General features: G+C 50.3%; 2 protein-coding genes across 4 annotated transcripts; one reads left to right on the top strand and one right to left on the bottom strand.

The window, feature by feature from the left end:
- The first annotated feature begins 17,264 nt into the window (after nt 1-17,264).
- On the top strand, nt 17,265-92,526 carry Olfm2 (olfactomedin 2). 3 transcript variants are annotated; one of them, XM_021652489.2, is made up of 7 exons: nt 36,302-36,420; nt 36,796-37,234; nt 84,483-84,632; nt 87,267-87,413; nt 87,694-87,913; nt 88,236-88,342; nt 91,463-92,526. In XM_021652489.2, the coding sequence occupies exons 2-7, from the start codon at nt 37,100-37,102 to the stop codon at nt 92,138-92,140; spliced, it is 1,437 nt and encodes a 478-aa protein (XP_021508164.1). In that variant the 5' UTR covers nt 36,302-36,420; nt 36,796-37,099; the 3' UTR covers nt 92,141-92,526. The 3 variants fall into 3 exon arrangements, with proteins under 3 accessions (XP_021508165.1, XP_060225999.1, XP_021508164.1); XM_021652490.2 differs by lacking the exons at nt 36,302-36,420; nt 36,796-37,234 and adding an exon at nt 17,265-17,428; XM_060370016.1 differs by lacking the exon at nt 36,796-37,234 and having other exon boundaries at nt 36,167-36,420.
- A 3,743-nt stretch (nt 92,527-96,269) lies between these two features.
- Pin1 (peptidylprolyl cis/trans isomerase, NIMA-interacting 1) lies at nt 96,270-108,607 on the bottom strand. The gene is made up of 4 exons (XM_021652488.2): nt 108,465-108,607; nt 104,670-104,888; nt 97,626-97,736; nt 96,270-96,798 (listed from the first exon to the last, which is right to left on the bottom strand). Exons 1-4 carry the CDS (start codon nt 108,520-108,522, stop codon nt 96,689-96,691), a joined length of 498 nt encoding a protein of 165 aa, XP_021508163.1. The 5' UTR covers nt 108,523-108,607; the 3' UTR covers nt 96,270-96,688.
- Between the last annotated feature and the right edge of the window lie 5,968 nt (nt 108,608-114,575).

Genomic DNA, 114,575 nt, shown 5'->3' with positions numbered 1-114,575 from the left:
ATGGCAGGAGAGAACCAGCTCCTGCAAGTTGTTCTCTGACCTTTATACGCATTGTGCTTCCCCCCCCCAATACTCAAATGTAAAAATAACAATTTAAGATTGAAGCCAGGCAGGGATGGTGGCGTATGCATTTACTCCCTGTCTGCGGGAGGCAGAGGCTGGCGGATCTCTGTGCATTTTAGGTTTGCCTGGTCTGTACAGCAAGTTCCAGGACAGCCGGAGCTACATAGAGAGACCCCAACTCAAAGATCCAAAAACAAAGCAAAAACATTCAAACATCCAAGAACCAACTGTAGAAGCTGAAAATAGCCTTTTTTTTTTTTTTTTTAAGACAATCTTCCTTGAAATAATTACACAGCCAGGGATTGTCTCAAACTCCTGATCCTCCTGTCTCCACTTTCCCAGTGCTGGGATCCCCAGCTTGCACCTCCATGGCTGGGTACTGCCCTTCTGGAGATGGAATCCAGGGATTAATGCATGCTGGGCCAGCACTCTGCAGCTGAGCCGCAGTCCTCCCTGTTGACAGTTATTAGGCCCTCAAGTATCTGGCTTGCCTGGGAGGATGGATCCAAGGGTTCCCACTGGACGTGGTGACAGTTGGAGGTGAAATGAGCAGAGGGTGAGGTCTGCTGACAGTTCAGGGTGAGTCTGGAGTGGAAAGCATTGAACTAGGAGTTGGAATTGGAAACTAGGGGCTGCGTGAATTCACCTGAAACTGAAGGCCAGCCTGCAGCTAATGGAGAGCTTGCCTCGTATGTGCAAGATTCTCCGTTTCCATTCTTCCACCTCAAAAAAGATGCAAATGAGAGATGATTGGGGTTGGAGATAAGCTTCCTGTGGTTGTGGGCTAAGGCAGCGTCACTTGAGTTATAGGTGGAATGGTGAGTGGGAAAGGGTAGGATTGGGGTGTTGGGGAGATGGACAAGTGGCCAAAGGCACTCGGCATACCAAAAGCTTAGAACCCGAGTTTAATTCCTGGGACCCACATGAAGGTGGAAGGAGGTGACTCCACAGAGCTGTCCTCTGACTTCCACACGTGCTTCATGGTCCACACAGACACACACGCACACACACACACACACACACACAGAACCCACAGCCAAGTATGGTGGCATAGCATTGGAGGTGGCTGCAATCATGCAGCTCCGATCCTCACAGCTCTTTGATTTTTTTTTTTTTTTTTTGATGTACAAAAGTACATATCCTGCTTCGTACACTCAAGTTATCAAGAAGCAGACCTACAGAAGGCAAAAAGCAATATTAGTATATTTAGGGATGTTCCTGGTCCCCGGGACTGTGGACCAGGTCTTTGATGGAGTAGGTCTTTGTAGTCTTTTGATGGGTGTTGGGGCCTGCGTGCTGGGTCCTAAGGTCAGAACGGTGCCTCTGACATGGCGTCAGTTGTACTAAGATCCTCAGTCCTATAGCGAGACCAAGGCAAGAGGATTTTGATTGGCAGCAGCCTGGGCCACGAAGCGAGACCCATCTCAGTTACAATGAGGCTGATATCACTGGTGGGGTGAGCTGCCACCCACGGGGACTTGAGCCCAGTGTGTGCAACTCGAGGCTCAGTATAGTGTCAGCTAAGATGAAGGTGGCCTTTTTGAAACAGCTTTGTGGAATTATGATCTGCATAACATGCAATTCACTCATTTTAAATATACAATTAAGTGGTTTTTTAGCAAAATTCAAACTTGTCATACCATTACCACAATTTTAGGATGTTCACGTTAACCCAGGAAAAAAAATCTTGTATCCACGAGCAACTGCTTATTCTTCTCCAGCCCAGGGCAGCCTCGCTCGATAGTCTCTGTTTCCAAAGATCCACCTCTGCTGGGCATTTTATAGACACAGAAGTAAAGGGCTCAGGGGTGGCTCAATGGGTAAGTGCCTGCTGCTAACAAGCTTGACAACTGTTTAATCCCTGGAACACAACTGGTGGAAGGAGAGAACCAATTCCTGCAATAAATAAATACATAAAATTAAAATTTTTGTTGGCTAGGCATGGTGGCACATGCTTTTAATGCTAGCACTTGGGAGGCAGAGACAGGTGGATCTTTGTGAGTTCAAAGCTGGTCTGGCCAATATAGTTGAGTTCCAGGCTAGCAGGGATATACAGTGAGACCCTTCCTCTAAAAAACCGTGTGTGTGTGTGTGTTGGGGGTTGGGGTCACTTGAGGGTGCTGAAATCAAACACACCTTTGGAAATAAGTCAGTGCTCCTAACTGCTGAATCCAACCCTAAAAAAGAATAATTTCTTCTTTTTTTAATGGGTTAGGCATAGACTCATGGATAGAGGCTCTACCTTGACTCTCCCACCATGAAATAAGGGGCTGGGGTGTGGCTCTGCTGTAGATCACGTACCTGACATGTTCGAGATTCTGGGTTCCATTCCCAGTACCACAAGTAAATAAATGCAGGTGAATAAATTGTGTCTTGGTGACTTATATTACGGGACTCATGGTAAATGTTGTGTGAATAGCCACTGCTTAGGGAATTGGGAGAAGCAGTCTCTCTGGAGCTGGCGCGCAGCTGGCAAAGGGCTTGCCCAGCATGCGAAATGACCTGGCTTCGCCCCCAGCATGGGGTGGGCCAGATGTCAGTTGCTAGTTATCCCAGCACCTGTATGGCATGTAGCAATCCTCAGCTACATATTCATTTTGGGGCCAGCCTGGGCCCCATGGGATCCTATCTCAATGCAACAATAAACAGCCCAGCCTCCAGCTTAGTCAGTACAGTGCTTGGATTACAAGCCTGAGGAAGGCAGCTGAATTCTCAGAAGCCAGGTGAGAAACAGCCAGACCTGGTGGCTTGTGCTCATCACCTCAGAGCCGAGGAGGCCGAGGCAGATGGGTTTTGGGACTCGATGGCCAGCCTAACCTCCTTGGCAGTCTCCAGGCCAATGAGAGAGCCTGTCACAGAAGGCAAGATGGTTGACTGAAGAAGGACAGGGGAGGCTGTCCTCTGGCCTTTACACTGAGGTGCACATGAACACAGGTGCTCCGCACGCAATTAACCCTGCCAGCACGAAAAACCAGGAAGTAAAACTAAACGCCCCACCTGGGCTCAACACTCCACACAAATTCTATTAAGACAGAGCCACATGTACACCAGGCTAGCCTCACGCTTGCTGAGGATAATGACCTGGAACTCCTGATCCTCCTGCTTCTATGTGCTGCCATGACTGATTTTGTGATCTTTCTTGCTTTTGCAATTCTATCCCATCTCGTGGTTTTATTCAGGGCTTGGGGTGGACCCCTTGGCCTTGTGCATGCTGGCAAACTCTCTAACCAATGAGCTACATCCTCAGTACATATTCTTTTTCTTAATTATCACAGTTAACAGAAGATTAGGGAAGGAAACTGAGTCAAAGATGGGAAGTTCCCATGACCCACCTACACACTCTTTCTAGACAGAGTCCCATGTAGCCCAGGCTGGTCCCAAACTCACTATGTAGCTAAGGATGCCCTTGAACTCCTGGTCTTTCTGCTTCTGCTTCGCAGCCACCATGCCTAGTTTTAGACAGTGCTGGAGGCAGAATGGAATCTTGTCCACGCTAGGCAAATTCTCTACCCCTTGAGCCGGGTGTCCACTACCAGGGCCCAGGGTCCGAGGGCAGATCTTCCTTGGTTTTCCAGTTCCACCCCGCACACCCCCAGGCCTGCCTTTTGGAGAGAAGGGATGATTAGTACACAGCTGAACGCGGATGCTTTCATTAGCCAGGAGCCTGTTAATGAATGAGCAACTCAACTCTGTAAATTTCAGGTTAATTGACAAAGGTGTGAGGAGGGAATTCCAGTCAGATCTCAGCTCAGAGTTTACCCAGCGCCCCTGCCAGCGCTCAGAGGGCTGCTGGGAAAGCCCCATCTGATCTGCATATTCAGCAGCTCTAATGAATCACTTTGTCTCCTCAGCACGTTCCGCCCCTGCTCCCAGCTGAGGGGGCAGAGGCCAGCAGCGGGCTGCCGGGGCGGCACAGGGAGCAGTTGTGGGGGTGCCCAGCAGGGACCGTGCACCTGGCACACAGCTGCGGCAGGCCAGGCACATGCACTGACACACGCAGAACGAGGACACATTCAGCTCATGCTGTCATCGCTGCAGCCCAGACCTGCGTTTTTATTTTTCAGCCTTTTTGAAGTGCATCCATTTATTTATTTATTTCCTTCCCTCCTCTTCTTTTAACCCCTGCCTTTCCTGCTTGCTTTCTGCAATTTTATGCGGTGTGTGTGCCTGGGTATGTGTCTATCTGTCTGTGTGTCTGTGTGTGTGTGTGTGTGTGTGTGTGTGTGTCTGTTTGTCTCTGTGGGCGTTCGTGTCTCTGTGGGTGTGTGTCTGTCTGTGTGTGTCTCTGTGTGTGTCTGTCTCTGCGTGTGTGTCCGTGCCCTTGTTCACACAGGAAGAACAGAGGAGGATGCCGAGGTCCCTGCTCTCTCTCTTCACCCCTGCCTTGTCTTCTTTCCATCAAACAGGATCTCAGTGAACTTGGAGCTATGCTGGCAGCCAGCGATTGATTCTCTTGTCTTCCCCCCTCCACCCCCCTGTGCTGGGGTTACAAGTTCGAAGGATCCCACCTGTGTTTCCCGGAAGACGGAGCTCAGCTCTACTTGCGCTGGAGAGGCTCTTGTCCACAGAGCTGTGGTCCAGCTGCCTGTCTTCCTTCCTCCTCTCCCATTCTCCTTCTGTCTTGCTGTGTTCCTCCTGCCTTCCTTCCTTTCTTGAATTTCTGACAGAATCTCATGTAACCCACAAGTTCAATGACAGTGCTGATTACAGAATTTGGAGCGAACTTGGGCTGTCTGTGAAATTTGCTCAAAGCCTTGGCCCCCAAATGTAATGAAAGAATGCAGGGTAACTCCCCAACTCCCCGGCTACATCTCCCGGGTGTGAGGGTAGCAAGCCTCACCACACTGGCTTTCGTGGTGCTGGGGGTGGAAATCAGGGTTTTCTGTGGACTAGGGAAGTACTCTAGCCACTGAGCTATAGATGGAGACCCCCCATGCTGTTGTAGTTGAGGCAGGGTCTGGTTGTGTAGCCCAGGCTGCCCTGGGCCTCAAGATCCTCCTGCTTTTGCCTGTCCTGGGATGGCAGGCAAGCATCACCACAACCCAGCCGACAATGGCCTTTCTATGTACCCACAAGTCAGTGCAGGCAGAGCCAACAAAAAGCTCTGCCATTCCCTGGGGCTCACATGGCGTCTGCCTTGGGGATGGAGCCCAAGGCTGCATATTCACCTGAGCTGGAATCCTAACTCCGGCCCTTCAGAGCTGTGTGGCCTTGGGCATGCAGCTCAGCCTCTCTGAGTCTCACTTGAGTCTCTGGTGAAACCAGAGCTACTACAGGAGTGGAAATGGACACAGAACCCCTAGGGAGAGGAGGGGAAGGAAGTCAGACTGCAAAGTAGGAGCGGCTCAGCCTCTGAGCCGAGTTCCGCTTCTAAACCGAGTTCCGAGTTTCTCCATGACCGCAGATGAGAGCTCTGTTTCCTGTCTTGGCAGAGCCAGGAATCCTTACTGGGTCTCCTTGTCCCGCCAGCTCGAACCTCAATTCCCAGGCCTGTGATGAGAAGCACATGCCCTGGCCTCCTTCCCGCCCTCCTTCCCTCCTCTGCTCCCACTGAGGCCTCCTGAGTCAGCCTGGCCTCTTTGGCCCCTTCTCCCAGGCTTATTCCCACGCCTCAGGGGCGGCTGCTTGTGTGTCAGAGGGTATTAGTGTGGTTCCGTGGGGGGTGGGGGGACTCCCTGTTGGTGATGGGGCCTGAGGTGGTGACTGTGCACAACTGTGCCTCTTTGATATGCTCTATGTTAACAGCCTGTGCAAATATGTTCACATGTTATCCATGGATCCTTAGGGTTTAAATCTTCCCTCTTTCTTTCTTTCTTTCTTTCTTTCTTTCTTTCTTTCTTTCTTTCTTTCTTTCTTTCTTTCTTTCTTTCTTTCTTTCTTTCTTTCTTTCCTGTCCTAGAACTCTCTGTGTTGACCAGGCTGGCCTCGAACTTATAAAGATCCACCTGCCTTAGCCTCCCAGTGCTGGGATTAAGTCTCGGCACACTGTGCCAGATCCTGAATTGCTTTTCACTTGTTACTTTTTTATTTGTTTGATGGTGGTGGCTCATTCACGTCCACAGCACGGGTGTGCAGGTCAGAGAACAACTTGCAGGATTTGGGTCTCTCCTTCTACCATGAAGGTTCCAGGCATCAAATGCAGGTTTAGAGGCAAGCCCGTTTACTCCATGAGCCCTCTAGCCTGTCCTGGTTTGTGTGTGCATGAGATGTGTGTTCTGTGTGTATGTGCGGTGTGTGAGTGTGTGTGCATTCGAGTGTGCACATGGAGATTGCATGGAGACAACAGGTGGCCTCCTCTCTTGCTCCCCACTTTATTTCCTGGAGACAAAGTCTGTCACTGGGCTGACGCTCACTGTTTAGACGAGGCTGGCAGGCCGGTGAGTGCTCAGGATCTGCCTGTCCCAGCCCCCCAGTGCTAGCACTGCAGGCCCAGTGTTTCACTGGGATTCTGTGGCTTGGAACCCAGAGTCCTTGTGCACATACAGGAAGCCTTTTTATCCACCGGGCCAACTCCTAGTCCCTCTTAGCATTTGTTTGCTCTTGAACTGTTTATATGTGTGTAACGTGTGCACACATGTGGCACGGGGCCATGACTGTGTGTGAGAATGTATGTGGAGACAACTGCCTCACTGGCTCATTTATTCTGGAGTTTCTCTTTGACCGTTTCCTTTATGCATAAACATATCTTAATCATGTGTACCCCTTTTCCTTCCACTTCTTCTGCCGAACCCCTTGTTGTTCACAAGACCTCCTCCTCCTTTCATTACTATTGTTATGATTATTATTTTAGACAGGGTTCCTCGATGAACCTGGAGCTCACAGATTCAGCAAAGCTGTCTGCAGGCACAGGCCAGTGTCACCACGCCCAGTTTTTACATGAGTCTTGAGTATTGAACTCAAGTCTTCATGCTGACCATATAGACTAAGCAGTCTACTGGCTGAGCCATCTTTCCAGCCCCTGGTTTTTCTTTTCTTTGGTCTGTCTGTTTGTTTTCTTTTCTCTGTGTAGCCCTGGCTGTCCTGGATTTACTCCGTAGACCAGGCTGACCTCGAACTCACAAAGATCCACCTGCCTCTGCCTCCCAAGGGCTGGGAATAAAGGTGTGTGCGCCACCACTGCCAGACCAGCTGTTTTATTTTTAAGATGGGGTCTCACTTGGTTCAGGCTGGCCTTGACTCCACCATGCAGCTGAGGGTGACCTTGAACTCCTGACCCTCCTGCTTCTGCCTCCTGAGTGCTGGGATGACGGGCCTGCACCACCTCACTCCTGCACTGCCCACGCTTGTAAGTCAGTTTGCTTCTGATTCTTTCAGGACAACGGGAGGCCAAGTTCCCATCTCTGTAACTGGGTCAGCGAGCTCATGCATGTGCCTGATGCTGGCAGGTCCCCCAGTTCCCGGGCGGCAGTGGCTAGACACTGACAAATGACCAAAGGGAAGAAGGAGCCTGTGGTGAGTCCCAGGGTGTGGGCGAAACTCAAGCCTCCCTTGAGTGCCTGTGGGGACATAGATGCGGCCTGTCTTCCTGGCTATGGCCGCAGCTAGGCAGCAGGGACTGGGAGCCTCTGATGTGGAAGGTATCTGGCAGGATCCTGAAGACATGCCAGGTGGGAGCAGCGAGATTACCTCACCTGAGCATGGACAGGCCCCAAGGACATTCCTGCTACCTCCAAATCTGGAATTCACCCTAAGTCGAGGGCTGGAACTGGGGCTCAGTTGGTAGAGTGCTTGCCTAGCTCACAAGCTCTGGGCTCCATCACCAGAACCATATAGAGTCGATGTGGGACACACCTACCACCCGACATCTGGGCAGTGGAGGCAAGAGGACTAGGAGTACACGCCCAGCCTCACTCAGGACTGTCGAGAACACAAAGGAATAAGGCTGGGGTGTAGCTCAGAGGTACTGTTTGCCTCGCACACTTGAGGCGTGAATTCGAGTCCCAGAACAGCAGGAAGGGGGAGCAGAAGGGGGGAAAAAGAGAGGAAGAAGAGAGAAAAGAAAGACTAATGAGATGGCTCAGAGGTTAAAGCCATTTGTCGCTAAGCCTGATGACCTGAGCTCCATCCCTGGTACCCACATGGTGAAAAAAGAGAGCCAACTCCTGAAAGTTATACACAGTGATAAATAACACACAAAAAAGTAAATAAATGGGAGAGAGAGAATTCAAGGAAGAAGGAGTCAGAGAACTGAGCTCAGTGTTGCGTTTATCTGAAGCCCAAGCCAGAAGGTAGTTTAAATTTAAGGGTGTTTCTGGTGTGGGCGGGAGGGCGGATGGTTAGTCACAGGCCTGAGGTATCAGGGCTGCACAAACGAGGAGGTCTTGTCAGCTGGAAGTAATCGGAGTATTTTCCTGGAGGCAGAGGCAGGAAGATCAGGAGTTCAAGGTTGTATTTGGTTACATCGCAAGCCCCAGGCCAGCCTGGCTCAAAAACCAAACAACAACAAAAGCACAGCTTTAGGAAAGAATGTGTGTATGTGGTGTTTTCTGTGGGTGGTGGGGATTTTGTGTATGTCGGGCTGTGTCCCGTGTGTGGTTCGTGTTGGGTTATGTGTGTTGTACTGAGTATGGTACGCTGAGAGCTGGGTGTGTTCCTTTCTGTCGTGGCTATGGTATAGGTGATGTGTTTTGTGTAATGCTGTGCTGTCTGTGTCCTGTGATATGCGTGCTGTGCTGTGTGCAGTGTGTTGTTCGCTGTGCGTGTGGTATGCTCACTAGCATAGGTGTGTGTACATGTCCACACACACGTGTGTGCCTGTGGAGAAGAGCTGATATGGCACCCTTTGCTGTTGTCTTCTTTTTGAGTCGGGGGCTCTCACTGAACTTGATGCTCACTGGTCTAGATGTGCTGACTGAGCTCCAGGGAGCCATCTGCCTCTGCCCCAAATCCAACCAAGTGCAGAGAGCAGAGGAGCAATCTGACCACACCCAGGTTTTCGGGTGCGTGCTGGGTTCTGAATTCAAGCTCTTTATCTTAAGAGGCAGGCTCTTTATCAAGTGAACTATCTCACTAACCCCTCCCCCCCCACGCACCTCCAGGGTTTATTTCTGGGAAGCAAGAACCACACCACGAGCTAGGGTTTGATGTAGCTTTCCCCTCTCCCAATGCTAAAGTTTAAACAGTGGAAGCCTGCTGGCGAGGTCGTGGAACCTTTAAAAGGCGGGGCTTAGTGGCGGTTGCTGTGACCACTAGGGGGCGCTGAGAGATGGCTCAGGAAAGAGCACTGGCTACTCTTAAAGAGGATTAGGTGAGGGAATTTGTAGTTACAGGATCCTGGTTGGGCTTTCTCTCTCTCTCTGTTTTGTTTTCAAGACAGTCTCACCATGTACCTGCCTAGAGCTCACAATGTAGACCAGGCTGGTCCCGAACACACGAGAGTTCTGCCAGCCTCTGCCTGCAGAGTACTGGCATTAAGAGTCTGCAGCACCATGCCCTGAAAGTGGGTTATGCAAAGAGCAGGTTGGCTTCTGCACCCTCTGGCTGGCTGTCCTCCCCTGTGATCTCTTCCCTAGAAGCCCGATGCGAGCACCGCACCCCCACCCCAGCTGTCGTCACCATGAGGGTCTCACTAGAGTCTAACAGAGACAGGTGCTCTGCCCTCCTATCTCCAGATAGACCTCTGTCCTTTTTGTTTTAACTTTTTATCGAGTCTTTGTGAACTTCACATCATTCACCCCGGTCCCATTCATCTCCCCGTCCTTTCGTTCCTACCTTCTGCCCTTGCAACCTTCCCCACAAAAGGAAATTTAAAAATAAAACAAAAACATCTCGTCGTGGAAGCTGTAGAGTGTCACGGTGTATCCCACACGCCTTTGCCTGCAAATGTTCACTGCAATGGGTCAGTGGTCTGGTTCGAGGCCTCTGGCTTCTCACCAGCACTCCTCACCGATGTCCCGTGTTATCCCTGTGTCGGAGGGAGATCCTGCCGTTCAGCGCTCCGGACCCCCACCACCAGGGGGAGCTCTCCAGCACTGCCCGGGCTAGCCCGCCCAATGCCACAACCAGGATGGGTCAGGACCATCTTTCCCGCCCTCATGACCTGAGGGCCAGCATTCCTGCCTGCCACAGGTGGCAAGGGGTGCGGGAGGGGGAGCGCATCTCTCCTGCATCCACATCACTTCATGGCAGGCAGGTAGGGGGGCCAGCACCCCACACTTACACCCTTGGCGGCGGCTGGGCGAGGGGGCGCAGCCTGTGCTCCCACCACCAGGGTTATCGCTACTGTGCTGCCCGGGTGTGGTGCAGGGCCTGTCCTCCAAGAAACCTGCCAAGAAGTGGGGCCAGCTCTTCAAAGTGCCCCAGCCAGCTGCGGGGCAGGCAGTTCTGCACAGACCTTTCACATTAACGTGGTCCCGGGCGGTGGTCCAAACCAGGGACTGCATGGCCTTTGGTGGGAATACGAACCATTTATGGCCATGGCCCTCAGGGGCGGCGTGGGCTAGGAGTTCGCCGTGGCCTCGGATGGCAGGGCAAGCTACTCACGTCAGGCTATTCCTCTCGGCCTCCTAGTTTCCTGCTCTGCCTCTCAGTGCTTCAACAAGGCAGTTTCTCCCACTGTCCACCACATACTTGAACATCATAGCGGCTCCTGCTGCGGGTGGCCGTGTGGCGGGCCTCGGGGGGTCCTTTGCTGCCCCAGCTGCATGGCAGCTGGCAGGCCTCTAGACCTTTGTTCTTTTACTTTACATGTTAAAAAATTTAGTGTGTGTGTGTGTGTGTGCGCGCGCGTGCGCGCGCGAACACGCACATTTGTCCCAGCACAATGCAGAGGTCAAGGGACAACTTGTAGAGTGGGTTATGGGGGTCAAACTCAGGCCATCAGAATTGGCAGCAAGTGCCCAGTGACTCTTCTTTCTTTAACTGCTGCCATTCTGACTGCGTGAGCCCGAATGCCTGCACAGTTTTGATTTGCATCTCTCTGATGAAAGGACAGCCTTGGGTTTTTGCATTACAGCAACATAAAGTGAAGTGAGACCCCAGGGAACTGGGCGGAAGGATGGGAGGGCGGGACTAGAGGTGGAGGCCATCTTGCTGTCTCACCAATGAGCTGCTAGCTCTTCTCAGCAGGGAGGCAGGAAGCACTGTCCTGGGGCCTGTGATCTCCTACAGGACAGGGTAAGGAACTAACGCAAAGCCTGGCATCCCGTCTGCAGGGAGGGCAGAGACACAGGTGTGCACAGCCATCCTCAGCAGCCCTAGACGCTCAAGGACTCCAGCTCAGGCTACACTCAGATCTGTGGCTTTGACCCAGGAAAGAATTTCAGGACTAGCCAGAGTCAGAGATTTTCTTAAAGATAGTTCTTTTCTCCTTCCTTTGTTTGTTTGTTTTGAGGCAGTGTTTTTCTGTGCTGTACTTGCTCTGTAGATCAGGCTGACCTCACATTCAGAGATTTACCTGCCTCTGCCTCCTGACTGCTGGGATTAAAGTCATGCACCACCATTGCCTGGCTTTTCTTTTTTATGGTATATTTATGGGGGGGGGACAGGGGGGCTGGAGCGATGGCTCAGTGATTAAGGTCTTTGGCTGCTCTTGTGGCGTTTGAACCCCCCCATCCACACAGTGGCTTCAAGTCATCTGTAGCCCCTAGTCCCAGGGGACCCCACACCCTCTTCTGGCCTTCTGGGTGACTAGGCAAACACGTGGTGCACTGAGATCCATGCAGGCCAAGCATACAAACACATATTTTTTTTTAATGTTTATTTATGTGTGTATGCTGTTTGTGCAGGTACCTGGAGGCCAGAAGAGGGCGTCAGACCCCTGAAGCTGGAGTTGTAGAGAGTTATGTGCTGCCCGACATGGATGCTGGAAACTGAGCTCAGGTCCACTACAAGAGTAGCCAGTGCTCCAAACTGCTAAACCATTGTTCTAGGCCTCTATTAAATATATATATATATATATATATATATATATATATATATATATATATTTCTTTCAAGATAGATAGGGTTTCTCAGATGGGTGATGGCTTATGCCTTTAATCCCAGCACTCAGGAGGCAGAGGCAGGAGGATCTCTGTGAATTTGAGGCCAACCTGGCCTACAAGGGGAGATCCAGGACAGCCAAGGCTACACAGAGAAACCCTGATTTGGAAAATGAAACAAACAAGCAAACAAGACAAGGTTTCTCTGTGTAGCCCTAGCTGTCCTAGAACTCGCTCTGTAGACCAGGCTGGCCTCCAACTCAGAGATCTGCCTGCTTCTGCCTCTCAAGTGCTGGGATTAAAGGTGTAGAGACAGGTAAATAGAGGAGCTGGGGAGTTAAGGACCAAAGGCTAGCTATGTCACAGAAGCCATAGATTATCTGTGGTAGGGACCATCTCCCTGACATTGTTCAGGTAGGATATTTATTATGGTCTGGCCCTCCCAGGCTAGTAGGTTTGAGTACTTGATGCTTAGTTGGTGGTGCTTTTTAGGAAAGCTGAGAAGTGTTGCAGGATACTTGATCACACTGTGAACCCCAAGATTGTGTTATTTACTGGAAAAATCTGTTTCTAGTTGTGGTGTGGCTCAGCCCTAGCACACACCTTTAATCCCAGAGCTTTTTGCTGGAATATTGTAAATGGGATAACATGAAGTAAACCATAGGTCAAGAGGCTGAGCAAGCCACCCCTTGGCAGAGAGTGAACATAGGACTAGTAAGAAAAACAAAAAAAACAAAAACCAAAAAAACCCATTGAGAGTAAGAGGAAGCCAGGAGGATGGATAGAGGGACACACAGGAAGCAGAAGGAAGGGACATTCAGTTTGAGGGGGTTTGAGGAGGAGGGAGAACCAGGGTTCCTTTCGGGACACTGGCTGAGGAGGAAGTGCTTGCTCTGCCTCTCTGGGTAGCTTTCGCCCTCAGCATCTAGCTCCTGAGTCTTTCTTGGTAAAAATAAAACGATTGAGATTTTGTTTAAAGACAACAGAGAACAACCTAGCAGAATGCCTGGTGAGGACACACACACACACACATACTGCAAGGAAAAATATCAGCTCAGGTGGTTTATAAAGGTTAAAGAGGAAACCCTGTATTACGATGAGGTGTTTAATTTTAATTGTGTGTGTTAATTGGGTGAGCCAAAGTGGGTTTTTGATTGCTGGACTTCAATACTTTGATAGCTGGACCTGGGTAGTCAGCCTCAGAGGGAGGAAATGGCCAAATAAGGGAACAGACCTTGGTGGCTAGATTCAGGAAAGCAATCTAAGGGTTTTTAGCATGGCAGAAGGAATTGGGAAGAAGGGCAAAGCCTGCCAGAGCCATGTTTGCCAAGCTTGGCTGACCAGAGTCCCCCCCGCCTCCCCCCACACACCTGGTGGGCACAGGCAGTGGATCTCTGTGAGCTTGAAGCCAGCCTGGGTTCCAGGTCAGCCAGAGCAACCTAGTGAAGCCCTGTCTCACTAAACAAAAGCAGGTGCAGTGATGTGCTGGTTAGTTTTCGTCCACTTGACACGAACCTATCAACCTGGGAGGAGGGAACCTCACTGAAGGAATTATCTTCATCCAATAGTCCTGTAGGCGTTTCTCCAGGGTGTTTTCTTCATTGTTGACTGGTATGTGAGGACCAAACTTACCATGTGAGAAAGCAGGCTGAAGAAGCCACGGAAAGCAAGCCAGGAAGCAGCACCCTCCATGGTCTCTTCCTGCCTTCAGTTCCTGCCTTGGCTTCCTTCCGGGACAGGCTGGAGCCTGTAAGCCTAGTAAACCTTTCTTCACCCAAATTGGTGTTGGCCAGTGTTGCAGCGCAGCAACAAAGAAGCAAACTAGAACAAATGACCCGTTTACATGCCAAGAGAGGCAGAAGGGTCCTTTCCTGCGGCATCCTTCCCGCCCAGCCCAACTGACTCAATAAACTCCAGGCCTAGTGAGAGGTTCTGTCTTTCTCCAAAGCGAGGTGACAGAGGAGAGCGGACACAGACCTGTGGGCTCCGTGCACAGCGGCCTGTGAGAAGCAGCTGTGTCCTTTCGAAGGTGGCTAGCCTGCCAAGAGCCATTATCCAAAAACATGCTCTTCTTGGGAAACTCTTGTGTGGGGGTGCCTGTTTGGCCGACGCTGACACATTCACAACTGGGCTCCATCACTCCCTTACCCTTCCTGGACTAGCCAATTCCGAATTAGCCAATCACATCAGACTGTGAGGTTGAACTCCAACCAATGGGATGAGACACAGCTACCACCCGATTAGAATACAAACTAAGTGACCTTTCCTAGCGTGCTGGCTTGGGGCATAACCTGGTTTGGGGCATAACACTGCTTTTTTACAAAAAGGATTTGTATTGCCAGTTTACTTTCAATTTGTTTTCATATCTCATTGTGCAACTGAGGATCCCACACACAAACACTTATGCATGCGCAGTGGACTGAGCTAACAGTCCCCCTAAGTTTCCTATTCGTTAGGTTGCTTTTGGTACTTTCTCCTGCTGACAGAGAAGACCTGGCAGGGCTCATGGTCCCGAAATCCAGACTGAACAGAGGCGTCCCCCTCCCAGATCCCAGCTGTCTCCATTTTACAGTACCGCTAGTGCCCTCCCTGCCTAAAAAGCCCTCAAAGACTGTCCGCTTTGGGGAGGACAATCATCTACAGGACTGATGGAGACGGCTTCTGAGGCCAAGACGCTGCCTAAGGACCAGGTCCTGTCTCTAGAGTTCTCAAGGGCTCTGGAAACAGGCTCTGGGGACTGAGCAGCCAACCATCTCTCTGTGTGTCACTAATTCCTCCTGACAGACAGCTTGGGTGAAGAAACAGGCTCTGTGTGTGTGTGGGGGGGGGGAGGTTGGGGTGCACACGAGGGGACTGGAAAAGGATGGCAGTGTATGTCTTTATCGCTTGCCAGCTTACTGCCCTGAGAAAGTGTGGCTCACCGATTCCAAGGCTCACCATCGCCACTAGTGAGCAGGCCAGCAAGCTTCCAGCATCCGTCTGTCACACATGCCATGGCCAGTTTTCACATGGGTACTTCGAATTTGAACTCAAGTCTTCAAGCACTCAAGATGACCCACTGGGCCATCTCTCCTGCCCAGGAAAAAAGGCATCTTACAAAACAGGAAACCTGTTCTGTTCGGCTAAGGCCTCCTGGTGAGGTATTGGCACCAGGACTTGCTGGCCTCCTCCGTCTTCCTCTTTGCCTGGGCAGAACTATCAGCAGTGTGCTGATTAGGATCTGCCAGGCGAAGGCCTCCTTCGGCATCTTTCTGTGGATTCCTGTGTGGTGCATGTGTGATGTATGTGTGTGTATGTGTGTGTGGGGGGGATCAGAGACCAAACTCAGGTATGCGCTCCTCAGTCATCTTCCACCTCACAGTGTGTGGTTCATGGACAAACAAGTGTGTGGGTGTGGGCGCACAGACCTGCGTGCAGACAGCAGACACTGATGTCCTCCTTTATGTCTTTCTGTATGGTTGCCTCAGACAAGGACTCATGGAACCCAACACTCTGGCTTTCAGCCTGGCTGACCAGTGAGCTCTCAGGATCTGCTTGTCTCGGTTCCCCGGGGCCTCCACTTTCCTCCTTCTTTTATGGCCAATTCCCCTGTAATCTAACTATGCATCCCTCTTCCTACCTCAACACATCCCCACCACCCACACCATCATCACCACCACAAAGAGAAAGGAGCCAAGGAAGGAAGGAAGCAAGGAAGATGCTCTTGAGAGTCTTCAGGAAGGGAAGGCGACTGGCTAGTACGGAGAAGCAGACAAAGACGGCAGTCTCCCAGAAGAAGGCGGGACAGGGATGTATTCATATGCAAATGAGGCATGAGGCCCGAGCTAATATTTTGATTCTCTTGAGAAACCTGTCATCTTGCACCTCAAAACAAGAAAGAGGTGGGGCTGGAGAAGGGAACCCTTCCACCAGGAGGGCCTGCGGGAAATGGGTGCCCTGAGAGAGCCAACATGGAATGCCCCCTTGCTGAAGGATGACTCACCCACCTGTACAACCGAGGCTTGTCTCCCTGTCTCTTCTGCTCATTCCTCCACTCCCATCCTTTAATTTTTTTCTTACACATTAAAAAAAATTATTTGCTATGTATGTGTGTATGTGTGTGTAGGTCAGAGGACAACTTCCGTGTGGGTCTGTGGGATTGAACTCAGGTTATCAGGGTTGGTGGCAAGCAGCTTCACCCCCAGAGCTATCTCCATGGTCCCTTTTTATGTTTTGTTTGTTTGTTTGTTTTTGAGACAAGATCTCAAGAATTCCAAGTTGACCTCAAATATGCTGAGAATGTCTTCAAAGTTTTATTTTATTTATTTATTTTTTTTAAACAGGGTCTCCCTTTCAACTATAAACCTGTGTGGGTCTCCACAGTTTTGGGGTCCTAAGGGCATTGGAAAACACAGATATTTACATCACAGTTCACAACAGTTGCAAAATTACAGCTATGGCGTAGCAACGAAGCCATTTTATGACTGGGGGTCAGCATAACGGGAAGAGCTGTCTTAAAGGGTCGCAGCATCGGGAAGCTGGGGACTGCTGCTTTGTAGCTTTGCCTGGCCTGGAACTGGCTGTGTAGAACTTGCTGGCCACAGAGATCCCCTAGTGTTGAGAGTGAAGGCGTGTGCCAGAGCACCCGGATGTCAATAGATCCCTTGCCTTTACCTCCCAGCTCCCAAGTGTGCCTGTTTTGAAATAGGGTTGTATTCTGCAGTCTCTCGGCTGGATGGAGACCCGCTTTCCAGCGCAGGCTGGCCTCAACTGTCCAGCCCATTGCCTCTGCCTCCCTGTACGGGCTGGGTAACAGGTGTGCACCACCCCCAGCGGCTTTGCTCCCTGGCGTCGTGCCACCTCTACCTCACCTACCCTCCTGACATTCAGCCCTTCCCCAGCTTCCAATTTCCCAGTGCCTCAGTTTCCCTGTTGACTTCCCTGGTCCCTTTTTTTCTACCACTCCCCTCCCCCAGGCTAGTCCCCCCGCCCCCGCCCCATCTTCATCGTGGGAAAATCCTAGAAGGGTGAATTGACAAGCACGTGACAGTTGCCCCTCCCCCATCTTGTGACCTTTCACACCTAGGCTTATGGGGCTGGCGAGGTGGGGGGGGGGTGGCTGCCGGGTCCGGTCCCCGGCTCCCCTCGCTCACCAGTGTCAGCTCCCCACCTGCTGGCCGGGACCCCACTCCACCCGGCTGGCGGCCTGAGCCGGGCTGGGGGCGGGGCTGGGGGCGGAGCCCGCGACAAAGGCTGGGCGCGGGGCGGGGGTGGGGTGGAATCCCGGCCGCGGGCGAGGCGGGGAGGAGGCGCTCGGGTCGCCCGGGCGGGCGGGCGGGGTCGCGCCTGGCGGCGGGTCCCCATTACCCAGGCGCCTGTCGGGCGGGGGGCGCGTCATGTGGCCGCTCACGGTCCCGCGGCTGTCGCTGCTGCTGTGGCTGCTCTGCCCAGGCCTCGCCGGACAGGTAGGGGCCCCGAGGGCAGGTGCGGACGCTGGGGAGCCCTGGAGGGACGCGGGCTCAGTGGGGTCCCGCGAACAAGAGCTTTGGGGTCCCACCCGCCTCGCCTCCCCTGCCAACAGCTGCAGGATGGCGAGGGGCGTATGGGGAAGGTCGCACCAAAGGAGGGGCTGGAGCATCCTCCCTCGTTTGGGGAAGCCCTGGGGACACCTAATGCAACCTCAGCGTGGGGAGACTGAGGAGACCCCTGTTTTGGGGTTCCAACCCCCTGGATGACCCACAGCTCACACCCCACCATCTAGCCGTGAGCTTGGGGAGGGAAAGTTCAGGGGTGTCGCGTTCCCTTGCCCATCATGGCTAGGGTATTTATCTCCTAAAGCTCTCCCCATCCATTGCCTGCACCCCTATAGTGGAGAAGGGGGCGGGACTCACGTGTGAGTGACTGACAGGGCTGGGCACCAGGTGCCTGCCGCTCCTGGGTGCCGGGGAAACGTGTGTCTTTGTGTTGTGGCTGGGTGTGACCCAGGGGAGTTTTTGTGTGTGTTCAAACGTGAGTGGATTGGGGTGTGACTGGGAGAGGGTGCGTGTACGTGAGGGAGGGTGTGTGAGTGACAGTGGGGGCGGGGTGACCCGAGGGCTGGGGTGATGGTTGTGGGTCTGTCTGTGACTGGCTGTGTGACCCGGCATGAGGACTCGTGAATCTCTGTGGTGTGTTTGGCGGCTCCTGCTGTATGTCAATAACGGGGTGTGACAGTTGCCCTCATGGCTGTGCCCAGATGCCTCCTGGGTTGTCCAAAACTGGAGTGACAGTCAGGTGTGTGGCCATGTGAGGGCACTCTGTGCCTTCGGTTGAATACATCACTCCAAAACGGGGTGTGCAGGGTGACAGGCAGTGTGTGCAAACGTGACACCCAGGCCCCGTGTGGACTGGATCTGTGCACACCCTCCTGTGGTCTGGTGGAGGAAGGTGGCTCGCTGTGGTACCTCATCTTTCGGACAAGCTTGGAGAGCTTTGCAAGATGTGAAGGGTCCAGGCTATCGCCTACTATGGAGAAACCTCATTCCTCCTCCATTTTAGGGATGGGAACACCCCCCAGATCTCATGCGTGGGGGAGTCAGGAAGCTGGTCTCAGTAAAACAGCATCACAACAGCAAACGCTGTAGAAAGGCAGGTGCAGTTTGTGTAGGCAGGGTGAAGGGGTGGGGAAATTGAGGCACAGAAAAGTTAGGTCACTTGCTTACGCCCAGACAGCTCAGGAGCGGCACAGACAGGGTGGCGTGGGAGCGGGTCTCTCCTGAAAACCTGCACACTTACGGTCTGTTAGACGATCCACTCCTGGGGGCCACACTGCCCGGGTAGACATGACGAGGCGGGGCTGCCAGGTGGGGACTCACAGTAAATAACAAGGGTCTGGTCACACCCCACAGCCGGCAGAGACAGGTCTATGCAGGATTTTCACAAGGAGAGGTTGTGGGGTCACCTGCTCTCGGGGAATCAGCACAAACACACGGGGTTGGGGTGGGGGGCGAGGGAAGGTGCAGCTGATTGCGCACAGTTGGCACTCAATATGCGAGCCCGAAAGAAAATAGGCACACCACGTGTGAAAGAGACAAAAAGAAAACAACAACCAAAAACCCACAAACCCCTGAAAAATGGCCGGGGGTGGGGCGGGGAAGAACCAGGAGGGAAAGAGACTTTAGTTTCGGAGGGTAACTGAGTCACCCCTAGGTTTGCGACCCCACGGCCAGTTTGATGAGAGACCCCCGGGACTGCAGGGCGGGACTTAGGGATGGGGGCTACACAGAGAGCAAGGGGGGGGGAGGCACACAGGGGTGGAAGTGGGGAAATCGGAGTTGGCGGTCTTGGGGCATCAGTCACTGGCTGCACTGCTCCAGGTGGCCACTGGGGGGCACCACGTGATGGTTAAAAAAAAAAAATAGCCAGCGGTTAAAGTGGTTTGACTCCACCAGGGGAAGGAGAGGAAGGGGGAAGACGGCAGAGAAAGAGGAGAGAGAGGGTTGGGGTTCCAAGGGAGGCGGCTCTGCCCCTCTTCTCTCCATCTAATCCCAGACACCCCTCCGCAGTCCCAGCAGAGTCCTTTCTGAGAAATCATTTCCCCAGCCGTTCAGTCACCAGATTGGATGAAGCAGTGAGGCCCAGCCCTCCTGGGGCTGACCTTCAGGCGCCGCAGACAGATGAAACCACACAAATTTATAAGACAAGCTCTGAGAGCTACATCCGTATATAATCCTATGCAAATAAGGAAACTCGCAAATAGGAAGCTAGGCATGGTGGCCCACACCTGTAACCCAGGGTGTGTGTGTGTGTGTGTGTGTGTGAGAGAGAGAGAGAGAGAGAGAGAGAGAGAGAGAGAGAGATCGATCAGGGATTCAAGGTCATTATCCATCACAGCGTGAGTTCAAGGCCAGCCTGCCCCGCACGCCCATAAAGGAGATTAAAGAGTGGAGGTAGGGGTGAGGATCTGGAGCCATGGCCTGGAGGTCAGAGGTCAAGAGCGCCCCGTGGCGTTTGTTCTAGTTTGCTTTCTGGGTTGTGGTACAGCACTGACAACAGTAACCAGCAGGGGAACAGAGTCGCCTGGCTTAGGTCCAGGTGGCTGTCCATCACTGAGGGGTCCGGCAAGCATGCACGTGGGGACCAACGGCCATCCCTCCACCGAGGGGCCCTTTTCCACTTTCGGGGGACTGGAGTCTGATTCCCAGCACGCACTTGGAGCAGCTCACAACCACCGGTGAATCCAGCTCCGGGATTTAATCCACTAATCCTCATCTGACCCAATCCACTCTCTGGCCTCCAGAAACACGCACACATAGACACATGCAAACTGAAAAATAAAATAAAATTTTGTTGTTGTTTTATTCAAGACAGGTTTTCTCTGTGTGTTTCTGGCTGTCCTGGAAGTCACTTTTGTGGACCAGGCTGACCTTGAACTCACAGAGCTTGGAGATAGGGATTCCTAGGGACTATCTGGGCAGGTGTGTTCCGGGAGGTGTCTCTAAGGAGTGGAATTAGAGGCCACATATGAAGGAGGTGAGTGAGAAAGGCTTTCGTGTGATGGGCATTCAAGGTGGAAGGAACAGCCAGCCTGTGCAAAAGCCCTGTGGTCCGGGAGTAGCGACAGCTGTGGACCCAGCAGGGTGAGGAAAGATGAATTCGGTGCTGGACAGGGTGAGCGAAGCCGAGCAAGGCGGAGGCACCAGGATGCCCTGAGTGTGAGTGGCTGGGGATTTGCAGTTGAGAGGGAACTCAGATCTGTCAGAGACATTTCCCCACCTCTCTAGAATTTGCCTCTTGTTCTAGGTCTGTGAGTATGTGTGAACGTATGTACGTCTGTGTGTGTGGCTGCATGTGTGTGCATGTGTGGCTGCATGTGTGTGCATGTGTGCATATGGAGGCCAGAAGCCAACCGAGGTGTCCTCCTTTACCTCATTTAAAAAATATTTAAAAATTTTTAATTTTCTTCCTCCCCCCTTTTTTCTTTCTTTCTTTCTTTTTCTTTTTCTTTTTTTTTTTTTTTTTTTTTTTTTTTTTTTGAGACAGGCTTTCTCTCTGTAACAGAGCCCTGGCTGTCCTGGACACAATTATGTAGACCAGGCTGGCCACAAACTCACCTGTCTCTGTCTCCTGAGTGCTGGGATTAAAGGAGTATGTCTCCACGCCTGGCAAATTTTAATTTTTTTTAATTATGTTTTAGTTATTTTATGGTGGTGGCATGCAGCCAGTGCTCTTAACTGCTGAGCCATCTCTCCAGCTCCAAATTTCTCTTGGTGTTTTGTTTGTTTTTCAAGACACAGTTTCTCTGTGTAGTCCTGATTGTCCAGGAATTTGCTCTGTAGACTGGGCTGGCCTCAAACTCAGAGATCTGCCTGCCTCTGCCTCCTAGTGCTGGGATTGAGGGCGTGTGCCACCACTGCCCGGCTTGAGGTTCTGTGGAGCCGGCTCATACACCCTTCTACCTTAGTTTTTGAGACAGTCTCTGGCTTTGGCTGGCTACCGCTGAGCTCCGGGGGTCCTCCGGCCCGTGCTTTTCCAGCCTGGGCTTACAGGTACTCGAAGCTCTGCTTGGTGTTTCTGTGGTGCTTGTGCCACAAATGCTTCCCTCGCTAAGCCAGCTCTCCAACTGCATGATTCTTGAGGGGCCTAGAGCTGCAGGGACCCTGACGGCCCTAAGCCTGCCGTCTCATGGAGAGCCGTCCTCTGCCCAACACCTAATAGTCCTCCCCGAGGGCTAGCTTTGCTTTACTTTAAAATGTTTTTGGTTTTTGAGACCAGGATGGCACTCACCATGTAGCCAAGGATGCCCTTGCATCCCTAATCTTCCTTCTCTTCCTCTGCCTCTCAAGTGCTGGGGCCACAGGGGAGCACCAAACACCAACCTTAGCTTGTTTGTTTGTTTAGTTTTTTGAGGCAGGGTTTCTCTGGGGAGCCCTGGCTGTCCTGGACATGTTTTGTAGCCCAGGCTGGCCTGGAAATCACAGAGCTCTGCCTGTCTGCCCCCCAGAGTGCTGGGATCACAGGCGTGTAGCACCATGCTGGCCCACCACAGCTTTATCTTAGTGTTAAATGGGCTTGGGGCCACAGGAATGGGAGTGGCTAGTTCAAGTTAAACATATGCCTCAGGCCCTTTGCCCTCTCCATCCCCTTCCACCTTCCTGGATGCTGTTCCCCTAGGAGCAATTATTTCAGTGACTCCTCCTTTTCTGTTTAAATTACCTTCTCTAAGAATGCTGCTGTGACCAGCCATCTAAAATCATTTATTGGTGGCCATGATGAAGTGAAACAAGAGCTGCTTAAACACACAAAGGCAGTGCAGTGCCTCGGCAGCCAGTCTGTGAACCCAGGGGGCTACTGAGTAACTAGCGGAAGGGAGGCACACAGAGAGTGGAAACACGTGCTCTGGGAGGCATGTGGACAAGATGCCTGTTTTACACGAAGCTCTGAGCTCCAGTCCTCAGCATACATAAAACGGAGCAAGGCACCGTGTGCCTATAATTCTAGCACTTGGAAGAGGGACGCAAAGGGGTCAGGAGTTCAAGGTCATCCTCTGCTGCGCAAGGTCTCGACCTGTGGGTTGTGACCCCGTGGCAAAGCATCAGATATCCTGCATATCAGACTTTTACATTACGATTCAAAACAGTAGCAAATTACAGTTATGAAATAGCAACAAAATAATTTTACGGGTCACCACAAATGAGGAACAAAGGAAGGTTGAGAACCACTGCTTTGTTACATAACAGAGAGACCGGCTTCGGCTACATGAGACCCCGCCAGCTCTAAAAACAAATCAGGCCGGGGTAGAGCTCCAACTCCATCCCCTACAGAAACTAGGTGTGGTGAGCATTCCCATAACCCCACCTCTCGGGATACACGGGCAGGAGATTGCCACTAATCTGGGGCCAGTTTAGGTTACAAAACAGGACCCCGTCACCAAGAAACAAGTCTGGAATTTCCCAGAGAAGATTTTCTGAAACTTCAGAAAGCAAACCTCTGGAAAAGCGGGGACCCCTGTGCCGAGGAGGGTGACCGAGATCATAGGTGTCAAGCCGAGGCTGAAATTTCTCGGAAGGATGCTGCTACTTCAAGCCGAACGCTGAACTTGCTCATCTTTTCCGAGGTTTTCCCAGTTTGACTTGGGGCGGGGAAATCTGGCCAAATTCAGGGAGAGCCTCCTGGGGCTGGGCCCAAAACTGAGGAGCTGGGGCGCCACCTAGTGGTGGAACGAGGTTTGTGCAGGACATGAGGTCTGTGTGTGTGTCTCTGTGTGCGCAGGTGCGCTTGTGTTTACGCATGCATGTGTGCATAGAAAGAACATATAAAGTATATATAAACCTCAGTTGGGGCTCCTCAGAAGCACTCCATTTGTTTTGTTTGTTTGTTTGGTTGGTTGGTGTTGGTGTTCCAAGACAGGGTTTCTCTGGTCACCTTGGCTGTCCTGGAACTTGCTCTGTAGACCAGGCCGGCCTCAAACTCACAGAAATCCCCCTGCCTCTGCCTCCCGAGTGCTGGGATTAAAGGCATTCACCTCCACAACCGTGCTTTGTTTTTTGTTCGTAAATATGAATCACTTTGTATTTATTTGGGAAGGGGAGAGTTCTTGGCTCAGAGGACAGCTTCGAGGAGTCAGTTTTTTCTTTTGCTGTTTGGCTTTGCGGGGATGGAGCTCAGGACTTCAGGTCTGGAGTCAAGCCGTTTTAGTCTCTGAACCTTCTCGTCCACCTAACCTGGTCTTTCTGAGAGAGGATCTCTCGCTGACCTGCAGCTTACCAAGTGTGGGGCTGGGTACAGTCAGGCTGGATACGGCGACAGGTTGTGCTCCCACATTCAGAGAGCCGAGAATCCACACTAACCCCCAGGACGGCAGCAGTCCTGTTACACTCCCGTCTCAGGCCGGTCTGAGAGGAAGCAGGAAACGCCACAGTGAAGCTAAGGGAGGTGATGAGGTGTGTTTGCAAAACGTATTCACCTCAACACCAGCAAACCCGGGAGTCTCCTGGTGCCTGCTCCCTCGCAAACCCCCTCCCCTTATGTGTGTGTGGGTGTGTTAGCATGTGAGTGGGTGCGTGCACGTGTGAAGGCCAGAGGCTGGCATCCGTGGTCTTCCTAGGTTGCTTTCTGTTTCATGTTGTGGCTTGATCTCTGCGGATTCTGTTAGTCTAGCAAGTCAGCTACCTCTGAAGATATGGGGTCTCTGAAGATCCCATTTTCACCTTGGGAGTGCTGAGACTCCAAGCAGCCCATGGCCACCTGCCACGCCTTACATGGGCTCTGGGAATCTGAAGTCAGGTCTTCACCCTCTGAGCCATTTCCCTAGCCCCTGCTTTCTTTCCTTTTTAAAAAAATGTATTAATTTGTTTGGTTTTGTTTGTTTGGTTTTGTGTGGGCATGTGTCTGTCTGGAGGTCAGAGGACAGCTTGCAGGAATCAGTTCTCTCCTACCGTATGGGTCCCAGGGCTAGATCTCAGGTCATCAGTCTTGGCCGAAATCACCTTTACCTGCCAAGCCATCTTGCCAGCGCCTTTACACACAGTTCTAATGACATGTATAACTGGGTTGCTAAGTTCCACTTTGAAGACAGAACTATAAAATGTCACTGCACAAAAATAAAGAAATACAAATTTAAAGACAGTTGAGGCCATGGAGAAGATACGCAGCTCGTCATCCCCGAAGCTCAGGGCATTCCAGTTAACCTCAAGAAAAGCACAGTAGTGCTGGACCGATGGCCCTGCAGTTAGGAGCACCGGCTGCTCTTCCAGAGGACCTGGGTTCAGTCTCCAGCACCCACATAGCAGCTCACAACGGTGTGTAACTCCAAAGCATCTGACATCTTCACACAGACACACATGTAGGCAAAACACCAGTTCAGATGAAACAAAAATAAAAAAATCGGGTTCATTATTATTATTAACAAAAGAAAGAAAAACAGAGCAAACACAGCAAGAGATGGGAGCTTTCTTCCCCTTGTTTCTCTGGTAATTTCAGAGTGAGGCACTGGAGACTTGGAGGACACAGCTTACGGTGGAGCGTCTGACAGTTCGCAAGTCCAAGAGACAGATGCAAGCTGGGCGTGGTGGTGCAGGGCTGCCATCTTAGCCCTCTGAAGGCCGAGGACAGAAGCTGAAAGTTGAAGGCAGGCATGGGCAACTTAGCAAGTCTTTGTTTCAAAATAAACTGAAAAGAGGCTGGGGGCATGGCTCAGCGGTACAGCCCTGCCTACAATCCCAAGGGCGGGCCTGCAGGCATGGCCAGGGCAGCACAAGCATCGTAGAGAGGGTCATTCCCCACGCTGACGTGAGCCGTGAGCCGGGAGTGCATGGGTTTGGGGATGGGAACTCAGGTTGGGTATGAGTTCCTACGAGGTGTGAGGTTAGAGGTGAGTGCAGAAAGGACTGTTGTGCTCTGGCTAGAAAGCCCTTGAGTTCCAAGTTAAGGATTTCAGAATTGTTGAGTTGTCAGTGAGCAGCAGTCACAGGGCTGCAGAGATACCTCAGCGGTTGAGAGAAGGGCTGCTCTTCCACAGAGCCCAGTTTTGGTTCCCAGCATTCACATGGCAGCCAGGAGTCACCCGTAACTACAGTCCCAGAGAAACAGAAAACCTTTTCTCAGCCATCCCCACCCCAGCCCAGGCCCCAGGCAAGACACCCATACACACAAAACACACACACACACACACACACACACACACACACACACTCTGATAAATGATCATAATGACGAAGGATTGTCCTGACTGCAAGACCCTGCCTCTCAAAACAAACAAGGCTCAGCATTAGTTTTGCGATGGCTCAGTTGGCAGCCTGAGGTTCCAACCCCTGAGCGGGAGAAGCTGGCGTGATGGAGGGCTCCTGTGATGCCCGAGATCGGGAGGTGGAGTCTGGAGGATCGGGAGCTCAAAGTCATATTTGGCTCTATGGCAAGTTAGAGGCTACCACGGGCTACATGAGGTGATGTTTTAGAAAAGCAACAGTAAAAAAAAAAAAAAAAAAAAAGCATCAAAACTCTATCCTAAGTACACCAAAGTTCAACATTTCTAGTATGAAGTTAGAAAACCCAGCATGACCTGGGTTTACCCAATCTGGGAACTTGCACATTCTCTTGCTCACTATTGTGACTACAGAGACCTCTGTAAGTCACAGCATAAATAAAAGAGTCTGGCATGGTGGTACCTTTAATCCAGCATTTCAGAGGCCGAGGCAGGCAAATCTCTGTGAGTTCAGGGCCAGCCTGGTCTACAAAGCAAGTTCCAGGGCAGCCTGTGCTGTTACACAGAGAAAACCTGTCTCAAAACAAACAAAAAAACAAACAATAAATAAAAAGAATCTATGAATTGTGGTGATCTACTGTATGTGACCAGAAGCGGGGTTACTGGGTTATGTGGGAAATCCTGCTGAAGTATTTCAGTGTTGAATAAGTTTCTGGCAAGGCTGGGTGTAGTGGCTCATGATCCCAGCATCCGGGAGACAGACACAGGTAGATCTCTATGAGTCGAAGGCCAGCCTGGTCTACATAGCGAGTTTGAGAACAGCTAGGGCTACGTAGAGAGATCCTGTCTCCAAAAAACCAAAATTAAAAAACAAAACGAAAACAAATAGAAAGGAAGAGGAACCAGCTACTGCAATAGAGAGAAAGAGAGAGAGACACACACATAGGACATAGAGAGACAGACCTAGACCCTCTGACCCTCATACCTGTGCTGTGGCATACATCAAATAAAGAAATAGTTTCTGGCAGATATGCAAGTAAACTCTTCTGCCAGGCAGACTCCAGCTGTCTCTCATCCCTTGGATTCCTGGTGCCATCTTGTTTTTCCTTCTGAGATGTACTCTGATGGCCGTAAGAGAGGCTCTCCTTGAGAGGCCAGTAGGCGCTCTGTTATTGACATGCAGACGTCCCACACAGACTAAACATCTGGTCTTGTTGTTGGTGTGTGCGTACATGTGTAAAGGTGTAAGCCTGTGCGTGAGGGTGCGCCTTTGTGTGGCGGTTCACTTGTACATGTGTGCACGTGCATTCAGAGGCTGGACGTCCTCCTTGACTGTCCTCCACTCTATGCACTGAGGTAGCCCCTCTCACTGAACCCAGAGTTCGTTGATTTGAGCTAGCTGGCTCCAGGGGTCCCCAGTGCCCTCCTCCAGAGCTCTGAGGCAGGCTAGCCAATGAGACACTGGCATTGTGTGGGTTGTGGATCCAAACGCTTGTGTAGCAGGCATTTTACTCCCTGAGCATTTTCCCAGACACCCCTCTCCGCACCATGTGAGAGAGACAGAGACACAGAGAGAGACAGACCTAGAGAGACAGAGAGAGGTGGGGGTGGACACCAGCACCAGCGGCTCATATAGGTCACCATGACCTTGAACCTTCTGCCCCCGCTTCCAGAGCTCTGGGATGACAGGTGTGAACTGCCACGCCAAGCTTTTGTGGTCCCAGGATGAAACCCAGAGCTTCACACCAGGGAAGCTCTCTTCCCACTGAGACAAACCCCCATCCCTCTTTTTACTTTTTATTTTGGGGTGTGTTCTCATCCTTGATCTTCCTGCCTCAGCCTCCTGAGCGGCTGCCGTTATAGACCTGTGCCACTGGGCCCGGCAATGTCTGAGAGAGAACTGCCTTTTCTAGTGGCTGCCTTATGTGAAATAAGTGTTTGCTTTTACTCAGTTTCCAGGGTTGGCCCATCCCCGCAGCAGCAGGGAAGTCAAGCTGATGAGAGCCTGCAGGAGCTGGCTGCCTTGAACCCACAGTCAGGGACAGAGGGTGAAGACTGCAGTCTGGTGCTCAGCTGGCTTCCTTCACTTTCGGACAGTTCGGAGAATGTGCTGTCTAGGGAATGGTGTTCCCCGTAGTGTGCTGGGTCTTCCCATCCCATAATCAAGACGGTGTCCCACGGACATAGCAACAGGCCAGCCTAATCTAGACAATCCCTCCTGGAGATTTGCTTCCTGAGAGAACTAGACTGTCTGGCTCTCAGTCAAGTTCACAATCAAAACTGACATCACACCCACAGGAAGGAAGACAAACCTTCTGTGTTTTCTTGTGAAACTTCACTGTTGGATGGATGACCCACCCAGAATTGCTTGGTGGTGTGTGTGTGGTGTGGGTGTGCATGTGAGGAGTGTGTGTGCCTTTGTGTAGAGGCCAGAGGTCAACCTTGAGTGTCATTACTCAGGAACCAGCTGCTTTAGTTTTGGAGACAGTCCCACTGACCTGGAGCTCGCCGGGCAGGCTAGCCTGGCTGGCTAGTGAGCGGCAGGGATGCCCTGCCTCCCCAGCCCTGAGCTGCGGACATGTACCAGCATGCCGAGCTTGTTCTTCCTTTAAAGCTCTCTTCTGTTTAGTCTTTGATGGTTTCATACCTGTATACAACATATCTTGTCCACGCCCACTCCCAACTCCCCCGTTCCCCTCTTCCCTTAATGTCCCAACGCATGTTCCTTCCTACTTTTGAAAAGGCCCACAGATATCAATGAGGGCTTGCTGCTGGTCTTGTTTGGGTCTTGTGTAGGTAAGCCTAGCTACAGGAAGTTCGTGAACGCAATGGCCAGGCCGTGTCTGGAGGCCAGCATGTCCCAGCCTTTCTCCCCATCCTCTGGCTTTTGCAGTCTTTGTACAGATGTCCCACTTACCACCAAGCACTCAACAGTCCCTACGTCCCGCGTTTTGCAGTTCTGAGTTGCTGCATTAACCGCTGCACACTGCAGACAGATCCTCCCTGGGTAAGGTTAAGGCCAGCAGTGATCTCTGGGTGGAAAGGTAAATACCTAGAAGGCACTTTGACAACTTGTCCAATCAGCGAAACAACAGTGGCAGGTTAGCCCTATAGGCCGGACCTGCCAAGCCATGGGCTTCTGGCCAGGTTGACAGGACCAAGCAGGAGCCCCTTTTTGTGCAGTAGACCTCAAATTCAACAGAAAATGGTTGGTTACCTCAGTAACCATCATTCCAGTATTGCATCAATGAGCATGTCTTGCTTGGCAGGCTGGTAGGATTCAAGACTTTGTAAGACCGACAGTACTTTATGCTATTTTATTTATTGTATTATTATTATTTTGGTTTTTGAGACAGTGTTTCTCTGTGTGGCCTTGGCTGTCCTGGTCTCACTTTGTAGACCAGACTGCCCTTGAACTCACAGAGTTCCACCTACCTCTGCCTTCCCGAATGCAGAATTGAAGCCACCATGCCTGGCTTCGATTATTACGATTTTTTTTAATGTGGGTTCTGGGGGCCAAACTCAGGACCTACACTTGCACAGCAAACATTACCCACTAACGTATCTTCCCAGAACCCAGAGGACTGATGTTTGTGTATGGTGTGAGGTAGGAGTCCCTTCCGCTCTTCTCCACTATGAATCAGTCCAAATGAATCAGCTCCATATGGACTCTGAGACCGAATGCTGGGTGACTTCGGGAAGGTTTCTCAGCATCTCTGTGCTTCTCCGTCCACCCTCGTTTTTGTTTTTGCTTAATTTGCTGCTCTGGGGATTGAACACAGAGCTTCACGCATGCCGGGAAAGCACTGAGCTCCACCCCCAGCCTTGTTAACACATTTTCACTGTGGGGTTACTGCTGTGAGTAGTAGTTCCAGTGCTTGGGAGGCAGAGGCAGAGGCAGGCAAATGTCTGTGAGTTCAAGGGCAGCCTGCTCTACATGGGGAGTTCTCACATCAGCAGAGCCACATAGTGAGGCCCTGACTCAAAAAGGAGATGGGCTGAGGAGATGGCTCAGTCAGGAAAGTGCTTATCATGCAAGCCTGAGGACTGAGGTGCCGCTGTGTGCACTGTGTCCTAGGGGTGCAGGGACAGAAGGACTGTGGGGGCCTCGGGCAGCCAGCCTGGCCCAATCGATGAGCTCTGCATCCAAAGAGAAACCCTCTCCTAAAACATAAGTTGGAGCCAGGAGGTGGTGGCATGCGCCTTGAATCTCAGCACTCCAGGGCAGACGCAGGCGGATCTCTGAGTTCAAGGCCAGCCTCGTCTACAGAGGGAGTTGCAGGACAGCCAGGACGACACAGAGAGACCCAACAAAAGAAAAGAAAACAAAACAAACAGAACAAACAAACAAAAAGCCCAGAAGTTTGTCACCCATAGAGGAAGACATCTGCTCTACCTACTTGAGCAAGTGTGCGTGTGCCCCACACTCCCGAATGTACACAAACACCCACACACACAAGAGCTGGTTCTGTCCTGAAGAAAAGGACTGTGGAGGGTGGATGAAGGGTTCAAAGGCCATAAGCTTTCTGTTTCTGTGGGTCCATCAGGGCCAAGCCTACGGTGTGGGATAAAGCCAGAATTCTTTGGTGTGTGTACATTAGTCAGGAACAGAACTGATAGAATGAATATATCTGTATATATTCATTTATTTATTTAGGTTTGTCCGAGTGGCTCACAGGCTGTGGTCCAGCTGGTCCAGCAATGGCTGTCTGCCAATGGAAAGTTCAAGAATCCAATATTTGTTCATCCTATGAGGCGAGATGTCTCATCCGGTCTTCAGAATATATACCGGGATATCAAAGAAGTAGGCTCTAACGGCAGTGAAGGAATGAACACGCTAGCGGGAGCAAGGGCAAGCTGGCAAAGAGCAAAATTTTCCTTCTTCTATGTCCTCTATAGAGGCTGCCAGCAGAAGGTGTGGCCCAGATTAAAGGTGAATCCTCCCGTCTCAAAGGATCTGCAATAAAAGTGAATTATGAAAAAAAAAAAAAAAAACAAAACAAAAAACCTCACAGGTGTATCTCGCCTCTTGAATTTTCGTTAATTTCAGATGTAGTCAAATTGACAACCAAGACTAGGCATCCCAAAGTGTAAGGATGGAAATATTTGTCAATTCACGGCAGCCACGAGGCGTCCTTATAGCGCTTGGATGTAGAGGCAGAAGAATTGTTGCAAGTTCAAAGCCAGTGAGGGCTGTGTAGCTAGTTCCAGGAGGGGCAAGAAACTCTGTAAAAAGAGACTGGGGTGTAGCTCAGTGGGTAGAGCACTTGCCTAGCTTTGCAGAAAGCTGGGTTCCATCCCCAGCTTTGACTAAATCAGGGGTAGTGGTGCAGGCCTATTATTCCCAGCCCAGGAGGTGGAGGCAGGAGGAGTTCAGGGTCAACCTTCCTTGGCTGCATAGTGATTTCAAGGCCAGCTTGGGTTATGAGAGTCTGTCTCAAAAGAGCAAAGCAAAACAAAGCAAAATAAACGAGGCTGTGTCACGCAGTCATGGTGGTATACCCTACAGCGGACTGTCTGGATGTGGAGCCGACCCCTCCCCCAGTCGGGGCGGCTCTGTCGCCTGCTGCCGTCCTCACTTTGTTGCAGGGAATCTACGAATCTACCTTCCCTGCCTCTATTGATTTGCCTCTTCCTGGACGTTTTCTATAACTGGAATCCTAAACTCCGTGGTTCTTTCTCCCCTGCTTCTTTTCCTTAGAAGAATGCTTCCAGGCAGGCTGGAGTGGGCGTGGATGGTTTCTCCTCTGTGAGGCTGAAAGGTCTGTTAGATCAGTGTCCCGATCTGTTTGCGCACTCTCCAGGTGACGGGCAGTCGGCTTAGTCGTTATTGGAAAACCCACCGCTGTGAATGTCACTTGTGTGTCTTTCTGCAAACTCACCCTTTGATTGCTCTGGGGCAGACGGAGCCCTTCGGTTTCCCGACAAGTTCCTGCGTGATTTTCTCTGCAGTTACTAAGCTGTAGCTCAAAGCAGTGGCAACATTTTCTATTCCTAGTGGCAGAGTTAGGGGTACCAGAAATCAGACCCTCGCCGATGCTTGATACCCTCTGTTTAGCCAGGGTTTCCAATTCACTACAGAGCTACAGTATGAAGCTGAGGCTGGTCCTGAACGCTGGATCCTCCTGCCTCGATCTCCCATGTTCTGGGATTATAGGTGTGTCCCATACCTGGTTTATGCAGTGCTGGGGAGAGAACCCAGGGCTTCATGCATGTAGGGAAGCATTTTACCAACAGAGACAGCCGAGCCCTGATACTCGTGTGTGTGTGTGTGTGTGCGTGTGCACATATGTGGAGGCCCAGGTTGATCTTGGGTGTCTTCCTCAATCACTTCTCTATTTCATTATTATTTTTGAGACAAAGTCTCTCATTAAACCTGAAACTCACTTCTCTAGCTTTGCTGCCTGGAGGGTGGCCCCAGGGGTCTATGAGTTCTGGGAATCTGAACTCAGGACCTCATGTGGGATTGAGCCACCGCAGATACTCTTTTGTAAACTATTTGCTTTTAAGTGTGTGCCTGATTGTTCAGAGGAACAATCAGGGACCCCGGGAGTCCAGAAAAGGGCATTGGATCCCCTGCTACTGGAGTTACAGATGGTTGGGAGCTGACACATAGCACTGAAAGGTTCTCTGGAAGGGCAGCCAGTGTTCTCCCCAGCCCTCTCTGACACTTTTTTTTAAAGAGTGTTCTATCTGCATTTATACCTGCCAGAAGAGGGAATCAGTTCACATTATAGATGGTTGTGAGCCACCATGTGGTTGCTGGGAATTGAACTCATGACCTTTGGAAGAGCAGACAGTGCTCTTAACTACTGAGACATCTCCCCAGCCCCCTCTCTGACACTTCTTAATGGCGGTGATTGTAGTGGGTCTCGTGAGCTGTTTGTCCCATGAAATGCACAGGCGGGGTGTCTGGGAAACAGATGGATTCGGGGGTGTGAACTCTGGGTGGAGATTCAGACCACAAATAAGCAGAGGTGTGCTTAGTCAGCCATTGCTGAGCCTGTGGTTCCGGCTCTAGGAGGTAGAAGAAGGAGAATCAGGAGTGCAAGGTCACCCTTGGCTACACAGGCCAGCCACATAAGACCCAGTCTAAACAAAAGGAGGTGAGGGCTGGAGATGCAGCCCAGTGGTGGGGTTTGCCTAGCACGTATGAAACTTCGGATGTCTGATCCCCAACCCTGAAGAAAAATATCTGAGAAATAAATACTTAAACAAGGTAAAGGCAGATGGTGCTAAGTGATCTGACTTCAGGAGTCGGTTAGGGAGGTTTCTGCAGGTAATTTTCGGGCCATATTGGAGCTAGGGCTATGAATCTGAAACATATGTACGTGCTTAGCATGTATGAAGCCCTGGGTTCCATCTCAAGCAGACAAAACGGCAAACACAACTAAAAATAAACACAAAAAATGACATTCAGGTCTGAGGACATGGCTAGTCACACAAGGATGAAGACCCAAGTTGAGATGCTCAGGGTCCATTTTAATGCTGGGCAGGTGACCCAAACATCTGGGAGGCAGAGACAAGGAGTTGTTCGCTGTCTAGACTAGTAGGCTGGCAAGTTCTCGGTTTGCCTGAGGGACCCTGACTCAGTATTGATGGAAAAAGACACCTGAAAATGACTCCAGGTACAGACACACGGGCAGGTCATCCCCTCTCCCCCCACATATCATGTACTGTCCCTCACATGCAAACACACATATACATATGAATAGTCAGAAAACGATGCCCCAGTCACTCAGGGTCAAATCAGGGAAGCAAACCACCTTAGGGGTCCCAGTGTGACAGCGTTTGACATGGTGTTTCCCTGGGCTGAAGCAATGACTACACACTCAGATTCAATACTCAGGAAACCTGACAGCACGCCACAGCAGCTGTGACAAGGGGTGTGAGAAGAGGGTATCCACCTCAGAGACAACCTCCCCCCATGGGCCCTGAGACGTCACCGCTGGTAAAGGCTTTGCGAAACAACCTCAGGGACAGTGTCTGAATCCCAGCACTCACACAAGAAGTCACATAGTGTCCCACACATGCCTGGGATGGAAGCTTTGAGGGGACACAGGAGCAGAAGGAGCCCTGGGGCTTTCAGGCAAAGACTGTGCCTCCAAGGAATGGGTAGGAAGTCACAGAGGATGATGCCCTCTTCTGGCCTCCCCACAGGTACCAGGACCCAGGGAACAAACTCCCACAGTTTGTCTTCTGACTTCTGTGCCCCACCGCATACACAAATAAGCATGTAAATAAGTTAAGTAAATAAATAAAGTAATTAAAAAATTGAAAAAGAAAAAAAAAATAAAAGCCCCACTCCCACCCCAAGCAGAAAGAAAGGGAAGAGGCGTTCCCTTCCAGGGCTTGAGCCTAACAGGAAGCCGGTGGGGAAGGAGTCCTAGGAAATACAGCTTTCAGGAGGACAGGGCATGATGCTTAGCCCCACCACAGAGACTTAAGTGACGGCATGAGCAGGCCCCTGGATTTCTGCAGAAAAATGTTTATCAGATCTCAGGACAGAAAATGCAAAGATCCTGAGACTGGAGAAAAAAAGGATAAGCCAAATAAATGTGGAGAAACAGAGCACAGGGGCAGGTGGAAAGATCTAGATATTTAGGGACAGAGAAGGCAGAGAGACAGGGACAGACTACGAAATGATAAGGTGTTTCAAGAAGGTGATGAGTTTGGAGACTAGAATATTATTAAATTACGTTCTGTGTGTGTGTGTGTGTGTGTGTGTGTGTGTGTGTGTGCGCGTGCTCACGTGCGCGTGCACAGGCTCTGGCAACCATATGGAGATCAGACGACAGTTTGGGGGAGTTGGTTCACTCCTACCGTATGTGCCTGTGCCCTGTTGATCAAACTCAGGATGCCAGGCTTGGTGGCACGTGTCTTTATCCACTGGACAGTCTTGCCATCCCAGTACAGCTATTGGCATCGTTAGTAAGAGAGGCGTGCTCTGTGAGTGCTCTCAGTCCTCCTGAAGCCTGACTGTGTGAGCTTGTTTCCTAGAGCCCAAGGGGAGGGGGTGAGGAAGCGTGTCATGTGATCTTAGAGTCCGATGTCAGACAAGTCTGGTTTTAAACCACAGCGGGGTCCTCCTTTCTTGACCAAACAGCTCATTCCAGCCCAAGGGGTCTCTGCTTGCCCCAGGTCCTATGCTCTTGCTCCCCAGCACTTGAAAGTCTCCTGGTACTGAAATAGCTTCTCCCTTCGACATCCGGTTTGCTTAACTGTTACCTCCCTAGCCACCGTCCAAGTCAGACAAGACGTGCCAGGGCTCCCGCTGCTGGGGAAGCTGAGGCAGGCCCTCCGGGGCTCCTAGACTGGCCAGCTTAGCCCAATCACAGAGCTCCGAGCTCAGGGAGAGACCTTGTCAGAAAATAAGGTGGAGGCTGGATGTGGCAGTCCATGCCTTTAGTCCTAGCATTAGGGAGACCGTGAGAGTTCAAGGCCAGCCAGGGCTACACAGTGAGGCTGTGTCTCAAAACTAACTAAATAAAAAGTCCAACTAAAATTAATTCATTATTTAATAAAACAAGGCAGAGAGGCACCGAGGAAGACACTCCCGTGTAGACCTCTGGCCTCTACACGCCTGCACGCACACCTCACGGGTCTCTCTCCGTTAGTCCCCACCCAGGTCCTTCTGATACCTGTTTGCACTTTTCCTTTGTTTCTTACGCCGCTTGACTGTCTTTTTACACGGATTTATTGTGCGAACGGTGTGGGATGGGCGGCTGCATGGCCACTGCCTCAAGTGGGGGTTCCAGGACAACTTGGGGGAGTCGTAATCGTCTTTCACCTCTGGAGATCCAACTCAGGTTGCCCGGCTTTGTGGCAAGCACTTTCGCCCACTGAGTCATGGCTTCCCCAACCGTTTTTGATGCGTGCGGAGGGAGCCGGGGGCTTCAGACATGTCAGGCAAGCCTCTAGCCCTGAGCCACGTCCCGGCGGGCCCTCGGGGCCTTGTCGAGGTCATGTCTGCCTCCCTGAGGCAGTATTCACGGGCTTTGGTCTGTAGTCTCGCCGCAGGCTACCGCCAGCCCCTCACGCGTCCCTGACTCACCAGGTCCCACAACCACTTTACAGTTGAGGAAACTGAGACAGACCGGTGTAGCCACTGCTGGAGGTCGCGTAGGGGCAGAACCTGCCTCTCAGTGGGGTCGGGGCAGTTCAGGACCCCCAGCACCCCGATTGGGCGCTTCCGGCTCCCCGAGCGGCCCGTGCGGCAAAAGCCTGAGTCATCGCCGCCTCCAGACGGCGGCGGCCGCCGGCCGAGGGCGACGGCGGCGACGGCGGGAGGTGATGCGGGGACGCCAGGAGGGGGCGTGAGTGCAAAACCGAAGGAGGGCGACCGCGCCGGCGCTCCTCGCCCCGCCCCGCCGCCCGCTGCGCTTTCCGACCTCCCTCACCGAGGGACCGGCCCCGTGAAGGTCCCTGGGGGCCGGGGGGGGGGACCCGACGTGTAAGTTCCCCACCTCCCACCCCGAGTTCAAGTTTTGAGCCACAGCCCGCGCTGGGACTTGCCTGGACGCGGAGGCAGCCCCGAGTGGCGCCGCCGCCCTCGGCCGCGCAGGGGAAGCCCTCCCACTCCCCAAGTCACCCGCATCCAGACCCGCCACCCCGCGCTGCCCTGCTCCCGAGTCCACAGAGGGATCCCCGTCAGAGCGACCCGGGGCCGGGGAAGCCGGGAGGAAAGAGCCTCGGCGCTCGGGAGAGCCCCGAAGTCCCGACCTCCCCGCGCTCGGTGGGGCGTCTCGGGACTGGGCTCCGCACCCGGCCGAGCAGGTGGGTGGAGACACCCGACTTGCCCCCTCGGCGGCTGGGGTGGAAGGTGTGGGGCGGGCTCTCTGGGCCTGCCGCTAGGGGTTTTGGAGAGGGGATGTTGCGTGCAGGGGAGCCCGGGGGACTGCCCCTAGGGTACGGAGGGGACTCGAGCGAGGATGGAGGATGTGGCTAGGGGGCGGGGCCGGGGATGCCGCGGCGGCAGCCGGGGGGTGGGGGGAGGGGGGTGTGGAGGGGGGGAGGAAGGAAAGGAGAGAAGGTGGCTGGAAGGGGATGGTCCCCACTTCTGCAGGTTGGGGGCCGGTCCACCAGAGGCTCTGCGGGAGGGTGGGGGCGGGGTGGGTGCACCCCTGTTCACCCCCAGCCCTCTGGCTCCAGGGCCGGAGCCGTGACGTCACGGCGGCTGGAAGTGCCCGGCGGTGGCGCGGGAGGGGGTGGCCGAGCCGGCGCCTTATAAAGCTGAGCCCGCGAGGCGCGGGGAGCTGCAGCCGCGCGTCCCTAGTGTCACCCCCATCCCCATCCCGCCGGCCACCGCCCCCTTGGACCTGATCACCTCGCCGTCGGGACCCCCCCACGCCCACCCCCCCACTGGGGTGGGTAAGCGACAGTTTGAGTGCGGAGCCAAAGGGACCGAACACCTGATTTTTGCGGTGGTGGCGCGGGGCATGAGGCGAGGGGCGCGATGTCGGTGCCGCTGCTGAAGATCGGGGCGGTGCTGAGCACCATGGCCATGGTCACTAACTGGATGTCGCAGACGCTGCCCTCGCTCGTGGGACTCAACAGCACCGTGTCCCGCGCGGGCTCCTCGGAGAAAATCGTGAGTGGCCAGCCGGGTTGAGGGGCGCTCCGGAGGGGGGGCGTGGTGCCCGCAGCCCCCGCGGCAGCGCCTAGGAAGGGGACCTCCCACACCCCCAAAGTGACAGAATTCCGGGTAGAGGCGGGGATGTCTTCTCTGGGGGACGTGGTCTCTTGGGGGTCCTGGGCTGGACCCGGAGGCGCAAGGCGCAAGGGAGCCTGGTGCCCTGCATAGCTCTGGGTTTGATGATTGCTTTTGCTGGGCTAGAGTCCTTTTCTGAGGGGACCCGCTAGTGCCACCGGGGTACCAAGCTGGCTCCAGCCCCAGGCGGAGGCGGCAGGGCTGCGGAATTGAACCAGATCCCGGCAGAGTGGGGAGGAGCTGGGCGGTTTGGGGGAGCCAGGAGGGTGTTATGCTGTGTTGGAGTGGGTAAGGGACACCTCGGAGTCTCCATGTATCGTCAGCCTCTGGGACTCTGCTTGGCTGTGCCTAAGTGTCACTGAGTAGTGTTCTCTCTCTCCTTTCCTGAGTCGTCCCCCCCCCCCCGCCCCCTTCTATTTCTGTCTTTCTTTCTGAGTTAGTGTCTTGTCTCTTTTTTTGTCTGGCTCTCTGTCCCTGCACCTGGTACTAGCGTCTCCTTCTATCTCCTGGAGTACTGAATCTCATCTCCCTAACTCCTCACACTGGGAGATGAGAGCGGGGCTCAGACCAGGGCGGAAGCTCCTCGGCCTCCCTTCTGCTTTACCCCCACCCCCGTTTCCCTCCTCCTGGTAGGTAACACAAGCGCCTAACTCCCTGAGAGGGAGAGGGGCACACTCGGACCTATTTATTAACCACAGTGGCTCTGTCCTGTTGACAGGCGAGGATGCTCTTCCATTGAAAACTCCCCTCTTGCCCTGCTCCCTGTCCCTTTGGGAGGCTCTCTGATCTTTACTCTGTTTGTGGGACCCCCGCCCTCAATTCCACCCATCTGACTCCCTCTCACTGAGCCCAGGGTATGGCCAACCCCAGGCCAGGGGACATACGATATTTGACACAATTGCAAGCTTTCAGCCCAGGTCTTCAGACTTGCAGTCCTTTGAAACACGGTCTGTGTCTGTGACATCAAGTGTCATTGTTTAGGTATGTCTTGGCGTGTCTGTCTGTTCCTCTGGTTTGGGAGTTTGGAGGGGGCAGTGAAGAGAAACTTTAGAGTATCTCTATCATAAGGGTGCAGGTGTGTTCTCCCAGTGTGGGTGTGTCCCGGTGTGATTGCTTTTGGATGGACATGTCTCTGTCAGTGTGTCTGTACTTGTTTGTCCTGGGTGTGGGTTCATTATGTGACGTGAGTCTGCATGCTCAGGTGTGACACAGCCTTCCAAATGTCTATCAGCGGGGTACATTGGTGGTGTCTTTGAAATCAGAAACCAAATTCACCTTCGCCGTCTGGGTAGGAGCCTGTGTGAATGCCTGTGTGCCGTGTGAAAGTGTATGTGTACACGAGAGCCTACGGCATAACTGGAGGACATGTGCAGGGCATGTAAGGGTGTCTTGAGTTATGATCTTTGTTTATGTTTAGTACATGCAGTGTGTGCGTGTTCATGAGCACGAATGCATGCCATAGGACACATGTGAAGATCAGAGGACAGCTTGCAGGAAGGAGTCAGTTCTCACCTTCCACCATCTGGGTCCCGGGGATCCAGCTCCTCTCACCAGGCTTGGTGGCAAGTGACTTATCCCAGCCTTGGGTTATGATTTTGTATGTTCATACATTGGATTTCTGTATGCTTGGGTTTGTATGTACATATGTGTATCTATGCTTGGCTGGTGTGCATGTGTGTTGTTGTTGTTTTGTGTGAATTGTGTGTTTCTCTAAGTGTTGGGAAGAATATGAACCCAGACAGTCCTGGCCCCTTGGTGAGAATCCCCCTGGGCCTATCTGCTGAGGCTCCTCATGACTTGCCAAAGTGCCCTGCAGAGTGAGCTGCTGAGGGCATTAGGGTGATGCCTGGGAGGTGACTGAGACATGAGGGTCACAAGGGTCTTGGTGCTGGGAGATTCCTATCTTCTGTAATCCCAGCGATTGGGAGTGTGAGGCAGGAGAGTAGCCACAAGTTCCAGGTCAGCCAGGCTACAGTGTGTCTCTTTCTCAAAAAAGGAAGGGGTGGGTGGAGGCTGGAGGGTTAGCGTGACGGTAAGAGCATCCGCTGCTCTTAGAGAGGACCCAGGTTCAGTTCCCAGCACCCGTGTGGGGGCTCGCAGTTGTCTGTAAGCCCAATTCCAGGGCCACTGATAGCTGCTTCTGGTCTCTGAGGGTGCTAGGCATGCTATGTTTGTGTGGTGCACAAACATACATGTAGGCAAAACATCCATATACATGCAAAAATGAAAGGAGAGGGAAACAAAAAATTAAAGAGGTTGTTTAGCTCTGTGCAGAATCTAGATTCCTCCAGTTTGTTCTTCAACTCTGGCTGGTGGCAGCAGCATCCCAAGCCACTGCCACTGAGGAAGTCAGTAATAAGTCCTGTCTCACAGGACTGTGGCAACAGAGACCTCTCCAGATCCCCATCCACCACTCATCCGTTCTTTGTCATCCATCCATCCACTACTCATTCATCCTTCCAACCTTATAGCCACACCTACTCTCCTATCCTGCCATCTAGCTTTCTATTCGTCCATTCATCCACACTCCCATCCATCTTTTCTTCTCTTCATTCATCCAGCTAGTCAGCCTGTCATCTTTCCTTCCATCCCCCTAGACAGCCACCTGTCCTTCCATCTGTTCTCTATCCTTCCATGTAGCCACCCTTCCTTTATTTCATCCATGTGTCCATTCACTCATCTTCTCATTCACCCATACTTTCATCTTTCCGTCCATCCCTTCATTCTTCCACCTGCCTCTCTGTCTGTCTATTCATTATCCTGGCATGGTTTAATCCTTCCTTCCATATGTATATGGAAGTCCCTCTTTCCATCCATTATCCACCATCCGACCATCTGTTAATCTACTGTCCACAAATCTGTACTTTCAACATCTATATCTCTCTTGGTTCATTAATTCATCTCTTTACCCATTTAATTTAATTTATTTAACAAAGCTACCAGTTGGCAAGTATGTCTACGCTGAAACAGACCTCCCTGTCCTGTCCCTTTCAGAAGAAATGCTCTGTCAGTGGTAGGATTTAGAGTTAGATATCTGTGAGTTTTGATACTGGCCCTGCAACTCAACAAACCATATGACCTTGGAGGAAATCACTGACTCTTTCTTAACTCCACTTTTCTTATTAGGTAAGGAGAATCCAGAGTCTCTATTAGACTGTAAGGTCCATGAAAGGGCTGACATTGGAGCTTAGGGCTAGAGTGCTTGCCTGGTGCTCAACCTTATGTTCAATCTCAGCACCACAAAGACAACCAGCAGCATCTCCAAGGGAGCCTGTGTTTTGCTCATTGCTGCAGCCTATGGCCTGATGTAGCAGGCCATAAATACTTGCCATGTAGCTGAATCTGCAATCACATCTGAGAGATCTTGGATTCTGCCTTCAAATAGAAGCCAATGCCTGAGCACACAGTGGACCTCTATTACAATTACACGCAAGCACACAGTGAGTTTAGAATGAGTGTTTTTCCAGGAGATGGCTGAATGGGCACAGAATTTGCTGTGCAAATGTGAGGACCTGAGTGTGAATTACATGCATGTAGAAGTCAGAGTGCGTGCATATAATTTCAACACTCCTATGGAGAGATGGGGACTGGAGAGTCTCTGGCGGCTCAGGGGCCAGCTAGTCTGGCATGTACAAGAGACCCTGTTTCAAACAAGTTGAAGTGCAAGGACAGACACTTGAGGTTGCCTTCTGACCTCTACATGTGCACTGTGACATGCTCCCGTACACATGATTATTCACACACACACGTTATCACACTCCCATACACACATAAAAACACAAGATTAAATATATTCTTCAAGTTTTAAGTCAATTCTGTCTATAAAATGAGAACAGTAATTCTTTTTAAAATTGTATTTATTAAGCTGGGCAGTGATGGTGCACGCCTTTAATCCCAGCACTCGGGAAGCAGAGGCAGGCAGATCGCTGAGTCTGAGGCCAGCCTGGTCTACAAATCTAGTTCCAGACAGCCAAGGCTACATGCATACACACACAGAATTACATGTATATATTCAGTTTGTGGCATTTGCTTGGAGAGTGGGTATTTGTGTGCTACAGGGCACATGTGGAGGTCAGAGGACAAAATCAGGTCTCTTCTTCCACAAGGTGGATTTTGGAGAGAGAACTCAGGTTTTCAGGCTTGACAACAAGTACCTTTACCCACTGAGCTACCTTGCCAGCCCAGGAATGATCATTCTTACCCCACAGAACTGTTGTGGATAATAGAGGCGTGATCCCCATTTCTCCATCCATCCATCTTTATAACCATTACTTTTTCTCCATCACACCTTTGTCTTTCCCTCCCTCCTTCCCTCCCTTCATTCACTCATCTACCCATTCTTTATTCTTTCTGTTCATCCATCCTGTCATCTTTCCACCCTTTGACCCTAAGAGTTGCGGAGAACAAATTGAAGACGAACAGTCGATACTTAATAATGGGCTGTGGAGAGGGGGTAGAACCCCAACAATGGGGAGGCTTAAGAGGATAAACACAAACACAGTGGGAATTCCTAAGCTATGGCTCAGAAGTTTGGGTGCTATGCTTCAGTGGTGTGACAGTGAGCCCCGATGTGGGATGGGCTTGTCTGTGGGTCTAGCCCCTTCCCCAGGCATGGAAGCAACATAGCCTTGTGTTCACAAACCATCTCTGTGAAGAAGAGGGAAGCTGCCCCCTCTACTTTATCTGGCTGGCTCCCAGCCATAAACCATCCGCAAGAGACGGGAGCCTTGAGCCGAATGGCTTCTCACCTAGGGACCATAAATCCAGACTCAGACTAAAAGCTGACATCTCTGTTGTCAATGGCTGCCATCATAGAGGGCCTGGAGTAAACTATTTGCTCCTTGTAGTAGTCTGATCCCTCTTTCTCTTTCTCTTTCTCTTTCTCTTTCTCTTTCTCTTTCTCTTTCTCTTTCTCTTTCTCTTTCTCTTTCTCTTTCTCTCTCTCTCTGTCTCTCTCTGTGTGTGCGTGTGTGTGTGTGTGTGTGTGTGTGTGTGTGTGTGTGTGTGTGTGTAAGCCAGCAGTCATCCTTAGGCGTTACCCCTCACGCACCACCCTCCTTGTTGTATTTATTTATTTATTGGTCTTTCTAGACAGGCTTCTCTGTGTAGCCCTACCTGTTCTGGAACTCATTCGAGGCTGGCCTCAAACATAGAGATCCACCTGCCTCTGCCTCCCGAGTGCTAGGACTAAAGGCGCACACCACCACACCTGGCCTGTTGTGTTTATTTTCATTGTTTTATTGTGTTTTAATTTATCTGTTGTCTCTGTGAACAGTGTGTGTGTGAAGGTTATGGGACAGCTTGCAGAGGTCAGGTCTCTCCTTCCACCATGTAGATCCTTGTGATGGAGCTCAGGTTGTCAGGCTTGGCCGCAAGTGTTAGTTATCCACGGAGGCATTTCACCAGCCACATTCCCTCCTTTTGAAGAGCTGAAGCACAGAAGAGGGTATTAGTGAAAGGATTCCATTTGAGGAGGACCCTTTGCCCCATGAAGAAAAGGGAGGGCCTCAGCAGCAGCCAGCAGAAAGCTCTTTGGGTATACTGAAGATGCTCAGTGTCTATGGCTTTTCATGACAGTTTTACAGGGGGAGGAAGTCCCCAAAACCAGTTTAGAGGAGTCCTGCAGTGCCATGGTAACCAGCATCTCCATCACTGAGCCACTGAGCTCAGACCAGGTTTATTTCCTGCTTCAGAGGTGTCTGGTGTCTGTTATGCTCGCTGTGGTAAGATGGCTCTCCTAGGTGGTCCTCCTAGAACCCAAAATGACGGAGGCTTTCTAACACAGCAGCATGGAAGCAGGACCAGAGGAGGAGGCACTAAAGCTTTGCCTGATGTGGCACAGGTTGCTATTGCTCATAGTCCACTGGGTCAAGGGAGTCACATGACTTGGAAAAGCTAAAGGGTTTTCGGTGCTCTGTCTACTGCTCACTCCGTCAAGCCGCCTTCTCAACCTAAATAAGAGTTCTGCGAGAATAAGGGCTGCAGCTGGGGCTGGGGCTTAGTTGGTAGAGGACTTTCCATGCCTGAACAGAGCCACAAGTTTGGGCATGATGGCACATGGCCGGAGGTGCTCAGAGATAGGGGCAGGAGAATCAGAAGTTCAAGGTCATCCTCAGCTATATAACAAGTTTAAGACTAGCCTGAGCTACAAGAGACCCTGTCCAAAAGGAAACAAAGAAGGGGGCGAGGAAGGAAAGGAGGAAGGAGATGAGGAGGGAGGCAATTAGGGAGAGTATAGCTGCAAGAGAGCCTGGTATATAGTTTTAAGCATTTCTGACTTAGGGAGGAAGGGAGAGGGTTGTCACTCATTCACTCCTTTTTGGGCTGAGGATGTGGTTCAACGGTAGAGCACTTGGTTAGCATGCACAAGACCCCTGGATCTATCCCCAGTAGTGTAACACACATACACACCTTTGCACTTTTCCCACGTCACACTGACATCTAAACAGAGTAGTAACGGATATATTGATAACTCCACGGAGGCTGGAAATGTTTTATAAAGAAACATAGAACAAGGCCAATGAGATGACTCCATGGATAATGGTGTTTAACACCGAGCCTGACAAACTGAGTTCGACCCCAGGACACCATGGTGGAAGGAAGGAACCAATTCCTGCAATTGTCCTTTCACCTCCACACAAATACCATGGCGGGCACATATTATTTTTGGCTTGAGGGGCCTTTCTGATTAGGTGACATTTTGTGCAAAATCTGAAGGGATTGAAGCAGGATACTGAGAGGAAATGCGTTAAGGGTAGAGGAAATGGCAAGCATAAAGGTCCTGAGGCAGGAATTTGCTCGAAACGTTGGGAAGACACTAAGGAGGCCAGCCTGACCTGAGCAGGATGGGTGGCAGGGAGAGTGGAGGAAGTGAGAGTGGTGATGTAACGGGAGCTACAGCACATCTCTTAAACATTGTTTTCACTGTGTGTGAGTGTTTGTGTGTGCATGTGACGGGGTGTGTGTGCTGAGATTTGCCTAGAGTCAGATGGTAACTTGTGAGAGTTGGGTCTCTCCTGCCGTGTGGATCCTGGGGAAGGTAAGTTGTCAGCAAAGAGACTTTGTTCAGGGTGAGTGTTGTCCTCCCGAGACTTGTGGGAACACAAGGCTGGGGATCAGGAGATCACGATGAAGCAGACTACACTGTCCAGGTGGGGAAATGATGGGAGCTGGACCAATGTAAATGCCAAAGAGGTGGAGAGACAGGGGGATGATGGAGTTGATCTACCCTAAGCGTGGCTTGGTTCTGGGCCCATTGATTCTGCCCAGATACCAGAGATGTGAGAGAGTATGGGGCGGGGATGACCAGCTTTTGTGACAGAAAGGGTTCTGAATACCAGAGAGAAGATAGTGAGAGCAAGGAGCATGGCTCGGTGATAGAGCCCTACCTAGACCCCCTCAGTGAGGAACTGGGGGTGTGGCTCACTGAGAGAGCCCCAGACTAGAATCCCACTCTGTCTTAGTCACTGTTCCATTGCTGTGAAGAGACACCATGACCAAGGCAACTTATAAGAGAAAGCATTGAATTGGGGGCTTGCTTACACTTTCAGAGAGTTAATCTATGATCATCCTGATGAAAGGCATGGTGGCAGGCAAGTAGGTGTGGAGCTGGAGCGATAGCTGAGGGCTCACGTCTGATCTACAAGTTGCAGGCAGAGAGAATAAGACCTCCTAATCCTTCCCAAACAGTTCCAGCAACTGGGGACCAATTATTCAAACATATGAGCCTATTGAGGGCCTTGTTATTCAAACTACCATACCCAATGAGGAGTTGGGGCATGGCTCAGTAATAGAGCCCTGCTTAGAATCTCCCAGTGAAGGGCTGCTGGGGGTGGCTCAGCAGCAGAGCCCAGAAACAGGGTGCTGGAGGCCCTGGGTTCCCTTCCCAACACTATTAAAAACAAAGCCAACCAACCAACCAACCAAACAAAAAGGAATGTCCACATATAATGATGTGTCTCTGTAATTCCAGCCCTCGAGAAACTGAGGCTGGAGCATAATAAGTTTAAGCCCAGCCTGGCTACATAGCTAGACCCAGACTTAAGAGAGGAAGGAAGGAATGAACGAAGGAGGGATGGTGGGAAGGAAGGAAGGAAGGAAGGAAGGAAGGAAGGAAGGAAGGAAGGGAGAGAGGGAGGGAGGGAGGGAGGGAGGGAGGGAGGGAGGTGGGGAGGAGGGCAGGCTTGCACATTCTCCAGGGTGTCTACTGTCAATTAGATCTGCAGCCTTTGTGACATGACATAGCACATGTGGTGACAGAACTATTTCTGGAACGGTGTGGTGGCAGAGGAGAGGTAATGAAACTAGCCCTGGTATGACAGGGGTTTTCTGGAGGTAGCAATGCTAAATTAAGTTTTTCTTGTTCTTGCTTTGCTGGTTTCCAGCTTGCCTGGCAAATGCTACACCATGGAATTCCAGCTTCAGTCCCCAAAGGTGCGGGTGTGTACATGTGTGTGTGTGTGTGTGTGTGTGTGTGTGTGTGTGTGTACAGGTCTACTCATGCCACAACACACATGTGGAGTGAAGAGACAGCCTCCAGTGTTGGTCCTTGCCTTCCGTTTGTGTGAGGGAGGGTCTCCTTAGTGTTTGCCACTGAATATTCTAGAAGAGCTGCCCCAGAGCTCTCTGTGGACTCTGCCACCTCCACCTCCCATGGCACCGTAGGAGTACTGGGATTACAAGCAGACACTACCACCATGTCCAGGTTTATGTGTGTTCTGGGGATTTGAACTCGTATCCTCATGCTTATATAGCAAGCACCTTGGATCATATCTCCATCCCATGAACTAAGACTTGAAATCTGGAAGAAATCATCACAGTGAAGAGGAACTAAGTGAGGGGTGGCCTGTTCCCTTGTGCACTGAGAGAATTGCAAGCAGAGGCTCTGGACATGGACATCCCTAAGTCCTCAGTGAGGTCTGTCTTGATTACCTTAGGAGGGGATCCAGGTGCAAGCAAGGAAGACAAGGCTGTTCGAGATGAGTTTCAACACATTCAGTAGTTTAAAAAATCCGCCTGGGGCTGGCTGAGATGGCGCACACCTGTGTTTCCAGCAATTGGAAATAGAATGAGGAGTTTAAGGCCAGCCTCAGACACGGGAAGTTGGAGATGAATCTGGGCTACATGAGACCCTGTCCCAACAAACAGAAGGAAGGAGAGAAAGGGAGGAAGGGAAGGGGGAAGGTTGGAAGGATGGGGGGAGGAAGGGAAGGGAAGCAGAAATGTAGTTGTAATAGAGTCTGACTCTGGAAAGAGGAATCAGGCAGGCAGGCACACACTCACAGGCTGGGCCAGGCCTTTGAGAGGTTTGCAAGAGTTTGATGTGGGAGTCTGTGTGGGGGGTGGAGGAGGCTGCCTCTTACAGGTCAGGCCAGAAAAAACTGTGGCAGAGGAGAAGTGTCTGCCCGAGGTTCCCTCGTTTTTCTCTTTGTGTATATCTCTCTAGGGCCAGGAGGCAGAGGCTGGAGGATCTCTGTGAATTCCAGGATAGCTTGGACCTTCCAGGGCAACATAGTGAAAACCCATCTCAAAAATACAAACCAACAAACAAAAAGATGGGTGGGGTGGGAAATGAGATATGCACACAAGTACAGTGATAGTCCCGGACACTTCAGGGAGCCTCACTCTCTGCCCATTACCTCCTTTAAAACATTAATTAATTAATCAATTAATTTACTTTACATCTCAACTTCACTTTCCCTCCCTCTTCTCCTCCCAGTCCTTCCCACCTTACCTCCTTTTCAAAAAAATACATTTTTGTTTGTTTTTAAAACATTTTAAATTTTTAAATGTTTTTGAACATACTATTTATTTATTTATTTATTTATTTTGTTGTTGTTGTTGTTGTGTTTTCTGTCGCAGGATCAAACTCAGGTTTTTAGGCTTGGTGGCAAGTGCCTCAGTTCGCTGGTCTCGCTGGCCAGTGAGCTCCAAGGATCCACCTGTCTCTACCTTCCTAGCTTCTCTGTGTCTCTTTAGTGTCTGTCTGTCTCTCTGTGATTGTGTCTCACTTAGACCACAGGACCTTGATAGAGTGGAAGATATGGAGATGAGATTAGAACTCAGATCCTCCAAGCCACCCCAGCCGGAAACTGCATGTGGTTCTGGGAAAGACTGTGTGTATGCAGGACAAGTCAGACCTCAGACCAAGACAGGAAAGGGTTCAGGGTGTCTGAATGCCCCGAGGACTGTGGCAGTGGTGGCTCAGCCTGATGGAAGCTGAGCTCTCAGTCTCCCCTCCACCCTGTGCTCCTAACCCTTGACTCCTACTGTCCCCACTGCCGCCAGCACAGGCTCCAGGATGGAACAGCTGTCTGGCTCTAGCCTTTGAGACTCATTTTGAACAAGCGAGATGATTGCATGGAACGATGGGAGGAGAGAGAGGGGAGGGGAGGGTGATGGGGCCAAAGAGGAATCAGGCTTGATTGTCACTGCTGCTGCTGCTGCAGGAGGGCGGGTAGCAGGTGGGGTGGCGTGTGCCCAGGAGATGAGAAGGCCAGGCAAGCAAGGCAGGAAAAGGCAGAGGGACATTTGTCTGCCCAGCCCGCCAGTCCATCTGTCCCTACTTCTGGTCCTCCCTCTTGTGCAGTCTCCCTGCTTGTGCCTCTCCCTGTGATTCAAAGCGGAATCTATCCCTGCCTCGGTCCCTGCTGGTGCCCACCTTCCTACTGACATCTCTCTCTGCATGGGCTTCTGCATATCTCCGAGCCTGACCCCCACCTATCCATGGACGCCACTGTCCTTACCAGAACCAGGACCAAGGTGCAAGGCAGCTCCCTCCCTCTGTCTCTCTATTTTTGTCATTCTCTAGCACTCAGGCACATAGACACCACGATTTCCCGGGAAACCGATGAACCGTGACCTTCAATACAGGGATATTTGCAGAGATATCTCAATTAGGACTAATTAATTAAGCGAGCCACTTGGCCTGCCCTCTCCCCAACCCTGCAGTCCTCGCAGCCTCCTGGGAGGAACGAGCCAGTGAGTGCTTGGCAGCGAAACCAGCTCTAACTGCCTGGATGTCTGATTTATCACAGCCTGTGCCCAGCTACCTCATCAATCCATCCAGAAAGACACAGAGGCACAGGCCTTGAATCCTGGCACCCAGGAGGCAGAGGCAGGAAGGATCTCAGTGAGTTCCAGGCTAGCCTGGTCTACATAGGGTGTTCTAGGTCAGCCAGGGCTACACAGTGAGACCCTGTCCAAACAATAAAAACAGAAACACAAAGCAGCAAGGCAGAGTGGCAAAGGGAGATGCCTGAACCACCCAGCCCCAGAGAACACAGAAGGGAAATATGATGTCACCTGGCATGTGTGAGGCTCTAGGACGAGCTGAAGGGTTCAGAGTGTGTCACTCACTCAGGAGATGTCTGTGCATAGCCAGGTGTGTCAGGGTGCTGAGACCCAACTGACTGTGGGGTTCATGCTCTGTGGGTTCCTTGTATTGTGTGGAGACAGGTCACATGTGATCCTGATAGGTCTGCAGCTGCCTGCAATCCAAAGAGGAGCTTCTGCCTCTGGAGTCACTGGAGACTAGGCCTGTGCCCCCCATTACCCCATTTTAGGTGGTGCTGGGGATAGAACCCAGGACCCCCGGTATGCTAGGTCAATCCTCTCTCCACTGGGCTACATCACCAGCTTGCTGCAAATTCTTGTGCATGGCAGGTAAAGTATCTCCTGTCAAGGGCATAACAGGGAAGGCAGAGACACGGTACCATCTGTAGCTTCCAGAAGATTCAGCAAGGGATGCAACTAAACACACTGGATAAATCCCACACCACAGGCCCTGCCCTGCCCTCGCTGTGGGCCAAGAGAGTTGAGCTTCAGTTGTTTTCCTCGTGTGTGCGTGCATGCACGTGTGTGTGTGTGTGTGTGTGTGTGTGTGTGTGTGTGTGTAGAAGACAATGGACAATTTACAGGAGTTGGGCTCTCTCCTACCATGTAGGTCCCAGGGACTGAACTTGAGCTTGGCAAAAAGTGCCTTAACTCACTGAGCTATCCATCAGCCTGCTCTAGGTAACTTTAAAAGTTTTTTTTTTTAATTATTGGTTTATTTTTATTTTATGTGCTTTGGTGTTTCGCCTGCATACATGTCTGAATGAGGGTGTTAGATCCCCTGAAACAGGAGTTACAGAAAGTTGTGAGCTGCCATGTGAATGCTGGGAATTGAACCCAGGTCCTCTGGAAGAGCAGTTTGTGCTCTTAACCGCTGATCCATCTCTCTAGCCCTTGTTTTGTTTTTCTTTTCCTAAATATCTAGGTCTATCTATCTATCTATCTATCTATCTATCTATCTATCTATCATCTATCTATCTGTGCTCTGACTGCATGTACAGAAGAGGTCATCAGATCCCATTGTAGATGGTTGTGAGCCACCATGTGGTTGCTGGGAATTGAACTCTGGAAGAGCAGACAGTGCTCTTAACCACTGAGCCATCTCTCCAGTCCCCCCCCCCTTGTTTTGTTTTTCAAGGCAGGGTTTCTCTGTAGCCCTGGCTACCGAGTAGCCCTTCAGGGTAGCCCTGGCTATTGTGGAACTTTCAATAGACTGGACTGGCCTCGAACTCACAGAGCTCCACCTCCTTCTGGTGCACCAGCACTGCTCATTAAGAAACTTTTTAACACAACGTCGGCCCCTGTCTTTACACGGTACACACAGACTTACCAGAACAGAGTAAATATATCTTCTTGATTTTAATTTCTAGCTATAAAGCCTTTAGAATAACACCCAACTCGGGATTAGGGCTCTCGGGATTGGATTAAAGAAATGATTCCGTCTTCAGTTAAGACAAACCTGATGACACAAGCCTTGATGTGAGGACCAAAGAAATCACTCAGTCATCACCATAACAAGCCAAGTCCATACGTGAGTGTGGAGCTGCTACGTATCCCAAGATGTGGCTGTTAGCACAGTAACTGGGTAGTTTGGGAACCAAGAACAATTCTTTTCTCCCTCTATTTTCATTTATCTCGCTCTCTCCCTCTCCGTGTGTGTGTGTGTGTGTGTGTGTATGGGTGTGTGTGTGCATATTGCATGTGTGTGGGTGCACACGGGTATAAATGCATGAAGATGCCTGGAAGTTGATGTCAGGAGTCATTCTCCATCAGTCTTCCACTGTATCCATTGAGGCAGGGTGTCTTAATCGAACCCAGAGCTCACTGATCTGGCCAGTCTCACTAGTCAGCCTGCTTTGAAGGCCCCTGTCTCTGGCTTCCAAGCCTGGAGTCATGGGTGGGCTGCCACACCCACGCATCATTTAGGTGGGTTCTGGGGATCCTAACTCCAGTCCTAACGCTTGCTGCTGAGTACTTTAACTGCTGAGATCCTTATCAACAGTTCTCCATGAGGGTCCAGGTCTGCTGATCAGCTTCCGCTGAGGCCTGTGGTCAAGGGAGCTGACGTTTGAGTGCGTGCTCTCTGGCGATGCCAGTAGTGACCACACTGCTAATGAGCTAGTGGTGACCCAGGAGGTCAGGTGGCACTGTGTCTACAGATGTCATTTCCCACTGTGAGAGTATGGGAACCACCTCTTGGTAATGGACTGTGACTTGGAAGTATAAACCAAATAAACCCTTTCTCCCCAAGTTCATTTGGTCAGTTTGCTATCACTCGGTCACGGGCATGGAGAGCTGAGTGTGGGGGCACACCACAGCCTTGTAATCTCAGCATCAGGGGACAGTGGGAGGAAGATGAAGAACTGAAGGCCAGCCTCAGCCACACAGCAAGTTCCGAAGGCTGGGCTGGGTATATGGCTTACCTGGCAGAACACTTTCCCAGCATGCACTGGGCCCCGGGCTTCATCCCCAGCGTGGGATAAACAGACTGTGGTAGCACATGCCTGTGACTCCAACTTGTAGACGGGTCAGGAGTTCAAGGTCAGGATCAGCTACATAGTGAGTTTGAGGCCAGCCAGAGCTACACCAGGCCCTGTCTCAACTCTCCCCTCACTGCATTTTCTGTTTACAGTGTTGATCTGGCTGCAGCTCCATCGAGTGTCCAGGAGCATCTGTTTGAGAATAGAAGGCTCATGGACATAAAGGAAAGTTCATGGCCGTGGAGAACGACATGCATTTTCCCATATCCTCACACACGCATCCACTCATACAGACACATCTTATCCCGCAGTTACACTGCTCTGCACACGAGTTCATGATTGCTCACAGATGTGTCCCGCTATTGCAGATGTTTCCAGCATGAGTCATGGTGTACCCATGCTATGGCTGGAGGGGTATCTCAGGAGGCCATGCAGCAACTCCTGGCCTGTCCCCGACTGTCCTCTGCACGTCCTTCACCTCTATGCCTTTCTTGTTGCCTGTCCACAGTGTGGGTTTCTGAAGCTTCCAATCCCTGTAGATCTTCAGCTCCGTAGCCCTGCACCTTCCATGTGTTTGTTGGGGTATAAGGGACACACATGTATGTAAATGCATGTTTTCCTTCCACACCCCTGCTCCTGAAATAATGACTCTAAGGCTTAACTCTGTTTGCAGAAGCCTCGGTCAATATAGCATGATCCTTGACTTGCTCATAACTATTATCCCCTTTATTCTGTTCCTGGTTCTGCCATGTGGCTGGCTACTTCTGCTCAGTTTTATATGTCCATCTTCTTCAGAATCCTGGGGCAAATACCCACCTCTGACTATCTCCTAGAGTCTGGAACTCCCACCTTCTTATTTCCTGCCTTAGCTAACAGGCCGTTAGCTTTTTATTGATAGGTGATGCTTCCATGCAGACACAAGAGATTCTTTCTACACATGTAGAATCCAGTGGTCAACTGCAGATGCCTTTTTCTACTAATTTCCATATCATCATCATCATCATCCTAATGTCATTACATCATTGTGTCATCATGTCACCATCATCATATCATTGTCATTGTTATCGTCGTCATCATCATCATCATCAAGGTTCTGCTGTGTACTTTGGCTGGCCTAGAACTCACTATGTAGACCAGGCTGGTCTTGAGAGCATTTGTTTCTGGATAAAAGTTGTGTGCCACCATGGCCAGATCCACTGTATTTTTTGAGGCAGAGTCTCTCGTTGAACTTAGAGCTCATCTTTTGACTCGGCCGAGCAGCTAGCGAGCCACGGCGAGCCCCGGGATCCTCCTGTGTCTGCCTCCTATCGCTGAGGTGATAAATGCACACCTTCACGTCTGGCTTTTACCTGGGTGCTGGGGATCTGACATCAGCTCCTCATGCGTATGCAGGAGGACCTGGGTCTGCATCCCTATCCACCTTGACTCTGCCCCAAGTCCATCTCTGTACTCTGTACTGGGGGCATAGATTGGCTACCTTTCTTATTGGGGCCACATGCCCAACAAGAAGCAATTTCTGGGAAATCAGTGCTTACTCTTTTCTGTTCTGTGATAAAATGTGCTGACAGAAGCAGCTTAAGGGAGGTTTCCTTGGGCTCACACTTCCTGTGTACAGGCCATTGTTACAAGTCACCGCAACAGGGCCTAGAGGCAGCTGGCGACATTGTGTCCGCAGCCGAGAGGCGGGATGATGAACTCATTTCACTCTCCACTCTCATCCAGGACCCCAGCCCGGGCAGGGTCTTGCCACCACAACTCACACCATCAAGATAATCCCGCACAGACGTGCTCAGAGGCTTTTCTCCCAGAAGACTCTAGATAGTGTCAAGTTGACAGTTACCACCCAGCCATCCAAAAGGCTGATTTTGGCTCCAAGTTTGAGGGAATAGAGTTCAGCGTGGGGGGGGGGGGTAGGCGTGGCTGCGGTAGGGTGAGGTGTTTGGTCACACTGAATCCCTGAAGTAAGGAAGCAGACGCTGAAGTCTGGGTTGCAGAGACAGCTCACTCAGCAGCTTGACACACATTCATGAAGACCTGAGCTCTAACCCCACAAAAAATGTCAGGTGGGGCACCCTGTGCTTGTAGTTCCCGTGCTGTAAAAGCAAGGGGGGTCCCTAGGGCTTACGAGCCAGCCAGCCTCTCCTGTTTGGTGAGTTCCAGGCTAGGTGAGAGACACTGTCCCCCAAAATCAAGGTAGATGGGTCCTGAGGAACAGCACCTGGGGTTGACCTCTGGCCTCTACATATTCATGTTCCCAATATAGCCATGTGCACATACACATGAATCAGTCTCAAGGTCTGTTTCCAGTGACCCGCTTCTTTCATTGGTACCCTGTCTCCACAACCTTCCCAAACAGCATGGACCTCCTGGGGACCTGTGTGTGAACCTGTGGAAGCTACTCACATTCAAACACATGAGTCGTTTGTCTTGTACCAGCTGGCAGAGACTAGATCCCTTGGGGGTCTAGGGTCATTCTAATGGTGCCCTGCTCAGGATGGCTCCCAGGTCAGAGCCTCCACCGTGGGGAGTGGCGGTGAGATGGAGGTGGTGACAGACATGGCCACTCACCCAGTCGCTCGTTCTTGTGTTCTGTGACCAGGCTGACTGATTGCCTGGCATCACAGGGTCTGTCCAAGAAGCCCGGATGCAGGGCCAGCAGGACAGCTCAGTGGAGAGAGGTGCTGGCAAGCTGAGTTTGACCTCCAGGATCCATGTGGTGGAAGGAGAGAACTGACTCCTGAAAGTTGTCCTCTGACCGAATGCTCATCACGGTGTGTGCCCACACATGAACATACATCATCAATACATAACTAGAAATGTGACAGGCGTCAAGACGCAGGGCTAGGGAGGTGGTGTGGGTGCAGAGCCCTGCTTGCTGCCTAGCTCTACGAGCTGAATCTGATTCCTGGGGTGCACACGTTGGGAGCAAAGAACTGACCCTCAGGTTGTTCTCCCACCTCCATGCACATGCTGCAGCACACATGAGCACACTCACACAGACACCATACACATACAGACAACATACACACCATCCTAATACACGAGATGTTTTAAGATAATAAACGGAAAATGGGGAAAAGACGTCGTGGGGGCATAAAATGGAGGTATGGAGGCACACAGCCATCATCACAGCAGAGAAGGCAGGAGGGTCAGAAATTCAAGGCCGTCCTGGGGTTCCTAGTAAGAGGGGGCCCTATAGTTTCCAAGAAAAGAATGACTTTTAGATAACCACGGCGGAAAATGAAATGGCCTTGCCTCCACTCATCCTGGAACACGGTACCCATTTGTGGCAGAAGTTCATCCAAGATGCCTGGGGCATGTGGGGGCGGGGAGGTTGGGCTCCACGTGTGACAGGATGCTGTGACTATGGAGTCAGCCAGGACCATGTAGTGACACAGGCCAAGCTCTGATCAGACAGGGTCCTGAAAGACAACCCTGAGGTCTTCAGATGCTCCGAAGTTCACTGCCAGATCCTAGTCAAGCACAAACCCTGAGTACATAAGAGCTAAGCATGCATCTAAGGCTAGACCCCAGATCCTCAAAACTTAGACGAGAAGCAAATGTAGTTTCAACAGATCTGTGCTTTAGACTCTAGAGAAGCAAGGGCAACCCAGATCCTGAGATACACCTGGGTGTAACTGAGTGCTGGCATAGCCCAGGGTTGACCTGATCTTGAGAGAGACCATGGTTGAAACTGAGGTCTGGCCTAGAGCAGGTTGGAACTGAGGGCTGGGTCGACCAGCTGTTCTAGTTACTTACCTATTGCTGTAATAACACACTCTGGCCAAATGAACTTGGGGAGGAGGGGTTTATTTGATTTACACTTCCGGATCACAGTTCATCATTGAAAGAAGTTAGGGCAGGGGATTCAAGAGGGATTTGAAGCAGAAACCAGGGGGAAGGCTGCTAGCTGTCTCACTTGAAGGTGCCTGCCCAGGCCCACCTTCCCAGAGACGGCACTGCCCACAGTGTGCTGGACTCTTTTTGGTGGGAAGGGTTTTGTTACGTTTTGTTTTGTTTTTCAAGACAGGGTTTCTTTTTGTAGTCCTGGCTGTCCTGGAAGTAATTCTGTAGACCAGGCAGGCCTCAAATTTACAGAGATTCCCCTGTCTCTGCCTCCTGAGTGTGGGGTTAAAGGTGTGTGCTACCATGCCTGGCTGGGCTGGACCCTATTGCATCAATCATCAGTCCCCACAGACATTGCCCCAGGCCAGCTGAGATCCCTCGGGTGACTTCGGGCTGTGTCAAGCTGACAGTTCAGGGTATCTGAAACCTGAGGCTAACCCACATCCTAAGCTAGATCAGAGGTGAACTCATAGAATGAACCAGGAAATGTGTTTATCTGGGGAAGCTGACGGGGTCCATGTTTTCCCTCTGGTTGCTGACCCTTTTCTTACAAACTGTTGAGTGTTTGTTGTTTTTTGTTTTGTTTTTGAGACAGGGTCTCATACCACTCAGTCTAACTTCAAACTCTCTATGTAGCTCAGGCTATCCTTGAGGTCCATCCTCCTGCCTCCACCTCCTAAGTGCTAGGATGACAGGTGTTTGCCACCAAGTCTGTCTTGGAAGCACATTTATGCCATACCATGCAATAACACACACACACACACACACACACACACACACACACACTCTTTTTATATCCGAATCAATTAGAGGAAGAAAGGTTGTTCCGCTTCATGGCTTCAGAGCTTTCAGCCCATTGCTGTGGGTCTGGGACAAGATCAAACATCATGGCTGTGGAACGTGTGCCACAGGAAAGCCGCTGGATTCTGCAGCCAGGAAGCAGGGAAAGAGAGGAAGGCACCAGAGGCAGGAGATCCACTCCCAGGTTTGACCCTCGTGACCTACTTTCCTCAAGCAGGCCCCACCTACTAACAGCGCAGTCAGCAGTGAACACAGCTGGGTGTGGACTTAGCACCGTCACCCTCCGCTCATCAGTGGCCCCACCTGCTGAGGAGCAAGCCTGCAATGCGCAAGTCTTTGGGGGTGCATTTTATAAGTAGCCTATACTGGCCTTGAACTCCATGTCCTTTTGCCTCCAGGAGAGGGAGAGCAAGAGAGAGAGAGAGAGAGAGAGAGAGAGAGAGAGAGAGAGGTTGTGTGTGCTGACCTCCTTACATGGACCATAGCCCATGTACACACCAGAGGGCGGTTGGTCCTCGACGTCCGCTTTGCTTGGTTTCCCTTTTGCTGTTCATCACATATGATAGACCGGCAGCAATTCTCTATCTCCCATCTCACTGTAGAAGCACTGGGATTACAGATGTGCCCCCCTCTGTTCGGCTTTACGTGGGCTCTGGGGATTTGAACTCAGGTCCTCACGCTTGTATGTCAGGCACTCTACCCGCCGAACATCTTAGCCCTAGCTCACAGGCTTTTGAACTTTTCTCCTACAGCTCATTTATGCATGCTCAGCGTTGGCTGAGGAAAATCACATGGCCACGGTGGGGAAGCGTATCCTATCAGGCATTCCGGAAAAAGGGATTTGAATTTATTTTATGCTTTTGTATGTGGGAGGGAAACGGACCGTTGGTTTGCATGTGGAAGGCGGAGGACAACCTTGGGGGCTTCAGTTCCTCCTGCCCGCATGTGGGTCCCAAGAATGGCACTGAGATCATGCTGCTTGGTGGCAAGCACCTTGACCTACTGAGCCGACTCACTGGCCCAGGATCGGAGTATTTGCCAAAAGTTTGCGCTGCCCCAGTCTCTTACACATGTATGGCGATGTTACACACTTACATACATACACTCACACACACATGTGCTTTATTTCTTCACGGTCTTCATTCATGCATTCTGTGTTTCTACACACACACAGCGTGTGTGTGTGTGTGTGTGTGTGTGTGTGTGTGTGTGCATGCAGATCAGGGCCCATGTAAGGAGGTCAAAGAACACTTGGGGAGTCACTTCTCTCCTTCCACCAGGTGGATCCCGAGACTCGAACTCTGCTTGTCGGGCTTGGCTGTAAGCACCTTTTCCCATCTTGGGCCGTGTTGCAGGACCCCCTTCCAACCTTCCCATCCTTGGGATGAAGTTGGGAGTCGCATTTCTGTGTGGCCCCTCTGTAGCTAGGGGTCCCACGATTCCCACCAGAGCTTCAGCTAGGGCCGAGGAAACTGTGGATACCGTCTCTGCCCCAGAGTGGGCGGTATTTTTCCACAGTCGCCAGGGAAGAATAAAACCAGATGCTGGAAGAACTCCATCCTGGCGGCCAGCCCTCTCCATCTCGCCAGCTGTGGCTTGGAAGGAGCGCCTGGAGGCGAGAGAACAAACCCAAAGGGACCCCGTCCTCCCCACCAGCTCACCCGCCGGAGGCCGCCAGGGACCCTCTCCTTGCCCTCTATCGGCCAGCCTCCCTCCTCCTCTCAACTACTCAGATATTCCAAGGCAGGAAACTCATGAATATTTATAAGGGACTGGCAGTGAGGGAGATAAAAAAAATTTGAAATTTATGAAGCTGGATCCATCTATAAATAACAGGCCGTGGCTTGTGGGTGCCTCCCTCACCCACGGAGGGCCAAGTTCAGATCCAGAGCTTGTGGAGTCTCCCAGAACCGCACAAATGAGCACACATGTGCACAGACCTACAGAGCTTCCTGTGAACACACAGTTCTGTATGCATGTATGTTACACACATGTGTGTAGAGGAGTCCACACCCCCATGTACACTCAGGGGCCAGAGAAGAACACTGGGGCTCCTGAGCTGTCATTATCCGTCTTACTCATTTGGATGAGCTTACGCTGAAACGGCCTAGGCTGGCAGCCAGCACACCCCCGAGCTCTGCCTCTGCCTCCCATGGCACGGGGTTACAGGAACCCGTGCCCAGCTTTTACATGGTGCCTGGGATTAGAACTCAGGTCCTTGTGCTTGCACAACAAGAGCCTTATCCTCTGATCGCTCTCCCTGACTCTTGGACACACAATTTAGCATTCTTCTGTTCCCGGCACACACACGTTCACCTCCACAGGGTCTGCCTCTCTTGAACATTCATGCAGACACCCAGCTTTTTAGGGCGGACCGGAATCTGTCTAAGCTACCTCCTCTGTTCACACTTGGGCAAAGGCAGCCACTCACACTTAAACATTGGCACACACTGTAAAAAGAGCACGCCCTGTCTCATGAGCCCCTTCCTGACCCATGACCCAAACCCAGAGTCTCTTCTCTGGGCCTCAGTTTTCCCATCTGAATAAGGGACATACTGAGAATCCTATCTTTTACGGGTGATATTTGGCTTGTGTGCGTGTCTGTGTGTGAGTGCGTAGTATGTGTGTGTATAACTAGGGATGGAAACCAGAGCCTCACACCTGCTAAGTAAACAGTCTATTGCCCAGCTACCCCACAATCGATTTGTTACAAAAAGTAAATCTGCACAGTACAGGCCTGACGTGTGGGTCAGTCGGAGCGCCCCTCCCTAGAGTCCCCCAGTGAAGGGCTAGGGTTTGGCTCGCTGGTAGAGTTCTGGCCTAGTTTGCTCAAGGTCTTGGGTTTCATCTTAGCACTACCAAACAAACAAAAACCATGCAAACAAACAAACAAACAAACAAAACTAAAACAACCCCCACACACTTCAGGCATGGTGATTACACAACTGTAATTCCAAGAGAAATGGAGGCAGGAGAAGCAGATGTTCAAGATCAGTCTCAGCTTCACAGAGTTGGAGGTCAGCTTGGGCTGCCTGAGACCCTGTCCCAAAAATAAATAGATAAAATAAAGTCCATGACTGGGGACACAGCTCACTTGGGAACCTGCTTTATATGAAAGGCTATAAGTTTAATCTCCCATAACCCACATTAAAAAAAAATAATAAAAAACAATGTCACGATGCACTCCTAGGACCACGGCTGGGGAGGCAGAGACAAGAGGATCCCTGGGGCTGGCTGGCCAGCCTGGCTCAGCCAGTGGGTTCTAGGTTCATATTCCTCAAGATGAAGCAATTGAGGAAGAATGTTGATGTTCACAGGTGCATTCTCTCTCTCTCTCTTTCTGTCTCTCTCACACACACAAGTTGGTGGGGCACTTCAGAATACAAACTGCTTTACAGAGTCTCCCCTGTGGATGATCACGGGTGGGCACTCACAGAGGCCTTCAGCCGCCTGCTGCCCGTGAGCTGAGGGTGTCTTCCAGTCTTCTCCAGGGTGCGATGCTGCCCAACCAAGCCAGGGATATGGAGGTCACAGCTGTTTGGTAAGCTTATCTCGTCAGCATGGGGTTCAGGCAGAACCCCAAGAACAGCTCCTATACTCGCTGGGCACTACCAGTAGGGATCACGGGGGGAGCACTAAACATTTGTGCAAACCCAGCACGGTTGTCTGACACCAGTCGCCGCTCTCAGTTCCCTGGGGCTGAAAATCAGGGCAACGTGGCACTGAATGTCCCAAGACACAGCTGTGGGCCCTTTTGGCTTCATTAGCTCACTGCTGGAGACTCAGCCCTCTGCCTTCCTGATGTGCCTGGGGATCTCAAAAGAGATCCTTGAGGAAGCCGAGGCCCTGAGCAAGCAAAGAGCTCGCTCAGTTCTCTCACCCCTAGTGGGAGGCGTTGCCACTGTCGTTGCTTTGAAAATGGGAAAAGTGTGGCTCAGAGAGGTTAAATCACTTGCCCAAGGTCACACAGCCAGAAAGTGGAGGATCCAGGATCTGAAACTCAAGTCAGCTGACATGTGTGTGTGTGTGTGTGTGTGTGTGTGTGTGTGTGTTTCAATTGCACAATGTTAGGGCTGGTGACCTGTTCAAAACTGGGCAGGGTGGCTCATCCCTTTAATACCAATGCTCTGGAGACTGGAGCGGGCATATGGCTGAGAGTTTGAGGGCAGCCCAAGCTAAATACATAGTGCAATATTATCTCAAAACTCATGGGAGTAGGGCAGTTTGCATGTCCACTCTGAGAGGACAGAGGAAGAAGGATGGCTGACAGAAGACAGACAGGTGGATGGAGAAGAGGAAAGGGCCAGGGAAAACCTTAGAAAAGGTTGTGCTCCTGTGGCCTGCCAGTTCTGTCCAGCATGTGAGAGAGGTCGAAAGGCCGAGGAGGAGGGATGGAGGGAGCAGAGAAGGAATAGAAGAAGGTAAAGAGAAAGAATGAAGGATGAGATGAAGCTGGAAGCAAGTGCTGGGGTGGTGGCTGGTGGCAAGACTGGCCGTGCAATCATGAGGTCCCGACTTCGAATTCCCAGGACCCACATAAAGACAGCCGAGAGAGCAAGCATCTGTAATGCTTGCTCTCAGGTAGCGGTGGGGGCAGGGACAGAATCCTTGGAAGATTATGGCTAGCCTGGTGTATGCAGTGGTGAACACAAAGTGACCCTCACCTGTCCTGGGAAGTGAGAGGGTTTTCCTGGAGGTGGTGGCATTTCTTTAAACATGGAGGGATTTATGGACCAGGAGGGTTTAGGGCCAGATGGATGGAAGGAGAGCAGCAAAGTAGAGACACCAGCCTATTTCCCCGGCTCCGTGTTCTTAACCCTAGCTCTGCTACTTAACACAGAAGCAGACAGCGTTGACCTGGGGGTCCTCTTTTTCTGGAAATACTGGAAATAATTAAATGTCATTTAATTATCATCTACCAGGTAGAAGAGGTATTTTAGACATGGGGAAAACGGAGATGGTGGAGACAGAATGTCCTTGCCCTTGGCCACTTCCCTTCTGATTAGTGTGTTACTCTTTCATAGCTATAATGAAATGTCTGAGGTTGGATGACTTCATAAAGCAAAAAGGTTTAGCATACAATGCAAGAAGTTGAAGGGTTTGGGGTCAGATGAGAACTCTCATCCAGGCAGATGCGCTACCATGGGGGGTTCTAACACAGAGGGGCTCTACCACTGAGCCACACTCCCACTTCTAAGCTCACTGTTACAATGAGCTTCTGGAGAGAGTAAATGGGAGGGGGTCCCCTCCCCAGAATGGCTGTGCTCTCCCATCGGGGGTACTTTAACGAATTCTGCCTAGCCCCATCTCTTAAAGGACCCACCACCCTCTCAGATTGCCACACTGGAAACCCAGAATGTTTGGGGGCGGGGAGAAGCCACATCTAAGCTGGAGCATTGTCCATCCACCGTGCTCACCAACAAGTGTAACAAGGTTTTCATCATGACAAGGGTTGGCAAGGAGACTAAGAAAGTCTGGGGCTGCTGAGCCGGTGGAAGGAGAGAACCAGTTTTATAAAGTTACCCTCTGATCTCCACAGACAAGCTGTGGCACATGTGACAACCACAGACGTGTGTGTGTGTGTGTGTGTGTGTGTGTGTTTGTGTGTGTGTGTGTGTGTGTGTGTGTGTGTGCACGCACACAACAAACAAGCAAATGGTTTTATTTAACGTCTGCTTTCTGGGAGCAATTACAGAGGGCTTCTCAGAGGTGGCAACTTTTCAGTTCTTCACTATGGACAAGAAGGTTGGGGTCAGCGGCCAAGAGTGCTCGCTGCTCCTACCAAGGACCCAACTTTGGTTTCCAGCACCCTCAACTGTCTGTAACTGCAGTTCCGATGTATCCTCTGGCCTCAGTTGGCACCTTCACACATGGCATACACTCTCACACTCACACACACATACCTATAAACAGAAAGAATATAAATTTAAAAAATAGAACCGAGGTCGTGGTGGCACACACCTTTAATTCCAGCACTGGCAGGGCAGAGGCATGCAGAGCTCTGAGAGGCCAGCCTGATCTACAGAGTGAGTTCCAGGACAGCTAGGGTTACATAGAAAGAACATATCTCAACAAAAACAACAAAAATAAAACCCAAACCATAATAGAACATTATCCTCCTTCCTTCCAAGTCTTGTTTTGGGGATGAACTGGAAATGAACATCCCATGGTGGTTAGCTTGGTTCAGAAGATGTGGAGAGCATGAATCTGACCCTGAGCGCTGGTTATGCATCTGGTGTCCATGCCAGACCTTTTCCTATGCTGCTCTGTACGCTAGACCCATGAAAACTACATTTCCCAAGTGCCCTTGCTCCCTGACTTTCTGCTTGGTTCTGGCAGATGAAGGGCTGCAGAGAGAGCTTGCAGGCTGGAGAAAGGGGAACCGGGAGGGGGTGTAGTGGCCCGCTCCCTCTCTAGGGCTATCTCCCACTTCCAAGCATCCTGCACAGTGGCTCTGATTTTGTGGGCTCTGACCACGCCATCTGCCTTAGGATTACTATTGCTGTGACAAAGCACTATGACCAAAGCAAGCTGGGGAGGAAAGGGTTCAGCTTACACCTCCACATCATTGTTCAGTGTCATAGGAAGTCAGGACAGGAACTCAAGCAGGGCACGAACCTGGACGCAGGAGCTGATGAAGAGGCCACAGAGGGGTGCTGCTTACTGGCTTGCTCCCCATGGCTTGCTCAGCCTGCTTTCTTATACAACTCAGGACCACATGTCCAGGGATGGCACCACCATGGGCTGGGTAAGAAAATGCCCTCCAGGCTTGCCTACAGCCTGATCTCATGGCTGTGTCTTCTTCACTGAGGTTCCCTCCTCTCAGGAGGCTTTAGCTTGTGTCAAATTGACCTAAGACTATATAGAACACTATTTTTCCTTGCCAACGCTTGGGATGGCAGGACTTATCATTGTTTTAAAGATCAGCTATTTTTATTTTATGCGTACAGTGTGTGTGTCTCTGTTTGAGAATGTGTAGTGTAGTACCCGCAGAGGCCAGAAGAGGGTGCTGTATTCCCTGGAGCCGCAGTTTCGGGTGGTTGTGATGTTACGAATGTGGGTGCTGGGAACTGAGCTCAGGTCCTCTGCAAGAGCAGTAAGTACTAACTGTCAAGCCACGACTTCAGCCCGTGGTGACACTTGACACTTGGCCAATCTTCACTGCTTCCGTAGCTCCAGCCGTCTGCCTCCTCATCTTCAAGTCCCTCTTCGGGGCCCTCCAGCATTGCTGATTCCTCCTCCAGCCTGGGAGGACACAGAAGCCTCTCTCTGCCATTGGAGCTTCCTTCCAGGGCATACCCTAGCATCCCCAGCAACGGAGACGGGTCACCTAAGACATACCAATAGCTCCATTTTGTAAGCGGGAAAACTGAGGCCTGGTGAGATTCAGATCACTTGCCCGAAGTAACAGGGCTAGGAAAAGGCACTATGCCAAGTTTGTTGCCACTCAGCGGGCAAGGTGGAGCCTTGCATGCAGTGTGCCTGGCATGCATGTGGGTGATAATGCAATTACCACTTGCAGAGCTGGTCTCTGGAATGCTGAGGCTGGAGGTGCCTGCCAGAGCTCCTTACGCGGGCTGGACACAGGTGCAGCTGGCCACAATGCCTGCTGATTGAAGGCCCTTCTGGGCTCAGCCACCTGGCAGGACAATGACAGGCTCCCGCTGACTGTCATCCGCAAAGTAGCAGAAGGGGCAAAGGGCTTCTCTGCCTGGGAGCAGCTGCTCCCCGGCTCTGCCAGGATCGATTTTCCCTTCAAGTGGCCCATTCTTATTAACAAAGGGCTGGGATGACCCAGGTGGCCGCCACCACCCACCCTCCTGCGAGCGCGTCCTGTCTTTGTGTAGTTCTCTTTGGGTCCTGGGGGTGGAACCTAAGGCCTCATGCATGCTAGGCAAATGCTGGGCCACAGCTTTCTGCCCTGGACATGAATGTTTTTGAAAAACCTGGAAAAGTCCAAAGACGGTACAGAATTCTGTGTGGGTTTCTTTGGCTGTTTGACTCAGTTCAGTTAGGGGATAAATAAAGCACATATATGTCTTAACCTCAGTATCGCAGAGTGTGGTGTGGGTAGAGATAGGGCCTTTGAAAGGGAACTGATGAAGGTTCCAAAGCCAGTCAACCAGCAGCTCAAAAATAATTGATAAAGGGCTGGGTATAGTGGTGTGTGCCTGTAACCCCAGTGCTTTGGAAGCAGAGACAGGGGGATTGCCATGAGCAGCCTGGGAAGGGTGAGGCAGCACACACCCATGACCCCAGTACTTGGGGAGGCAGAGGTAGGTGGACCTCTGTGAATTCGAGACCTGCTTGGTCTACAAAACGATTCTTTGTCTTTCATCTTCCCCAACTGCAGATTTAAATAAACACATTCTCTCTATAAATTAACCAGCCTCAGGTACTCTGTTACAGTAATAAAGGTGACGCCTGCACAAGTCTCCTGCGTGGAGAGAATGGAGCAGAGGAGAAACTAGATTTGGAGGAAGGATGGAGAACATACTAGCGCACCCCCCAGACGCCACCTTCCACCTCGTCCCTAGCTTAATCTTCAGCCCTCACTGGACAACTTTGAAACACTGTACAAGAGGAAGGCAGAGGGGCCTCAGTCATGGCTGCATCCTTGGAGCCTGGGGCAGTGCCTGGTGCATAGTAGATGCTTAGTGAACACTCCTGGGATGAACAGGTGCCCTGTGCCCGTCGGGCCTTTGGTGCTGTTCCCTTTGCCAAAAATTTAATCCTCCCCATCCAATGGCCTCCTACTCATCCACCTGTTCTGTTTAGTTAATGCAGCTTTTAGGATGCTGGTCCTCAGCCCTGCTCATTCAACTCAGTGCTTTCCTCATCCCACACTTGTCACACCCTTTTATAATTGCCTCCTCGCTTGTCTCTTCTTGGCTTGTGTGTGAACTTGGGGAGCTCGGGAGCTGCTGCGCTAACCCCCTTTGTGAGGAAAACAGCCGCAGGCATCTCAAGTGCTCGCTCTGAACTGCGGCTTTAAGCGCTCAGAATACATTAGCTCCTCGCATCCGCAAACCATCAGCTGAACTGTCACCAGCTTCCTTGTTTGGGAAACAGGAACCCGAGGCTCAGAGACGGTAAACAACTTGCCCATTTTGAGTGTAAAGCCAACGCAGGGGCCTGTGAGATGGCTCGGTGGTAAAAGGCAGTGGCTCCGAAGCCAGTCCACCCATGTTTGATCCCTGGAAGCCATAGGGTGAAGGGACTCCAGGAAGTGGTCCTCTGACCCCTGCAGGCTTGCCATGACATGTGCGCATATACTAGCCACACACACACACACACACACACACACACACACACACACAGTGTAAATAGAAAAAAAAATTGAGTTCAGAGTACCTGTCCCTCCTTTTATTTTGTATTGCAGGTCACACTCATCGACTAGTATTTATTTACCTGTTTATGTTGAGACAGGGTCTCTCTGTGTAGCCCTGCTGCCTGAAACTCATTTTGGAGACCAGGCTGGCCTCCACCTCATAGAGGCCCCGCTTGCCTTTGTCTCTTGAGTGCTGGGATTAAAGGTGTATGCCACCATGCTAGCCCCATCCATTTATTCCGCTTTTCTGAAAGCGGTTCTGTGACATTCCCTTGTGCCACACTGGGTCGGGAAGCTTTTGTTTGCTCAGCCTGCCCTTGGACTCTGGATCACCCGTGTCGGCCACCCATGTGCCCTGCCATGTCAGCAGGGGAAGCATTTAAATACTTAAATAAGCTTCTAAAGAGTCCATGAGATCGGTGCTATTCTTGGCCTCCAGTCGGAGATGAGCAACTGAGGTCCAGAATGGTCGAGTCACTAGCCCAGCATCACACAGCAGAACTAAGGTTTGACACAGGAATCAGCTGAGAGGACCGCATTCCCGTTTAGACATTTATTTAAACCTTGGACCATACATTCAGAGGTACAACCAAGTGATTAATGGTCTGGACACCCAGATGGAGTAGCCACCCTAGAGATGTAGCTTAGCAAGTAGATTCGTTGCCTAGAATCCCCCAGTGAGGGGCTGGGACTCAGTGACAGAGCTGTGGCCTAGCATAACCAAGACCTGTGTTTGATGAACAGCACTGAATGAATGAATGAATGAATGAATGAATGAATGGAAAGAAGGGGAGAGAGAGAGGAGGAAGAGCAGGAGAGAAGGGGTGGTAAACTACCTGGTCTCCTGGACTCCCAGGAACCCAGCAGTAGCCCCCATGGGGGCGGTCCCAAGGGCTGGCAGCTGCTGGCCTGGGCTGTTTGGGCAGCAGGTAGCTCCCGTGCCCTCACAACCCAGCCTGTGTGCAGCCTCCGCTGTCTGTCTCCAGCCTGCCCGGAAGCCTCCTTGCAGCAAACGTTTAATTTTGTGCCGGGGTGTCCCTGGCTATCCGTACAAACGCCTCCGCCAGCCGCGGAAGATAAATTTCTCCCGCCGACCTCTCGCACAGCGGGATTGATTTCCGAACTACAGCCCCTGCCGCAGCCTCGCGCCCAGCCCCCACCGAGGGTACCAAAGGCTGCAGATTTATACCCTGGCCAGAAATTGAATTCCTGTAAGTCGGGGGGAAGTGTCTAAAAAGCTCATCTGGGCTCATTTTTACTTCTGACAAACTTCAGGTGAGAGATTAAACCGGAGTCTGGCTTCCAGCAGCAGGGACTCTGCAGGCTGAGAAATCACCATTTGTCTTTCACTCCCTGCTGGAGCTGGCCCTTCCAGGGCTGGGAAAGCAATGAGCCTGCAGGCTGAGTGTTGGGGGTCGGGGCGAGGGCGGGAGGTTCCCGTTGCCAACCAGCAAAGGACGTCTGCTCTGTGCACCCAGAGGTGGGCTGCTTGGTCCTCATTGCAAGTATGGAGGCATTCACAATGATGCGACTTGAAACCGCCCATTTGGATTGGCAAGATGGGTAAAGTCGCTTGCCTGTAAGCACGAGGACTGGATTCCATCCTAGGGACCCACACGGCAGAGGGCCAAAACTGCCTTCCAAAAGTTGTCTGCTAACTCCGTAAACAGTCACCATCGCACCGCCCCTCCCCCAATAAACAAACAAATGAATACATAAATAAGGGCTGGAGAGAAGTCCCAGGGATCGATACAGCTCTTGCAGAGAAGGACCTGAGTCCAGTTCCCAAGCAGCCAAGCTGGGTGGCTCACAACAATCCCTTGTAACTCCACCCCCGCGGCTTCAAAACATCTTTCTGGCCTCCAAAAGCACCTACACTCATGTACACACACACACAGACACACACACACACACACACAAATAACGTGAATCTTTTTTTAAAAAAATTTAAACAATCATTTTAAAATAGGCCGCAGCAACCTGGGCCATTGGTGGCTCTCATTAAGGGTCCCTGGACTATATAGCAAGGAAGACCTCAGAGTCAGGCTAATTCCAGAACCCTCAGCCTGACTGCCGCACCGCTGCCAGAGGCGCAGGGAAGCCAGCGAGGAAGGGGCAGTGGCAGGTTGGAGAAGGAAGATCCCCTGGAAAGGCACCTTTAGCTCGCCCGGAAAACCAGCTGTCTGGTGCAAATGCAGTTAGCTGCTGCCATCCTCGGTTCAAAAGCCGCTAAGTATTAAAGAAATGAGTCCTTGATGTCAACACAAAAAGGATCAAAACGGAATCTTTCTGAGAAGACAGGCGTTTTTATGTCTCTCTGAACTTGGCTAGATCTGGCCTCTGGCAGGGAGGCTGACGGAACAAGCCCAACTGTGGGCTGGGAGCTAAATGACAGTGAATTCGGGATTTGTTCATTCGGTAATTCAGCTCCACCTACAGCTGGCAGACAGCAGGCCTCAGGGTGCGATGGGTGAAGGGACATTGGGTCCTGGTCCCCCTTTAGTTTACTTTTTTGGATTTTGGCGGTGGTAGTGGGCCTTGCGCATGCTCAGAAGTGCTCTATCCTTGAGTCACGCCTTAACCTCGTACTAGGAGGGGTCTAGGCAGGGGTTTTATCACTGAGCCACACCCTCAGCCCCTGTTGGGGTGGTAATGGTGAGGGATTCTAGGCAGGGGCTCTACGGCTGAGCCACGCCCCGAGGCCCTCACTGGAGATGGCAGGCAAGGGTTCTACCACTAAGCCATAACCCAGTGAAGTTCCTGAGCTTAAAAACCAGTAGGAGGATCTGGGAGTGAGGCTTCATAGAGAGAACTGAGCAGACAGTTCTAAAAACCAAACGGCTAGAGGGGCGCTTCACAGAATCTCGTGAGTAGTGTCCCTCAAGGCTGCCAAGGTCGTAGGGAAGATTGGAGACACTGTCCCAGAGCAGAGAAGAGAAAGGAGACGCAGTGACTCAGCCCAGTGTGGGATCTTGGACTGGATTCTGGACCCAAAAAAGGACTTGAGTGGGAAAACTGGAGAAACTGGACAAGTCTGAATTCAGTTAGTAGGGACGGGGTTCAGTTGTGATCAATGTGCTGGAGTTACGTAAGACATTAACAGCGCAGGAGAACAAGGGAGGACCAGGCCGGTGCCCCCTGGGCTGTCCTGCGGAATTTTCCTGTAAGTCGAAACTTACTTCAAAGAAGACATTTATTAGGAAAGAAATCAGCAGGGCACACACCAGCATTCTGGAAGCTGGTCGGGTTTGCGTGTGGTAAGAGCCTGGGGCCGTGTGAACCACGTGCTCAGCACTGTGGTTGGCTCACGGTGGATGTAATCGATGACATCCCGGAAGCATGCCTGTGACGGTCACTTTGGTTCAGACGCGGCGTCAGGCGCCGGGGACACACACACTAGTGAGGCGGTGGAGTCGGGACCTGTGCCTGCAGTGTGTGCGGGATTCGGGTCAGCGACACCAAGGATCTTCCCTGTTCGCCGAATGCTTTTATTTTTTCATTTTTCTTTATTTGTGCATGAGTGTGTGTATATATAGAAGTATATAGGTACATATATGTGAGTGTGTGTGTGTAGGTGACATGTATTGTGGTGTGTGTGTGCTGGGAGGTAGATGATTTTTATTGCCATTTTACAGATAACACAGACCCAGCGATGTGCTTGGAAACCTACCAAGCAAGAGAAAGGAGCAGATCCAGGGTTTGAGCATTCATTATGGCTTAATCTCTCTTAATCTTGTGAGAAACGAGCCACCAAGCACTTAGCACAGGGAGTTGAAATAAGTACCCACTGTGATTTATTATTCATTATTGGTATGGCTGTCATTGCTAAAGGATTCCTAGCATAGGGTTGTCACACAGCATTGTCACAGGACACAGTGAGTATGTGTGTGTGTGTGTGTATATGTATGTGTGTGAGAGTGTGCATGTAATCTAAATACTGTAGGAACATTTAAGCAGGGAGAGGAGGGCTGGATTAGTCTATTTCCTTTGACTGTAACAAAATTCCAGAGACTGGGCCATGTATAAAGAAGGCGTGTTTAGAGGCTGAGAGTCCAAGGCTGTGTGATGCTAGGAGTTTATCCTTAGGGGCTCATGAGGGGTGTTATCACAATATTTGGGAATAACTACAGCAGAGGCACATGATGTGACAGAAAGCCAGGGCTATCATGAGTCAGGTTCACCTCTGTTGTCTATCTACTAGTTGCTGTTAGAGCCAGGGTTTCCACATGTAGCCCCAGACTGGCCTTGAACTTATGATTGCCCTGTCTGGGCCTCCCAAGTACTGGGATTGCAAATGTGAGCCAACATGCCTGGCAAGGCCTGCCCTTTGAATTTATTTTACTTTTTATTTACTTAGTTAATTTTAGGCTGTTTTTATAGTGACTTGTTCTTGTGGGACCTAGCTCATTCCATGAGCCAGCATTAGTGTCTATTGTGTGAGAACAAACTTCTGCTCCCCCCAGATCAGGGCTGATTACAGACCCAAGTACGAATAACATCAAAGTCCAGCTTGGAGAAACAATGTGCTCTAGCAGGCTCCCTTATAGGAGCAGAAATGACTCAAAGAAATCTGCATCACCAGAGCCCACCCCAGCATAGGTGAGACCTCACAAAGCACGCTACACAGCCTGTAGGCAGCTCAGGGGTTGGAGAGTGTCCTTTCCAGAAAGCTTGGCTGGTCTCTGCTTCTTCCAGCCCGCTGGGTTTGTCTGAGGATTCTCTTTGCAGCTTGTCTTGTGTGGGAGTGACTCTCAACAGTCTTTACTGCAGGGAGGGTCCTAGTGAATCTGATCAGTTTCAGGGACTTCCTGAAGCTATTTGAATGGTTGGTTCCTATCTTAAGGAGCTTCCCTGCAGGATGGTCTGCTTCACTTCTCTTTACAACAGTGGTCCTCAACCTTCCTAATGCTACGGACATTGCATACAGTTCTCATGTTGAGGTGACCCCCAACCATAAAAAAACTATTCCATTTCTACTTCATAACCGTAATTGTGTTACTGTTATGAATCGTAATGTAGATATTTGATATGTGACTTCTGTGAATGGGTCCTGCTACCCACCAAAGGGTGGAGACCCACAGGTTTAGCACTGCTGCATTACATCTTATTTCACCTCCTAGTAAATATCCTACTCTAAAATATATTGTTTCACTTCTTTAAGAAAAAAAAAAAAAAGCCTGGGGGAAAAAGAGGCAGGCAGATCTCTGTGAGTTCAAGGCCAGCCTGGTCTACAAAGTAAATTCAGGACAGCCAGGGCTACACAGAGAAACCCTGTCTCAAAAACAAGATAAAGCACAACAGCTTAGATTTATTTGTCTTGTTATTTGTGTGTGGGGGCGTTAAACTTGAACCTGTGTTTGTGTCTGCTGCCTGCTGAAAAAGGGCATTGGATCCCCTAGGACTGCAATCAACAGATGGTTGGGGGCCACAGTGTAAGGAGGTGGTGGCGCACACCTTTAATCCCAGCAAGGAGGCAGAGGCAGGGGGATTGCTGTGAGTTCAAAGCCAGCCTGGTCTACAGAGTTCCAGGATAGCCAGGGCTACCCAGAGAAACCCTGTCACAAACAAACAAACAAAGAAGCAGAACAAACAAAACAGAGTAAGATAAAACAAAACAGAAACAGCCAAATAAATAAACAAGTAAAAGAAGACACGTGTGTACCACACCCGAACCTTAACATGGTTCAGCTAAGAACTAGAACCCCCACTCTGCTGAGCAGGCTTCCCAACATGAGATGAGAAGGAAATAACACAACAGGAGCAAAGATCAGCAACTAACCAGACACAGCAGTCATTCCTCTTATTCCAACAGGAGGGTAGCAGTTCAAGGCTAACCTGAACTACATGAGACCCTTAAAAAAAAAAAAAAAAAACTGGGCTGGGAAGATGGCTTGGTTGGTAAAGCGCTTGCTGTGAAAATAAGCACATTTGAGTTTGGAACCTCAGAGCCTATGTAAAAAGCTCACGTGGCAGCATGAGGCTGTGACCCCAGCTCTGGAAATGGGGATCCTTGGAGCTTCCTGGCCAGCAATCCTAGTGAATCGGTAAGTGCGGACACAGACACTCTCAGAAAAATAAGGAGAACAGCAATAGAAGAAAACATCCAGTGTCAACCTTGGGCCTCCACTCATGCATGTTCACACAAGCATCTACATATAAGAACATGTATACACACATATACACACAACGTGATGTGGCGTGGGGTGGGGGAGATGTATAAATGAGTGAATATGCAAATGAAAGGATAGGTAGATGGAGGATGAATAGATCTGTAGATGAATGGATGGATGTTAAGGGAAGGATGCAGAGATAATAGATGAATGGATGCTTGAATGCATGGACAAAGGACTAGGGAGACGGATTAATAGATCAATGGATGGATAGATAATTAATTAATGGATGGATGAATTACATATGGATGGATGGTCACGAATAGATGGATTGATGGTTAGATGGCTCATGGATGCCTGGATGGCTCACGGGTGGAAAATAGATGAGGGAGTGAATGACTGAATGTGTGAATGAGTGAGGGAGTGGGAGTTCTCACAGTATCGCCCACTCTGCCTCCCAGCTCTCCCAGGCAGAGCCAGTGCGGCTCAGACTGAGGGAGGCACCAAGTCTTCCCTGCCCTTGAGCCTGGCCAGGTGAGCTGATATCTTTTTTTAAGACCTGACAAGCTTATCACTCAGTTGGGATTTGCCCAGCACCTCCAGGTCCGACAAAGGCAGCTGGCTATTATCTCAAGCCCTCCGAAGAGTTGGCTGCCGCCATGGTTCAGGTGCAGCTGCCAGGCGTGTCCCTGATTCATTTATCACGGCCTCTCTTCCAGGACTGCTTCGGAACCTGCCAGGAGCCTGTGTCAGCCTGATCTCAGACAGCCCTCTGGGGAGACGGGGGAGGGAGAGGCCTGAGGACTATTCACTGTGAATGTGTGAAGACATTTGGTCTCTAACCTACCAGCCCAGCAACATTTAGCTATTCAGTAAGCATCTGTAAGACAGACAAGACTCCCCACCCTCTCATGCCACTTCCTCTCTTGGGTAGCAGCCTAAATGGACATGGGGATCCAGGTTTTGGGGAAAAGGACAGGGGAAGGGCAGTGAGGTCATGTTCGATATGCCCACGGTAGCCTGAAGAGAGACCGTGTTTGAACTCCAGGCCCCACTACTTACAGACTGTGTCACTGTGGTCAAGAGTCTTGACTTCTCTCTGCCCTACCGAAAAGTGGCACCTCTCCGCTTTGTGATGAGGATTAAAGCTGTTAGCAGATGCGGGGTCCTGCTGGGGCTTCAGTACCCTGTATTTCCAGCCCAGCGCCACAGGTTCCAAGGCTTTTCTCTCCCGGAGGAAGAGGACTGAGCTCCCTAATACATACCAAACAAGCCCTATACTAACTGAGGCACAACCCAGCACTTGTCAGTTTGTTCTTTAGGAGGTGGGGCCCAGCTGGGGTGGTGGCATGTGCTTTTTATTCTAGTACTCTGGAGCCGGAGGCAAGTAGAGCTCCGAGGTCAAGGCCAGCCTGGTCTATATAGCAAGTTTCAGGCCAGCCAGGGATACACAGTGAGACAAACAAACAAACAAAAAGGAGGCGTGGCCTGGTTTTTAACATGGAAGGGACTGTGGGGCCAGCCTCCTTTGCTTCTGACCTGTGGATGTGTTATAGTGTCTTTCCTTATTGCTGTGACAAAAATACCCTGACAAAAGCGATTTAAGAGACAAAGGATCGCTGGCACACGCCAACATAGGATCACAGTGGCGCACGCCTGTGATCCCAGCACTCAGGGAGGCAGAGGCAGATGGAGCTCTGTGAGTTCGAGGCCAGCCTGGTCTACAAAGTGAGTCCAGGATAGCCAAGGCTACACACAGAAACCTTGTCTCAAGAGAGACAGACAGAGGCAGAGCAAAGGATCTCTCTGGCTCACAGAGCCAGTAAATTGGCCCACCTGGTACGAGGGTTTGCTGCCCAAGCCTGGGCGCCTGGGTTAGAACCCTAGGACACATATGAAGGTAGAGAGAGGGAACTGACTCACTGCCTTCATTGAGTTGTCCTCTGACCTCTACATACGTGCTGTGGCGCATGTCCCTCCCTACAGTAACAAGCAAACAACAGGACTGCACAGATGGCTTGGTGGGTAAGAACACTTAGTGCTCTCCCAGGGGACCTGCCCCATGGCAGCTCACAACTCCAGACCCGGGGGATCCAGCACTGCCTTCTGACCTCATGCAGGCAAAAACAGCAATAAAATAAAATTAAAATTAAATAAAATAATAAATTTCAATTAAAACATACAGAACAAGTGTATTTTGTTTTGTTTTGTTTTGTTTTTGTTTTTAAGACTGTTTTCTACTTAGCCTTGGCTATCCTGAAACTCACTTTGTAGACCAGGCTGGCCTCAAACTCAGAGATCCGCCTGCCTCTGCCTCCCAGAGTGCTGGGATTACAGGCGTGTACCACCACGCCGGCTATTTTTACACTCCTGATTCGAGCTGTGACAGCATCCGTCACGTGCCATCACTAGAGCCACTTCAGTGAGAGCGCTATGTCCTGAACCTCCAGAGTGGAGAGCTAAATAAGCCTCTTTTCTTCTAAGGAGGTCAGGTATGTCAGTATAATAATAAACAAACAAACAAACATCTAGGGGGCTGGCAAGGAGGCATGGTGGATAAAAGCACCTGCCATGCAAACCTGAAAACATGAGTTTGAGTCCCAAAACCCATGTGGGATGAAGAGAACCTACTCCTGGAGACTGTCGTGTGGCCTCCGCATGCATGTGGTTTGCTTGTGATAACACACGTACACAAGTGCACATACCATAATATAATAATGATAATAAAATTAAATTTGAAAAATAGACAAACACAAGGCTGGGAGATGGTCGAGTTGGTAAAGTGCTTACCTTGCCAGCATGAAGATCCTGTTTTGGAAAAAGGCAGCCTCGAGGTACATGCTTGCAGTCCCAGTACTGGGGGCGTAGAGACAGGAGGATTCCCAGGCATCGTTGGCAGCCAGTCTTGCTGAATTGAAAGCCTCAGTCCAGGGAAAGACTGTCTAAACATCAGGTAGGTCTTGAAAGACGGTGCAGAGGGTACGAATGCTTTCTGTGGAAGCCTGGTGACCTGAGTTTCACCCCCAGGTCCCACATGAAGATGTAAGGAAAGGACTCCACAAAGTTGTCTTCTGACCTTCAATGCTGGCACACAGACTTCCCCACACACAAAAACACACTACCTAATTAGCCTTTGGGTATCACAAAAATAGCGATTTTAATAATAGCCTCAAGGCTGGTGTGCAGCTCAGTGGTAGAGTGCCTACCTAGTACTCATGAGGCCCTGGGCTTCACCCCAGCACCATCAAGAAAACTGTATACCATAATGGTTATGGTAGCCAAATTCTATAACCCTATCTGCCTAGGACTATTCTAATTCTAAATGCATGTTATTGGCTATCTTTCCATTTTGCTTTTGGTTTTTCGTTGTTGTTGTTTGTTTTTGTTTTTGTTTTGAGACAGAGGTTCTCTGTGTAGCCTTGGCTATCCTGGACTCACTTTGTAGACCAGGCTGGCCTCAAACTCACAGTGATCCACTTGCCTCTGCCTCCCTGAATGCTGGGATTACAAGCATATGCCACTGAGTGAGTCCAGTTTATTGGCTATCTTTTAAAATCAATGCATCCCCCGCACAATCCTTGTGAGGTGGGAACAGCTAACATGTCAGTTTTACAGCTGAGGAGGGTTGAGCCTCAGATAAGTTAAACAACTTGCCTGGGTTACACAGCACTCAAATCGTCAATCGAGTACATGAATCTAGGCAGGACCTTGTGGAGTAGGCTCTACTCGGATGGAACAGGAGTGGAAACCATCCAGAGGTCAGGTGCACAGCCAGAGTCCCAGCATTCTGAAGGCATGAAGGTTGTGGGTTTGAGGCAGCCTGGGCTTCACCAAAATTTGTCTGAAGAACAAAAAAGAGAGGGAAGGAGAGAAGAGAAAGAAAAAGAGGAGGGGAGGGAAGGAGAGAAAGGAAGGAAATAAAGGAGTGAGAAGGAAAAAGACTGAAGGCAGGCAGAGAAGGGAGAGGGGAGGGGCAGCTCCTACCCGTAAGGATTTTGGATTTTGCCCGGAAAGACGTGGGTGACATCACAGAGTCCTTTTTGGGAGGCCGTGGGAGAAATCCCCGCCTGTTCTCAGTACCAAAAATAGTTGCTGCTTCTTGAGAGCATCTGTTGTACTTTGCTTTCAGGACACTGGGGACAGCAGAAGTGACCAGCTTTCTCTTTTTGAGTTTTCTGCTGAGGAACTAACTCCAAGCCAAATTCTTGCCCAACCATATGCTGTCAGGGCAGAGTTTTAACAGATTCATTTTTCTCAGGCTCCTGTCTGCTTATGTCCCTCTTCCTCCTTTGCCAAAAAAAAAAAAAAAAAAAAAAAAAAGAAGAAAAAAAAGAATTTAAGCAAGCTTTCCAGCTGGGTCTGGGTCTCGGCTGGTAGACTGCACATTCAGCATGTGGGCAGCCCTGGGCTCCACCCTCAGAGTGGCATAGAACTGGGTGTGATGGTACAAGCCTGTAATCCCAGCTCTAGGGTCATGGTTTATGCTCAGCTACCTAGCGTTGAAGGCCAGCCTGGCCTGCATAAGACCCTGTCTCAAAACAAAACAATGGAAGGGTTACAAGAATCCTAGCAAGAATAATGGACTGGGATGTGGCTTGGCGGTGAGTCACTCGTTTAGCGTGAGCAGGCCCCGGGTTCCATCAGGCCCTGGTTCCATCTACCTCCCCTTACAGAAGGGTTCATGGTCATTGTTTAAACAAGACAAATCAAACAAAACAGGTGGCCGTGCTGGTGGTGAAATGGCTCAGTAGGTAAAAGCTCTTACTGCCAAGCCTGACTCCCTGAGGGGGAGTCCAGGCCCCACATGATGGAGAACCAACTCCTGCTAGTTGTCTTCTGACCCACGTGTGTGTGTGTGTGTGTGTGTGTGTGTGTGTGTGTGACCATGTAGGTGCTGCAGATTCAATCTGGGGCCTCTGGAAAAGCAGTTAGAGCTCTAGCCCATTAAATTACCCCACCAGCTTCCCCACACCAGGCATTGTTTCAAGATAGGAAAGAAACTTGGGAAAGAAGGTGAGCTTGGGTAGGGAGATACTGGAGCTGTTGAGGAGCTTGCTACCACGAAAGCACAGAACCTGGAGTTCCAGGCCTGAAACACACACATTTAAACAAGGTCTGGGGTGCTGGTACATGGTTGTTACTCCAGTACTGGCAAGGCAGAGACAGGAGTATTTCTGGGCTAGCCAGTTTAGCTGAATTGATGAGCTCCAGGTCAATGAGAGACACTGCCTCAAAAAACAAAGTGGAGGGCTGAGTGCACTGGTATATACCTTTAATCCTAGCACGTGTGTGTGTGTGTGTGTGTGTGTGTGTGTGTGTGTGTGTGTGTCTAGAGGCAGCTAGATCTCTGTGAGTTCGAAACCAGCCTGGTCAACATACTGAGTTCCAAGACAGCTGAGTTACAGCCGAGTTTTTTTATCTCAAAAAAAAAAAAAACAAAAACAAAACAAAAAAAACACAACAACAAAAGCAAAAACAAAACAACAACAAAAATGCTCAACAACAACAACAACAAAAGCCCCCCCAAAAGGTGGCTCACACTTGGCTCTTGGGGCTTGCGGAGTGAAGTCCTTTGGTTGTCCTTTGGTCTCCATATTCACTCATGGCACACACACTTACTCACTCACACTGAGAAGGCAAACTTACCGTCAGTAATAAGAACCTCTGACTTAGCCAGGCATCCTGGCACACACCTTTATTCCCAGCATCTGGGAGGCAGAAGCAGGTGATCTCTGTGAGTTCAAGGACAGTCTGGCCTTCAAATCCAATGCAGGACAGCCAGGGCTACACAGAGAAACCCTGTCTTGAAAACAAAGAGAGCCTGACTTAGAGGTGGGGGTAGGTCTGAGTGGTACAGTCTTTTTCCAGAATTCCTCAGGTTCTGAGTTCCCATATGTACATGTGATATTTTAGTGTGGCGTGGAGGATGGCGTTATGTATGCTAAATAAATACTCTAGGGCTCAGAGTCCCTAATTTTTAATGCTGTATAATATTTCGTCCTGTTGGTGCACCTTACAATTTTAAGTTATTACCCCAATTATCATATAATTAGAAGCTTAAAAAAGAAACACTCCTACCTGTCTAGTCTTAAGCAGTGCCTAACAGAAACCCTTGTAGGGGCCAGCAAGAGGGCTCAGTAGGTACTAAGCTGTGTGGCCTGAATTCAGCCCCCAGAACCGGTATAGGAGGAGAGAACTGCACGCTGTTCTCTGACCAGCGCATGTACCCGTGTCCTGGCACATGTGGCACCTGTGTGTGCCTGCACACATACACTGAATTGCAATTTTCAAAACCTCTTTAAAGTTTTCTTATAAAAATATCCTTATAGCAGCCTGGTACTTGGCCATATGATTCTTATGATTTGTGGAGGCTGGATTCTTAGTCTCAAATTGGCTGGGTAAAGTGCAAGAACAGACATCTGACCACCTTGGCTGTGGGCTGGCAGCCTGCCCTCCCAGAGTGTCTGATCCCACTCTCAAATTTAATTGGAACCATTGTGTGGTGTTTTACATATCCTTGTAAACCACTTAGATGCTTTTCTGGAAGGAGGAAAAGTCCAAATAAATATATAAGCCCCAAGCCACCTCAGCTTGCTGATTAAATTACCCAGTCTCAAATTCGATTCCATCCTCATTTTATTAAGAGGCAGCTGCTTGCTCTCTTCCAGTTGGCTAATCCTCCAACAGCCAGTGTTCAGGGGGGTGGCTGCCCCCAGGGGACCTAGCCACAATCCCTCTGTCTCAGGAAGCTTTTTTCTTTTCTTCATTTTAGCAGAGTTGAGGATAAAATTCAAGGCTGCCATGGCTACAAAGGCCAGTGCTGATCCATGTCCCAGCTCCTCACTGGGGATTCTAAGCAGGAGCTCTACCACGGAGCCACAGCGCAGTCCCTCACTGGGGGATTTTAGGCAGGGGCTCTACCATTGCCCTGTGTGTCTTAGGATTAATTAACCCTGAGCCTGCTATGGAGCCCTGTGCTTAGTAGGGGCAGCAGCTTCCATGAAAGTATTTGAAAGCTACAGCTCACAAAATGTGATCTGAAGAACTGCTACTTGAAGGCATAGTTTATCCTCTTAGAGCCCATTAGCAGGAATATTAAGATGGGAACCAGAACTCAGCAAAAGAGAGTGCCCGGGGAGGCTGAAGAGATGACTGTCTTGCAGAGAACCTGTAGAACTCGAGCTCCAGGGGCTCTAACTCCCTCTTTTGGCCTCTAAGGGTACTGCACTAATGTGCACATACACACACACACACACATAATTTAAGTATTTGATAAGAACCTTGCTAACTTTTGGTGAGATTGTGGGACGGCTTGGGAGGTGCCTTTGGTGGAATTATAACTGGAAAGGGTAGAACCAGAAGCCGCTGAGGTTTCTCAAGGGGTTTAGGACCTGCGCTTTCCTATAAGTGGGTTTTCTGGTGAGATTCCTAGACGTTTGCAGGTTTGGGACTAATGAGAGTGTTGGAAAGCTTGATTCTCTGCCAGACAGAGGCTTCAACTGGGTGAGGGGCTCTTCTCTCTTCCGATCTGTAATTTTTTTACATGTGTTTATTTGTGTGTTAATGTGAAGGCATCGAATGCCTTGACACACGTGTGGGGTCAGAGGACAACTTGCAGAAGCCAGTTCGCTCCTACTTTGCAGGTCCCAAGGAGTTGAAGTCAGATTGTCAGGCTTAGCGGCAATCACTTTGACCCGTTGGGCAATCTTCCTGGCTCCACACTGTCATTTTAAGCATTTCTCTGAGATAGACCATTGCACCTCCCAGGATAAGACCCTTTATGAATTAGGGACTTTGGTACCAAGAGACATAGACCTCAGTCTTGGAATGGCACTTAGACTCTTCTCAAGCCTTCCAGGTCATTCTCTCAACTCCTATAGAAGTGAACTTGACTGAGCATTTGAACTTAACCCTGCAAGGCAAAACTCAGGATCTGAGTGAGCTGAGACCTGGAGGCCAAACCCCAGGCATTTAATTACTAGGCTGCAGAGAACGCTCCAGCAAGGCGCATGCCAGACAGACAATTATTTTAGGAAATCCCCAGAAGTTGTCTCTTTGTGGTGCTTAGATCTTGCTCCTCTTTTACAATTCACTATTTCAGATATTGGAAGAAATGTCTTGTTTGCTTCAAAGGACATGCCAGGAAGCACAGGCCTGAGATGCTAATTATGTGGACGGGGCTGCTTTGTTTTTGTATAATGAGACTCTTTGGAGGGGGGGGAGGGAGTTCCAGCCTAATTGCCTGGGGACCTGAGCCAGAGGGAGGATAGGCGGGACGTTTGGGCTCCTGTTCATTGTTCAGTTTTGGAAGAATTAGATTTGTTCTGAAAGCAATAGTGCTTTCTCAGGGAGCAAGGGGAAGGGCTTGTGCATCATTTTCCCTGTGTTAGGGTGGACTCCGGTGGACCAAGCCTATAATACCAGCTACCTGGCTGCAGGGCGAGTACAAGACCAGCCCGGGCACCTTAGAGAGACTCTGCCTCAAAAGAAAAAGCAAAAAGAGCTTGCAGAGATGGTTCAGCCGTTAAGAGCACTGGCTGCTCTTCTAGACGACCTGGGTTCAATTCCCAGCACCCACATGGCAGCTCACAACTGCAAGGGTTCCGTGGGATCCTATGCCCTCTTCTGATTTCTCTAGGCATACGTGTAGTGCGTGGCCATACATGGAGGCGAAACATGGGCCCCCATACTTGACCTTACAGAGTGCAGTGCCCAGGTACCCAGGCACCCTTGAAACTGGTGTGGTGTGGAGCAGTTTTGTTTACTGGAAGCACTTGTTGGGGTGCAGAAAAATAAGCCCTTGTACCCAGAGCTGGTGAGCAGCCCAGCGGCCCTGGCCCTGCCCTCCGGGCTCTGTAAAGTTTCCTGGAGTAGTCAGGAGTTCCCTAACGGAAACCAGCCATGGTAGTACTTGGCTGTCATTGCAACCCCCCCCCCGGGGGGTGGTGGCAGAAGTATCAGACCCACGTCCTCCTTGGCTAACATAGTGTGTTTGAGGCTGGCCTGGGCTACATGAAATCGTCTCTCAAAACAAACAAAACTAAATTAAAAAAAAAATCGAGTTCTTCCATAAGTACCTAGGCATGGTGGCATTCTCCTTTAATCCCAGCACTTAAGAAGCAGAGGCAGTTGGATCTCTGTGAGTTCAAGGCCAGCCTGATGTACAAAGCAAGTTACAGGACAGCCAAGGCTATTACACAGAGAAATTCTGTCTGGACAAACCAAAACCAGACCACACTAAACCAACCAACTAACCAACCAACCAACCAACCAACCAACCAACCAACCAACCAACCAAAAAAAACTGGAGAGTAGGCCCAGTGACTAAGAGCATTGGCTGTTGTTCTTTTAAAAAGCCTTGGTTCGATTTCCAGAACCCACCTGGAAGCTCATAGCTGTCTGTAACTTCATCTTTAGGGGACTGAAAACATACAGACACAGGCAAAAATACTCAAAAATACTAAAAAAAACAAGAATTCTTGCCCAGGAGAGGCATGACTCACCAGGACCTGGCGATGCTAGAGGACTTAGGAGGGTCTTGCTGAGTACGCAGATGGAGTAGACTGTGACAGCGTTGGGAGTCCTAGGTGGGGCATACATGGTGCTTCATCTTTCTTTAAGTTCTTACTAGTATAATGTACATAATGAAGGTTATGATGGGGGCTGGAGAGATGGCTCCAAAGTTAAGAGCACTGTCTGCGTTTTCAGAGGTCCTGAGTTCAATTCCCAGCAACCACGTGGTGGCTCACAACCATCCATAATATGATTTAATGCCTTCTTCTGGCAGGCAGGTGCACATGCAGGTAGAGCACTCACATACATTCAATAACTAACTAAATAAAATAGTAATGGTTATGACATTTTCATAACACACATGATGTACTTTAATGATCTTCATTTCATCCACCTCTCTTGTCCCCTCCCACTCCTGCCAACCCCTCCCCTTTCCCAACAAGCCCTTCTACTTTCATGTCTTTTTCTTTGTCTTGTTTTTCTCCTTCCTTCCTTCCTTCCTTCCTTCCTTCCTTCCTTCCTTCCTTCCTATCTTTCTTTCTTTCTTTTGTGACTCAGTGAGGGCTGCTTACAAAGTGTGGTGAGGGGCTGTTCACAGGGCTGTGGGCTCCTTACCAGTGGCCACACCATTGAAGAAATGTCTCCTCCTCCCCAGGAACCATTCCTGCCTGTTAATCCTAAGGCTGGTACAGAACTTCCGAGCCTCCTTCCCAGCTACCATCAACCCTCCGAGATGGTTGTAGCCTCATTAGCCCCTCCCCGAGCAACCATTCATTGTCTGTCAACCCTGAGGGAGGATGTCTCATTGGCTTCTGTTGTATGTAGCCTTAGCTCTGCCTAATTCTGTATGCAAGGAAGAGTAAGAAGGTCAGTAGGTGAGATGGCTCAGCGGGTAGAGATTTGCTACCAAACCCGATGACCTGAGTTCCACTCCTGGGACTCACACCGTGGAAACAGAGACCAACTTCTGTGAGTTGACCTCTGGCTTCCACACGCAGTCTGTGGCACACACTAACCCCTCCCCCACGCACACACACATACACACTATAAATAAGTGTGATTTGTAAAACCAAACAAAAGGTTGGGAAGAAGAGTTCGTCTGAGGGAAGTTGTGTGGGCTCTTACAGGAGGTGTTCCCCCAATTTAGCTAGGGTTTATGGAAGCACAGCCTGACTCATTACCATGTTCTCGGCTGTCGTCTGTGAATGGGTTATTTTTCTTATAAATTAGTGGAGGAGTGGAGCTCAATATGTAGTTAGCTCATTTGCTCACATTTCAATAAGAGAATTTATTGAGTGGGAAGAGAAGGCACTGTGCAGCAGGAGTCCTCATCACCGCTCCTGACTCGGCCTGGCTTACCTCTGCCTCAGCTCCTGGGCGCTGCCTCTGTTCCGGATCAGTAACAGCCATGCAAATGATGCATTTTGTGCTGCTTGTGTGTGGCGGGATGCGCTATGGGCAGGGGTGGGCTCAGGGGATAGAGTGCTTGCCTGGCATGCTCAAAGGCCTGGATTCCTCCCTCAGCACTGCTTGAATTGAGAGTAGGGGTGGATGACTGACTGGCAGCCTAGAACTCAGGACTGGGAGACAGGAGGATCAGGACTTCACATCATCCTCCGCTACAATTGGGAGTTCGAGGCCAGCATGGGTTACATGAGCTCCTGTCTCGAAACAAAAGCAAGTATGCTAGACAGAACTGGCATTCTCCATCCTCCAGCTAGTGGCCGCTACTTGCTGTCATTTGCCTGGATCTGAGCAGCCGCTCTGAGCTGTACTCTGTCTACCGTGAGGACCTAAGCCAGAGCACATCTCTCTTCTGTTTAGAGTCCTCCATGGCTCCCACCTCACTCAGACCGGAAGGCAGCACCCTGGCTGACGCTCACCGGCTCCTTCACTATTGCGCTTGTCACCTCCCCACTCCTGCCTCCCTTCACTTAGAGCCTTGCTCACGCACCCAGGCACGTGACCCCATCTCAGGCCTTTGCCGTTGCTGTTCCCCCTGCCTGGAGCATCTTTCCATACACACATCGGCCCCCTCATCTTCTCCCAGTCTCCACCCAAATGGCTGCTCAACAGTTTTAAATATTTGATCTTCACTAACATGTCTATGCGTGTGGGCGCACACAGGCATATGCAACAGGCACATGTGGGCACATGCCTGTGAACAAAGGACGATGTCAGGCCTCTTCTCCAGGAGCCACTCATCTGCTTTGACGTAGGTCTCCCACTAGCCTGAGGCTCACCAAGGAGGCCGGGCTGGCTAGACAGATCCTCCTGTAACTTGCACCACCAATCGTGGCCTTTTATGTAGGTGCTGGGGATCCGAACTTGGCTCCTCCTGCTTATGCAGCAAGCACTTTGCCCCCTGAGCCATCTCTGATCCTGATGTTTGCTCTTTAAGATGTTTCCAGGCCTGTTGGTGATGGTGTAGCACTCAGGAGGCAGAGGCAGGCAGATCTCTAAGTTTGAGGCCAGTCTGGACTACAGAGTGAGTTCCAGGACAGCCAGTGCTACACAGAGAAATCTTGTGTTGAAACAAACACACAAGATCTGTTTCCCTCCACTCTACAGTTTTTCTTCTGAAACAGGGTTTTCTTAAGCACGACTGGGAGATCGCTGCATTGATTTGAACTTACTGTGGGTAAGTTCACAGAACTCTGGCATTTCAGCAATCCTCCTGCTTCAGCCTCCCGCGTAGCCTGGAGTACAGGAGTGCACCATGGCACCACACTGAAGAAAGGTCTCTCTAGGCAGTCCCAGCAGGCCTCCAACTTACGATCCTCCTGCCTCAGCCCCAAGCGCGGGGTTTACCAGCATGCAGTACTGCACTACCCAGCTCAAAGTCACTGCTTTTTCAGTGGCTATTCTTAGGTCCCTTTGCACACTGAGATTTAATGTGCTGAGTTTCCCTTCCTGGGGCTGGGGCTCAGTAGGCAGAGTGTTGGCCTATCGTGCAGGAGGCCCTGGGTTCCATTCCAAGCATATAAATTAACAGAGGTGGTGTTAAACTCCTGCAATCCTAACACTCAAGAGGTTAAGGTAGATGGATCACAAGTTCAAGGTTACCTTCAGCCATATAGTTAGTTCAAGGCCAGCCTAAGGGGCTCATGAGACACAACATGAATGTGGCAGTCCAAAGACGATCTTGGGTGTTAGTCCCCACTGTCCACCTTGTTTGAGACAGTGTCCTTTTCATTCCTGTGTAAGCCAGGCTAGAAGCTCCAAGAGCATCCGGGGATTTTCCTGTCTGCTCCTTCCACCTTGACGGAATAGTGTTCAGATTACAGACACGGTCTCCTGTGTCTGGTTTATGTGGGGAACCAAACTCAGGTTCTCACAGTTGCATGATCAGTGCTTTAGCTCTCGAGCTATCTCTTTGTGTGTGTGTGTGTGTGTGTGTGTGTGTGTGTGTGTGCTGGCAATGTATATGTGCACGTGTGCGGGGATCAGAGGAAAACCTCAGCTGGTGATGTTCCTCAGCCACTTGCCACCTTCTGCTGGAGACAGAGCCTCTCATTGGCCTGCAAAGTTGTCCAGTTGTTGCCAGAGAGCATCCAGGGATCAGCCAGTCTCTGTCCATTTTCTCATGAGCTCTACAGCAGATCTGAACTAAGGTCCTTGTGCATGCAAGGCCATCTCCCCAGCAAAGGGCTTCTGTCCTTCCCAGCAAGATGTTGGGTTCCTACTCTCTGACTGTACCCTTTCCTCTGCAGACTCTCTTCCAGAGCCCGGAAGAGGGCTGGCAGCTCTATACCTCAGCCCAGGCGCCGGATGGCAAATGCATCTGCACAGCTGTGATCCCTGCACAGAGCACCTGTGCCCGAGATGGGCGGAGCAGAGAGCTTCGGCAGCTCATGGAGAAGGTAGGGACCCGGCAGGCACTGGTGGAAGGCTGAGATGCCCTCTTGGTTCCCACTACACATGTCTCCTCATAGGCTAAAACACAGAAGATCCAGCCAGGTGGATTGTTCTAAAGTGGCCAATGAATGAGATCCCATCTAGATAGATTTTTTTCATTTATTTGTTTTTTAATTTACATTAAATATTTAATTTTCTTTGTTTTTTTTTTTTGTTTGTTTGTTTTGTTTTTGTTTTTGAGACAAGGTCTCAGTGTAGTCCTGACTGTCCTGGAACTCATTCTCTAGATAAGGCTAGCCTTGAATTCAGAGATCTACCTGCCTCTGTCTTCTCAGTGTTGAGGTTTAAGGCACCTTTCTTCTTTTTATTGCTCCTGCTTTGTTTGTTTTGAGACAGTCTCACTGTGAAGCTCTGGCCGGCCTGGAACTTGATATGTGAACCAGGCTAGCCTCAGACTCACAGAGATCTACTTGCCTCTTCTCTAGTCCTGGGACAAAGAACATGCACCACCATGCCTGGCTTGCCTTCTTTTTTGAGATAGTATCATGTAGCCCAGGCTGTCCTCAAACTCACGATGTCATAAAGCCAAAGCTTTGAATTTCTGATCCTCCTGCCTCTGTCTTCAGAGTGTTGGGATGACAGATGTGTGTCCACTTTTGTCTTCAGGTGAATTCCTTCATTCATTATTTGTTTGAGGTTTCCAAAGATGAAAAATTCACAAGCTTGTAGTACAGGGAAGGCTATAGTGTCAGGGGCATCATCTGAGTTTCTTCTTGAGAACTCAGGCCTGCAAGCCAGAGCTTCAGGCAGCCTTAGGTAACCCTCCTTTTCAGGCAAGGGTCTCACCTTTACTGTCAAGGCTCATGCAAAGATTCTGCACATCTGTAATGCCAGGACTTTGGAGGCTGAGGCAGAATAACTGCCACAAATTTGAGTCCTGCCTGGGCTATATAGGAAGGCCCTGTTGGATGGGAGGTGGGGAGGGGTGGGGAGTTGCCACCAAGCCTGATGACCTAAGTCAGTCCCCAGGTCCCACACAGTTAGAAGAGCGAATGAACTCTGACAAGTTGTCCTCTGACTGACACACACTTGAACCAATCTGGCTGACGTATGAGCTCCAGGTTTGGTGACCCTGCCTCAAAAAATTAGGTGGAAAACTGCCAACATCAATGTCTGACCTCCAGACACACGCAGATACGTATGCACACACTTACACGTCCAAATAGGTATGAATGAATACACACCAAACAATATACACACTTATGTACTTAATATTTATGCACACAGATACATAAATGCATACATAAATATGTATGCACACACATATATACATTTACATATAGACATGTCTACACACATACATACACACCTAGATATACAGATATATATGCACACACACACACACACACACACACACACACACAGATTCCTTTCCTGGCTGCCTCTACTTCATCTGTCCCCAGGATGTTTTGGACCCTCTGTTTGATGGCTGAAGTCCCTGTCACTGCCCATTTGTCAGCTGTGATACCTGCAACCACTCCCCTCACTGAGCAGAGGAGGAAGCTGAGACTTGGCAGAGAGGAGCACCTGGGTACCTGCACACCCCCCCCCCCCCGCACACACCGACTCTCAGAACCCTGCTCTGCCCACTCCCCCTGCTGGGACTGCTTTCCCCCAAAGCTGTGGACTTTCACATAGTGCCCTTTGATTGTTCACAGTGGCTGAAAAACATAGTTCATGGCGTGAATGTGTGATGTGGACTTCTGGGTCTTGTATAGCCTAGGCTGTTTTTGAACTCAGTGTGTATCCAAAGACAACGTTGAGCTTCGAATCCTCCTGGCTCCACTTCCCAAGTGGATTGCATTACAAGTGTGAATACAGCTTATGCTGGGGAGGGATCCAGGGCTTTGTACACTCCAGACAAACTGTCTAAGAACTGAGCCAAAGCTCCAGAATCCCCCCTCCCCCATTACTGCCTTTTGTTTTGTGTTAGAGGCAAGGTTACACTCTGATCCAGACTGACCTGGAACTCGCTCTGCAGCGTTGGCTGAGCTGGAAGTAATGGCGCTCCTCCTGCTTTAGCCTGAGTGCTGGGATTACAACTGTGACCCACCACTCCTGGCTCCTTTTGGTTTTTCAGGACAGGGCTTCTCTTTGTAGTCCTGGCTGTCTGGGAAATTGCTCTGTAGACCAGGCTGGCTTCAAACTTACAGAGCGCCACCTGCCTCTGCCTCCCAAGTGCTGGGATTAGAGGGTGCGCCATCACTGCCCAGCCTAGCTCCTTCTTTTGAGGTTACTCTTGAAATTCTGATGCTTTGGTTTACACCTCCAAGTGCTGGGATCACGGCCTGTGCTACCACACCTGGCTCTGATCTTCACTTTGGAAAGCACCCTCTGCCTAGCTGTGTCAAGAACTTACTGCAGGTCAGGATGGTGGAAACCAGGACACAGGGAACAGGTGACAGGTGTGAGGGGATGAACCTGCTATTGGAAGGTTACCAGTGAGAGCAGGGGGGAGGAGGGCTGCCAGGCATCTATGCTGGTCCTGCCTGCCTAGATGCCTGGAAACCTGCCTGCCTGCCTGGTTTCCGTGAGTGGCTGGGAGGAGGAGCTTGTCTCCTGAATGGTTCTCCTTCTAGGTCCAGAATGTGTCCCAGTCCATGGAGGTCCTTGAGCTCAGGACGTATCGGGATCTCCAGTATGTTCGCAGCATGGAGACTCTCATGCGGAGCCTGGATGCCAGGCTCAGGGCAGCCGATGGGTCAGTCTCAGCCAAAAGCTTCCAGGTAGGTTCTTCTGAGCTCAGTTCAAAAGTCAAGAGACTGGTTGGAGGTGCCTGGGAAGGTGCTGAGGTAAAAGTGTGTGCTGTGAAAGCAAGAGGACCTGAATTCCAAGGGTGGGGTCATGTCTAGAAAGAAATGAGAGGTTGGCTGGCTCTGGGGTCCGGAAGGGAAAGGCATCCTTTGGCAAGGGCCGAGTGTTACATCCAAGATGATAGGGCGAGGGTAAGGGTCAAAGGTCAAGGTTCAGGGGTCAGATTGGTGTCCATTCTCTCCTGGTGAGCAGGAACTGAAGGACAGGATGACAGAGCTGCTGCCCCTGAGCTCGGTGCTGGAGCAGTACAAGGCAGACACACGGACCATTGTGCGCCTACGGGAGGAGGTGAGAAACCTCTCCAGCAACCTGGCTGCCATTCAAGAGGAAATGGGCGCCTATGGGTACGAAGACCTGCAGCAGCGCGTGATGGCCCTGGAGGCCCGACTCCATGCCTGCGCTCAGAAGCTGGGTATGTCTTGACCCTGAAGCTTGGCCCCTGATCTCCACACCCAACCCTAAGGTTACCCTATGCTCCAGAGCTAGGCATGGTTTGGCATCTAACTGCCAAAGCTCCCTTTGGTCTCCCCAACCCAAGGCCACAGCAGGCCTCACAGCTGGAAGTGGCCTTGGCTCCTGATTTCCAACTCTTTGTGTGTATGTTGACGTCCCCAGATCACACCGAGGTTCCCTCCCTGACCCTTGACCCCCAGCACTTCCCAATGCAACCCATGCTTGCCTCCCCTGAGCTCCTGCTGCATTTTATCCTCACTCCTGCTGTCCTCATCTCCCAGGCTGTGGGAAGCTGACGGGAGTCAGTAACCCCATTACCATTCGGGCCATGGGGTCCCGATTCGGCTCCTGGATGACTGACACAATGGCCCCCAGTGCAGACAGCCGGGTGAGTGATCCTAACCCCAAAGGCCTGAGGTAGTGACTGCCTGTAGGTGGCCAGACAGTCCCCACTTTAGGTTTCATTTTTAGTTGTAGGTGTATGTGGGGGGTGCACTTGAGCGCACTGCGCTTGAAGGCCAGAAAAGGGCACTGGACGTCCATAGAGCTGGAGTTACAGCTGTTTGTGGGCCACCTGATACGAGTGCTGGGGATTTAACTCAGGTCCTCTGCAAGAGCAATCAGTACCCTTAACTGCCGACATTTTTTTTTTCTTTTGAGACAAGAGTTTCACTACGTAGAACAGGCTGGCCTCAAACTCAAGAGAGCTGCCTGTCTCTGCTTCTTGAGTGCTGGGATCAAAGGTGTGTGCCACCATGTCCAGTCCACTTAATTTTTTATAATCACATTATTTATTTCTTTAGTGGGTCTGTTTGTTTTCGCGTGTGTGCACAGATATGTGTGTATGTGCGCACCACAGCATGTGTGTGTCGAGTCAGAGGACAACTGGCTTGGGTCAATTCCCTCCTTCCACCATGTGGGTCTTGGGGATTGAACTGAGGTCGTCAGGCTTGGAAGCAGGCACTTTTACCCAACTCTGAGCAATCCCACCAGCTCACACACCAGTAACTTGTAGCCCATCATTCTGAGTCCCTGGGTCCTCAGACCTTCCCTTGACTGCCTAATGCCTATGCAACTGAGGTTCTTCTGTCCTCGCCAGTGTGTGTCTGCTGCCTAGAGAACATGGTTGCAAGGTGCACTCACGTGTCGTTTGATAGCGGGGGACGCGTTCTGAGAACTGCACTGTTTGTTGGGCAGTCTTGTCACGGTGCAGACATCCTAGAGCATTTGCACAAACAAAGATGGCCTGGGGCTGGGGAGGGAGCTGGCACAGTGGGCAAGAGTGCCCAGTACCCACAGAAGAGGCCATGCGCCTCAGTGCTGTGTGGAGCAGAGACAGGAAGACCACTGCAGCTTGCTGGCTGCTAGCTCTAGGTTAAGTCAGAGACTCCATCTCAAGGAAAGAAGGTGGAGTGCGACACAGCGGGACACCCAGTGTCCTTCTCTGGCCTCTGCCTGGTTCATCTCTGCGGCTGATAAAGATACTCTGGCAAAGCAACTTAGGGAAGAAAGGGGCTTGGTTTAACTTCCAACCCCAGGTTAAATCCCAGTTCCGCTACTGTAGAGAAGTCAAGGGAGGAATTTCACACAGCTAGTCAATCACAACCACCACAGTCAGACAGGGAGAAGTGCAGGCATGCATTCTTGTTTGCTTGTGCTCAGTTTCTCCACTCTCATCAGTCAGGACTCCTAGTCCAGGATATGGTGTTGCCCATGGTGGGCTGGGTCTTCCCACATTAATGAATAAGTCAAGACAATCCCCTATAGAAATGCCCACAGGCCAACTCAGTGTAGATAATCTCTCGTTGAGACTCACTTCCTAGGTAATTCTCTGTTGTTTCAAGCTGGCATTAAAGTTAACCATTGTGGGCCAGAAAGATGGTTCAGTGGTTAAGAGCACTGGCTGCAATTCCAGAGGTTCTGAGTTCCATTCCCATGGTGGCTCAGAACCATCTGTAATGGGATCCAATGACCTTTTCTGGTGTGCTGGTGCATAAGCAGATAGAGCCCAAAATACATAATAAATAAAGCTTTAAAAAGCTGACAATCACAGTGGGCGATCAGATGTCGCAGAGCAAGGCAGTGACTCACCACTCCATCATGATCGCTGACCTCTGATGATGATGGTACAATCAACTGGTTAGTTTGGAATTGGATTTGAATTTAAATAGTCCTGTCCATTCTTAGCCAGGGACACTTGAGCATGTGCCTTAATATCATTCTTCTAATTTTCTTATCCTCAATGTGGTCCTTCAGCATTGAAGTTCTTAAGTCTTAGCTCAGTAACGAGGGCATTTTAACATGGCGCTGATAATGATGCTGCTGAGAGAGTCAACGACATGCCTGCCAACTTTGTGCTTAGAGGAGTTAGCTACCGACAATTTGGGCCAGGTAAACCCCTTTAATTCCAGCAGTTGGGAGGCAGAGATAGGTGGATCTCTGTGAGCTCAAGGACAGCTTGGTCTACATAATGAGCTTCAGGACAGCCTGGGCTACACAGTTAGACTCTATCTCAAAAAACAAAAACAAACAAACAAAAAACAAAACAGCCCAAACAAACAAACAAAATGAACTAAAACAGTAACCACTTATTACCCAATAGCTGTTCAATGAACACTCTCCACCCAGTGTCCAGGGAATCTGTGACTCCGCTGAATCTTCTGGAGGCAAAATGTTCGCTGATCCTTTAGCTCACCACCACTAATTTAGGGTCTTTTTGTTGTGTGTGTTCATAAAGCTACGTGCACAGGCAGGCGTACGCTCGGGCGTGTGGAAGCCAGAGGTCAACATGTTTTTCTCTATTGCTCTCCACCTCGTCTCTTTTCTTTTCCTTTCAGCATGTGTGTGTGAGGTACACATTTTTTGTGCAGGGGTGTGCACTCACAGAGGCCAGAGGAGGACGAAAGGTGCTCTGCTTCATCACTCCCAGCCTCACTCCCTCTACAAAGGTTCTTTCACTGGGGCTAGGCTGGCAGCCAGCGAGCCCCAATGATCCTCCTGCCTCTGCTCCCAAAAGCACTGGGGTTACAGGCACATGTAGCCATGCCCAGCTTTTCGGATGGGTTCTGGGTTCAACCTTATGTTGAATGTTTATGCTTGCAAAGAGGGTGACCTTCCACACTGAACCATCTTCCTAAACCCCACCTCCCACCCCCAAGTCAGGGTCTGTCACAGAACACGCAGCTCATCAATAGGACTACGCTGGCTGGTCAGTGAGCTCCAAAGATCTGTCTCTGACTCCCCCAGCTTTCTTCGTGGGTGCTGGGGATCCAAACTCAGGTCCTCACGCTTGAGCGGCAAGCCCTTTACTCCCTGAAACCACCTTCCCAGGTCCACAAATGTTCACAGTCACTAAAGTACAACCAGCCACAAAAGTCATAGGAGGGACTGAGACAGGGGTGACAGGCTGGTGGCTGACTGCTGGTGACCAGGCTGATCTTGCCTGGTTGGCCAGTCCCCGAGGGTCCCAGGTTACAGTCCCTCCGGTGACTGGCTGCTGCTCTCACAGGTCTGGTACATGGATGGCTATTACAAAGGCCGCCGAGTGCTGGAGTTTCGTACTCTGGGAGACTTCATCAAAGGCCAGAACTTCATCCAGCATCTGCTGCCACAGCCGTGGGCAGGTACGGGCCATGTGGTGTACAATGGCTCTCTCTTCTACAACAAGTACCAGAGCAATGTGGTGGTCAAGTACCACTTCCGGTCGCGCTCGGTGCTGGTGCAGAGGAGCCTCCCCGGGGCTGGTTACAACAACACCTTTCCGTATTCCTGGGGGGGCTTCTCGGACATGGACTTCATGGTAGACGAGAGCGGGCTGTGGGCAGTGTACACCACCAACCAGAACGCGGGCAACATCGTGGTCAGCCGGCTGGACCCTCACAGCCTGGAGGTGGTGAGGTCCTGGGACACCGGGTACCCGAAGCGCAGCGCCGGCGAGGCCTTCATGATCTGCGGCGTCCTCTATGTAACCAACTCTCACTTGGCCGGAGCCAAGGTCTACTTTGCCTACTTCACCAACACATCCAGCTACGAGTACACGGATGTGCCCTTCCACAACCAGTACTCGCATATCTCCATGCTGGATTACAACCCCAGGGAGCGGGCCCTGTACACCTGGAACAACGGGCACCAGGTGCTCTACAACGTCACCCTCTTCCACGTCATCAGCACTGCCGGGGACCCCTAGGCGCCCTGCGAGGGCTGTGGGGAGCCTGCCCACACTGCCTGTGACCCCCTCAGCCTCCTCTCCCCACGTTCCCAGCCCAGCTTTCTGTTCTCTGTATCTCTAGCCATGCATTTTCCTCCGTTTTGTTGATCTCTGCTTTTGATACTCTACTTCTGTCTTTCTGCCTTTTTATGGATGCTTCTCTTCCTTATTGATCGCATCTCTCTCCTTTCCCTCTATCCAGTCTCCCTCCTCTTCCCTCCTCTCCCAGTTGCCCACATTCCTTATCCCTCACTCCTACCCTATCCCTGGATCTGAGTGCATGGATTTTTTTTTTTTTTAAAAGAATTTATTATTTACACATTTTCTTTCGTGTTGCCAGAATAAACGGGACCTTTAACATTTGATGTCTGGGCTGTTTTTACCCAGTGGTGGTTGGCTCCACCGAGTCCCGAGTCCCTTTGTTCCCTGCGCTTGTGCTGACCTGAGGTGGAAACCTGTAACAGCTCTTCCTGGACTTGCTAGCCCCAGGAAAAGCCCACCCAGTCCAAAGGTGTTTCAATCAAAAGCAAGTCATTTAAAAGCAATTGGATCAGAACAACAGAGAATTCTATTCTGGCGATGAAAACTGGCCTTAAGTGAACATTCCGCATTGCTGGCTCTCTCATTGATCACACTGGCTCATCACTGAGCTGTCTGGAGATCTTCTAATGGCTTTTTAACAATTTGGCTGCTTTTGAGAAAGGTTAGGGCCCCCAATTTCTTCTCTGCTTTTGTAACTGCAGAAGTCCTTTTTACACAAGCCATACTAGTGTGTAAGACTCAACTTACTTGACAGGTACACCCAGCCAGGTTTTGGGCAAATCCACTGCACTCCGTAAGAGGCTGGGACAGAAATGTGCCTGGTGTGGTGGGGAGAGGGGTCCTGGGAGGCAGCTGAACTGAAATGGAGGCATCAGGTCATTCCTCCTTAGGCAACCTGACCTGGCAGCTATTTTTCATTCTCCCATAATAGCGATCTATTCACTATGTGAAAACAAAACAAAAAACCGGGGTAGCGGGAGGGCAGCGACAGGGTTAGGCAGTTGGCAGAGAGGCCTGGTGCTCCCAAAAGATGGCAGTACAGGAACACAATAAAGGCTTAATTAGGAAATGGGCCCATGCAGTACAGACTTGCTTCTGTAGCCAACGATGACCTTGAGCTTTTGAGCCTTCTGATCTTACCTCCACTACCATGCCTGGTTTGCACTGATGCTCAGGGTGGACCCCAAAGCTTCATTCATGCTAGGCAAGTACTCTGCCAAATGAGCCACAGCATGATGAGGGATTCATGTCAGCCAGGTCTGGGGGATAAGGATACAGCAGTGGTCCTCAAACTGCGGGTCACAGCCCTTCTTGTAAATCTCTTAGCTCCAAAAATATTTACAATTCATGATAGTAACAAAATTACAGTTATGAAGTAGCAACAAAAATAATTTTATGGCTGGGGGGGGCTCACAACAAGAGAGGTCTCAGCATTAAAAAGGTTGAGAACCATGGGGCTAGAAGATGAGGCACCGGCCAAGGTGTTACAACAAAATGAGGCTCAATTCCGTAGAGCAGTGAGTGATGTGCAGGGGATTCATCTGGAATGGGGTAGTGACTGAGTGACACATGCTGCTTCCCATCCCCCACATCAGCCCACTGGATGCAGAGCAGGATCATGTGAACATCTCCACCTGCCCTCACCCCACCCTGTGAGGCCACCAGGAGGCTGCTGTCCCCATCTCTAATTAATGGCCCCTGTGATTAAATCATCTCCGGGAACTCAGGCTTGGATGCCATATTGGGAAGGAAACCCATGAATAATGAATGGTGCTGCCTAATGCACTCATTTAAAAGCAATTTCTAAAGGCATCCTCACGAAGAGCAATTAATTCCCACGTAAGTGAACAAGTGTGACACTGGGGGAAAAATAAAGTCCTGGATTAGCATGAGACAGACTTGATGCCACGGAAAACAGCAAAGGCTTGGCTTGAAGACACCCACCAGCATACCAGTTCTCAGGAGGCTGATGCCACCCAGGTTAGACCTTGTCTCAAAATCCGAAATGAGGAAAAGTCCTGCCTGTGACTTTTGTGCTCAAAGTGGTCATGGTCTCTGACACAGAGAATGAAGCTGCAACCGTAGGGCCGTGGAGTTGTAGCCTTTGTTCAGAGTACACTTGTGCCTAGAGACAGGTTTCCACAAAGACAGGCCTGATGTGAACATGTCTGTCATGTGTGGGCACTGAGTTTACTTGGGCTAGAGCATTCGGCAGCACATCTACTCTTCCACATATGAACATTCAATGTACACATGCACACACTTGAATGCACATACACTTAACATGCAAACACACACAATCAAACTACAAAGGATGAGGATGTCCTACCCTCAACCATGCATCACTGCCATATTAATTTGTGTCTCTCTTCAGTTATGTGGTGCTGAATTAACCAAGTTGCCTTAAATCATAGATGAGCATTTGGCTATAATCAGGAAGCTACCATTCCCTATTGCAGCAATAACCCAGAATCCCTTGTGTCTGGTCTAAGAAGAGCCCATTAAGAATGAGCAGTGGAGTCTACAGAAGACAAGTTTCTATCCCTTGTGTGTGTGGTGGTGGGGGTATTGTTACACTGTTGTCATCCTAAAGGCCCAGGATTTATAGCTAGTTCCCAGTAGCAGGCCTGGGTGGGAACTTGGAGTAGGTGAAGGAAACCACAGGTAGTTAATAATACATGTTGGGGATATTGAGTGGGCTCCTGGGGCTCATTTATCTAACAGCAAGGTTCAGTCTTGGGTTTTCACCAGTGTACAGACTGGAGAAGGGGTTGGCTGGAGTCCAAAAGGACAGACCAGAGGGTCGAGATCATACACAACACAAATAACACATCACATGGCCACTCACAGGATGCACAAATTGACCATGGTAACAATCTGCTTCTTACAGGCAGTGGTTCAGATGTGGCAGCAGACCTGGGGAGATCCTTCCAGAGCTCTTGGAGTTACAAACGGAATAGGGGTTCTGTCCTTCCTCCAAAAGGCTTCATCATACATAAAGGGCTGCCACTGCCTCCCAAGTCCACTCAACTGCTGCAAGACAGCAAAGCTTGCCTTAGGTTCTCACTGGCCTATTGGAAAACATTTTGCTGGAGGGATAGCCAAGTCAGCTCAGCCTGTGCCCGCCTGAGCTGGAAAGAAACTCATTAAACCTTCCTAATGACAAATGCTCCGGCAGGCAGCTGGCAAGAGCGATTGCTCTAGAAAGCAGCCAGATGGGAGCAGGCTCAGGTGACTGTTCATGAGACTCAGGCCTGTGGGGAGGGAGGGCTCCCTTGGGGTCCAGGCTTAATACTGGGCCAGTGCCCAAGCCTTGCTGGTTGCAGCTACCCCCTTAACCTAGGCTGGCCCCTTCATCTCAGGTGTATATAGAAACCCTGACTGAATTCTGAGCCCTCAGCCCACACTAGGCTCAGGGGCAGTTATAGGAGACAAGGGGGTCCTAGCCAAGATGGAAGAGTACCTTCCTCCTTCTCCCTGGCACTCAAGAGCGACATCCATTCCCCAGCCCCCTCTACCAGGATCTCAGTTCTTCTGGGAACTGATAAAGGGCCCCCTTCCTCCATTGGAGGGGGCCTGTTGCCATGGCAACAGCATCTGGAGGGTGCTAGGTCTGGTGGATGAACCCAGGAATAACCAGTCAGAAGTGGGTGGCAGATGCTGGATGTGATATGTTCTTACCAATAAGTAGTCTGTACGTGTGTGTGGGTGGGTTGGGGGGTGGAATGGAGATGTGCCAAGGCAGATGCTGAGCCAGGTTCCCTCAGGACCCATCTAGATGTAACAGCTGGAAGTGGGGGGGGGGGGGGTTGGTCTGTACATCCTTAAATAGTCCCCAGGGGTCTTCTTGGCACAAGTGGGTCTAGACTGTTTGGACTTAGAGGTACCTTGCTGTCCTGGGAATCTAGCTAGTGGGAAGAATTCCTGCCAGCATCCCCAGCCCCTGGAAAAGGGGCTTCTTAGGGCTGGGTAAGTTTGGATACCTGGGCATGGTGAGTGAAAATTCCCTCCCTGAGACAAGGGCCCCACCTCACCAGGGAGGTAATGACATACAGGACCACCAACCAGTGGTTCCAGATTTAATGGAAGGTGCATGGGGTGCTACATCGCACCCTAGGCTGAGTTGCTGCATCACCATGTGTGGAGCATCTGTTTTTTGCAACTGAACAAAGGAACAGAGCATAAAACTAACAAGAAACAAGGCCCTCCTGCCTGACTCTGGGACCTGGGGGGGTCAGGTCACCTCTGATCCCCTGAGCCTGGGGGCCTCCCCACCCCCATTGCCCTTCTGAAGTCAATTCCTCCAGAAAGAGCTTGGCTAGGACAGGCTCAACTGGGAGCAAACAGGGAGCGGGATGCTTAGAGTCCCCATCTCAGAGTCCTCCTCCCAGTCATTTTAGGAACAATAAATACTGTGTGACAGTAGCAGGAAGGGGCGTCCATGGGCTGCTTGGCAGCCCAAGCAGGCTGGCCAGGCGCCTGCCCTCATTCTGTGCGCAGGATGATATGGATGCCCGAATCCGTGAACACTGGCCCACTCATCTCCCCTGTCCGTAGAGCAAACGATGCATCCTCAAACGGTTTCTGCATCTGACCTGTGGAAAGCAGAGGCAGTGAGGTCAGGCGTGGGCTGCACAGAAGACGGCTCCCACTGCAACCAGTCTCAAGCATATTCATCACAGGGTTTATGGCCCTGTCACTGTACAGTGCTGAGCTGTGGCCCAGCAGAGGGCCACAGGCCTATTAAGGAAGCTCTGGGAAGCCCAAGGACAGCATGAAGGATGGCAGGCAGAGCTGTGTTATGCATTTAGACACACCGCATGATAAACTCTCCCAGTTCCCAGCTGAACATCATCAGTCCTGTGGGTAGCCTGGGCTGACAGCAGAGGCTTGCTAGATCCCTCACCTCACACTTACAGTCCACGCCAAGGAGATGGGAGAGGAGGGAGGGAGGTGGGAGGGATCTGATTTCCTCTGCCCTTGGCAGGCAGGTCTGAGCTCTGGGTTGCCTATCTGGACCTGACCTTGCCTCCCTTGCCCATTTTTCCCCACCTGCCAAAGGGGGGAGAGTAGGATTCTGGGGGACAGGCCCTGGAGTTCTCAGGGATCTCTTCCTACAGCTCTACCAGAAAATGTCAATGACAGAACAGAGTCACCTTGATGGGCCTGTGAGGGATAATCCTGGGAGGAAAGACACCAGGGAGAAGGTTTTACATCCCCTTCTGCAGGGGATGTAAAAAGAAAAAAACAAAACAAAACAAAAAACCCCACAACCCACAGACCAGGAAGCCTGAGGAGAGCTATGCTGCCACCTGGTGGACTAGGAAGGCCTGTGCAGAGATTAGGGCTTCCCTCCCTTTTCAGTCCTACCACCCCAACACTACAGGGAAGGGGCTGGGTGTGGGTGTCCACTCCTGCTGACCTCTGCTGAAGGCACCCAGGTCTCCCCTGGCTTTGGCAGAGCTGCAATCACTGAACTGTGAGGCCAGAGATTCAAAGTCTTCCTCTCCAGATTTAATCTTCTGGATGTAGCCTGCAGGGACACAAGGAGAGCCCCATGTTAGAGACACAGGGAACAGACAGGATGGAGGAAGAACAGGCCATTCCTAGGAGCTGGGCAAGGCCTGCCTGGCCTTCGAACCTTGTTCCCTACAAAGACATGCTCCCACCCACACACAACACCTCCCACTCATTCATGTCTGAGCAATCACACTTTATCATATGCACCCGTGAAGATAGTCCTCCCACATGCATGTCCCGGGGTGCATCCTCATGTACCTGTGGCCCTACTATGCCCTGAAGAGCCAGGCTAGTCATCCATAGATGCACAAAAAAGCAAGCACCCACACTCCCACACAGTGGCCTCTTTTCAGCCCTGGACACACAAGAAGTTGGAACCTTGTAGCAGATGACTGCCCACCCCTCCTCCTGGGGCAGTCTCAAGGCTCTGGAGACTGACAGGTGGGTAGCATACAACCAAGCTCTGTACAGGAGCTGGTGACGTCTCCAGCTGTGGGCATTGGGAATCCCCACCTGTGCAATACTGGAGGCACAGCAGAGCACTCACTAGGACATTCTGAAGAGCCCTTGAGGTCCGTGTGTGAGCGCCAGCACAGAGGTCTCACAGGCAAGTGACACAACAGGTGCCACAGTGTACTGGCAGGGCCCAGGAGACATTAAAGTACCTCCTCTGGGCTGTGACTCTCCTGCAGGGCCAGGAAGCCAGGGCTTCTGGGAAGAAGCTGAATGGTGATGGAAGCAAAGTCTCAAAATAATAACAACAACAACAACAAATCACTTGTCACAAAGTCTGACTATCTGAGTTCCATTCCTGAGACCTACAACAGTGGAAAGAGAGAACCAACCAAGTTTTCCCCTGACCTTCATACACACTTGCTAAACCACCAAATCTCCACCAAAACAAAATCAAACAAACAACAAAAATGTAAAGACCTCAGCCCAGGGGAGTGAGTGCACAGTACCATGTCTGTATAACTTATGTCTCGGGAGCACAACGCAAATGCATGTGAATGCACGTGAGACTGTTATGTACATACACAGACACGTGCTAGGTGAAGAGTTGCCAGGCATCTGAGTCTAGGCAGCACCTGAGGTGGGCAAGAAAGCCTGTGACAGACATAAGACAGCTCATCCTGTCCCAACCTGCAGCACTGCACACACAGACTTGCAGAGCAGCTATCCTGGCAGCCGCACCCAGGGGACACTGGCCTTTCTTTCTGAGACATAGCATGCTGTGAAGCCCAGGCTATCCTTGAACCCTCGTTTCCTGCCTCAGCTTCTGGAGTGTTGGTCACGGCATGCACTGCTACATTAGGCTTCAGTTTCCTCTGGCAGTGAGGGCGGCCTGACACAGTTGCTGCTGGACTTCTACCCACCTCTCCTGCCTGACCTTCGAGAGGCTTCTGAACACCTGTGAGCTACCCAGTGTGCACATCACTGAAGGTCCCAACTGGTGCCTGTGTGACAAGTGACAGTACTAACTGCTATAACCAGTGCCTTGAGGCTCTAGAACCAAGTCACTTCCTAAGGGCTCTGGCCTCAGGCTCCTGTAAGGTACCAAAGCCAGACACACAGGGCAGGCAGTATGACTGACAACCCAGGAGTCACCCCTATCACAACACATTACAAGGCAGTGACCTTGGTGTTTGGTCTATACACTGCCAGGGTATGCCTGTCTTATCAGGGGTTCCAGAGCTCCCCTCTGTTCTGCCTGTGCCTGCTGCCTTGCTCAGAACTAGCTGTTACCACAAAGCACTGCATAGAGTCTGTCAGAGGTACACAGGGCTACGTGGTGACTTCTGCCTGGAAACCACCCTGGTATTAAGAGTGCCCTTGTACAGAATAAATCACCTCAGTGATTCTGACCTAGCAAACTCCTGCTTCTCCTCTCCCTGGCATCTGGCTGCGTTCCCAGCCCTATTTTTACAAACTGGATTCCCTGTGTGCTGTACAGATCAAAGGATCTACCCAAGAATACTGTCCACCTCCAGCCCTGAGGCAGTGTCACCTAGATGTAGCCATGGCCACAGGGATCTGTAGATGAGAGAGCCATAGGCTTCTTACACAGTGTCAAGCTGTAGCTGTTTAATAATGAAAGCAGAGGGCTGGGTGGTAGATGCCTATAAACCCAGCACTCAGGACACTGAAGCAGTCTGGTCTGCAGAGATCCTATCCCAAAAAAGATCTGTAGCCAGGTGTCCTTGTTTAACAGTGTTCCCACCCCTGCCTCTAGTAGACTGTGCACAAGAGAGGAGTTCCTGGTGGTCAAGGAATTAGTAAGTAAACGAAGCAGAAACTGGCCAGGAGAGGAAGATGGGGACCCATCACGACTGTTCAAACAGAGGCACTGCCACCTCTTGCTTTTGTCACCTGGAACTCTGTACTCAAGAGCTGAGGCCAGACGTTCTAGGCCTTCTCCAGGACAAACTCCAGCTTCATCGGGAGGTGGGGAGGAAACAACTCCTCTGAGGGTGCCTGCCCAACTTAGCCAACTGCACTCCAGCTGACTCTATGGAGAAATCTGCCTCTTGGAGCTGCCTCTCCAGAGCTCCCAGGCTGGAGCAGGGCACTCTACTTGCTTTGGGGTCATGGTGATTTGAATATGAATGGCCCCATAGGCTCATATATTTGAATGCTTAGTCACCAAGGAATGGAACTGTTTGAAAAGAAGGATTAGTAAGAGTGGCCTCCTAAATCAGGATGTAAAGCTCTCAGCCGCTTCTCCAGAGTCATTTGTGCTGCCATGCTCCTGCTATGATGATGAAGGACTAACCTCTGAAATGATAATCAAGCCCTATTAAACGCTTTCTTTTCTAAGAGTTGCCTTGATCATGGTGTCTCTTCACAGCAACAGAACAGTGACTAACAAAAGGGGGTGTCCAGGAGCCTCCTAGACAGCAAGCATTAACAGGTCAATGTCCATCTCTGTAGACATGTGTGGGTTCGGCAGTCCCTGAGGTTCGGGAGAGTGGCAGGACAGGCTCTAGACTCCAGCTGCTTGGATCTGATCCTGCTCTGTGGCTTCCCAGCCTTCCTGCACCATGCCCAAGAGGTTCAAGCTCTAAACCAGGGACATCTGTGCAAACCTGCACAAGCAGCACTTAGCAGGCAGGTGGGCGGGCCAGATGTTCAAGGTCACCCTTGGCTACACAGGGAGGTTAAGGGCAGCCTGGGCTGACAAACTCTATGTTTAAAGAGAGGTGGAGAGAACAAAGATAGCCAAGGTAGCTAGTGGCACAGCATGCCTTTAAGCACTCAGAGGCTGAGGCAGCTGGATCTCTGACCAGAGGCCAGCCTGGTCTAAAGAGAGAAAAAACCCTGTCTCAAAAATACGACCCACCGACCAACAGACCAACCAACCAAACTAACTAACAAAAAGATAGCCAAGGTTAATAGAAGATACAACAGAAGCAGCTGTCTGTAAGTCCAAAAAAGCAATCTTAACAGGAACCTGATGGGGAAAGTGAGAAAAGGTACAGGTCTGGGGTGGTGGCTGGTGAGTGACTCTAGGGGAAAAGCATGAGGCATAGATTTTTTCCAGAATTATGAAAAAAGGACCTTCTGTCATCTAAGCTACCAAGCTTGTGGCATTGTGTTATGGCAGACCAAGGGTCAGAATGAACCAAAAGGGTGGTTCCTCATCCTAAAAATGCTTAGATAATGCCCCCTGCCCCCATTCTGTAGATTGTACAGAATCAAAGGTTTTCCCAGATCACAGATGGCTCACAGGGGAAGGCTCTGGCTAGGGAAAAGGTAACATAGGAGCCAGCAGGAGGGACCCAGAGACCCAAGCCATCACCACCAAGGTGTATGGGCCTCACTCAGCCAGAGATGGCTGATCCTGGAAGCCTGGAAAAGGTGGTACTGGTACTCTGGCTCTGGGCCTCCCTGGATTCTCAGGGCCTGGATGAGTAGAGACAGAGCATCATGGAACAGGGAGCTAGGGCCTGTCCACAGCTCTGCTGCCTCAGACAAGGACATGGCAATGATACTAGCTGGGCCTCAGGTTTCTTCTGGCTGCTGCCCAGCAGCTGTAAAAGAGCCAGTGCTGGAAAAGATGCTGCAGCAGGGACGCAGAGGTGCTGCTTCCAAAGCAGGCAGTTTGTTTTCTCAGGGCAGAAGGGGAACTGATGGAACCCTCAGGCTAAGGTTAGCAGCTGGGGCAGATACTGACCCAATCAATGTTACCTGATATCCCTGCAACAAGCTCTGGGTTTAAGGTGAGCCAGTGTCTCTCTAAAACCAAACAAAAAGAGAACTGGAGAGATGGGTCAGTGCTTAAGAGAACTGGTTGGCTATTCCTGAGGACCTGGTTTTTGGTTTGCAGGTATAGCACCTCAGCTGCCTGTAAGTCAAATTCTAGGGGATTTGATGCCCTCTTCTGGCCTCCATGGGAGCAGGCATGCATGTGGTATACATACACACATGCAAGCACTCACACATACACATAAAATAATCTTAACAAACAAATGACACAAAAGGTCAACAAGATGGCTTAGCAGGTGACTGCACTTGCTGCCAAGCCTGATGATCGGAGTCCACTCCCTAGGACTCATACAGTAGATGAGCATCCAAGCACTCATGACTGAAAAGAGGTGTTAAGAGGTTAGGAGCACTGGCTGCTCTTACAAAAGACCTGGGTTTAGTTCCCAGTACCAACATGGTAGCTCAAAAACCTAACAATTTTAGGGAATTCAAAACCTTCTTCTAGCTTCCTCTGGGATGTGACCAGAGACACACATACATACATGCAGGCAAAACACCAATACACATATTTATCAAAAATACATAGTTAAAAACTGAATCATCAGATGGGCATGGTGGTACATGCCTGTAATCCTAGCACTTAGGGAGGAAGAGGCAGGCAGATCTCTGAGTTCTAGGACAGCCTGGTCTACAAAGAGAGTCCAGGACAGCCAAGGCTACACAGAGAAACCCTGTCTTAAAAAACCAAAAACCAACCAACCAAATGAACCTGACTCATCAGCCAGACCGTGGTGACGCACACCTTTGATCCCAGCGCTCAGGAAAGCAGAGGTGGGCAAATTGAGTTTGAGACTAGCCTGGTCTACAAATGGTAGCCAGGACAGCCAGGGCTACAGAGAAAAACCCTGTCTCAAAAAAAAAAAAAAAAAATTCAAGCAACCAAACAACCAAAAAAACAAAAACTGACTTATTAGGTGGTTGGTAGTGGCGCATGATGTCCTTAATCCCAACACTTGAGGAGGCAGAGACAGGCGGGTCTCTGTGAGTTTGAGGCCATCCTGGTCTACAAAGTGAGTTCCAAGATGGCCATGGCCACACAAAGAAACCTATATGGAAATGAAAACAACAACAAAAGACTCATCACTCTATAGAGCCAGCTCTGTGCTTGCCGGTCCCTGGTCCATCTCCAGACTCACCCACAGATGGCTCCTCCCTGATGACCTCATCATTCAGGATGGCTCCCACTGACAAAGGCTGCCTCCCAACACTGCATTGCTACAATAGCCCTTAGGGCTAGGTATATATTAATGCTCATTTTAAAGAGAAGTCCAAGTCTTGAGTGAGGCCCTGAGTCTCCCAGGTCACAGAGCTCACTAGAAGTTGCTACTATCTAACCAAGGTGTGCTGGTTTTCTAGACCTGGCCACTCCAAACGGCAAGCAGAAAGGAAAGAGCGAGGGGCCTGCATGGGCTGAGCTCACCCCAATATAGGCATTTCTTTTTCCTTTAAGATAAGGACTTCAAGTGCCCTGGAAATCAATGTATAAGCCGGGACTTAAATATATATATATTTATATATAACTTTTTATATTTATATATAACTTAAATATATATATATAACTTTTTTGTGCACATGTGCATAGCTTGAGGGAGTTGGTTCTCTCTTTCCACTGTGTGGGTATCAGGAACTGAATTCAGGCCCTCAGGTTCAGGGGCCAAGTGTCTCTGCCCACTGAGCCATCTCCCCAGCCCCAGCTTGAATTTCTGATCCTCCTCCTGCCTCACCATTGTGACTGCAGAGTTGCATGACCATGCTGGGTTCACAGGGTACTGGAGACTGAAGCCAGGACTCGCTGTAAGTAGGGTGAGCAACATCCCAGAACAGCACAGCACCTCAGGAAGTGACTGCTGAGCAAGCTGGCTGGAGGGTCTGGTGGGACTTCAACAAGGCCCCTGTGGTGGGCTGTACTTATCGACAACTTAAGAGAACTTAGAATAACCTGGAAGATGGGCTGCTGGGATCCTGGGTGGATTATCCTGACTACGTTAACTGATATGGGATGACCCATTTTACTTGTTTCCAGGACCATCCCTGGGTAGGGGATCGCAGAACAACAACTAAAGAAGACAAACTGAGTACTAGCACAGGAACACTGCTTTCCTGCTCCTGACAATGTTGTGGTATGACCCACTCCTGCCACTATGACCTGGACCTGTGATGTGAGCCCAAACAAACCTTTCTCCCTTAAGCTGCTTCTCATTAAAAAAAAAAATTTCATTAAAAAGTTTACTTATTTACTGGGGCAGGGAAGTACATGTGCCACGGTGGGCTGTGGAGGTGACAGAGCAACTCCCAGGAGCAGGTTCTCTCCTTCCTCATGTCCCCCTGGAATGCAGTTTGGGTCCTCAGGTTTAACAGTATGTGCTGCTGCCTGATGAACACTCTTGCTAGCCCTTGCCAGGGAATTTTGTCAAAGGAACTGGAAAAGAAACTGAGATAAGCTGGTTGAGGTAGCATATGCACACCTGCAATCCCAGCGCTTGGCGAGGCAGAGGCAGGCAGATCTCTGCAATTTCAAGGCTAGCCTGTTCTACAAAGTGAGTCCAGGACAGTCAAGGGTACACAGAGAAACCCTGTCTCAAAAAAACCAAAAACCAAACCAAAACAAAAAGGAACTGAGACAGCTTTTCTGGACCACTTGGGAGAGGACCCCCAACAAGCCCCTGCTCCCCCAACTCACCATTGATCAGCTCCAGGGCCTCTTCCTTGCTCCTGGTAATCTTTTCCTGCCGCCAGGATGAGGGCCTCCGAGACTGGCTGTGCTTCACTAACAGATGTGAACAGCGCACCCTGGCCGGCTCACCCTGGCCATTCTTGGAACCGCCTCCAACACTGCTGCTGCCGCTGGGCCGCTCCCACTGGCTGGCATTGGTGATGTGATTGAAGTAGTACACCCGGCCTGCGGGAGAACAGCACCTAGTTCAGCCAGGGCTGGGCTGAGGAGGCCTCCATCCCAAAAGCCAGGATGAGGACTGGCTTGGGAGGTGCCTTCTTCAGCAAATCCATTTCCCATTCCACCCCATGCTACAGGTTTAGGAGGATGCTTTCCCGTAATGGCCTTCATAGACAGGACTGTACTAAGGCTCTAGGTGGAGCCAGACAGACTCTAAACTAGTAAATCAGATAAAACAGCTTCTAGGCCTTCTAGATGCAGGTAAAGGAACTTGCAGAGTCTGGAGCCCCAAGTTTGATCTCCAGGAACTTGCCTAGCGAAGGACAGAAACCACCCACCACAAGATGTCCTCTGGCCTCCAGATGTATACCCTGGCATATGCCATCCTATTAAATAAGTAGATCAGGTATTCAAGAGCATCCTCAGCTATAGTTTGAGAGAAGCCTTGGCTCTAGGGAACCCAATTTCAAAAATATATAAACAGCAAATAAATAGCATAGAGCTGAGACTCTAGCTCACTGGTACTCTGCTTGCCTGGCATTTGTGAGGTCCTAGTTTCAAGTGCCAAGACCACACATTAACAAAAAGTTCAGAGTATGACTATTGGGCTGGTGAGATGGCTCAGCAGTTAAAAGCACTGACTGCCCTTCCAGAGGTCCTGAGTTCAACTCCCAGCAACCACATGGTGGCTCACAACCATCTATAATGAGATCTGGTGACCTCTTCTGGTGTGTGTGTGTATAGACAGAGCACTCATTTTTATTGAAAAAAAAAAAAAAAGGGGGTATGACTGTTTTTACCCATAGCTCCACTGTAAACAAAACTGAGGCATCCCCTCTTCCATCTTCAATTATGTGCAAAAACAGAGATTAAACACCCCAAAGACTATGCATGGTCTCTCACGCTCTCTTTGGTTTTTCCAGATAGTATTTCTCTACCTAACAGGGCCCTGCTAGCTTTGTAGACCAGGCTGGCCTTGAACCCATAGAGATCTGCCTGGCTCTGCCTCCCAAGTGCTAGGATTACAGGCATGTACCACCACACCCTGCTTCCAAAGCACTATTCTTAACCCTTTCCCTGGTGACCTAAGTCAGAGAGCAAGGAAGCAGCATTACTGGGGGCCTGATGCCATCTAAGTGACAGTGAGAAGCATAAAGGAGATGGCAGATCAAAAACTCCAGGGGAAAAAATTGTAAAAAGGCCAGGCGTGGTGGTACACACCTTTAATCCTAACACTCAGTTGCAGAGGCAGGTAGATCTCTTGAGAGTTTGAGGCCAGCCTGGTCTACAAATCTGAGTCTAGGACAGCAAGGGCTTTGTTATGCAGAAAAACCTGTCTCAAAAAACAAAAACAAAGAAATAAATTCGAGGGAAAAAGCCTGGCTTGGTGGGGCATACCTATGAACCTAGCACTAGAGAAGCTGAGGACAGGTGTCTGCAGATTGAAGCCAGTAAAGTTAAGTTTGCAAGACTGTCTCAAAAAAGCAAAGGAGAAAAGAGGAAGAGGAAGGGGTATGGCAGGAGCTTTAAGGAAGAACCCAGTAGATTCGGTTTTCTCCAAAGGCTGGGTTAAAGAGTCAACATAGCACCAAGAAGGGTGTAGGTCATCCGTGAAAGGTTATCATAGTCCTACTGAGAATAAATGGCAAGAATTGGTCCACTGCTAGGCAAAGGGGGCAGGTATGTGCATTTAAGAGTCTCACTATGGGGGTTGGAGAAATGGCTCAGAGATTAACACCACCAGCTGTTCTTCTAGGGGACTAGGGTTCAGTTTCCAGCATCCACAGAGAGGCTCTAAGCTGTCTTTAAGTCTAGTCTAAGGGCACCTAGCACCCTCTTCAAGCTTCTTGGGCACCACATACACATGGTGATGCACATGCCAATAAATAGAGAAAAAGTCTCTGTAACTCAGGATAACCATGCTAGATCCTCCTGCTTCTGCCTAAGTGCTGGAACTACAGCTATGTGGCACCACACCCAGCTAGAAGCATGCTTTCGCTAGAGGTCACAACCCCAGGCCAGGAATGGAGCAGCCCAGAATGGAGCAAGGACTCTAGAGATAAATCCAACTAAAATCTTCCTAACAGGCCATTTCCACGACCTTAGCTATTTCATCTGCAAAACTGGGACAAGAGAATAAGGACGTCAGGGCGAGGCATGGTGGCACATGGCTGCAGTCCCAGTGCTTGAGAGGCTGAAGCAGAAGGATCATGAGTTAGGGAGGCCAGCTGGGCTACACAGCAACACTTTATCTCAGTGTGTGAAGGTAATCCCAGCACTCAAGAGGTGAGGGAGGAGAACCAGAGGTTCAAGGTCATCCTAGGATAAGTAGCAAGTTCAAGACTAATCTGAGTGGTGAACAGAGTCAAATCATAAAAAGAAAATGGCCTAGTGGGTAAAAGTGCTTGCAACCAAACCTGAAGATATGAGTTCACTCCGCCCATGTTTGAAGAAGACAACACCTGTAAGCTGCTATCTAACCTCCACATGCATATATACTAAATATACTACTACTAATATTATTAATAAATAGACTGTCTTAATAAACAAATTGGGCAAAGTGGTGCATGGCTGTAATCCCTGCACTTGGGGGGCTGAGGCAGGAGGATCAAGAATTCAGGAGCAACCGGTCTGTATGCGGTTCTGTCTAACATCTTTCCACCTCCAACCTCGCTAAAAAAAAGGGGGGGAGGGGGAGTGGATAAGGACATTAAACCTAGCCGGGTTAATTCAGAGAGGTAACACATGCAGAGTCCAGCCCCCTGCTGCTCACTAACGAAGAATTATGAGTGAATTCTGGAGGCTGCAGCAACCCTGGCTCTATCTGAGAAGCCCGAATGGTAATCTGGGCGTTGCCACTAACACTGGGATGGAGACTCTTGGGACAGGAACTCTCCCAGGGTATTCCCAAGTCCCTGAACTGCATCACCAGATGAGTTCTTTCTGTGTCCTGGCCTCAGTTTCCCCCACTTGAAAAATGAGAGCAATTCTTCCCTTGAAAGAGGTTAACAGCAGAGAAAGAGGAGCAAGACGGGGAGAGAATGAGCCAAAGGAAAAAAAAAAAAAAAAAAGGAGGGGGGAAGGGGGGAGAGAGAGAGAGAGCGAGCGAGAGAGAACAGGGACATACAGACAAGTGAAGGAACTTGAACTCTTTCAAAGCGCTTGGCACCATGCTTGACCCAGAGATGAACTGGCCTGGTTATGAGCCATCACTGTCGCGGGATTCCGCGATGGGGGATAACCGGGCACATGTCGTGGATGCTGCCCGAAAGCCTAAGCCCACGCCCTCTGCACTCACTGAGTTGGGATCCTCTCTCTCACGCAAGGGAGCCCAGGGGTGCAGCCTCGTCACCTCGGGGAGCCCAGGCCCACAGGTGAGGAGAGCCCAGGCACGCCCGCGCCTGCCCCACCTCCTACCTCAGTTTCTGGCTCTCCGGCCCGTTACGTCGCGGAGGAGCCCAGAACTCTACGCTGGAGGAAGGCGGCGATGCGGCCTGCTTGTCCCGGAGAGCTCGAGCCCAACTCCCGCAAGCTCGCGAGGCCCCGCCCCGCCCCGGCCCCTGGCTGACCCCTCAGAGGTACCTGAGCTGCGACTCATACGCTTCTCCCAGCCAGGCGGCAGCTTCTCCTCGTCCGCCATCTTCCCTCCTGCCGCAGCGCCCGCTCCGCCCCCGCGGCTCTGACCCCGCGCCACTGTTGATTGGCTCGCCCAGCAGAGACGCCCATTGGGCGACCGCACGGCGCCCTCTAGCACGCTGGATTTTCATTGGGCTCACCGCGGCTTCCGGGACCGCCCTCGCACTCCCCAACAACCTTCCCACCGCCACGGCTGATTGGGTTGTCTGAAAGCGACATCCACTGGACGCTCCAACCGGGGTTGCGGCTCCCTTGAAGCGTCGAAAGGTCTAACCTTGGTGCGCTTAGCCCACAGAATAGAGCTTATGTGATTGGCTCCCGCGCCAGCCACTCCTGCCTTTTCGGGCCTGCCTTCGGATGTCTGCCAGCCTGCACACGGAAGCGGCTAGCTGGGACTAAGGTACTTGGTACTTTTGCTGTACTTTGCCGTTGCCATAGCAATGCAGTTGCCTTGGTGACAGGAGGCTAAAAGCCCAGAGCCTAAATTTGGCTTTTGATTTCTCCCTCTTCCCACCTGTTTCTTCCAGATGTCCAAAGGGAAACCAGTTTTTTCCCCCAAGGCTAACCATTTCACTGGACTATTCACCCACTCTTCATGTCTTTTTTAGCACCTATTTCAATTTATTCCTTCTCCATCTGGCTCCTTCCTGGGTTCTGGGTTGATGACTGATTGTGATAGCATTGTCACGTGGATGAGGAAAGAGAACAGGATAGGGTAGGTGGCTCCGATGATCGGTTTAAGTCTAAGCAGGAAAGGAATGCTATGGTGCATACCTTTAATCCCAGCACTCAGGAGGCAGAGCAGGCAGATCTCAGAGTTCAAGACCAGCCTGGTCTACAAAGTGAGTTCCAGGACAGCCAGGGTACATAGAGAAACCCTGTCTCAAAAACCTAAAAGGAAAAAAAATTTAAAAGTCTGTGGAGGGCTAGAGAGATGGCTCAGTGGTTAGGAGCACTAGCTGCTCTTCCAGAGGACCTTCCCCATCCACCAGGCCAAACGTGGTACACATATACATACATGCAGGCACAACATTCATATACATAAAAATTTCAAATGTTATTTCATGGCTGGTCTTCAGAGCAAGTTCCAGGCCAGCCAGGGCTACACAGAGAACCTTGCCTCAAAAACCAAAAAATTACTTAAAAAAAAATTACAACATTTATAAGGGAAACTTCCATAACTGTAGTTGGAGAACAATTTGTGGCAATCTGTTCTCTCCTTCTACCATGGGCTTCTGGAGGTCAAACTAATGTTGTTGGGCTTGTTGGCAAGTGCCTTTACCCATCTTGCTGGCCCTGGATAATTAATGATTTTTCAGACATTAATTACAGTTTACCAATAGTCTAGACTCTTGTGTGACTTCAAAAGGATAGCACTTAGTGACATGTACTCATGAAAGGGGATTAACTTAATTTTTTTTTTCAAAGACAGGGTTTCGCTGTGTAGCCTGACTGTCCTGGAACTCACTCTGTAGACCAGGCTAGCCTTGAACTCAGAGATCACCTTGGCTCTGCCTCCCAAGTGCTGGGATTAAAAGCCTGGACCACCCCACCACCACCACCGTGAGTTTTATGAAAGGGGATTAGAAGCAAGCTGTGAATTGGGTTTAAAGCCAGGCTCTACCATTTCCTGTGAACTGCTTAACCTCAATGATTCAGCCTTAAAGTTAGGAAAGCATGGGTCAAGGAGAGGGCTCAGTGGGTAAAAGCATTTGCTATGAAACTTGATGACTTTACACATAAGGATCTCTGTGAGTTTGAGGCTAGTTTGATCTACACAGTGAGTTTCAGGATAGCCAGGGCTATACAGAGAGACCTAGTCTCAAAAAACAACAAAACAAAACAAAACAAAACAAAAAAGTTGGGGAGAATAGCCCAGACTCGGAGTTCAAACTGTATTAATGAAAAAAATTACACGACAGATTTAATAAGGCTTTCTTATTTAAAACCAGTGCAGAATAAATAGGCTAGATAAAAAGCCTCACTGCACTCTTCCTAGCCAGAAATAATGCATATAAAGTTCCATTAAAAATGTTTATTTTTCTGGGCGTGGTGGAAAATGTTTTTAAAGCTCAGCACTGGGGAGGCAGAGGCAGGTGGATCTCTGAGTTGGAGGCCAGCCTAGTCTACAAAAGGAGTTCCAGGGCAATTAGGGCTGTTACACTGAGAAATACTGTCTCAAAAACAAATGAACAAAAGTTGTTCATTTTTATTTTTATTCAGGGTGTGGTGCTCATGCCTTTCATCTCAGAACTGAGGAGGCAGAGGCAGGTGGCTATCTGGGTTCAGTGCCAGCCAGAATTACACACAAGCCCAGATTGGCCATGGCTACATACAGAGAACCTATCTCATGCACAACAACCAAACTCACCTCAAAACAAAATGTTTATTACTGACCTGAGTGTATGGCCTGGTGCATGTGTGGAGGCCAGAGGACAGCTCTGTTACCGGTAAAGATCCCAGAGACCACTCAGCATAACCAAAGTTTGAATTGAGAATCTGTATTAACCTGGCTGGTGACTGCTTGGATGCCTGGAGAGAAAACACTTCTCACAGAGCAGCCCCAAATGCATGTTACAAGTTTCTGTTGTTTTGACAAAGAACACAGAAAAACTACATTCTGGTTGTCAGTTGCAGGGGTAAACAAGCAAGCAAGCAGTTTAACAAGAGCCAAGAACATGCAGTTAGCTGGGGCATTCTGACACTGAGTTTCTAGTACAGGGTTGGGTTCTTTCCCATGGGACTTTCCAAAAATAGAAAGATGGCTTCCACTGAGACAAGATGGAGAAATGTTTACCCTGTTAAAAGTTCTGTGTAGTTGGTTCCTTCCTTCCACTTTTCCATGGGATCCAAAGCTGGAGGTCATAAGGCTCCATAGAAGCCCATTTACCTACTGTCTTTTTTCTTAAAACAAAACAAAAAACAAAGACTATGCATGTTAGAGATATGGCTCAGTGGGTAAAGTACTTGACACACAATTGTGAAGTCCTGAGCCTAAATCTGAAGAACCCACATAAAGCTGGAGTTTTTACACCCAGGAGATGGTGACAGATGTCCACAAAGCTCCTGTGATGGCTTATTTTGGTTGTCAACTTGACCACATCTGGAATTAACTAACAAGACCGCAGCAGAACACACCTATGAGGGATTTTTTTTGGTTGGAAACCCACTCTTAATCTGGGCCACACCTTCTGGTGGCAGCCCACATTACAAGGGCATGGAAGAAGGAAGCTGTTTTTTGGTTGCTTGCCCTTACAAGTTCATCTATTCTGTTCCTGATGCAATCCTTTTTTGTTGGTGTTAGCACCTCATTCAGGATGCCAACGTATACAAAGAAACTGGCAGCTCTCTAGAACTTCCCAGGGCCTCCAGTATTAGATCGGGCCTGCTGAGACACCCAATGACCCACCAGATTCGTGACTTTTCCCTCCAGATAGCCGTTTTTGGACTACTCAAACCAAAGCCTGTAAGCCACTTGAATAAATCTCACATAATAGATTCATTCTATTAGTTCTCTTCCTTTGGAGAACTTTGATTAATATGGCTCCCAAATGAGGTATCCTCAAGTACAAGCAATGAACAACAGAGACACCACGTCTCAAACAAGGTAGAAGGCTAGAATTGACAGCCAGTGTTGTCCTCTGACCCATGGCATAGGTGCACACAAACTCAAACATGCACACCGAGATAAACAATAACTACACCAGCTCAGTAGTATAACCAGCTTAGACTGTACAAGGCTCTGGGTTTGATCTGAGCACTGAAAAAAAACAAAACAAAACAAAACACAAAACTACTGTGGTTTTAATAAATAACATTTACTTATTAAAAAACTCCAAATATAGGATCAATAAGGTAACTCATTGGGTAAGGGTGGTGCCAAGCCTGATGACCTGAGTTCCAACCCTAGGGCCCAAAAAGTAGAAGGGGAGAACTGATTACTACAAGCTGTTCTCTAACTTTCACATGTGTACTATGTGTGATTCATGGATGTCTTCACCCCAAACCTACCCACATAAATAAAAATGCAACAAAAATTTAAATCCAAGTACATGTATATGTACTTATATATGTGGGTGTAACGGCTATTCTTGGTCGTCAAGTTGACTTGTACATTTGGAATTAACTAAAACGCGAGCAAGCTGGATACACCTGTGAGGGATTCCCCTCCCCCACTTGGTTGAATCATTTACGGTGGGAAGACCACCCTAAACCTGAATCTTTTGAAGTGGAAAGATGTCGTGGGAATTTTAGAAGAACCACTGTACCTGGCATTTATTCCAGAGTGATTGGCCACTTAGGCACTGAAGTAATCTTTCGTAAATATTCAGTGCTTGTTATCTGAGATTTATGGGGTTGCTCTACCTATGGGAATTTAGGTAGAGCCTTTGCATCACTTCAGTTGCAAGACATCCCTGGCAAAACAGGAATTCTTACAATGGCTGAGAATTGCTTAGGTAATGGTTCCTTCACACAACTCCTTTATCAGATAAGAGATTTTGGTATGGAGAATTTGACTTGCTAAAAGACCTTTTGTGTAACAATCGATAAAAATGCTTATGTAAGACTGCTTGGGGTTCAAGCCTCTGAGACTGTTCCATCCTGCTGCTATGTAGCTGAGTGTCTCTTCATTTAGAACACCAACAAGAAAATTCACCTTTAATCTGGTTCACCTCTTCTGCTGAAGTCTACATAAAGGACATGGAAAAAGGAGGCACTTATTTGCCTGCTTGCTCTCACTCTGCCAAGTTCATTTTTTTTAATCTTTTTTTTATATTAATTACAGTTTATTTACCTTGTATCGCAGCTGTAGCCCCCCTCCCTCATTCCCTCCCAATCCCACTCTCCCTCCCTTATCTGCTCCCTGCCCCTCTCTAAGTCCACTGGAAGGGGAGATAGCTTATCAGGTGTCTTCAGGACTGGCTGCAATGTCCTCCTCTGTGGCCCAGCAAGGCCACTCCTCCCGGGGGGGGGGGAGTTGGGGAGCAGGGGAGGTCAAAGAGCCAGCCACTGAGTTCATGTCAGAGACAGTCCCCGTTCCACCTAACTAGGGAAACCCACTTGGATACTGAGCTTCTATGGGCTACTTCTGAGCAGGGATTCTAGGTTATATCCAAACATGGTCCTTGGTTGGAGAATCAGTCTCAGAAAAGACTCCTGTGCCCAGATATATTTGGTCCTTGTGGAACTCCTGTTCTCTCCAGGTCTTACTAACTCCCCCTTCTTTTATATGATTCCCTGCACTCTGCCCAAGGTTTGGTTACGAGTCTCAGCATCTGCTCTGATACACTGCTAGGTAGAGTCTTTCAGAGGCCCTCTATGGTAGGCTCCTGTCCTGTTTCTTGTTTTCTCCTACTTCCAATGTACATCTCATTTATCTTTCTAAGTAAGGATTGATCGTTTTACCCCAGGTCCTCTTTCTTGTTTAACTTCTTTGGGTGTACAGACTTTAGTATGTTTATCCTCTATACACCTATGGATACTTGATTTTTGACAAAGAAGCCAAAACCATTCAATGGAAAAAAGACAGCATCTTCAACAAATGGTGCTGGTCCAACTGGATGTCTACTTGCAGAAAAATGAAAATAGATCCAAATTATCACCATGCACAAAACTAAAGTCCAAGTGGCTCAAAGACCTCAACATAAAACCAGACACACTAGATTGGTTAGAAGAAAAAGTGGGGAAGAGCCTAGAACTCATTGGCACAGGAGACAACTTCCTGAACTGAACACCAACAACACAGGCTCTAAGATCAACAATCAATAAATGGGACCTCATGAAACTGAAAAGCTTCTGTAAAGCAAAAGACAGTCATCAGAACAAAACAACAGCCTACAGACTGGGAAAGGATCTTCACCAACCCTGTATCTGACAGAGGACTAATGTCCAGAATATATAAAGAACTAAAGAAGTTAAAAAGCAATAAATGGAGTTCATTCTTTTACTGGCAATAGTGTCTACTTCTTTGGAATTCCAGCATATACTGTGAAGAGCAGCTGAGACAAATAGGCTCATGTACTGAACAACTACTGGATTCTTGGATTTTCCACTGAG

This window comes from Meriones unguiculatus, chromosome 1 (genome assembly GCF_030254825.1).
Source record: "Meriones unguiculatus strain TT.TT164.6M chromosome 1, Bangor_MerUng_6.1, whole genome shotgun sequence".
Taxonomy (NCBI): domain Eukaryota; kingdom Metazoa; phylum Chordata; class Mammalia; order Rodentia; family Muridae; genus Meriones; species Meriones unguiculatus.
The sequence above is the reverse complement of the archived record's forward strand: the minus strand, read 5'-3'. Positions and strand labels throughout refer to the sequence as shown.

Bases quoted from the DNA above. Each gene is read 5' to 3' on its own strand.
- Pin1 (XM_021652488.2), bottom strand. From the start codon at position 108,522: ATGGCGGACGAGGAGAAGCTGCCGCCTGGCTGGGAGAAGCGTATGAGT. The intron at 104,889-108,464 runs GTACCTCTGAGG...GTTCTCCCGCAG, and splicing joins GCGTATGAGTCGCAGCTCAG to GCCGGGTGTACTACTTCAAT. The intron at 96,799-97,625 runs GTCAGCAGGAGT...TGCTTTCCACAG, and splicing joins CCTGGGTGCCTTCAGCAGAG to GTCAGATGCAGAAACCGTTT.
- Olfm2 (XM_021652489.2), top strand. From the start codon at position 37,100: ATGTCGGTGCCGCTGCTGAAGATCGGGGCGGTGCTGAGCACCATGGCC. The intron at 87,414-87,693 runs GTAGGTTCTTCT...CCTGGTGAGCAG, and splicing joins TCTCAGCCAAAAGCTTCCAG to GAACTGAAGGACAGGATGAC. The intron at 87,914-88,235 runs GTATGTCTTGAC...CTCATCTCCCAG, and splicing joins TGCCTGCGCTCAGAAGCTGG to GCTGTGGGAAGCTGACGGGA.